The sequence below is a fragment of the Tachypleus tridentatus genome, chromosome 10 (genome assembly GCF_004210375.1).
Source record: "Tachypleus tridentatus isolate NWPU-2018 chromosome 10, ASM421037v1, whole genome shotgun sequence".
NCBI lineage: Eukaryota > Metazoa > Arthropoda > Merostomata > Xiphosura > Limulidae > Tachypleus > Tachypleus tridentatus.
Genome location: NC_134834.1, coordinates 149,959,841 through 150,088,952, shown reverse-complemented (window position 1 = coordinate 150,088,952; position 129,112 = coordinate 149,959,841). Strand labels below are relative to the sequence as shown.

Sequence of the window (129,112 nt, the reverse complement as noted above, 5' to 3'; positions counted from 1 at the left end):
TTTGAAAAAATTTTGAAATTTATATAATGGACCAACCCAAAACTTTTAACTAAGTTCAAAAATAAGTAAACTTTTTGAAAGCATCAATTATCAATCAAATAAATTGTATATATCATGATATATAAATGTCAAATAAATAAGCTTTTAAACATGAAAGGATCTAATAATATTTCAAGACACCATGATAAAGTGTAATCCAAAGATAAAACATTCAGTTGTTAAAACAGTAAATTAGATACTTTTGTTTAAAAACATCATCATGTAGGTATTCTTTGGCTTTAGCTTGTTTTTGTTGAGCTGACACCAGCTCTTCAGCTTATGAGAAAAGCCTTTCAGCTGGGACTGACAGTACTTTTGTGCCAGCTGTGACAAATTGAGTAAGAAAGAGTATGTGTGTTCTACTGTAGCAAAGCGTGATTAGTTCTTGGTATGGTAAGTTCTTCAATGAAGTGTCCCATTTTATAGAGTAGCCTCAACTCAACTTGAACTGAACATGAAGAACACTGCACACTGTCATCAAAAGAATCCCATAGACTCATGGTACAGGGCCTACTTGGTACCTACCTCCTGGCTACTTGATGATGGTAGCTCCACAGTGAGTTGATGAAGGTATAAGGCTGAATAGCCTTGTTATCAGGCTTTCTCTTGTTGTCTCAGCTGCATTAGCATAACTGAAACCTTGCCTTTTGAATCATGGGCCAAGAAGTGTGGCTGCTGTGATGAGAAAATTACTCTTGAGAGGAGAATCATGTTAAGAGCTTTGTTTGGAGCACAGCTGACATTGGAGCTGCTGATATGTGAAGAAGGAGAAGTACATGTCATCATCACAATATATTGGGTAGTGTGGTGTGGAGCTCAACTGTTACTTCCATTGCTGCAGTCTATTATCATAATATTGGATAGTGTGGTATGGAGATCAGCTGATATTTGTATTGTCATGGTCTCAAAAGGTCTTACACTTTTCAACATTTTAAATTTCACTGGTTGATAATTTCGTATCAACTTTCCAAAACAGACCCAAGTGTATTGGAAACAGATGCATGCATGTGTATGAAATGTTTCAGGATATACAATGTTGTATTTTATCTGGTAGGGCCATCTCAGATGAGTTTTAAATATTCCATTAAAAATTAGGCTTGGGCCTCTCAAAGCATATTAGCTGCTTTCACACTGATAGGCATCCCTCTACCTCCTTTACTGAGGCTTTTCTTACAGGATGGGAGCATATTTGGATTCTCAGGACCAAAACTGGTTGATGGTTGACTCCTCCCTAAACATCAGTCTTTTGGAACTCCTAACTATTTGTTGGACTTTGTATCATTTCTTGCCAGTGGTATGGGGCCATCTGGTCATGATCCATTGTGACAATTTGACCATTGTCTCTTTTACATCAATTATCAAGGGTACCTAATTCCATTTGCTTTGCTTTTGAATGTTAGGTTTCCTTTTCTGGGCCCATTATTAACAGATCCATCTTCTTGCTTGTTACATCCCAGGTGCTTGGAATGTTGTAGCAGATTGACTATTTCATCCCAACAAGATACTGTTAATGGAATGACCCGTATCAAAGTTGTCCTGGTGGTTATGTTTCCAGCTGGGTACTTCTCTTCTGGATGCATTTGCCACCCAGCTTGTTAGAAAACTTGTTTGGTTTCTGGTTCTGAATCTTTCAGTTTTAGCAGTAGATGCTTTCAGTCAGAATTAGTTCAATCTTCACCTATATGCTTATCTTCTTCCTCACATTTTCTCTCGTGAAAACCACTCCATGTTGAGTTCTTCTCATCACCACATTCTACCACGCACAACCATGGTTTCCACTCGTAAATCTCTTCCCATACTTTTTCATTTTTTCTGATCCCTTCTTCAGCAATGTCAGTGCTCCATCCTTCATTCTACTGTATCCACGTTTTGTCACAATGCATGGATTTTATCCAGTCCCTTGCAAAATAATCCACACTCTCTAAACTCTTCCTTTTTTCTCACTCAGTCCACTTTTCTTCTTTGATGGTTTACCAGCATAAATGATCCATTATCCATCATTTCTTTTTGCACTATGCCTCTCATTTTGCCAAACAAGGGTTTTCTACCTCTCTCACTTGTTACTTGGATTTTAGACAGTGGTTTATCTGTTTCTACCATTGCAGGCTATAAGACAGTCTTGTACACTGCCCTTTTTCCTACTTACATCATATTTTTTCCTCTCCCATTATTTCTTTTCTACTTCACTCCTTTGTCTTGTTTTGTACACCCTACCCAGTTCTTCTACCAGACTGAAATCTCAGTATTGTTCTTCTTGCCCTTAATTTTCATCCTTTTAAACCTTTGGCCTCTTGTTCTTTGTACCACTTATTTTTCCAGATGTATTTTTTTTACTCCTATTTTCAAGTGAACTTGTAAGTTCAGTATGCTTGGTATCAACCTCTCTTGTATTCTTGATCACCACACTTATGTTCTCCCTTTATCCACCTCATAAATTTTCCCATAAAGTCAGTAGTGCTTGAAGGGATCGTTTTCATCAGTTCTGCTTCTCTCTCCTCCAACTCTCATTTATATCCCAGATCTAATCTTAATTGTCTTCTTTGCCTGGTACAGGCTTGCATTGTTGTTTCACTTGCACAATTTCTCTCTGTAGCTCTCAATCCAATCTTTTATACTCTGGTGTTCCTGCTCTACCTTTGACCTTTCTCATCTTACCTTTACCAGGTGGATTCACCATCTTATTCATCTTGCTTATCCATCATTATTCATTTCTCTGGCTGCCCACTTTTGTTGTCTATTGGCAGAGATCATGAAGGTTGGCATGTGGACTGTGCTTCAGAAGTTTATTATCCACTATCCATTTGATCATTTCCTCATCTGGATATTGTTGTCACCTCACCTGTTGCCATTTCCATATCTTATTTCAAGTCTGAAAAGATAAGTATTTACTTTTTTTTATTTTTCTTTGATAGTGGTTAAGTCTCCTTTCCTGGATGCTGCTTCGTGGTGCATTGTGCCTCTTCAGATATACTTAAGTGTAAATCCTCACTAAAGGGGATGAGGTGGTCAGCAAGAACTTTGGAGATTGCCTCACAGTATCTTGCTATATAAATAAGGCCTGGACCAGGCCATACCATGGGCTGTTATTAGTAGAGCAGTGCTGGAGTAACTTCTCATCTCTTTAGTTCTAGTTAAATAAATTTGGAGTGATCTGCTTTTCAACATAGGTTTTTCTGGTCATCCAGAGGAATGGTGCTACATTTTTTTTAACTCCCCAATGCATTTTCACCCTCCTCTCATATGAGTATTGAAGTCCACTCAACTTATTAATTACTAGCCACTTGGATGGTGACCTTGGAAGCTTTCCCCTGAGTGTAACCAATTCCACTTATGTGAGAGTAGGCCAATTATATTCTTTTGGTATAGTTTGTGAGTACATTCCTTGTACCATGTACAGTTGTGTAATTGATGTTGCTTAGGTTTGGACTAGTCAAATCCTGCAGTTCATCCCTCCAGCTAGGTGCCTGTCCCCTATCGTACTGTTATCTGGGTGTTGATTTCTAGGTGGTCTGGTGTTGAACTGACATAGAACCAGTCAACAAAAAAGTCCTCATACATGTGGTTGGTATGGGCCCTCCTCCTACTGCAGAATAGATGGAAAATTCCTAACACCATCTGGTTTTGGATTGCAGTTAACCCATCACTTTTTGGATTTCCCCTTCTTATTGTTCAATAAATGCTAGTTTTCCAGGTGGCCTGGTGTTGGCTGTATTGGGTCTGCACACATTTGGCCTGGCTGGGTTGTTGGAACAGAAGTTGTTTTTCCCTTCTGTTACCTGAACTTGAGGTGAGAATGGTTGGCACCCTCCTTCTCCTACCTTGGACTAGAAAACAAATACCAGTTTTGGTCTGGAGTTGATCCAGTGAATATGGTCTGATATGCTTTAGCCAGTCTACACTGTTAGACATTTGTTTTATAATGCCTTATTTGGCAACACTTATCTTGAGAACAAGCAAAGGGTATACATGGTAAAATGGAGTACAATCTCCCCTCTGTGTGACCTTGTACGTTAGGATGTCACACTACATATGTTCTCTTTGAGTGCCTTTCAGAGTGTGCTCATCTAGAAGTATTTGTACTGGCCCCCCTACAATTTTAATGTGGAATTCTAGCTAGTGTATGAGAGGAGGTAAGGTATCTTATCAGATGTTAGCATTTTCCTACCCTGAAAGGTATTTCTGATAGTTACATGCTATTTCTCACACTTTCCAACCATTCTTTTCATTATGGTACTTTTTTTTTTTTGCCTTCTCTCAAATTGACGGGAGTGCATTACAACATAGAGGGTAAGCCATGCTAGGAGAGTGAGACACTCTCCTAGAGTGGTGGAGGGTTGTCATGTGTTCATTTGTATCTTATAGGACAGCTATACCATGTGAGGGTGGGTAACAGCACCAAGCTCAGTGGCGAGCAAACATTGTGCAAATAGAGGGCAGCACAAGTTGAGAAAAACTATTGTGAGAGAAATAAGTGTTTATTGGAAATGCATATTTAGTGTATGTTAATGTTTGTGAAATTTTGCTGATAGTGAGTATTTGTTACTGTTTCGAGAACTTAAGTATCTGAAATATTTGGTCCGTGACAGTTCACTGACAGTTATTCTCGGCCACTGTTTTAAGAACTTAAGTATCTGAAAATATTTGCTCTGTGAGAGATACATGTAACTAGCTTTTAGTAAACAGACATGCAGGTAGCAATGTTTAAAATTAATTAAAAGAGGTACTAATTCATACTATTTATTACTGAAGGAAAAAAGAAGATCACACAGTTATTAATACTTCTCTTTGATGGTTGATATCAAAATGATTTGGCAAGTTTTTTTTCTCCATAGAGGTCTTGATGAAGGGTTAACTTGCAGTGATTTTCATTAAAAAAACTTTCATGGACTCTCTGTAAATCAGCATAAAGAACTGTAAGTAGATTATTGTGTGTATTAAAGATTTTCTTATTATTTAATGAACATTTTTATTGTGAAAACTGTTTTTGGAAAAAGATGTATATTTGTCATTATTTATAATTATTATTTGTTTTATCAACCAGAAGTTGTATGGAGAAAATAGAATTGATATTGAAGTGAAGTCTTCTTACTGGAGATTATTTCTTGAAGAAGTAAGTCCATTTCTTTTACATAAACACTGTAAGATCCTTACTGATGATGATTCAATAGAAGTTTTAAAGTTTAGAGTGTGTCTGAAATGTGCTCTTTTTCAAGTGTGGTATTAGCTAAAGTATATTAGTTAGATCTTGTGTTGAATACACGAATTGTTTCCTGTTTCAGTTGTACAAACTCTGAGGTATTTGGATATGTGTTACATTCTTAATGATTAATTACTATAGTGAGTATATAACATGAAGAAACTACACAGTATACCTGGTAAATCTGAATACTGAACATACAGTTTCAATCTCTTGTCTCATCTTACAGGTTATCAACCATTTTGACATCTTTCAAGTGGCTAGTTTTACTTTGTGGTCTATGAATAGCTACATTTATGGTTCTTGTATTTTTATTATTTCACTGGTATCAGTTGCAGTCTTGTTGTATGACACTAAAAAGGTAATGAGAATAAATCTTTAAATCTTCGCACACACGTGTCTGTACTGTCTCACACATGTCTGCTCTTGATTATGAGAAATCCACTTAAAATAAAAATATATCTCAGCATGGTTGGTATGGGTATTAACACCTTTACTGGTAACGAGAGAACAACTTCCACGGTCATCCTCAGAGAGAGTGTATGAATGTGACCGTTGACGGACACGTCTTAGGGACGAGAGTATAAACGGGTAACAGATTGTAGGGAGTGTTGCAGGTGGATATTAGGTTATTAATTAGTATAGGTATAAAGGTATTAACGATGAAATCAACAAAATAAAACAACAAATTTTCTCAAAAAGAACATGGAAAAAATTACACGCACACACCGAGACCAACAACGAACAAACAACATTAAATCCCAAGATACAACAAACAACAAAACCTTATACTGCTGCATATCATATGTTCCCAACATCAGCGAAAAAATAACCAACATTTGGAAAAAAACTTGTAACAAAACACACCATTCCAGTAAACACCAAATTTATTAAAAAAACAGGTATAAAACTAAAGTCCATACTATGTAAAAACTACACTAACAAACACAACACCAACATTATTTATAAAATACAATGTGATAACTGCTATGACTTTTATACTGGAGAAACAAATAGAAAATGGAAATTAGATTCAAAGAAAACAAAAAACACCTTCACAAGTTTTTGAACACTGCAAATCAAATAAACACAACATAACCATAGAAAACACCAAGATATTAAGTAGAGAAACAAATACAAACAAATGCAAAATAAAAGAATTAAACCAATATAAAGGAACACCTTTATAACTATACTGATTAATAGCCTAACATCCACCTGCAACGCCCTCTATAATCCGGTACCCTTTTATACTCTTATCCTTAAGACATGTCATCAATGGTCACATTCAAACACTCTCTCTTTCTTAACCTGAGGATGACCGAGGAAGGTTGAAACGTTGTTCTCTCCTTATCAATAAAAGTGTTAATACCCATACCAGCTGTACTGAGATACAGCTGTATCTACTGATGTACTGCACTACCTACTGACTTAGACAGCTGTATTTACAGATGTACTGTACTACCATCTCATACCTGAACCATTGTCATACTGCTGTGCAAGTTACTTTCCTTCCATGCATTGCACACACACTTCATTTTATCTTTTCTAAATATTGTAGAGTTTGTGTTGGTGTCAATGGTTAATGTTGTTACAATACCCTGAAGTTTCTTTGTCTAGTATTGTCAAAGTATAGTAATGTCATACTTCCTCATTATACTTTCATTATTATAAATGTTTAACCTGAATAATAGAACAGGGTTATATTTGGATGACAGCTGTAGATATAGATGCACATTTTTCAGATCATTAATCATCCAAGACTTTTTTCTCTGTATTGTGAAGAGTTAAGCCTTTAAGATCTAACAGTAAGGATCAAAGAAAGGATGAAGTTATAATGTTTTTGATCTGTATCAAGTTAACTACTCTTTTAATTGAATATGAACTGTAGTAAAGGGTGATAGAGCTTATGGGAAATGGTGTAGTGAATAGATACATTAAAATCTGCCTGTTTATCTAGATCATGTTAAATAATGAAGTGTTACGTCCAGTTTTAGCAACGAATTACTCTTCAAGATGTGGTAACAGAAGAGTGTAGATATTGTTTATGCTATTTTAATTGTGTAATTCAATTAATAAGTTTTAAAAATGCCAAAGTTTGTTTATGCACTGGTTTATACAATTACTTTTATTTTAATCATTTGAAATGTTTTGGTTATGACTTAGTGGAAAAATTGATTTCGTCAATTTCATGTCTAGTCCAAGAAAAGTTTCATGCTTCAAGCTTTGTACCTGGAGACTTCATTATTATACCTCCTAATGGATGTTTTATGACTTGTGATGCTGTACTTGTGGCTGGTAACTGTATTGTAAATGAGAGCATGTTAATGGGTAGGTCATCAGTTTCTAATTTTTGTGGAAACAACATACTTACCAGTTAAATGTCCAAAGAGTAATTACACTTCTTTTGTTTAAACTTTAATTGTAATGCTATTAAATATAATAGTATTTTATCTATGATCTGTATTTTCTCTTGTTTAAATTTAAGAAGATTGTATTACTGTTAGCTATAGTACAACAAACATCTTCAAACAACAGTACTGTGACCTTAACAGTCTTTTTCTTTCTACTACTATTTGTAACCAACATAAAGGCACCTCAGTATTGTGGACGAGAGAATGTGTCTTTAGTTTCATTCTCCATACAAGCATTATATACAAGCATTCTGTATGTTTACCCTCACTGTTCAGAGTTATCAAATTATTATACTATTACTCATAACAATGTTAGGACTCAAATTCTTAATTTCTCAAAATATTATTTTTTTCTTTTTCTGTGATTTTAACAAGAAAAATAAATAAAATTTAACAAGATGAGAATTAAGACTGTTTTTAATATTAAACGTATTAAGGAATTAGTTACAATATTAGAGAGATTGTGTTTAAATGTAGAATAAGACTGTATTGTTAACAATACCACATTAACAAACTAGTCACCATGTTAGTGAGATTTTGTCTGAATGTAGAATAAGACTGTACGAGGTCTGTTCAAAAAATACGCGGACTGACGTCATAAAACAAAATGTACTTTATTTAGAAGTTACAGGTCTGGGACCCCTTCAAAGTACTCTCCTCCCCAACGCACACACGTATCCCAACGGTGTTTCCACTTGTTGAAACAGTCCTGGTACGCTTCTTTTGTAATGTCCTCCAGCTCCTTCGTCGCATTTGCCTTAATCTCGGGAATCGTCTCAAATCTTCTTCCTTTCAAGGGTCTTTTGAATTTGGGGGACAAGAAAAGATCGCAAGGTGCAAGGTCAGGTGAGTAGGGTGGGTGGGGAAGAACAGTGATCGAGTGTTTGGCCAAAAACTCACGAGTTCTGAGGCACAAATTTCGCAGCAACGAGGTGCATCTTCAATGTTTCGGTCAAAATCTCGTAACAAGATCCAACTGATATCCCACGCTCTTCAGCAAGCTCCCTGACAGTCAGACGTCGATTTGCCCGCACCAGGGTGTTGATTTTGTCGACGTGTGGGTCGTCAGTTGACGTGGAAGGACGTCCAGGACGCTCATCATCTTCAATGGACTGTCGACCATCCTTAAAACGTTCATGCCACTTGAAACATGCCGTACGCTTCATAGCAACATCACCATAAGCCGTGTTAAGCATAGCAAAAGTTTCAGTCGCAGATTTTCCAAGTTTAACACAAAATTTCACAGCAAGTCGTTGCTCCTTCATTCTGAAATCCGCCAAATGAAAAAATCGCACTTCACTTAAAACTGCGTAGCTAATACACAAATGAAGATATCTGCAATCGGGAAATGGTGTCGTAATCAGCTGATCTGTGTGAACCTAGCGACACCAAGCGGATTCCCCTGGAACCAACTGGAGCCGCGCAATTCAAACAGTCCGCGTATTTTTTGAACAGCCCTCGTATTGTTAACAATACCACATATTAACAAACTAGTCACCATGTTAGTGAGATTTTGTCTGAATGTAGAATATCACAGAATTTTGACCTCCCCTCTGTCGGTCTGTGGGGGACCTCGAGCCCACACACCAATAACGTCAACACCAGAGTTCTGTAAGAGTACATACTAAATTTTGTTGAGATTAGGCATAACAGGAAGCTGTATAGAAAAAGAGTGATTCCAAGGGAGGAATTGGTTGTCAAATCCAGGTACTGAGTTTTTTCTGTGACACTTCCTTGGGATGTCAAAAGCAAATGCCACCCCTCTAACATTCACTTCGGATGTCAAAATCGAGTGCCAGCTCCTCTCTTAGGCATTCCCTTGATGTGTTAAATCCCCTGGTTCTCCAAGGGCCAGTTTTAGTTTAGATCAGTTAAAAAGTATAACTGTGAGAAGCAGATGCAGAAATGACACTTCTGGTTAAAAAAGTTAATTTAACTTATGGTTGAACAGTTTTCTGTTAATTTTGAATAAGTCAACTAATGAGTAGAGAAAGTTTTTATGGTGAATTTGTAATAAGTAGTTACTCAATGACTTTCTTTAATTTTTGTGTTAATTGTATAAAGTTATGTATTTTTCATATGTCTAGTGGTTAAATTTAATGTGTAAAATCATTTGTATGTTAGCAGTACAAAGTTATTGGTAAATAACTGTTAGCAGGTGACTGTTGATGAATGTATTCAATGATTGTGTGACTTCAACAGCTTGTACAGTGAACAACAGTACAAAGTTAGTAGTAAATAACTTTCAAGTGACTGTTGAGTGTATTCAATGACTGTGTGACTTCAACAGCTCATAGAATGGAACCTTCACAAGACTCTTCAATTTTGAATTGTGCTGTTCCTTCTTGTTGGGGGAAATTTTATGATTAGTTACACTGTTTAGATAAGTTTTATTATTATATTGTTGGAAGATAGAAAACCTGTGTTGGTTAGGGTACAAATTAGATTTATTTGTTTGTAAAATCATTAATATGCTGTTTTATTGATGACATAAGACAGTGTTGTTTCATGGTTAATAATACTCAACCAGTACGTGCTGTTCAAGTGTAATGTATTAGCTAGAAAGGTATGGAAATATTTAATCACAGAATTAATGTTAGTAAGAACCTTGTTTGTAGAAGTTAGTGTTGTATGTGTCAGTTGTTAACATCAATTTCAAATGTATATTTATGAAATGGATTGTAAGTATTATGTTAATATACAAGAAATACCATTAATAATTGTGTTTATAACCACCAGAGGGAGCACTATTTATAGACGTTTTTTTACTAAATAAAAACTGTAATATGTATGAGGTACTGTTCTTTATATAGACGTTTTTGATGCAGACAAATAAAGTACAGTTGTTTGTTTTTGATATTAGTAATAATGGTCTTTTTTTGTATTTACTTGTTTCGTGAGAAATAATTTTTGGTTGTTTATTGTTTAATATTCAGATGAATATTATATATAGAGGTTTGTTTTGTTAAATAATAAAGGTCTTATTTTTATATCAGGTTTTCATTGTTGAAAGTCAGTGGTTCAAGAAATTATCCAGAATGGTCAAGGGTAAAAAAACAACCAAAAAAGATTTACTGATTGGCAGAGCAGGAGCTTAAAAGATTACCACATTGGGTAATCATGAATGAAAAACTTTGACTGGTTGCTCAAACTTACACTGAGAATCCTTTAAGTTAGTATAAAACATTACTTCTACTTAACAAGTTAGATATTTAACTAAAATTATTCCTTAATAATTTTTACAAAAATGAAGTTGTATTAGTCTAAAAAAAAAAAATATAACAAGCAGTTCAGCAGTTGTGTAGCAGAATACTAACGTATCAGATACAGCCCATACTGATATAACAATACATTAACCAATCAGATACAGCCCATACTGATATAACAATACATTAACCAATCGGACACAGCCCATACTAATATACCAGTACATTAACTGATCAGATATAACCAATACAATACATTAACCAGTTGGATGCAGCCCATACTGATGTAACAATACATTAATGAATCAGATACAGCCCATAATCATATGAGAGCCCAACACACTAAACAACAGACCAGGCTTTGAAAGTTTTCAAGAAAAAAAAATTAAATCAAAATTCCCAGATTTATAGGATGTTACAGCTTTTATCCTGTTCTACTGGATATTTTTATTTAGCATAAGAAAAAATATATTTCAAAAGATATCAGAGTGATATAGTATAAATATATTTGAATTACTAACATTCTATTCTCTCTGCTTACCTCAAAAATAAGCACAATCAGATATATTACATCTTATTTTCTATGAAAGTAATCATGGCTTGGGGTTTTAGTAACATTTTGTGAAAAATCATTTTTCTAAATATTCTACGAGAATGAGGTTTTTGACTTGCACCTTCAAAAATGGAATTCTTTTTTTGTCTTAGCTCTTGTGATTCCAAGCCTTGTTTTGTCACTAATGTGTCAATTGAACTTTATGTCCAATAAAAAGAAACACTATAGAAAGTACCTGTAAAAAGAAATTTTTAAACCAAATTTCCAAAATTTAAACAATCATTATTGCCTCAATCCAAATCTAGTATGTATTTAAACTGTTTTTATTCTGCATTAAAGACAGAAGTCTAAGGCTTGAACCAGTATATTAAATAAATTTGTAACGTTATAATCTCGCTGGGTAAAGGAAACACAATGAGATATTTCCCTTTTTTTTCCTTAAAATATACACTTTCTTATTTCAAAAGTGACTGTTTCTATCAAGATTAGGAAGCCTTATACCCTTGGTAGTTTTGGCGATAATAGAACTTTATACTTTATTGAATACTGCTATTAATGTAGGCCTTCTATTATTAGTGATTTCATTGGAAACAAAGTAAAATTGAAGTCTTAAATTGTCAGGATTTTGAGGAAAAAAAGATCCATTTCGAGAATCTTGTATTAAAGGTATATATCTGGTGGGATAACTTTAAGATAAGGAAAATGGTGTATATTTTAATAAGAACTAAAGTGTAAATCATCCAGTTGTGTTTGTTTCTTAGAAAAACATGGCAGTAATTTTAATTTATAGTTTCCAAAGCTAAAAAAATAATTTTCTCTTATCCACAATAAAGATATAACTTAAATTAAAACAAATTCATAATGTCTTAAAATTTAAAGTAAAGTTTCAACCCCTTAGCCCTACAGGCCATCAAACCAACTAATAACAAAAAAGTGTCACCTGGTGGTAAAGGTTATACTTTGCATGATAATGGTAGCAATTTTACCTTTAAAGTTCTAAATCCATGAACTTAAGTATTAATATTATCAGTAATATTAAAATTATTTATAACTGGTTATATTCATAAACATTACCATAATGAAAGTAGGGTTAATTTACTTTAGATGCTAGAATATGAAATTAGTTCATTATTAATATAAGCTATTCATGATGTGCTAAAAACACGTAGGTCCAAGAAGTCTTGATAAAACTGAAAGAGAAACCCTTATAACCAGAGCACTTTTGAAAGATGGGCCTTTCTTCTTCAGGGACAACTTTCAAAAGCTCTCAGGTTATAAGGGTTTCTATTTCATTAATAAAAGCTAGTCACTATTTATAAAGTAGGCAGTGCAACCACTAGAACAGCACATGAGAAAGCTGTCAGCATGTTAGTCAATTTATTGTTAAATAATGGCAAAATTTAACTTTTTTCTCAATAACTTTACAAAGATTTCATTTTTGAAAACTCAAACTTAGTGTATCTTTCCAACCAGTTCTAAGGTTAATCAAATTGTTTTTAATTATGTAAATAGTCCTAATGTAGGGTATCATTGCTGTCAAAGAATGGGAAACTTCATGGTTACAAATGGTTTTAGGGACTTACTAAAAAAAACTATCATTTTGAATACGTCAAGTCAAATGCATTATATTATCTCCTGAGGAGTGGAAAATTTGACTGTGTTTTAATTTTACAATAAAAGTGTGGGGGAATTTTGACAGCAAAATCAATTGATTGAATGGCTCAATTTTCTATATCTTTGATGTAAGAAGAAGGGTAAAAAATTTAGAATTAATTAAGCTAAGTGTTTTTAAAAATTAAGTTAAAAAGTTCTTGTACAAAGAGGAAAACTAGAGTAGGCTGTTTTTATTGCATAGAAGTTATTTTCAATGACATGAATGTAGAGTAAGTATTTCCTACTGTTTAAAAATTGCATGATGACCATTTCCATCCATTTTTCCTTTTCAAATTGTAGACTGAACATGCAGAGATCATTAGAATAAACTGGGACAGGTTTGCTGGATAATATAAGTTTAGTTGGTCATTAAAGCCTTGTTAATATTACGTTTTTAATTAACTATAAAACTCTAAAAATTCAGAACTAATTTGTATAATAAATTATATTAATTTATAATGAAAGTCATTACTAGGTTTACATTGTTAATGTGGTCATTTTATCTTGTTTATTTATTTATTACAGCAAATATTATGATTATTAATGGTCATATCTAGCACTGAAGACACTGATGTCCTGACCTTCTATAACATTTGAAATATGACATATTATTTAATTTTGCATTATGTTTTATTCTGTTTATTCTAGGTCTCTTCAGACCATAGATAAATTTCCATTCTAGCTATGGCCTGCCACTGTGACACACGGAAGTGGCAATCATAAAAAGACAAATGACCACCAGGAATAATTTGAAAGGTTTGTCCGAAAATCATCACAGGCAAAGACAAAACAAATTTATTTGTTCTTAAAGGGTAATCTTTATTTGATACAAGCTGCACTAGTGTCATTACACATGGATGGATGGATGGATGGCACCATTACTTACTGCTAACTACTGAGTGAAGACAATAACAAGGACTTTGTGGCTTTAGTGGTTAGGCCTGAAGCAAGGGACCTCTGACTAGGAAAACTACTACCACAGCAGAAACCCAAAACTAACAAACACTGACCCATATTTGCACAGGTATATATATATATATATATAAGCCAGCACTTATATTACAATAATATACATTCTTATTTTACAATCAGAAAAGAAATAAATAGTTTTAAGTGGTGGTTAAGAGAACTTTCTTTGATCTGGTTTTGAAACATTGTTTTCGATGAAGTCCATGACATGAGCCAGGACTACGAAATATTGAAAGGTTACACAATTGTTGCATATTATCGTAGTATGCACTTCTCAGGTTGCATACACTTCTGAGAAGTATGTTTCATTGAATAAAAACCTTTCCATAAGGTAGCACCCATGATTCAGCTAAATCTTATGATGATGGGTTGGCTGTTATTTGGAGCCGAGTCCGTGATATGTTAGATTTGACATTAAAGTCACAACACCGTTAAATAAACACTGTACACAACAGATTATCCATACTAGACGAGGAACCCATTGGACATCTGTGCCCTGAGCATCTGCACACTGTTCAGTAATTTCTTCTGGTGTCCAGCTAAGGTTACACCTAGAGTGGTCAAGTCCTCGTGAGTTAGCCTGGCTACTGCTTCCATCGTACTTACACCAGCATGATCAAAGTTCTTGAGATATCGACTCATCTTTAGGTTGTTTAACCACTCTGACACAGACTTAAACTGTGTCATGTCGGTTGCATGAGGATCCAATGGATTTTGATTTCTGAAATCAGCAAAAATAATCGTTTTTGGACTTAGTAATATATGATAATTAAATAAATAAAGGCTTCATTACATACTTAACACCCACACTGTCTCCATTAACGGTCTTTATGCTAAATGTATTGATACGATAATACTCACTTATTAACAGATATCTTCCGTAGACTATCTGGACATCCATTTAACTTATCCAGTGTTTTCACTATGCTCGCAAAGCTGGGCCTGTAGGAACGTTCTTTCTGCCAACAGTCCAACATTAGCTGGTGAACAGCTTCTGGACAGTCCTGATGAATTAAACAGTAGTGTTTACTTGTTTAATTAACATACTGTAGAGTTGAACAGCAGTGTCTAACTGATTAATTAACATACCATAGTGTTTATTTGACATGACTGAATGTAAAGTAATTTATTTATAAGTTTAGATGTATGAGAAAGAATAGTTGTTACACACTTATTTTACAAATGCATTCTAAACACTTATGAGTGTAAGCAAAGAACAATATACAATACTATCACAACCACATTATATCTGCCACATCTAATGCCTTTCACCCAATACCATGTCTCATCACACCCAGTTAGATACAAGAGACATTGCTATTCACATCAAGTGAATGTCACCAAGCTAAGTTAAATACAAAAAAATTACCATGGGAGCTGTGAGCCTGTAACCTTTCTCAATATTCTTGATAACGTCCTGATTGGACCAGTTCCAATAAGGACGTTCTCCATATGACATCACCTCCCAGCACACTATGCCAAAACTCCACACGTCACTCGCAGATGTAAACTTCCTAAATGCTATTGCCTCCGGAGCAGTCCATCGAACAGGAATCTTTCCTCCCTTAAGTTGGTTAAGAATGATATCATCAGTTCATTAAAAACCCAAATAATAATGCAATCCAAACAATGGGTCTCACTTTAACCTATATTATGTGGATCACATCACTGAATATAGCAGAACAAACACAGACATGAGTTGTGTTCAAGTAGTAAAACAACTTTACTCCTGAAACATTTTTTATGATTTTCTAAAGATATCTAAATCTTATAGAATTATAGGTGTATTACTTACCCTGGTGGTGTAGGCCCCCTCTGTGGCACATTCTATCTCTCTAGATAATCCAAAGTCAGCAATCTTGCAGATTAACTTCTTGTTGACCAATACATTTCTTGCTGCTAGGTCCTAGAAAAGTATTTTTCTTCTAAATGTATATTTGTTATGACTACTACCATCTGGGTTATGATTTCATTATAAAGCAGTGGCATCTTAGAAATATAATAAAATATGTCACTGTGAACTGTTTTCCATTTCTTTTATTTAGTTTAAGCAAACCCTGAACAAGTGAATTTAGCTAATAACATCAGATTTATAAACAATTTATTGCACAGAGTCTTTAGATAATTTAAATTCTTAATTATTAAAAGTACATATAACAATGTCAATCTATAAACAAAATAAGTAAAACCTGGACAATAAAATGTAATTAACAACAACCAGTCTGTAAACAGTTTATTGTACAAATTCTTTAGCTGACATAAATTGTCAACAATTAAATACAATTAACAACAACCAGTCTGTAAACAGTTTATTTTATAAATTCTTTAGCTGACATAAATCAACAACAATTAACTATAAGTAACAACAACCAGTCTAAACAGTTTATTGTACAAATAATAATTTAGAAGATAAATAACTCGTACCCTGTGAACGTAGTTAATATCTGACAAGTACTGCATTCCTGCTGCAATTCCTCTGAGCATTCCAACCAACTGGATAGCTTGGAACCTTCCATCGTTACTCTGAAAGTATCAAAATTCTCTTTAATTATAACTACAGATAAATAAAATTGAGACTTCTCTTAAATAAAAGATATTTTTCATAATTCATTTTAAGAAACTAATCTAACAAATACTGAAAGAGATGTGTAATCTAATTACCACTCACACAAAAAAACTAACTTGAGAAATATGTCTACGGATGTGTAGTTTGATTACCACTTACCCAACAAAGTAAGATGAGGAAGTCATACATAGATGACATAAATCATCTTACAGAGAAAAAAAACAGAAACTTTGCAAGGGTAGGTTCCTATATTACCACATACGGAATAAACAGGCATGAACAACGTGTATCAAGATAATCACTACAGACATAAAAAACTTACCCGAGAAATATGTCCAAAATAACACAATATAGTAAGTTGAACAATGAATTTAAGAGATGTGTTGCATGTTAATCCTTCATATAAAATACCACAGGCCCACAATTCCTTTTCCAAATTCCTCAGGGCCAGTTGTGTTTCAGAATTCGGAATTTAGAACAAATGTATCACCCCAGTAGGATGCAGGGCAGCACCCCTAATCATTTTCACAGTGCAAAGTCACAAAATAAAACGCAAGAAAAAATATCAGCGAACAGCAGATGCGTGACCAGTATAAGAGCTGAGACACAACTGACATGCATGTCAGTCTGCTGGACGGCTAGGCCATGCCACCACGTCACACCTGAGTGAAGTTGTTAAACAATCCACACAATACGAAAAAAACTTTGGTTTTCGGAGCTTGTTGAATTTTGGAACTTCGGATACGGGATTGTAAACCTGTATTTTTAATGATGAATCCAGAGATAAGTTATGAAGAAATAAATTTAATATGAAGAGCCTCACAAATGATTGGTTAGTTAGTCAATAGTCACACAAGAACTCTCACCCTTAAGAATGTGTCAAGTGATCCATTGTCCATATATTCTGTGATGATCATAATGGGATTACTTCTTGTCACCACACCCTGAAGATAAATGACATTTGGATGGTCAAACTGACCCATAATGCTTGCTTCTGTTAGGAAGTCCACACGAGCTTTATCAGGTGACCCTGGCTTCAAAGTTTTAATAGCGACGGCCATTTCTGGACGAGATGGAACTTTGAGCTTTCCTCGACAGACATCCCCAAACTCGCCTGTAAACACCACATATTTAGAGTTATTTACCATGTGGATTTAGTACAAGAATTGTAAGTTTTGATTTCTTATTTGAAAATACTGAATGTAGTAATACTCATGATGAAACTTGTATATTCAACTTTATTACCCACACAGACAGTGAACCAGTTTAGAAATCAGATCCAATTTATTTTAGGTCACATTAAAAAATATAAACATCATTTGTAATTATGTTATATAAAATATAAAGTATTTGATTGTGGACCACAGTGGAATAGTTTATTTTAAATATTTGATCATGGAGGAAGAGTTTATTACAATTCTATAGCTGGAGTACCCGTCCCTTGGACAGAAGTTATGTAAATTCATGATAAATGAAAGTTTATCTTGGGGACTGAAAAGTTGCTTTCCTTATATGCAATTGTCAAAATACAAAAAAAAATTATAATTTACCTATACTGAAAATGTATTTCCTATAAGAGAGTTACTAAAATGGTACCTGGGATGTAGGAGTTGTCGAATGAGGTCCTTAATGGGAAGAAGTACCCACACTGGAAGAAATGGGTAAAGAATGGGAGACGAGAATAGGAAACATGGAAGGTTCAGGTCAAGATTAAACGAGCTACAAAAGTTGATAGGATGGAATGTTGTCAAGAAGGTGTTACCTGTGGCTTAATATCATCAGTAGCCATGTCCAAGAAAAGGAAAGAGATGTAAGACACTGCAATAAGTAAAGTGCAAATTAACAAAAGCCAGAATAGAATGCCTATGAATAAGGTCTCAACAACAAAGAAACCGTGTACATAATGACAAAGGAAAGGGCAAAATATGGGCCAAAGTAGAAGGTGAAGGGGAACAGCATTAAATCCCTTGGGATTCGTGTTTGTTTTTTAATTTCACGCAAAACTACATGAGGACTATCTGCACTAGCAATACCTAATTTAGAAGTGTAAGATTATAGGGAAGCCAGCTAATCATCACCACCCACCACCAACTCTTGGACTATTCTTACCAATTAATAGTGGAATAGACTGCCACATTATAAGACCCCATAGTTCAAAGGGCAAACATGTTTGGTGTGAAGGGTATTGGATTCCTTATAAGGCTCAGGATTTGTGTGGAGAGCCTCAGAAGACAGATACCAGAAGAGGGTACACAAAGGCAAGAATATTGTTCATGGGTGATGTTAATATTACATTCGAAAGCCACTGCAAAAAAAAAAGGAACAAAGAACCTAACAGTTCGATATTCTGCCCAACAGTAAGCTAGGGCGAACCAATGAGAGGCTCATGTGAGATTTGGCTTGCAGATCCATTCACGTACCTATGAGAGAAAGTGATTAATATGAATCTGACTATTGGGAGAGAAGTAAAAACTAAAAAGGGTTGAGAATAATGCTTATACAACAAAGAAGGACAGGGGAAAGAGACAAAATATTACAATCCTGAGATACAAAATCCATTAAAGGGAAGAAATGCCCACTGGAATCATTAGGATGATTCAGGAAAATGCAAACAAGTCTGTGGTCCCACTGAAGAACATCAACTGATTAAGAAAGAGCATGGACAATTTCAGGGGACAAAGGATGACCCAAGTATTGCTCACTCTCCCAACAGACAAAACCAGAAAGACCCATCATTGGGTCACTCACACCCAAAACCTGAAATGGAAGATTTATTGTTGGTATGACCTCTAAAATGGTAAAAAGACTAGTGCAAAAAAATGACAATAATAAATGGGGTAGGAAAATGGTAATGTACAACCTAAATTTAAAACCATTTCAAAGTTCAAAATGTGTCACATGGGAAATTGTGAAACAAAAGAAAAAACTTCTACACTTTAAAGTGACCAAACAAGAGGTGAAGGTTCTGTAGAGGAAGTTGCATGTGTCATGTGAGCTTGTCATATTACTATTGGTAAAGAAGTGGCACATGATGATTTCCTTGATAGACATGTTGGGATCTTCAAATTCAAACAGAGAGTAGCAGAAGGTTTGTTGCATGCATAAAGAAAATTGTATATAGAGGGAAGCACTGAGTGAGAATAGCTGATCTTGTGAATAGAGATAAGTACCATATCCAAAGCCCTGTAAAAACTGTGAAACACAAAACATCAAACTGCAAGTTTACACATATCTCTATATGGACACAACAAAGTGTCATGCCAAATTTTGTGAAGATCCATCTGGAGGAGTGGATAAGTGGTAAAAACTAAAACATGCAAAACTGAAAAATTTTCATGCCTCTTTCTATGGACCCAATCAACTTTCATACAAAATATGGTGAAGATCCATCTACAGGGGAAAAGTAGGAGTAAGAAAAGCAAAAATTTCCATAAAAACAACAAAAAGGTAAACCTGAAAATTTGTATACACCCCCACATGCACCAATAAACCTTGATACCAATTATGGCAAAGATCCATCCTCACCCTGCAAAGTAGTTAATGGAAATCCAACAGACACTATTATTACATTTATATCGATACTTCTTCAGAGAACACATTGAAATAGTTTATTATAAAACATTTGACATCAGATCACAGTGGGTTAGTTTATTAAACATTTAATAATGGAAGAGTTACTTTAACAGAGCTGGTTTCTATAACAATGCTAAAAAAAACCCGTTCTATCATTAACTCCACTATTCTCTAACCTCCTCCTATGATGGCTTCAATGGTAATGTGGGAAGCATCTATCTCTTTAGCAAACTCTTCAACTGCTTGATTTGGATCTTCATAAGTGTGCGGGTCAACATAGCTTCTTGGGCCTCCACAGTGAGTAAACAAGAGAGTGGTCACTAAAAGGTATGAAGTCCATTACTCACAGGAATATAATCAGTAACACTTCTGTTTCCTCAAAAATACACTGAAAGTTTCCATAAACACAAGCTTACATATTAATTTTTGATAAGATGGATATTTTAACAAAGTTGTCATATGTAGACTAAGAAATCCCCCACAGTTAAGTCATTGTAACAATTATTCCTTGGACTAAAAAAATCCCCACAGTTCATACTAAGTTGCTCATATCAATTTCAAGCACTTTCTAAGAACTCTGAGAACGTTTTCAAAGCACATTTTAAAGGCTAAAATTACATAAATCAGTTGGATTCCACTTAACATTTGATAAGCTTGCTATTTGTTTATTCATCTTAACAAAGAAAACAAACAACTTACTGAGCTCAATTGTGCAACATGCATTAAAATTAGATGTAACAATATATTCTGTTATTTCAATATTTTCAACTACTTTTGCAAAAACAGCCCCTCTTCAAGCACTTTCAAATATGTGTATGCATCTGGAATCTCTCATAGGTCAATGAAACAATAATTCCCATAGACTAAGAAATCTCAATAGGTAATTCTATGAATAATTTATGTAGACTAAAAACTACCTCATAATTGATTTATTGAAACAATAATTCCTGTAGACTGAAAAATCCCACATAGTTAGGTTATTGTAAGAATATTTCCTGTAGAATAACATATCCCCACAGTAGTCATTATAAGAATAATTCATGTAGATTAAGAAATCCCACACAATTAGGTCATTGTAAAAATAATTCCTGTAGAATAAGAAATCTTACAAGTAAGGTTACAATAAGACTTAATTCCTGTGGACTAAAAATTTCTCATACTTAGGCCATTCTAAAAGGATTCCCTGTAGACTAAGAAATCTTCCACACTTAAATTATTGTAGCAAAAGTTCCCAAAGACTAAGAAATTTCACATAGGTCATCATAACAATACTTTCTATACACTAAGAACTATTCTCTAACTATTACAGTTAGTCACTATAACAGTAGTTCTTCCAGAATTAGAAATCCCTTACAGTAAGGTCATTGTAACATTTCCCATAACCTAAATATTCTGTTACAATAAGATCATTGTAATGATTACAAAAACCTAAGAATACCATTACAGTTAGGTCGCTGTTACAATTCCCATTATCTAAGAAATCTGTTACACTTAGTTCAAGGTAACAACAATAACATAAACTACACTTAGTTCAAAGTAACAACAATAACATAAACTGAAGATCAGTTATTCATCTTTCTTTCTGTGAAATTTCCATTTTTACAGGAATTATGTACATACTTATATCTTCATCTCAAATCTAAACCATAAACCAACTAAGATAAACAACTAGCCCCCTATAAATTACTAGTTAATCATGAAACATTAGAAAGTTATTGAAACAATCACTGTCTACACATCAGTTAAGGTAAAGTTTTATTTTGGCTGGAAAGATAAAAAAATAAATGTTTTTATTCATGAGAAGGAGATGTAACAAGACTTAAAGTTATCTACAGTGAAACACATTCTAACATTGAGTGTTCAGAGAGAAGCCATATCATCTACCTTTGTTAGGAAAACGTTATAATGAAACACTTAAACATGCTCTACCTCAGCTATATTTGTTACAAAGATGGATTAAAAAGAAATATCTAGACATGACTTTTGTCAGTTATGTTAGTTAGGAGGATAAAGAAAATATGAATATCTAGACATAAGATATGTTAAAAATGTTTGTTAGGGAAATGGAGTGAATAGGAATATCAAGACATAAGCTATCTTACCTGTGACTGTTAGGAAGAAAAAGTTAATAGGAATAACTACACATAAGCTAAGTTAGCAATGTTTCTTAGGAAGATGGATTAAATAGTAACATCCAGACATAAGCTATGATTGTTAGGAAGATGACCTAGATAGGAATATCTAAACATAAGCTATATTAGCTATGTTTGTTAGGAAGATGGATTAAATACAAATATCTTGACATAAGATATGTTAGCTATGTTTGTTAGGATGATTATGTAAAGAAGGATATCTAGACATAAGCTACATTCACTGTTTTTCTTAGGAAGATGATGTAAATGGAAGTAACTAGAGATAAGCTACGTTTGTTTGGAAGAAATATTAAATAGGAATATATTAACATGAGCTATGTTTGTTTGGAAGAGGGATTAAATAGTAGTATCTAGAAATAGGCTATGTTAGGTATGTTTGTTTGGAAGATGGATGAAATAGGAATATCTATACATAAGCTATGTTGGGTACCTTTGTTAGGAAGATGATGTAAATAGGAATATCTAGACATAAAACATGTTAGCTATGTTTGTTTTGAAGATGGATTAAACAGGAATATCTAGACATAAGCTAGGTTAAGTATGTTTGTTATGAAGATGGATTCAAGGAATATCTAGACATAAGCTAGGTTAAGTATGTTTGTTATGAAGATGGATTCAAGGAATATCTAGACATAACCTATGTTTGTTTGGAAGAAGAAGTAAATAGGAATATTTAAACATGAGTGATGTTAGCTATGTTTGTTAGGAAAATGGCATAAATAGGAACAATTAGACGTAAGTTGTCTTAGCTATGTTTGGTAGAAAGATAAAGTAAATAGGAATAATTAGACTTAAACTATGTTAGCTACATTTGTTAGGAAGATGGATTAAACAGGAATACTTACACATGAGTTACATCAGCTATGTTAGGAAAATAAAGTAAATAGCAATTCCTAGACAAGCTATGTTAGCTATGTTTGTTAGGAATATGGATTAAATAAGAACATCTAGACATGAGCTATGTTTGTCAAGATGATGTAAATAAAAAGACCTAGACAAAAGCTACAATAGCTATGTTTCTTAGGAAGATAGATTAAATAGGTTTGTTAGGAAGATAAAGCAAATAGTAATAGCTAGACGTAAGCTGTGTTAGCTATGTTTCTAAGTAAGATAAAGTAAATAAACACATCTACACATAAGCTACGTTAGCTATGTTTGTTAAGAAGATGATGTAAATAGGAATTAGGAGAAATCAGCTATGTTTGCTATGTTTCTTAGAAAGGTGATTTAAATAGAAATAACTAGAGATAACTTACATTAGCTATGTTTCTTTGGAAGAGAGATTAAATAAAAATATCTAGATATAAACTATGTTAGCTATGAAGATTGATAAATTAGTATCTGGGCATAAGCTATGTCAGGAAGATAAAGTAAATAGCAATATTTGACATAAGCTATGTCAGCTATGTTAGGAAGATAAAGTAAATAACAATATTTGACATAAGCTATGTTAGCTATGTTTGTTAGGAAGATGTATTAAAAAGGAATATCTAGACATGAGCTTTGTTAGCTATGTTTCACAGGAAGATATATTAAATGAATATCTGGACATAACTTTTGTTAGCTATGTTTGTTAGGAAAATGGATTAAACAGGAATATCTAGACATTAGCTACAATAGCTATGTTCATTAGGAAGATAAAGTGAATAGTATTAACTACACATAAGCTATGTTTGTTAGGAAGATGATATAAGTAGGATTAACTAAAATTAACCTATGTTAGCTATGTTTGTTTGGAAGATGTATTAAATAGAAATATGTAGACATAAGCTATGTTAACTATGTTTGTTTGAAAGATAAAATAAATAGGAATATCTAGATATACGCTACATCAGCAGTGTTTGTTAAGAAGAAGATGTAAATAGGAATAACTAGACATAAGCGATGTTAGCAATGTTTGTTAGGAGGATAAAGTAAATAGGAATAACTAGACATATGCAATATTTGTTAGGAAGATGATGTAAATAGGAATATCTAGACATAAGCTATGTTAGATACGTTTGTTAGGAAAATGATATAAGTAGGAATAACTAGACATAAGATATGTTTGTTAGGAGGAGGATTTAAACATGAATATCTAGACATAAGCTATGTTACTTATGTTTGTTAGGAACAAGATGTAAATAGGAATAACTAGACATAAGCGATGATAAGTATGTTTGTTAGGAAGAAGATATAAATAGGAATAACTAGACATAAGCTATGTTAGTAAATAAAAAGATCCAGACAAAAGCTACAATAGCTATGTTTCTTAGGAGATGATGTAAATTGGATTAACTAGATATCAGCTATGTTTGATAGGAAGATGGATTAAATAGGAATATCTAGACATAAGTTTTGTTAGCTATGTTTGTTAGGAAGATGATGTAAATAGGAATATCTAGATATAATCTACATTAGCTATGTTTATTAGGAAGATAAAGTAAATAACAATAACTAGATATTAGCTATGTTTGTTAGCAGGAGGAAGTAAATAGGAATATCTAGACATAAGCTATATTAGCTATGTTTGTTAGGAAGATGATGTAAATAGGATTATCTTGATATAAGCTATGGTAGCTAGGCTTGTTAGGTAGATGGTTTAAGAAGGAATATCTATGGGTAAACTATGTTAGCTATGTTTGATAGGAAGATAAAGTAAATAACAATAACTAGACATAATCTATGTTAGCTATGTTTGTTAAAAAGATGATGTAAATAGGAATATCTAAAGATAAGCTATGTTAACTACATTTGTTAGAAAAATGGATTATATCGGAATATCTAGACATAAGCTATATTAGCTATGTTTATTAGGAAGATGGTTTAAATAGGAATATCTGGACATAAGCTATGTTGGGTACATTTGTTAGGAAGATGGATTAAATAGGAATATCTAGACACAAGGTATGTAATGTAGGTTTGTTATGAAGATAAAGTAAACAGTTATAACTAGACATAAGCTATGTTAGCTAAATTTGTTAGGAAGATGATGTAAATAGGAATAACTAGACATAAGCTATGTTAGTTATGTTTGTTAGGAATTTCCAGATATAACCCTTACTCAATCACCATTATTAGTAGCAGGATAAGATACTTACTCCCAGCAGTAGGAACAATTGGAGGATGTTCCAGGGCAGGGACGACTGTTAAAGGAAATAAAGTGGTTAATAGAACACAAGCACATCTGGTGGTTAATATCTGTTATACTTTTTCCAATATTATTTTGTGGATCAAATAACATAGTTTTAAATCTGATCCAAATACTATGAGTTAGTATTGGTACATTGATCAGATAACATGTCTGTTAATATGATCCTTATACTGTCAGTCTACTACATGTAGATCAAATCATGTGGCTTTCTTAATGATCACAATATTTTTAGTTTAAAAAATTATTGATCTTTCAAAACCAAAATTATTGGTTGCCATGGTGAATCAGAAAAGAAATAATTAGAGCAATATTAGCCAGGAAAAAGTTTAATTATTAGAGGCAATTCTCCTGTAATACATTATGATTCCCTTATGATAGGAGGTACTATCATATTAATAAGTTATGAGGTACTAGAATTATGATGAAAATATAATATACTGTGATACTAAGGCAGTATGGCATAAATAAATAATGAGGTAACATGGGACTACTTGTTGCTATGACATGAATAAAACATACTGTAATGTTAAAAAACTGTAAGTACAAATAAAACCTTAAGGTAGTAACGTACATAAGTACTTAAAAAAATGAAGTTTTATGCATAGCATATAAAATATTGTATAGGGTGAGAGAAGAAATGCATGACTCAAAATATAAAAGACAAACCTAGAGAACTACAGCATACAAAAGGAAATTATAAAAACGTGGACACAGAATAGCAAACCACGTTATCAAATAAGGATAAGTCTAGCTCAAAGCACATTACATGAGTTAGTTTTATATACATTCCAAGAAGTATGGAAGCCAACATTTATGAGAGCCAGCACCAAAGAGATGGAATTCCAGCAACAAATGTTTATATTGGAAATCATAAATAAAAGAAGTAATTTAATAAAAAAACAATTAATGAAACTTTGAACAGAATCAAGAAGTGGAAAGATGGATATCTGTAAAGACTGAACTTAAATGATTTCTGTACATTATCAGTTAATAACCTCGGGTGTTTACATGTCAATGAGTAATTATCCAGAGATGGTTCCATACAAACCAATTAACATGTAGTTATGGTTTTGTTTGTTGTAAAGTGCTACTTGTATCAATTAAATTGAAAGAAGAACTTGAAAAAGTAGATCCATTACACTCATTGAGTAATCATGACAAAATCTTTAAAACATCATGTATTCATGCCTGCTACCATCCACAAGCCATCATGATTATTTATTACCAATGATTGGATTTTTCACACTAATTTCTTCTGAGTATAAAAATATCTCTATCTAGTCTAGAAAAGTACCTCTGTAATGACATATCACATTTAAAGAATGAAAATTACCAAATGTTGTGTCAAGAATTTAGAAAGATTAATAAAAGACATCAATAAATTATTGATATACAATGGAAGATTTGCTGATGCAGCTGTATAATAACAACCATAACTGAAGGAATTCTTTGTATTAACTATACAGATAATGTGATCACTACAGTATCACATCACTGAATGAAGTAGAACTGATCGATGAAATTTCAGAATCCAAAACAAAATACACAAAATTTTCATTTTGGGTTATTCCAGAATAACTTTCATCACATGTACTGACCAACAGCTTGTAAAAAAAATTATTTTGTGTGTGTATTATGACTGTCTCTGAGTAAGTTTCTTTACTCTACCCATAAATTCCTTAAGTTGGTGGCCTGTATGCTTAAACCACAACTACATAACTTAGATTGAAATTAATTTATTTCTAACTTGTGTGAAGCCAACCCCAATAACTACACTTACTGGCCATCTATTACAAATGAATCATGAGATACCATAATATCAATAAATCGTGAGGTGTTATAGCATCAATAAACCCTGAATTACTGTGACATCAGGAAATTATGAGTCAACTTTGTAACAGTCAATATCATATAAATAACTGTTCAAGGTAGCACATTTTCTTATACAATAATTCAGAAATGAGAAGTGATAGAAAATACTTTAAGAATAAGAAATATGACAGCCCTTACATTGCTTACCTTCCCCATTATGGTAATCAAGAATGTCACAGTCACTTGGTTGTTTTTTATTACAGTCATCAGAACTTCTAAGAATAGAAAAAACAAAAGACAGTAGGAAAACATAAAATGCAATCTACAAAAACTAAAATAAGTTCTAATCTATAATAACAGGACAATTTCTATTATTTTGTTATGATGGATTAAATTTTATTTTAAAAACAAAACATTCTTATCATACTGTAGGTTTACTTTTAGAAAAGCAGTTCTCAAAATAATAATATCAATCTTTTCTAAAAACTTGTAAACAATTTTTCAAGACCTCATAAGTGCCAAAAAGAAATCTAGTTCTGAATACAAAATTTGTGACATGTTTATTATTCAATATTTGTGTACTCATCTGAAGGATGACCAGATTTACTGACACCAGTAAGTGCATACTAATCTACAAGATGATCAGATTTAGCAGCACTATTAACTGTATACTAATCTAAAAGATAATTAGATTTACTGACATAATTAACTGTGTACTAATCTACATGATTGGATTTACTGACTCTATTAACTGTGTATTAATCTAAAGGATAATTAGATTTACTGACACTATTAACTGGGTGATAATCTACAAGATCATCAGATTTACTGACACTAGTAATTCTGTACCAACATACAAGACAATCAGATTTATTGACACGATTAAATGTGTTCTAATCTAAACTATGAATATCTTTATTGACACAATTAACTGTGTAATAATCAACAAGATGATCAGATTTACTGACACTACTCACTGTGTACTAATTTACAAGATGATCACATTTACTGACACTATTAACTGTATACTAATCTGAAAGATAATTAGATTTACTAACACTGTTAACTGTGTACAAATCTAAAGGATGATCAGATTTATTGACACAACTAACTGTGTAATAATCTAAAGGATGATCAAATTTATTGACACTATTAACTGTGTACTAATCTAAAGGATAATCAGATTTATTGACACTATTAACTGTGTACTAATCTAAAGAATGATCAAATTTAGTGACACTATTAACTGTGTAATAATCTACAAGATGATCTGATTTACTGACCCTATTACCTGTGTATTAATCTAGAGGATGATCAGATTTACTGATGCTATTAACTGTGTACTAATCTAAAGGATGATCATATTTACTCACACTATTAACTGGGTAGTAATTTAAAGGACAATTAGAATTACTGATATAATTAACTGTGTACTAATCTACAAGATGATCAGATTTACTGACACTAGTAATTGTGTACCAATGTACAAGATGATCAGATTTACTGACACTATTAACTGTGTATATCTACAACATGATAAGCTGTACTGTCGGTAACGGAGTAAGTGTTAATCTAAAGTGTGACAGTCTGTATTAATACTGGTCATTACACATTTATAAACAAGATGGTCCAGAAAGTTAATTTATATATGTAGTTACATGATAGAAGAATAATTAATAGAAAACTACCTTCTAATATATAAGACAATCATGACGACAACAACAACAACCAGTACAACCACAGCAACAGTTGCTCCAGCAATAATACGAACTTGAACTTGGCCTTCTTTCTCTGCATAAGCTGAATAAATGATTAGTTAATGAATGTCATTCTAAGTCATGCTTCTATGTCACATGAATGATATTTCTTAAGCTGTGGTATTACATACCGAAATTAGAGCAGTATTTCATCTTAACTTTAGTTACCATACTACATTTATTATAGAAAACTCTGTAGGTTAAACTATGATTAATTAATTTACAGAAATTCCAGTAGTAGTTGATCTCTTTAACATAACCAACCATATAAAAATCAATGGGATATACTGTAACTAATTGCTTATTTCACACAGAGAAATATATTATGTCTCTGTAATAATTACAATACTTTGTTATTTGGGAGGATCTGTAATGAGAATACAGAAATTATGGCAATTAAATTAAAGATAAAAATTACCTTTATTCTCCTGGTAACAAAAGTAAAAATATCATCCTCACAGTTTCATAATGGCTAGTTGTATAAGGGGCTATTCATGTGGTTACAGTTATATTTATAAATAACAGTTATTAAAATCATTAAATCATCTAATCAACCTCGAACTAATCACTTTAGACAGTGTTAAAGATCACTAGATGCTAGTAATTTTATACCAACCATTTTATTATAAGAAACTGTTAAAGTATCTAACCTGTACTATCAACTAGCTGACCAGTGGTTATATAAATAGGCTTGCTGTATTCTCCCCAGCCATGAGATGTTTTGGCCCTGACCTGGAGAAACAGAAGAAATAACAAAACAATGACACATTAATATATATTGTGATTAGGAAGTTAACACATAGAATCACGTACAAAAGTTGTAATGCTTTTCAAACGAGCCCTAAAACTTGAAAACTTTTGAATAGTGAACTATTTGAAAGTGCTCACATTTTGGGTCTGATTTGAAAAACGTTAATATATATATAATAGCTTCTGTAAAAGTTTGTAATTCACAAATTTATTAGAAACACCTAGTAATTTTATATCTGATAAATTGTTGTAATCCTCATTACTATCAAACAGTATATATTATTTTGTAACATAAAGAAAATGTAAATAGTTGATAACCAAACCTATTAACAGTTGTATGGTTCAGATCCTACTCCTGTAATAAATATTGTAGTAAAAAAAGAACCTACACACCTGGATTCAATACTGTATTTAAAAAAACAACAACCTGCACAACTGGAAATCATAGTGTTATAATATAACCCATTCACCTGGATTCACTAATGTATGATGGTGTAACCAGCACAACTGGATTCACTACTGTATTATGGTGTAACCAGCACACCTGGAATAACTACTGTATTATGGTGTAACCAGCACACCTGGATATACTACTGTATTATGGTGTAACCAACACTCCTGGATTTACTACTGTATTATGGTGTAACCAACACATCTGTTTTTAGTACTATATGATAATGTAACCAACACACCTGGAATCCATACTCAGTCTTATGGTTCAGTCCAGACACAGAAGATTCTAGTTTCTTAGTTAAGATGGTAGATGAGGTGTTTCCTTCGCCACGTTTAAAGTAACGAATTTGATACAGTTCTGTGTACGTGTAGGGGTCACTTGGAGGGTTCCAGACCAACACAATACTTGTACTCTTAACAGTGGTAGCCCTGACATCTTGAACTGCCAAGGATGTTGTGGTAGAAACATGGTAAACTAAATAGAATACAGATCTATGTTAAATAACAGTTGTATACCAAGTTCAGCATTTCTTATGGAAATGTATAAGATATGATGGACAATAAAAATGAAAACGTCATAATCATATATACAAAATTATAATTAATATATAGACTCTTATGGAAAGTTACAAGGTGAGATGGACTGTGGGTTTTGTTTGTTTGGAATTTTGTACAAAGCTACATGAGAGCTATCTGCAATAGCCATTCTTAATGTAACAGTGCAAATACTAGAAGTAAAGCAGCTAGTCATCACCACCCACTGCCAACTCTTGGGTTACTCTTTTACTAACACATAGTGGGATTGACCATCACATTATAATGTCCCCACAGTTGAAAGCATAAGCATGTTTGGTGGGAAGGGGATTTGAACCCGTGGCACTCATCTTGCTAGTTAAGTGCCCTAACCTTCTGACCTTGATTGACCCTGGACTGTAAGAATGGAAAAGTTATAACTAAATAAAGCAACACTTAAAAAACAGTTCAATATATACTTGAAATTGTTGCATAATGTTTTGATTTGGTGATGAAACATTATGTTGTTTAATGCAAATGATATGGTTTTTTACTACCCATTTTACAATATCCAATGTTACAGCATAAATGACATACAGTATCATTGGAAGATCACATTTGGATAATGAATAATATAAATGTATTCAAGCTAGCTCTATGCATAGGCAGACAAGACAATCACCTATGCCTCACAAGTTCTATTTCGTATCCATCCATAAGGCCCATCTGGGTTTGTACTAGTCAATCATCAGTTCATTATGGTCTATGGGTGATAATTATGTCTAGTAGCATGTGGTGTAAACATTATTAACAGTTTGGAATTTTGTTCATTGAATTGTAAAGCCTGGAATACATGTTTAGCAATTTTTGCAAGTTTAATTAAACTTTTAACTCATATATTATCTTACGAAGTTGGAAACTTCCAGAAAAATAAAAACTGAGACTATATGGAACTTAAGCCTACAAATACGTTTACTTGGAAGTACCAAGATATTGAAATTCATTTTTTCTTTTTATACAGTTTGTAATTTAACAATTGAAAACTGAAACTAAATGGAATTTGAATATTTTTTATGCTTTTCAGAGTAGACCATGGGTTCAAAACCTGCTTGATTTCTATATCAAGTTCTTCAGAAAACTAACCTTTAAAGTTGTATGTCATTTTTAATAGTTCTAAGACTGATACAAGATAGGCCTGATTTATGCTTGTAAAATTGGTGTGATGTTACAATAGTGGTTAACTGCATCTTTCTGTGACATCAAAATTTAAAAACATGTATGAGACCATAACTGATACTGACTGTCTCACCAACCTGAAGCAGTTGTTGTTACCGTTATGTCCACAAACTGACTTCCACCGTAGCTGGAAACACCATTCTCAGCATATATCTGGAATACATATCTCGTTGCAGGATTTAGACCAGAAACTGTGGCTTTGGTTTCTGTAAACCCAGTGTGAGAGGGCACATACGAAACAGCGTTGCTGCATACATTACAAACAATCCTAAAAGTAGTGTCATTCCTGCCTCCAGAGCGTAAAGGTGGCTGCCAAGTCAAAATCACTGTGGACTGGTCAACAAAGCTGACCAATAAATTTTGAGGAGCTGAAGGAGGTTCTAGGTTTTAAAAAAAAGTAAAAAATGATACACGTTCCAACTTAATATATCCATTTAATAAATTCTAAGCCATCATGAGAAAACTCTCACTCTCTGTTATTTAGATGAGAAATTAAATATGGTTGTAGGTTTTTAATATAACAGTAAGATAAAATCAAAAATACTAACTCAATCGCTTTCTAAAGTTAACTTTGAAATAACAACTATGGAACAACAGCTTAAGTAGTTTAGTTTAATAGTACCTGAATAAAAGTAACAATGTATGCCTCTTTCTATACTGTAAATTTCAGTACAACAATACATCTTAAGTTTATTTAATAAGAATCTTTAAAAATATATTTACGTATCAGTTAACGTTAAGCCTAAGTCAGTTTGATAAATAATTTGATACATGAAACTTATGAAATAAGTTAGCAATAAGTGTGAAGTTCCCCTATTAATGTATACTATTACCAGAGGCGTAGATCCTGGGGAGATGGGGGATACATCCCCCTTCATTTTAGGTGGGGGTATGGTGCATACAATCATCCACCCTACAGTTTGGTCTGTTGAATTGTTTTATTGCATTACAGACCTACAAATTGTGTGTTTGTTCTTGTGATTCTCGTGCTCTTACCAATCGAATTACATAATTAGGGCTTCACATAGGCTTTTTCAGTAGCCGAAATGTAGGCGTGCTTCTAAGCTTTTCGATCTAAGCGATAGTTCGTAAGTATCAGTCAGTAGGCCCACGTATACATGCAAGGCTTGCAAGCACTATCACAGAATCTACCTATGTCTTATACGTAGTGTAAAATTAAGTAAAATTTTCATCACAACAGATTGAACAGAGCATGAAATTCGAAAATATTACTCCCAAGCGTAAACTCCTGTGATCTAGATCTGGTAGGCAATTTGTAGCTTGTCGCTGCATCAATCTTATGTGTATATTGTGCGGTTTTCCTACGCCATTTGTTCTTATGCATGTCTATCCAGTCTAGACAATAAATGTCGAACGCCTTACTCTCCTTAGCTGCCGAATCCGCTGACCATAGTGTATGTTTAGTATACAGTTAACGACAGGTTCGGACCGCTCGGATCCAGACGCGCCATACATCACCCCTCCGCTCCCTTTAGTCTGAGCCTCGATTTACAACATGGCTCGTTAGACCTGTGTTTGTGGCCCTCATTAATCCATGAAATTTCAGATTATCACCGCCCTCTAATAAAGTGCTGGTGCTTTATTAAGAGAACAATATATTCTCTTATCATAGATAGTAAAAATATTGTATTTTCTTGTATAATTAGAACACAAAAGGAGCGATTTCAACGGCTTGAAGCCTCTACTCGAATTGTATTGCTAGATTTTGTTTAGTTGTTTTTATTTAATAGACTTGCTTATAGACATTATATCACAACGTGTTTGCCTTTTGATGAGCTTTAACAGGAATATAATATATTTGTGATTGTTTAAGTATTTTTCGAGAAACTTGCAATTACTTGTGTTGAAACTAGCACACATTATTGTCCCAGCGATGCTCAGGCGGTCACTGTAAATTTCACGCGTTCGACTTAAATACATTGTACAGTTCAGTCCTACTTTCATTCTGTTCTATCTTTGTTCGTTGTACGTTAGAGTTTTTCAATAAAGACTGTATCTTAGCCTGTTGAGTCATCTGGGGAACAAATTCCAATTATGACAAGTAAGCGTCTGAAACTTTCCAATATTAGACAGTTCTAGTATTAAAGTGACAATGTAGATGCAGATAATCCAACAACTTCAAGCAAAGGAATAGAAACTTGCCATACAGAGGAAATACCATGGTCATCAGAGGACGAGTCTGAAAATGCTTGTGCAACTATTGCACATCATGAACCACCAGATAGCTGTGAAACAAATTCGTGGAGTAATGAAAAATCTGACACTCCACAGATACAGTGTGGAAAGCCATATCATCCAGACATACAACTAATACCACAACAGAAAGCAAAATCTCAAAATATCAACTTCCAGGGCAAGTAGTTTGATGAGTTCCCATGGCTGCACTTTGACAATCAGACTCAAAAAGTCATATGCTTTCATGGTGCCAAGGCGGAAAATAGAGGCCTTTTTACAGGAAAATCGGAAAGGCCAGTGGAGTATACCTTCATATCCACCGGTTTTGCAACTGGAAAAAGGCAAAACAGAAATTCAACGAACACCAATCCTCCTCTCAGCACAGATTCGCTATATCTCCAGAAGGTTCACTTGATGTAACTCCAATGACTGTCCAGCTACATGATGGAGAAAAGAAGCAGCAGGAAGAATGCAAAAGAAGTTTAGCCAAAATATTCAGAAGTTTACGTTTCTTACTACATCAAGGTTTAACATTACGTGGACATACTGATACGGAGGGAACTTCCTGCAGTTAATGAAGCTCCTGGAAGAGGAAGATCCTGAGTTGACGGCCTACTTGTCAAAGAAAACCACATTCACATCACCCCAGGCTCAGAATGAAATAATGGAGATGTTCAGCCATCAAATACTGAGGAACATAGCACACGAAGTGCAGCAAAGTAAAATCTTTGTATTAATGGTTCATGGCACTCAAGATGTTACAGGTGCCAAACAGGAAGTAATATGTGTACGATACGTCGATGAGAACCTTGACGTCCATGAGATATTTCTTGGTTTGTACAGTGTTTCCAATACAACTGGTGAAACAATATCCTCGACTATACTTGATGTACTGACTAGACTCAATTTACCCCTGTCAGGATTAAGAGCACAAACTTATGATGGAGCCGTTAACATGAGTGGTGCGTACAGTGGATGCTAGGCAAAAATAAAAGAGAAGCAACCGTCAGCTTTGTTTTTTCACCGCGGAGCACACATGGTTAATTTAATAATGCAACATGCAGTTGAAGCTTGTGAACGTGAGATTCTATCCAGTGGGTACATGAACTTGGTGTCTTGCTTCAGAGGTCAGGCAAATACAAGATAATCTTTGAAAATATTGTATCGTCAGACAGCCACAATGGTCAAGTTAAATACATCTGACCACTGTGTCCAACACAGTGTTCTTTGGACAGATGAGTCCAAAATTGACTTATTTGGACACCAGAACTGAGGGCATGTTTGGCATAAATCAAACACAGCATTCCAGGAAAATAACCTCATACCAACTGTGAAACATGGAGGTGGAAGTGTCATGGTTTGGGGCTGCTTTGCTGCAGCAGGACCTGGACAGCTCACAATCACCGAATTCACCATGAATTCTACTGTGTATCAGAGGATGCTCGAGGATCATGTGAGACCATCTGTGCGAAAATTAAAGCTGAAGCGGAACTGGACCCTGCAACACGACAATGACCCAAAACATACCATAAATCCACCAAGGACTGGCTGAAAACTAAGAAATGGAGAGTCCTGGAATGGTCGAGTCAAAGCCCAGACCTTATTCCAATTGAGATGCTGTGGGGTGACTTAAAACGGGCTGTACATGCAAGAAACCCCTCAAACATCTCACAGCTGAAAGAATTCTACATTGAGGAGTGGGGCAAACTTTCTTCAGACCGATGTCAGAGACTGGTAGATGGCTACAAGAAGCGTCTCACTGCAGTTATTTCAGCCAAAGGGGGAACACTAACTATTAGGGGGTAGGGTGTCCTAACGTTTTCCTCAGTTAGAATATGCATTTTTTGCAGAATTACATTTACAGAAGATCTTGAAAAGTCTTTTCTTCAGTTTTACTTGTTTAGTTATATTCCTATAATCTCTCAGTATTGTTAAAATTGAGATTAAATATCTATATATCCAAAAATGTTACACAAATACACAGGCTTTCATAGGGTGTCCTAACTTTTTCACATGACTGTAAATATAGAAGAGCTTATAAAAGAATTCATAAACAGATCATCACGAAGGCCTACGTTTGGGAACATGTAGACTAGAGGACTAAATGAATCTTACTTCAATGAAAAGTATGAATAATTATGTGCTACATTGTACTGATGTGTTATTTTCAAGAGTTCGCAAAGACATTTTAATTATTTTTATCAAACAACATGAACAGTTTTTCAGTAGATATAAACTTATCAATAGTAATTACTAATTTTATTAATATTTGAAAACGTAATTCATGCAATGAAAGTTATTAGTAACCTTGTCAAGTATTAATGGCCATCTTTTATATTGTGCAGGAATAAATTCATGTGGCAGTTAATTTGTGACACATTTGTCTTTATTCTATTAACATTTTGAAAACTGTTCACAACATCTCACTTATGCAAACCTACATGGAAACCTTGAAGTATTGTGGCAACAAGATTACTCTATGACTGCATGTTTACAGCTTTCAGGTTCATGTAATCAGAGATTACCAATTTGCAAATTGAACAGTCCACACAAGTGGTTGTAAAAATCATCCCCCCCCCATCGGGTGTAACAAATCTACGCTCCTGAGTATAACTATTAGGAAAGTTAAAACATCAAAAACAAACATTAATTTTTAAAATTGACATTTCAACATTCTAATGGACGCTTCGGAAAAGATTTTCTCCTGGTGAGTGCAAGCCAAAATAGATCCAAGTAATTTACATTTTTGACACTGTTTTTTTTTTTAATTTAATAATGTGTTTGAGGATCTACTCTAATATTACATTAAAGAAGATTTTCCTTGTGTTACCAAATACGATAATATCTTGAATCATTCTACCTTATGTGATTATTTATTAAATTAATTAATGCGATATTATTCACGTTACTGGGTCCAACTACTTGATTTATTTTGGATACATGTACACAGACTAACAAGGGCTATCTCATTTTTAATCATAGAAGCTAAGAAGTAACGCAGCTTATGAACAGTACCTACCATCAACTTGTAGATTACTCTGGCGAATAGAGAGAGTTGACTCTCATTCTTATAACGCATCCACATTTCTAAAGTTTGGTTTGTTTTGAATTTCGTGCAAAGCTACTCGAGAGATATCTGCGCTAGCTGTCCCTAATTTTGCAGTGTAAGACTAGAGGGAAGGCAGCTAGTCGTCACCACCCACCACCAACTCGTGGGTTATTCTTTTACCAACGAATAGTGGTATCGACCGTCACATTATAATGTTCTCACGGCTGAAAGAGCAAGCATGTTTGGTGTGACGGGGATTCGAAACCGCGACCCTCGGATTACCAGTCGAGTGCCTTAACCACCTGATCATGCCGAGCCCAGTTATAAAGTGCGGACCGGTTTGTTTTTTTTCAGTAATGGATCACGAACCATGAACTCTCGGAAATGTGGTCCGTTAGGTTTGACCCAAACCTTTTCAACAACTAAAATGTACGTGTTTGAATGTAACGTTTTTACAGAAACAGTTTCAATAAAAGTTCAAATAAATTAACAAAACGACTTATTCAAATAAACAATGCTTCTTTCACCCCTTAAACTACAGAATCAATAGACTATAAGTTAATACAATTTTCTTATAACAGAGATGTCAATGATATACCAAACACATGTAGTTTAATGACAGCGGGTAAACAAATAAAAATTCGAACTACATACGAGAACAAGGGAGATCCTTTGGATCAGCTGGTGCTCGATAGTAACCATCGTCACATGGACATTCAATGGATCCTTTATAGAGGGCAGCACTATGCAAGGGACAGGAGGCACATCGTTCATCGCCAACTGATGATTTGTAAGTTCCAAGAGGACAAACTACGAAAATAAAACAAAAAACATATATGTTGAATAATGTTAACTGACATAATACAGCAAACAGGTTTTTATTTAATAATCTAGAATATCACGTGAGCAATCGGATTTCGTTATTCAACGAGAATTTGCCATATTTTGAACCGAGCGTTTAACAAGATGATTTGTATGCACAGCCGCCACACTCAGAAAAGAATAACGAACACTGAAAACTAAAATAATCTCTTATTATCTGTCAGTCAACATTACCTTCAACGTCAGTAAGATTAACTCATGATGAAAATAGTCGACACGCCTTTCAAAGTTTATCAAAATACAACCTCTCATTTCATCCAATGATTCTTGAATTACTTGACTCGATGAAGCCACAACGATGAAACATCTGATGAAATAAAACGTTTATCACTAATAATATTATGTGGAGGTAAAGCTTTTTTTTATTTCTAACTTCATTGCCAAAATGTACAAATATCTCCAGTGTGGACTGCAAAATTCGAGAAACTAAAAGGCCTTATGTGCAAACCAACGAAATTAACTCCAAATAAAAACAGCAGTTTTTATATAAATTTTTAAAACTGCTTCCGCCTTTCTTACTACTTTACAAAATTTTCCTTAATTCAACCGCAGAGCAACCACTAGTTATAACTAAAGTGGACGATAATGACCTTCACTGTGACCTTCAATGTCGAGTAATAATAATTGTTAATATTGAAACATAAACGACGAGAAATATTCGCCCATTTTTTATTATTATATAAAATTATTTGACCAAACATCCAATCAAGCCCAGGATATACAGAAACTCCACAATGGACTTAAAGGTTAAAACTGTTGACTACCTTCGACTTAGCACAGCTTTTGACCAGACATAGAACCCACGACATTATATAAATTGACAACAGTGGACCTAAAAACTAATACAATTGACTGTCTTCAAAGTCAATTTTATTCTGACCATAAAGTTACATTAACTCACAAAAGTGAACTTGGGGAAGTGACCTACATACCACAATGAGAGCTATAGCATGACAAAGAAACTTGGGAATGAAGATACCAGAGAGTACGGTAAAAAAACTTAGTTCCGGACACCCTTTTGATTACATGGCCTCCACTGTTCTAATTACGTATTAGTAATCATATACCTTTACTGAATTTTTATTAATGAAATATCAATAAACTACAGACGTATTACGTTCTTTTTTTCTATCCGTGAATTTGTCCGTCATTTCGAATATCACACAAATTCCGTAATATTTTGGGCACAAACATAGAAAACAACGTACAATCGATTGGAACAAAGTTGTCAGTTGAATATATATATATATATATAATCCAGTGTGCTTCAATAAAATATATATATATACTATAGGTTCAATTATATAATCTATGTTTCAGTAAATAGTGTTTCGTTAATCTAATTAAAACAGGCCCTGGATACAAAGTTAATACCTGAGAGTGGGTGCGTATCAGTAAATGTTGCTTGTTTAATCTCACTAAAACATTATCTGAAAAGGTAGCAATGCCCTGGGAGTAGATATGTATCAGTAAATGTTGCTTCGTTAATCCAGTTAAAACAGCCCCTAGAGAAAAAGATAAGGCCTGGAAGTGGGTATGTATCAGTGAATGTTGCTTGTTTAATCTCACTAAAACATTATCTGAAAAGGTAGCAATGCCCTGGGAGTAGATATGTATCAGTAAATGTTGCTTCGTTAATCCAGTTAAAACAGCCCCTAGAGACAAAAGATAAGCCCTGGAAGTGGGTATGTATCAGTGAATGTTGCTTGTTTAATGTAACTAAAACATTATCTGAAAAGGTAGCAATGCTCTGGGAGTAGATATGTATCAGTAAATGTTGCTTCGTTAATCCAGTTAAAACAGCCCCTAGAGACAAAAGATAAGCCCTGGAAGTGGGTATGTATCAGTGAATGTTGCTTGTTTAATCTAACTAAAACATTTTCTGGAGAGGTAGGATTACCTTGGGAGTGGTCCTCAAATTCTACAAAACCAAAAGGAAAACCATATCTCAGAGCTCAAGAAATCGGCAAATAAAAGATTGGCCGACGTATGTGAAGCAGCTAATCCTTCTCGATAGCCAATATGATTGATTGATTTTGTTTTGGAAGACAGACTCACCCCTTCCTGTTCCGCCCGTGCTGTATGTCTAATGATGGCTGCCGGCAAATACTTCTGTTGAAGGCCGTCGTTTCTCGAAGATATATTGCTTTCTCGTTGCGAGTTGTTCTTTCGTGGTCTGTATTTATTAAGCAGTTTTTATACAGCCGTTTGAAACGGTGAATAATATATTATAGAGTTTTGTAGAAAAAAGGGAAGAACGACAATAAATGGAATAACTCAACTGAACGAATCTACATATGTGAAAAAAACAATAATAATAATACGTTCTGCAAGCAGATGAAAACGGTTCAGAAAACAGAGATTTCAATCTCGACGTGTTGAATCTAGATAATTCGTCTTCAGCAGATTTGTTTGAAAACAGTTAAGTCGCTAGTGTAAAGTATTCGTTGAACTTCGCGCAAAATTACAAGAGAATTATCTGACCCTAATTTAGCGGTGACAGACTGGAAGTAAGGCAGCTACTCAACACCACCCACCGCCAACTTTGAGGCTACTTTATACCAATAAACAGTGAAAGTGATTGTGATATTATAACACCCCCACGGCTGACAGGGCGAGCATGATAGGGGAAGGGATTCGAACACACGACCCGCATATTTTGACTCGAGCTCTCTAACCACTGGACCAATTTTAATAGTTTTTAAGATTTATAGAAGCCAGAGAGAATACAATAAACAGCAACAGAAGTAAAGAATAAATAAACGCTTAACAAGAATCAAATACTTGGAAGTTTTAACTGAAATGAACTGGTAATGTGACTATGGACAGGTGGATATTTATATTCGTTAGCAGTCAATCTTTGGGTAATAATACTGTGTTACATTGATTAAACTGATTTTAAAATTTTGAAATTCTCGAAAGTCATATGGTGTTTGGTGCTCCGTGATAACAAATGACGGATTACATTATGTGACAAAATTTTTACTTTTTCTTGTTCCTGTGCATAAAGTGTTATTTCCCAATTGATTATGCCTAAAGTAAATGGAAAAGACCAATATTTCTCTTCAAACATTGCTTGGGAGTATATAACGAAAGCATGATGGGAGAACATATTTGGGGCCTGAAACATGAAAGTGATTTACATGACAATCGTAAGTCTCGAAAAACTATTCACTTCTAAACATTTTGTATAACATAAGTAAAAATATATGTAAATCTTGATTCCTATGTTGTTTTATTCAGATCTTATGTAAATGAAAATGTGCGAATTTGCCCGTTTTTATATAGAAAATAGGTTAATTTCTAAATTTCATTATCCAGATCACAAAAGCAAAGTTTGAAGGGAATAATGGCCATTTTCTGTATTTTTACAACGTAAGCAATTAAGAAATAACATATACTATCCAGGAACAAAATTTGTGTTGCATAGTGTTATAGGTGTTTGTAATAGGCTGACGTAGACTGACAATCTGTTGGTCGCGGGACCGAATCCTGTCACTGAATGTGCTCACCTATTCAGCCGTGGGGACGTTATAATGTGACTCTTCAATCCTACTATTCTTTGGTAAAATTGTATCCAAAGACTTTGGCAGTAGAAGATGTTAACAAGCTGTCTTCCCCTAGTCTATCATTGCTAATTTAAGGATGGGTATCGCAGATAGCCCTCATGTAGATTTGAGCAAAATTCAAAAATAAAAAAAAAGAAACTGTTGTAGTCATTCAGTTATTTTTCTTTCCTATTTGCTCACTTTTGTTGTTGTTATTCTCTCTCCCTATTGAACGTGCATATACATATATACATGAATATAATAGTATTATCTGTTGTATGTCCATGTGACTATTTACAAGGTGTGAATGGGTATCGACCAAAATTGGTATGGAGGTTCATTCGGTCCGTTTTTTGCGTTTTCACCACTACCTCACCTTCTTTTGATAGATCTTCGTGAAATTTGCCAAAGATTCATTGGGTCCACGGAGGGGGAAGATACATGCAAATTTTCGGTTTTTATGGACGTTATAAAAAGGGAAGCAACTTTTCATGTCATAAAATAACCTTTCATTAATCACGAATTTACATAATTCCTGTCCAGGGGACGGATTCCCCAACTAATGTGTACATAAATATAAATTAAATTTATTATATTTTCAGATTTAAGTTCCAACAGAAAATCGCTAAGAAATCAAATTCCCATTTTTATTAATTTTCATCATCTTGTTAAAATTATGGTTTCATGTGAATGAATCCACCGCATTTATTATTGTTTTTCTAATCTGGTTTCCACAGCTTTTCGTCTGAACTTAAATTGGAAATTAACATGCATGGAAGGAAATAACAACCAGCAGGGGCGTAGATTTTGGGGGATACGTCCCCCTTCATTTTAGGTGGGGGTATGGTGCATACAATCATCCCCCCTACAGTTTGGTCTGTTGAATTGTTTTATTGCATCACAGGCCTACAAATTGTGTTTTTCTTGTGATTCTCGTGTTGTTACCAATCGAATTACATAATTAGGCCTAAATATAAGCTTTTTCAGTAGCCGAAATGTAGGCGTGCTTCTAAGCTTTTCGATCTAAGCGACAGTTCGTAAGTATCAGTCAGTAGGCCTAAGTATATATGCAAGTATCGTGGCAACAAGATTACTCTGTGACTGCATGTTTATAGCTTTCAGGTTCACGTAATCAGAGATTACCAATTTGCAAATTGAACAGTCCACGTAAGTGGTTGCAAAAATCATCCCACCCATCAGGTGTAGAAAATCTACGCCCCTGACAACCAGGAGATGAAAATTCTATTATTGTTACTCTCAGGTAAATGGTTCTCGGCCTCGTGGTTCAGAAGCTAGGTGTTAGAGAGTAGTTTTTAAACTTTAGATCCCAATACATTAACGACTTTTGAGGCTGCGCTAGAGCTAAATGCTATCGTCTGGAGGCTCTGACGAATGACCTCACAGCAGTTTTGCAGCAGAGATTGATTTTTGGAGATCTGACTTAATGGCTCGAGGAAAATGGGTTCTTTTTTTATTTATTCTACAAAAAGTAAACACCAGCTTCCACGTATGGTTCGTATAATCCATATTTTTTCTATATTCTTTCATAAGACGGACAAAACTGATCGAGTGTAAGTCTGGCGCCGCCGTGAAGGAAGTAGACTTCGTGAATTGACAACACAATATAATAATAACAGTTTTAGTCTTAACCACTTAAGCCTAACTTGAGACAAGAGATTACATTTATATAACACTTCGTAGGCATTTAAAAAGAGGATATTATCGCATTTTACAAAACTAAAGAGCTAAAATGAGGTATACATTTTTTGTTTTACACAATATGTAACTTACAAAACACAGTTATTACAATTTATCATACAATGAACACGCGGTTACCACATCTTACAATTATCACTCAGTTATCATAATATATCTCACACAGTAAACACTAGGTTTTCATATTAAATCATAAGATAAACAGTGTTATCATAACACATTTTGCAATAAATAAAGGTTTATCATAACGCACCATACAGTTAATAAAGGGTTATCACAATGCATCTTACAATAAATACGGTTATCATGATACATCATCCAATGGAACAATTATAACTTCACAATTCACAGTTTAAGAAATCTTCCATACTAATGATTTTGTTAAATGAATACTTATTTAAAATCTACACGAGTTCTTTACATAGAACTTAGTTTAAAACTAACTAGATTATTATGTAAGTGCTCATTTAAAAGGAATGTAGAGTTGAATATTAGGCATCAAATCAAGTCTAACGTTATGGAAGTACCAGTTTAACAGTAAGTTTATACTGTGTATAAAGTATTTTTATACAAGACTGATGTTATAAATGCTACTTTACATCTCAGTATTAAAGAAGTACGTCTAAAAAAGCCTTTCAGAACTAAACTGTAGGTCTACCAAGGTGTTTTTATTATATAAACTAACTCTTTCTTGTCCGATTTGTTTCACATTAATTCTAATTCGACCAAGATGTTTTAAGCTATCGTATCACTCAAAACTAATGTACACTTAGTTGTACTGTTACCAATTAATGTATTTTAATCGCCAACACAGGGTTCGCTGTATTTATGATGTTACACTACAACTGGCAGGACGGTATGACTGAACACTCAAGACGCTAAAAATTGGGTTTCTATACTCGTGGCGAACAGCGCACAAATAATCCATCAGGTACTTTAACAGAAGTCAAAACAATAAAATTCTTTGATATCTGTTTGGTACGAGGGTTAATAAATTTGGTAAGTATTAATGTTTCACACTCTTTTAGTAATCCACAATACACACGGTGCAATATTCTGAGCAACGTTAAGCCATAGACACATTTTGTTAGGCCTAGTACATCTAGATACAACTTTACGTAGATTACATCCACTAATAAAGCTACGGAAAGATATATACAGAATTGGGTAGAGAATGTTCATTGGTACGAACATGGAAAGAGTATGTCCCTCCAATACAAGATTCAGTAGGGATTCTCCACGGATATCACTGTGGGCGGAGTTTATTCACGGACACAAACTTAGGCAGAGGAAACCCAGAGATACAACTTTGAGCGTAACACACCCATAGATACAACTTTAAGAAGGCGATATCCATGAACACAATTCTGGACACACAATTATTATCTGATAAACTTCAGACAGAACATATCCACGAATACAGTTTTAGGGCAGAATATCTCTATATTACGGAAACATCTCTAAGCAGAGCATATCCTTCATCTGCCCTGAACACACCTTATCTACGGATATGTCTTTAGGCATAATATTATTCTTTTTTGTCCTTACAACATAGAAGTGATTTGTTGTCCACATTAAAAGTTTTGTTTTTTTTTGCCGTAACCCATGTGATTGGCCCATCACACGAGATAGTGTTGGACAATGTTTGAATAATTAGCAAGTGAAACTGGTATCCATGTGAGCCAGCCTAGAATCAGTTTCCCGCTTCCCTCTAGTTGTCTGTGACAGACGTGTGGGTGAGAGACAACAGTTACTAACTATTAAAATTACAGGTCGAATTTGCTACAATATTCCTTAGGCCTAAAGAAACCACTAAAGTCCAGACAGATAAGCTAGAAATACGTTAGTGAAAAACTTGTAAAAAACTGGTTCGTTGTAAACTCTCGCCTTAAGGAACACGTAGTACACGTGGGTCATTTGACTTCCAGAAACCAGGTGGTGTCACCCTTTCGCGTCTTCCAAGAAGACACATAACTTCACTAGTTTTCGACTCGTATCGTTGACGCCCGCCACCTTTCGTCTCACGGGAAAGTTCATGCTATTGAATTGACTTATACCTTAGGATTGATAAAGCCGATCTGAACCCTTTTGTAAATGTATAGTGTTGTATGAATGGGATATTCGAGGCTTGTGAACGGTTGAAAAGTTACTAGGGATGAATTTCCTTCCACTGGACTGTCACAGTTGCTTTTAAATAACTTGCCCAGGGCGTAAAAAATCGTATTAAAAATGTTTCAAATTTAGAGACCTAACTATATGTTTTATATTTAAGACCACACTCTATTTAGCTCGACTCGGCTATGAGCTTGAATATATTTCTCATTGTCCAGTCCAACTAGGTAGACAACAAAGTCTGAGTTCTATATACCGACTCATAGCCTAGTTGAACTAGGTAGTCATCAAACTATGGGTGGTATATACCGACTCACAGCCTAGTTGTACTAGGTAGACATCAAACTATGGAAGGTATATACCAACTCATAGCCTAGTTGTATTAGGTAGACATCAAACTATGGGTGGTACAACTAGAACAAGAGGTTTTCAAGACATTTCAATGACTAATAATCTGAAAATAAAAACTAGTGAATATCAATGCTTTAATTAAGTAACACAGATATTCTGGCACAAATTTAAATAGTGAAATGAGAGGGAAAACGTAACTCTTGAAGGGCGAATGGATCTAAACAAAACACGGATCTTGAAGCTATTAAAACTATTGTAATGTACGGAACCGACAAATGTAATATATTATCGTAACGTATGGAACCAACAAATCCAGTACGTTATTGCAACCAGTAAACATAACACGTTATTATGAAGTATATAACATTTGTTTCCGTAAGAGCTAGCCAGTATCTAGACAACATCTAACTGGTTGATGATTTATTATCTTTATTCACGTCTGCTTGAAGAGGCATTGTCTTCTGGTGTGTTTATTGATGATGAGATTTGGACAATCTTTTAAATTGTATTATATTTTTCTTTGTTATTTGAAGAAGTCCACGTGTCTCATTTATCAGGAATTCTTATGACCTGAACATATTTCTTTACATTCCCCAGTTTGCACATGTGCAGACAGATCATACGCACTGTTTACTGAGAGATGTAAACTTTCTTCTGAAGTGCTGAATAAAAGAAAAACATATTTTTAGTGGAAACATCTTTCTTTGTAAAAACTCCTGGTTCCTGACTCTTATTCCTGAAGTGCTTTCATAAAGGAGTTTATACAATGGTGATCAAAGCTGGATGTTTTATCCCAACATTCGCCTCTTTTGACCAATAATCGAAACATCTTAGGAACGCCACTGTAACTATGGGAAACCCATAGAACCCCATTAGTCCGACTTCCGACTCAGCGATTGCTGACAATGACCAAAATAAACTCCATATTTCCGCTAACAGAAGATCAGTTCGTGTCGTAAAAATTCACTGGTCAGAGTAAATCATCTTTCAAGCTCAATCGCGCGTGAAGATAGAGTCACCTCTAAAAGCATAGTAAGTAAAAAGTACAGGGAATGTTTTTTTTCTTTATTCTGGCCTATGATGCCAGCGGACGGCATAAAAGCAGCTATCATTAATGTACAAACAATTTAGGTTTCTCTAACCGTCATTAATCAGTCGCAACAATTAGGAGTTCGATACCTGTTGTTATTTTACTAGAGATGGGCTATCCACACTACTTCCTCTAATAATCAGTGTTGTGTTTTAGAGTATCAGCAAACTTTAACACTTTCTTATTGACAGTGTGTAAACATTTAAAGTTTACTGTAACACTTTCTTATTGATAGTGTATAAAGATTTAAAGTTTACTGTAACAATTTCTTACTGCATGTTTATGTTTAACTACTTTATAAAGTTGTAATCAAATTCTGAGTTTATTTTGATTAATGGTAATAAATCAGACTGCTCTATTATTGCTGTAAGTATAAAATGTAACATTAATTTTTTTTATCTGTTTCACTCTTTGGATAGAGTCGTAAACATACAAATTCTGTGATACGTACCAAGATGACAGTTTAAAAGTATAAAACTAAATTATTGGTTACCTTGACAATTGTGGTTCATCGGTTCATACCCGGCTTTGCATTTACATCCACCAGAAGGCAGTGTCCAGTTCCCGTCTCCTTTACAGAGCATTTTGGGCTGTTCCACAATTTCAGAGTTTGGTTCACACTGACCTTTCACCTCTAGGATTTCTGTAACCTCTCGACCCGTAGGGCTGTCTGGAAAAAAGGCGAAGTTGACCTTGATACTTGGGCATATCACATAGTAAACTTTGATGGCTAAGAGCGATAAGCAAGCGCCTTGGTCGCGGAAGGCAAAGTACACCCCCTTTTTGGTAACTGGAACACTGCGGACTTCGGTATTAATAATGACCTCACTGGTAGAAGTAAAACGACCCTCATCTGCTGCGATACGGTCCACGAGCTTATAGGAGTCTGGTTCCCAGGGTGGAGGCTCCTTGGTCGCTGCATCAAACTCGTAGTAAAGGAGAGAAAAAGTTTCTTTGCAAGAAAGTGCCATTCCAGGGAACAGGTTACAGTCTCTCATACTAAACTTGATCTCGATGTATATTCTGCTGGCCTCCCTCCGTTCCACAAATGGTGTCCAAAGCCAGTTATTCACATTACTGTACGCAACGTCACAAACCACGAAGGATCTCCAGTTAATTCCTTGCTCAAAATTGGTGAAGCTTTCTTCCACCCACTGACAAAAAAAAACAACAACAACAAATAACCAGTCACGAACAATATATCTCTCATCTACTTATACGATTAAGACAGCATTTAAACTGTGGATACATTTATCCACTGGCATACTTGGTATTTAGATCCATTGATTCACAGTTTTGGAAGAAATCCTTGCAAAAATGAGAGTTTAGAGAAGGTTTGTTTTTTAATTTCGCGCAAAGCTACAAAAGGGCTATCTGCGATAGCCGTCCCTAATTTAGCAGTGTAAGACTGGAGGGAAGACAGCTAGCCATCACTATCCACCGCCAACTCTTGGGCTACTCCTTTACCAACGAATAGTGGGATTGACCGTAACATTTAAACGCCCCCAAGACTTAAAGGGCGAGCATGTTTGCTGTGACAGAGATTCGAACCCGCGACCCTCGGAATGCGAGTCGAGTGTCTTAATCACCTGGTCATGTCGGGCCTTAGAGAAAGTTATGCGACGACATTATTTGTTTTGAACTGTCCCTAATTTTAAAACAACAAACAAGGAAGCTGGAGGGAAAACATTTATCGACACCACCAGCCGCCAAATCTTGGGTTAATCTTTACTAACATATAGTGCAAGTGATTATCCCATTATAACGCCCCCACAGCTGAAAGAACGAGCACATTCGGGGACGAGATTCGAACCTATGACTCTGAAGAGTCTAGTGCCTAACCTCTAGCCCATGCAACGTTGCTGTGCAAAGAATAAATTATCATAAGTGTCCACATTGAACTGTGGCAGAAAGGTCTATTTTACGGCTGTAAAGGATAAAGACTATCCTAATTTACCGTCCGACATGTTCAGGTGGTTAGGGAGCACGACTCACAATCTGTGAGTCGCAGGTTAGAATCTACGCCCCACCAAACATGCCCGCTCTTTCAATCGAGGGAGCATTATAGTGTGACAGTGTATTCTACTATTCATTGGTAAAAGAGTATTCCAAGAGTTAGCGGTGGGTGGAGATGACTAGCTGCTTTCCCTCTAGTTCTTCACTGATAAATCAGGGACGGCTAGCGTAGACAGCCTTCGAGTAGCTTTGCACGGAATTCCAAACCTAATTTACCATGTCACTCGCTCTGAGATGGATTTCGTCCCTGTTAGAGTGGACACAGGACCCAAATGATAAAAGCCATTAGCCGTTACTGTACGCAAACTTTACCTGAGAAAATCGCGTTAGCACGTTTACTACCTTCTGACATCCAATTGTCGAAGATATCGTAACCATGTGTATAACACATATATAAAATTGTTGAAAAGTTCCTGAATAAAAAATATATTCTACAACAGTTAAGGGATTTTGAAATTTACTACTATTTCAGTAATTTCATAGATATACTTTAATTGGGAAATAACCTGAAGACAAGTGGACAAGACATTTTAGTTTTATGTTTTCCCATGTATATGAGAAGATTTTAAAAGGTTTATTCCAGCATATCGCTATGTTTAACGTTTCGAAACATTTTGAACACTGTTTGTGTTCGAGTTTGTCCAATACTTATTTGTTTAAATGGTCCTCATGTAAGTATGAGCAGGCTTATTTGTTTGCTTTTCAAAAAAACCACATTGAGTTATCTACTTTGTCCACCGAGGGGGACTCGAACCCCGGACTGTGGAGTTAGAAGTCGGTAGCGTTACTCATATCTAATATCTCGGTGGGACAACTACTTGGCATAACTCTAATTTTAGATCAGTTCTTTATACTGAAGTATGTAACAGACAAAACTCATTAAAATGCTCAGAATAACACAATGGTAGAGAACAGTATAAAAGCGAGTCGGTGATTTAAAGGATTATAGAAAGTTTTATGGTGAATAAATATTTCTTTTGTGTTGTATTTGATGTATTGGTACAAACTCGTGTTAGTTAGTTAGCATCTAAACACCTGCTCATACGGAAGATAACAATAAAAGCACCTGATGTATTGGTACAAACTTGTGTTTGTTAGCTAACATCTAAACACCTGCTCATATGGAAGATAACAATAAAAGCACCTGATCTATTGGTACCAACTTGTTTTAGCTTACTAATATCTAAACATTTGCTCATATGGAAGATAACACCAAAAACACCTGATGTAATGATGCCAACTTGTTCCAAAACCGATTACGCGTAAACTATTGGACACCATATTTCTCAGTGAACAAACAGTTTCTGATCTGATCTAATAAAAATGTACAGGGAAAGTTTCTAACTCCCCACCCCCATGTAAGGGGGTCATGGAGTGGTACTTTGTACGTCGTTATTAACTCTTAAAACGCACGTCAACATGAAATGGACATCAATGGGATATTTCCTCTTTTGGCGATCTTAACATGTTGATGTGGAAGTGCGTGCGCGTGTGACATGCATTGTGAGGTAAGTGGCACGAACAGCTATAAGGGTAAGCCGGACACTGCACGTGCTAAGGTACCTTTACTTCACTAATGATTTTTCTGTAAAGACAAGACAGGAAGCTGATAAATTTTACTAACATGTTTATGTTGTTCTGAGTCATTTCTTAGGTGCAGAGAGAACAACTGGGAGGTCTAAAGCACCAGTAATGGATGTGTATGCGTCAAGCTATTGATCGCTAAGCCTAAGTTGTGTCGTGAAATGTGTCCTAACGACCATCACCAAAACGCGATATAGGTGAGGAAACGTTATGAGATCTTGTTAGAAGTAATGACGAAAAGTTGTAAGCAAGAACTTTGTATTAGTACAAACAGACATTAGAGAAGACATATTCTCAGAGAGTTCCTTGGTTTAGTAGAGACTGACATTAATACAGAATTTGATCTTAAAAAAATTCCCTCGTATTAGTACAAAATGAGTCTCAAAACAAGTCTACGATATTATTACATATGGAATATAACAGAGGTCTTGTATGTTAATGGAAATTAAGTCATAAAGAGGGCCGATTTGGTATTAATACAAATTAAGACGTAAAGAGAAACTTATCAGGTATTAATGCGCATTAAATCGTAAAGAAAACCTATCAGGTATTAATACAGATTATGTGATAAAGAGGACCTCGTATTAGCAGACTGATTTGTAAATTCAAATAAAATAGTAAGTGTAAAAATGAAAATAAAGAAAGAAATAGAAATTATGGTACCCAGTTTCTGACGAACATGACTGGTAAAGAAACGCGCCTTTTTAAAACTTAGTAAACACTTACTCAGTTACACCCCTAAGTAGCATAGTCATCAAAAGGATGAGCTGAAATGTTGGCTCCAAAATTGTAGACACCCTGTAACTTATCTAGTTTCCACCTGCTTTAGGTTAATGTTCACTCACATCACGAGCAAGTCCAGTGGTCACCCGTATGTTTAGTTACTGCACTTCAGAATTATAACTAGTATGTTAGATGAAGTAATGAAATCATCTCTTCCAGTTTCAAAGACGTTTGTTTGAAATATTCGGGCAAACCTACATTAGCCGTGTCTAACTTTGAACTCAAAAACAAAAAGAAAGACATCGCGATCAAACAGTGCGATTTGACTGTCACTCTTATAACAAACCTATAGCCCTAAATTGCGTAGCGTGTTTTTTATCCATAGGAAGCAAACCATGAGCTATCTCTAACCATTAGAGCCACAGTCGGCCCCATTTCAAAACATAAAACAGTGACAAATTAATAGTTCTATAATTATTGGATAAAACTATTTCTTTAAACCTTGTGCTGCAGATCATGCTTTATTTATATGATTTATCTGGAACTTATGATTTATAAAAGTACTGTACAAAAGTGTACAAAAGGAGTTTCATGACCACATTAAAGAGTCTCCACGGACAGACACGAGTCACTACTTCAGTTCCTGAGTGAAAAACGACATGGCACTTCAAAAGTTAAGTACTCAATTAAAAAAAAAAAACTGTCTAACAGCGAACTGATTCCATTGACCAATAACAGAATAAATAATCCGTCTCCTAGCTGTCATTATCTTATCAACTTGTCGTGGGTCACGTGACATAGGCTCGTTCTGTTTTTGGTGAACCTATTGGATAATTAGGTTCATCATCTATCACAAATGAAAATACCCAGTCCAAAAGTCCAAGAACCCGACAGCACGGAGTCGCGACGGTAACTGACTCATCACAAGTTGAATAGCTAACTAACTGCGTTTACACATCGAAGTACATAGTGTTTTCTGTTTCTTCTCAGACCTACAGTAAATGAACAAATGTAAAATTTGTTGTTCTCACTTATACACAGAAGCTATTGATCAATAGCATTGGGTAAGATCATATAGAACACGTGTACTCTTTAATTGTAACAAGTTAGGCTTATACTAGCAATATCTTAAACACTATCGAAACGGAATGCCTTGTTCAACTTTCTACAATGGTAACGTACATTGAAACAATATATACAGAGAGTTAACAATACGGTAAACGTTCAACTGAGTATATACTGTTGTCTTGATGTAAATAAAGGGTTAGGGATTGTTTATTACTGTCTGATATATGTAGGAGTAGAGTAGAGTAAATACGAAACATGCCAGCTATTACAGGAGTTACATACTGTAATATTTGTTGTTAGTACAGCTTAGAATATAGGTTTGGTACGGAAGTAACAACATGCCAGCTGTTACAGAAGTTACACACTGTAATATTGGTTGTTAGTACAGCTTAGAATATAGGTTTGTTGCGGAAGTAACAACATGCCAGCTGTTACAGGAGTTACACACTGTAATATTGGTTGTTAGTACAGCTTAGAATATAGGTTTGTTGCGGAAGTAACAACATGCCAGCTGTTACAGGAGTTACACATTGTAATATTGGTTGTTAGTACAGCTTAGAATATAGGTTTATTTCGGGAGTAACAACATGCCAGCTGTTACAGGAGTTGCATACTGTAGTATTGGTTGTTAGTACAGCTTGGAATATAGGTTTGTTTAACGAGAAAATATGGGTTTCAGGACAGACCAAAGAACATACGAACAAACAGGACACAGCACTTGAAATTCATTTAAATAGGAATGCAGTAAATTAATCTATGTGATCTTAGGCGGGGTCAAATCCATGAATCGATAGGGTTTGACCTCCACAGTCCAAAACTGTAATTAGATTTCAAATCGGTCAACAGATGACGAAGCTACGAGTTGAAAAAACTCAGAGCCGTTCTGTGAGCCACTTTACAGCGGCTAATAACTCTAAATACACAAGCAATATTGTTAGCTCTATTGATGTTAGAGTTTAGTAAGACTGCCCTTCGATCTACATACTGTTTAATACACGACTTCTAACCTTCTTAGCTTGTCATGTTGTGACGATCAGTAATAAATCATTAAAGGTTGTCTCAATTGAAGAAGACGGGACTAAACCTGACAGTATAATTGGTATGAAAACTGATTAATCAAGTAGAAAAGGCCATCCTTCAAACTTTAACGATCTCACAGAGGTTTCATCTCTCTCGCAACGTTCGTGGGGTGTACTGTTGTAAGGGGCAACAGTCTACATTCGGCGGAAAGTACAGATATGGTAGTTATTACGTCACATGTCCATTTTTTGAGATCGTTTTCCATGGCCTATTCTTGTTCAACTGATGACCACATATCAGCAACATTACGCAGGAATAACGAGATAAAAAGGATATCCGAGTGTAAAAAACAAACAAACACGAATAATTTGTTTTTATAGGCGTAGTTCCAATGATTTTCTCTTTCACTCCCTATCTTCCGGTTGTCCATTCCCGAAGGAAAAGCGCCCGGAAAAAGCAGGAAACAAAGCCTATAACCCTGGTCAGTCGAAACTAAAACTTCTATATTTTGAAATGTGGGGAAAATTTACTTGAAAATGTTAAGTGTTCAGTTCACCAACACGTAGAAAGTATGCTCTATAACAGAACATTTTATTACACCCTGAGATTACCTTGCTCTCAGTGCTTGTACGAATACAGAAAATTTTAAGTGTATTCTTTTATCTCCACATAACGTTCGTTATTTTCTATGTCACACTTGTGATTTTCACAATTTTTTGTTGCAGTTAGAAATAGTCGCTTTAGGTGTTTCTAATGTCGCTTGTATAGTGTTACGCAAAACACTGTTGTAGGTAAATGGTCTTATGACTACCTCACTTTAGGTGTTTCTAATGTCGCTTGTATAGTGTTGCACAAAACACTGTTGTAAGTAAATGGTCTTATGACTACCTCACTTTAGGTGTTTCTAATGTCGCTTGTATAGAGTTACACAAAACACTGTTATAAGTAAATGGTTTTATAATTACCTGACTTTAGGTGTTTCTAATGTCGCTTGTACAGTGTTACAAGCGATGATTATGAAAATATTGAGGTATTGGAGATATTTATTTAAAAAACAACAACCATTTTTTACTTTTCTAAAGTTGTAGAGACCAGTGAGTGTTTTATTTAAGGACTTTAAAACTGGTTATCAACACACTAGTAACACATGTAAATACCTGAGAGTCCACAAGTTCAGAATATGGATACCATTACTGTGTTAAAATATATAATTCACTAACCCTTATAGACATTAAAAAGTCCATATCTCGTGTGGAGTTAGAAATATACGTATCAGCACTACCTGTATTACCAAAATAACCTGACTTACATTGTTACAATAGAATTACATTTAACTCACATTGTTAGTGTTAAATTTAACTCACATTGTTAGTGTTAAATTTAACTCACATTGTTACAGTAGTGTTAAATTTAGCTCCCATTGTCACAGTAATATTACATTTTACTTACATTATTACAGCAGTATTAAATTTAACTCAGAATGTTACAGTAGCATTAAATTTAACTCATTGTTAGAGTAGCATTAAATTTAACTTACATTGTTACAGCAGTGTTAAATTGAATTCATTATTACAGCAGAGTTAAACTTTAATCACATTGCTAGAGTAGTTAAATTTTACTCGCATTGTTACAGTAGTGTTAAATTTTACTCGCATTGTTACAGTAGTGTTAAATTTTACTCGCATTGTTACAGTAGTGTTAAATTTAACTCACATTGTTACAGCAGTGTTAAATTTAGCTCACATTGTTACAGTTGTATTAAATTTAGCTCATATTGTTACAGTAATATTAAATATAACTCACATTGTTACAGCAATATTAAATTTAACTCACATTGTCACAGTACTGTTAAATTTAACTCACACTGTTACAGTAGTGTTAAATTTAGCTCACATTGTTACAGTAGTGTTAAATTTAACTCACATTGTTACAGCAGTGTTAAATTTAGCTCACATTGTTACAGTTGTATTAAATTTAGCTCATATTGTTACAGTAATATTAAATATAACTCACATTGTTACAGCAATATTAAATTTAACTCACATTGTCACAGTACTGTTAAATTTAACTCACACTGTTACAGTAGTGTTAAATTTAGCTCACATTGTTACAGTAGTGTTAAATTTAATGCACATTGTTACAGTAGTGTTAAATTTAACGCACATTGTTACAGTAATATTAAATTTATCTTACACTTCACAGCTATGTTACATTTGACAGCAGAGTTATATACTATTTCTGTACATTCCTAAACGTTAAAAATTATATTCCTTGTTTTTTCGGCGTGTGTGTGTGTGTGTGTGGAAAACGTCTAACTAACAAATTCGCGATGTGATATAGTAAAATATTACAGTATAGTTGAAGTTAGTTTTCAAATCGTGGAATTATAACAGACATGTTTAGGGTGCTCGGTTGGAATCACTTGAAGATTTAAAGTGTGTAATTAATGTAGGTAATATTAAAATATTACTTAACTAACCGAGTGAGAAACCGCAAATATTGTTTATAACGATTCCCTTTTATACTCCGAGTTCTATCCCAAATTTTTTGTTAGAACTTTTGCGGAAAGTTATACATCGCATTGGTGTCCCTAATTTTTAAGAGATATACTAGAGAGAATGGAACTAGTTAACTGCATCCACCGCCATCTGCTGGGCTACTATTGTCTGATCGAACAGTATAATTTCATCGTCTCTTTTATAAGGCATTCGCAGCCCTTAAGTATGAAGCGCGTCTTTTGAGGCAACGGGATGCGAACAATTAACCCTTAATTTCACTGTCCAAGCACAGTGACCCCTAATCTACTAGTCTGCCAATCATTAACAGTAGTCTCCTCTTCCCCTTTCAATTGTCAACTGCTCAACAGGAATTTGGTGGTTTTTATTCAAGTAAAATAAGCACTACACGTTGTAAACAACGGAGTTTTATTGGTTATGCAAATACTTTTTGTGTACTAGCAATGCATAACTAATGAATGATAAGTCATTCTCACACATGTATTTTGTAAAGTTCCACACTAGATACGAAGGCCAACTACATTCATTCATTTCTTATCCACATTTGTGAGCTAAAAACTGCAGTTTTCCACGTGTCATCTTCCATTGGAATTTTAAATATTCGTCTCTAGTGTATAGTATATTGTCTCTCTATATAAACTTGGTTCAGAATAGCGGGAAAACACACGTGCGTGGTCGAAATAGTTGAAAAGGGATACTTTTTTTCTCCAACTTTGACTATAATGGTAGGTAGACGACCGAGCATTGCCTTGTTAGTTGTGGAAAAACATATTTGTCAGGTTTATCACAACTTTGATCTCGCTGACGTGTGAGGAAAATCAAATGGACTGTGAAAGTTATCACCCCTTTATAAAGAAGTGAACTAACCCAACAATATCTAACAAGGAACACACAACGTTGATCTCATCCTGCACTACGAACACTTAGAAAATAATGTCCGCACGTTCTTCTCCACCTTGGGGTCATCCATATAAGAGCGCCCTCTCGAGAGACTTTACTTGAAGTTGAAGTCAGCAATATTACGTATTGGTGAAGAGGCAAAAACAAGTTGGTGTTACAAAAAAACAACAAAAAAAAAAACGTTTAACTTATTCAGTAGGGAATAAACTTTCACCTCACGAAGTAGTTCCTTTTCAGACTTGTTTATTTCTATTAATGTATCTCTACGCGCTCGGGCGGATACATCAAAGGCAACCACCAGGCTGACATTGATGAATGAATGTTGGTCATAGATATCGTACCTGACATACGAAGGGGAACGCTCACCTTTCCCTTTGAGGGTAACAGTTGTTGACGGGTTGTTTGTGTAAAAACAAGTTCCGATGATAATTAAAAATCAATACAGTTAACATTTCAACGAGATGAAGCACGGCTTTAAAAGATAGAAATCACACCCATCTGGAATTTTGAAGGTCATGGAACCCTTATAACGACAGTTGACTACATGCAAAAATGTAGAAGTAAAATATATCGGACAAAGAACTTCGAAGCTCATCATTCTTTATGGCAAATTTTATTAATTTACTGAAGAAAACATCTCGAAATGTAACTTTTTACTGCGTGCTCTGTACCATCTTGTATTTATGTGCCAATGAAAAATTACAAACTGGTTGTGTATTTTGTTCTGTTCAGTGTATCATAAGTTATGATTCTAAATTTGGCCTTACATCCAGTTCAATTATTTAATGCTTGTATATTCAAACACATCTACTAAATTTTGCACCCTAAACACCTTGTCTGTTTTTGTTTTTCTTTGATGTATCCTAAGATCAGTTTCTGACATGAACAGAGATGAATAGATGAATTTGTTTGTTTGTTTTGAATTTCGAGCAAAGCTACACAAGGGCTGTTTGCACTAGTCGTCCCTAATTTAGCAGTGTAAAAATATAGGGAAGGCAACTAATAATCATCACCCACTGCCAACTCTTGGGCTACGCTTACACCAACGAATAGTGGGATTGATCGTAACATTATAACACCCCACGGCTGAAAAAGCGAGCATGTTTGGAGTGACGGGGATTCGAAACCGCGACCCTTGGATTACGAGCCGAGTGCCTTAACACCTGGCCATGCCGGGCAGGAATAATTAGAAAAAAATTATTATCACGAAACTTAAAGACCAAACTAAAAAGTTGGAGGTATAAAGATGAAGCAACACGTCTCAGACGGAGAGCACATTGAAACATCTGTTATTAAAGCTAATTATCAAGTATTATTAAACACACGAAATTCCATTGTAGTCATTATAATAATACTAGGTAAACACTTCCTCAAATTACACACGTTTACCAGAAAGATGTCATAAACAGTGTTGTCGAAAGTGATGGGAACTGTTCCACAGGATAACAGTATGTTGTAGGTTAAACTATCGGACATAACATGATCTTGATTACAAATATATATATATATCATTTACTGTTATAGATACGACACTTCGGACAATACCCTTTATTATATATCTCTAAGTAAACAGTAAAACCGTGAACAAAATATTCTAAATCGCTCTTACACATTTTTATTACTTACGAATAAATATAACTTGAGTGATAAGTGACGTGTAACAATGTCCTGGGCCATCCAGTGTAAGAAAAGTATATCTAAAGTACTGCAATAGTAACAGCAAGTAAAGTGGTAACAGTATATCACACATACTACACAAAACAACTGTCGCAGAGGACAGACTATTAGAACATAAATAATCATACAGATAATATCACAATAACAGTAACCAGAAAAAAACCCACCTAATATCACAATAATACCACACATCAGTACCATAATTAGCTACTAATTTCACAATAATACCACAAAACAGTACAACAATCAGCTACTAATATCACAATAATACTACACAACAGTACCACAATCACCTACGAATATCACAATAATACTACACAACAGTACCACAATCACCTACGAATATCACAATAATACCACACAACACTACCATAATCAGCTACTAAATTCACAATAATTCCGCACAGCAGTATCATAATCAGCTACCAATATCACAATAATATCATACAGCAGTACCATAATCAGCTACAAATATCACACAACAGTATTGTAACCACCTAGTAATATCACAATAATACCATACAACTGTACCACAATCACTTACTAAAATCACCATAATACCAGACAAGGTTATAAAGGAATACTGAAAACAGAAAATGAACAAAAGGTAATAACACAGGTATCTACTGATTAAAAAAGCATGCATTACAGTAACAGGGGAAAAGATGTGGTAGTTATGAACTATTAAACAGGTCGTATGTCACTCACTGGTCCTAGATAAAACAACATTATATACTAAGGCAGGAGAGACGTTCTTTTCAAATTCCTGAGCTTTAGACAAATTGATAACTATGTATCGCAACATTAGGTTGAAAACAGAAAAATAGTCGTTAGAGAGGAGATACATACCCCAGGTGTCCTAGCTTGTGGTCCATACGGATATCTAGTCCAGTCAAGGGAGCTCTCTTTCGTTGTATCCAGAAGAACAACTGTAAAGATGGTCAACTTCATCAGTGTGTACAAATTAAACGATCACTGAATTATTTCAAAATGAAACTAATAGAAATCTTTACCAAAACAAGTATTCTCAAGTTTAACTATAATGACGTACTTCTCGAGATTAACACATCACCTGCAAATGATAATAAATATAGCATCAGAGTGATGTGTTTGTAGTTAGAGAATAACTAACCATTTGTGTCTAACAATAAGTACTTCTATAGAAAATGCAATACCTACTGTCGCAGAAAATTCAAATATACATGTCTGTCTAACAGTACCTACTGCTACATGAGACTAAACTGTACATAGATGTCTGGAACTTGTTTCTCCTAATAATTAATAACTTTAAACTTAATGTCTGGTACTTGTTTCTCCTAGTAGTTAATAACTTTGTTAAGGTAGATGTCTGGTACTTGTTTCTCCTAATAATTAATAACTTTAAACTTAATGTCTGGTACTTGTTTCTCCTAGTAGTTAATAACTTTGTTAAGGTAGATGTCTGGTACTTGTTTCTCCTAGTAGTTAATAACTTTGTTAAGGTAGATGTCTGGTACTTGTTTCTCCTAGTAGTTAATAACTTTAAACTTAATGTCTGGTACTTGTTTCTCCTAGTAGTTAATAACTTTGTTAAGGTAGATGTCTGGTACTTGTTTCTCCTAGTAGTTAATAACTTTGTTAAGGTAGATGTCTGGTACTTGTTTCTCCTAGTAGTTAATAACTTTGTTAAGGTAGATGTCTGGTACTTGTTTCTCCTAGTAGTTAATAACTTTGTTAAGGTAGATGTCTGGTACTTGTTTCTCCTAGTAGTTAATAACTTTGTTAAGGTAGATGTCTGGTACTTGTTTCTTTTTGTACTTAATAAATTTTTAAATCGGTAACACTAAGTTATAAATAAAACTTCAACATTAGGAAATATTGGTCAGTGTTGAAGTTCATGGATAGTCCGAATACAGTACAGGGAGATCAAGAGTTATATTTATGTCATAACCTGTAACTTCATAAAGGGAGCCAAGTGTTATTTGTAGCTGGAAAGTTTTAACACGTTATAAAATCCAAGTGTTACACCGTGTTTGGAAACTATACGTTTGTAAGAAAGCTATGTTGTGTTAGATTCAGGTGTGAACCTACACATTCTGAGACAGTGATTATATTTTAGCATGATAGCCAAATCATGTAATTTTAGAATAACACGTAAGTCTGTAGAGGGCGCTGTTGACTAGCTGTTTTAACTAAGTTCTATCATTTAAAAACAAAGGGCTTTGAGCGGGATATAAACACAGCGAAGACACAATTAGTAATATTTTCAAAATCAACGAAACATCAAAAAGTTCAACTCCAGATCTACATGAACGGAGAGCTTCTCCAAACTGCTACATCTGCAAAATTTTTAGGGTTAACATATGATTCTAAACTTACCTGGATAAAACATGTAAATAACATAAAAGCTAAAATTTGGCGAAGAATAAACTATGCTAGGAGTCTAACTGGTAAAAACTATGACACAACACCAGAAAACATCATTAAAATATACAAGACATACATTAGACCTGTAATAGACTATGCAGCTCCTGCATGGATCAATGTAAGTGTAAAACAAATTCAAACCAAACTCCAAACATTACAGAATACACTAATTACATCAGCATACAGAGTACCTAAAACCACTTCCTCAAAGTTCATGCACAATTACTCAAATACACAAATAATACCAGATAGACTTCTACAGAGTACAATAAAATATTTTGATAAAAATTGTCGAAAAAATGAGTTGGTGTGCGAACTAGACAGATATTGCATATATGATGAAGAGAGACCTAAACACCTCTCACCGTTAAATCTATACATTAGATCATTAAGACAAAATCATTTAAAATAAGAATAATAATAAAATAGTGCTAAAATAAAACAGGCCACCTACGTTCTAGACTTATTAAAAATAAATAAATACATACATAAAAATGAAAGAAGAATATAAATGGACATTACCCTGAAAAGGACCAGATTTAAAGTTATGCTGTTACTTTAGCCATTTTGTATTTATTCTAAATATATTAATCAGACCATTTCAACTAAGTAATGAAGGAGGAAGAGGTCTAGTGTACCTGGCCCTCCTGGGTATACAAATATATATACCCAAAAACCTAGAGAGAGAGAGAAACTTATCTATTTATAAGTTTCTGCCAATATCCCAAACATTAAAATGAACCTATTTATTTAACATTCTAATGGACCCAAACTTAATTTTAGTTTTAGACTATGAAATTGTCATTGTATTCTATATATCATTGACAAGACCTTTAAAACATTATTTAATGCACAGATATTAAAGTTCTGTACAAAATTTCGTATTTTTGGTTTGTTTTGATTATATATTTATTTTTGTAAGATATATTCTAATTTATTTTATTTAGATGTTGGCTAGAGGGCTCATCACGTTAAAATCATGCAAGTTCTAGGATATTCGAAAATATTAGTGATTGATATAATTAACCCGGCTTGGCCAGGTGAGTTAAGGCGTTCGACTCGTAATCTGAGGGTCGCGAGTTCGAATCCCCGTCGCACCTAACACGCTCGCCCCTTTTAGCAATCGGGGCGTTTTAATGTTACGGTCAATCTCCCTATTCGTTGGTAAAAAGAGTAGCCCAAGAGTTGGCGGTGGGTAGTGATGACTAGCTGTCTTCCCTCCACTCTTACACTACTAAATTAGGGACGGCTAACGCAGATAGCCCTCGTGTAGCTTTGTGCAAAATTCAAAAACAAAAAACAAACATCGACATAATTTGCAAAATGTAAAGAAGCAAGATTGTTTAATGAGTGCGGTACAGGGAGTACCGTTAATTTGTACGTTAATATTTAGTCGTTAGTACGTAAATAGTTGTTGAAAATGAAAACGTTATTAGTGAAGTTAGGCCTACAGTTACAACTGTGTAGAAATAGCGCTTATATTAGTCAAAGTTGAAGGAGATACAAACTAATTTGTCATATTTACGTAAATAGGGCAAGGTTTTATTTTTACCAAATAATTTAAAGAAGAAGTCCAAAAAACAGCGTTACAACAATTTGTACTTGTTTTAGTTATATATGCATACAGCTAAGCTTCTTCAGTCTAGATTGCACTTCGTATTGATGCATAGAAGTAAAACATGGTTTTGGTAAAACCTGTGTAACAAGTAGAACTATAAGAATCACTTACGCAGCCATAAAGGTGGCGAGTGAAAAACTGATAGGTCTCAATTGTGAAAATAAAATGAAAAAAAAAAAGAAACTGAAACGTCTTGTTCAAAAATAACCTTAACCAAACTCACTAATTCTTTGCCCTGTCGTAGCTCCCGCAACTTAAGTTGTTAGGTATATTCAAGGTCCCGCCCACGCTTAACGTCCCGCCCACAAATCCTCCCTTTCCGAATGAGTAATTAGTAAAATTTATTTGATTATTATAGACTTCACGTCGCTTTCTTACGCCTCTATTCAGTAGTTGGTTTTGCAAAAATCTCAAGCTCTATTCAGTCCACATTTCTGCCTTTATTTCGTATTTATTACACTTTCAAGCTTTAAAAATAATATAAATTACCAAAAAAAATCACTAATCCTAAACCTAATAAAAACATTTTATCCAGCAGTTAATTTAGTATTTACTAAGAAGTGTTGATACTATTGTAAAGTTGTATGTTATTATTTTTTTGGACCGATTCTTTTAAAATATTTGAAGAAAATAAAGCCACCTTCAGTCCAGAAAACAAATTAGTTTATCTCTTTCTTAACTTACAGACTACTCTCACATCGACGTAAATTTAAGTTTTAGGCCTACGTTTACAAACTAAACTTCGTAACTTAAACTCTGAAATTACAGTAGGCCTAATACACTAATAGTATATAAAGTATGTACCCTTGTTTTATAACAATTGCTGACTAGCTTCCTAAACAGTTTACAGAAACAGTTAACTGTCACTCGATTAATAACTAATTCACAAAATAGTTCATTAACATTTCTGTTCTGCCTCGTATTTAAAACTAAATTTCTTTTCTAGATATTCGTCGAAAAAATTACAATATTTTTGTAATATATCACCTTGAACTTTCTACACATCCTAGAAGTAATTTTAAGAACTAACATGATACTAGCGTCAATGTGCCCTCTAAGTAAAACTTAAATCAAATCATACAAAACATAGCGAACGAAAGTAAAAATTAATTACGTTCACTTGAAAACAGTGTTGACAGGTTAACAAGATTCACATAGTAGCAGTGTATATACAGATTATAAATGTTCATGTAATATAATAACATTCACGTAAGTATGTATTCACACAAGTTAACATCACCGTTTTACTAAGACTACGTGGCCAAGTCGTTGGTTCTTACTGACATAAAGAGACCAGCCACTTAGTTAACCCTTACTTAAAACTACAAGGCAAAGTCGTCGTTTGTTGCTGAGAGTAATAGCTCGGTGAAACACGCCTCACTGAAGTTACGCGGCCAAACCGTCACTCCTTACTGAGACAAAGTCAGATCTTTGATTTATAAATGGTCAGATATATGACCAACATTACGATCCAATACCGCTCCACGTAGTGAAGATTGTGTGACTAATCTATGTAGTACGTATTTAGATGTAAATAAATACTTATTTATTAAAAGAAAGTTAAAGATGGAAAGTTGTATTACAAACGTGAAAACAAAGTAAATGTACCTACAAAGCATATGTTTCAATGATGTTCGGGTACCATATAAACCAATGTTTCTCATCGTAGAAAATCTTCCTTGGCTTGTAAAACGTCACTGAGAAGGCTCACCAGAGCTACGAGATCCCAAAACCCAACTAAGAATACACAAGCTTATTAAAACGGAAAAGTATAATAATTATTTTGATCTTTGAAGAATTATGCTAGACAACGCCGAATTAAACAGTGTAGAATACAGAACATATTTCATACGTATTTCAGATGTACAAATAGTACTTTGATGTTGAACATTCTAAATTAAACGAACAAAAATAGCACATAAATGGCACAAAATATTTATTCATATACATCATAAATTTCATTAAAATAACTTTATATTTGATGCATATTTATAGGTAGTAACTTGAAACTGGTCTATTCATTAAACGGTCAGAAAACAGGAATAGTAAATTACGAACACCAATCATAGACATAGGTCACTAGAATAATTTTTATGGATTTTTGAAAGGAAGGGGCTAAGCTATATCTTAGTTACAATATTTATTAATCCGGCCCTCTTCATAGGCATTTTTTAACAGTGTAGAAATATTAAATAACCTAAGAAAGATTATTTTTTGCGATATATAAATGAAATGAACAGGTGTACGAAAACTGTACGTATATATATATATTTTGATTTCCTAAACAGGCCCGGCATGGCAAAGAGTGTTAAGGCGTGCGACTCGTAATCTGAGGGTAGCGGGTTCCCATCCCCGTCGCACCAAACATGCTCGCCTTTTCAGCCGTAGGAGCGTTATAAAGTTACGGTCAATCCCATTATTCGTTGGTAAAAGAGTAGCCCAAGAGTTGGCGGTACGTGGTGATGACAAGCTGCCTTCCCTCTAGTCTTACACTGCTAAATTAGAGACGGCTAGCGCAGATAGCCCTCGTGTAGCTTTGCACGAAATTTCAAAAACAAACAAACATTTCCTAAACGGGCTGCTACCCTAGCGGGTTTCATGTCAGTTAAATGTTGGCATTAATAAAGAAATGTTACACATCATTTACATAACTTTGTTTTATCGGTAGCCATGCTTAAATATTTTTTTAATGTACATATTACGCCTTTCACAAATTTGTTGTTGTATAAGATTACATTTAGGTATCTTTAACTAAAAACTATCTTAAAATAATATTAAGTTTAATCCATTTAACATGGTCCTCAAGGGATTCAACTTATAACGCTAAAAACAAGGTTAGACCACTATGTAGCGTTGCGTTTAACAATAACAAATAATCCTTTTTAACATATTTTATACATATAAACTTAAATATGTTAAAAATAATATGCTTCATTTATGTTTAACTTACATACCATATTTTTGTACGGTAGAATTTTAATTTCTATAACCACTTAATTATTTCAGTCTTTAAGTTACATGGTGCCACAAAATAATTAGGCCTACTTTAATCGACAGTCGTTCCTTAGCTAAGTCTAAAACTTGTTTTTTCAATTTCGCTTAAAGCTACAGAAGGGCTATCTGCGCTAGCCGTTCCTAATTTAGCAGTGTAAGACTAGAGAGAGGGCAGCTAGTCATCACCACCCACCGCCAACTCTTGGGCTACTCTTTTACCAACGAATATTGGGATTGAACGTCACATTATAACGCTCATACGGCTGAAAGGGCGAGCATGTTTGGTGCGACAGGGATTCGAACCCGCGACTCGCAGGTTACGAGTCGAGCGCCTTAATCACCTGGCCATACACAGCCAGTCTAAAGTTTAACAATAAAACAATATACTCCAAATAATTACTTTATTCAAACTTTAATGATATTTCACATACTAAATACTCGACAGTCAGCCCGATGTAGCTTTGCTATAAGAAAAACACATACACAAACTAAAAAGTACTCGGACATATCCAAAAATAGACCCAAAATAATTTGGAAGACAAACAGAAGATCAACAGTGGCTTAGAAACCCTTAATTTGCATTGTTGAGTAACAACGAATCGTAAACTTCGAATTATTAAAGACGTTGAGAAACAGCGAATCGTAAAGCAATATATAATTTAACAGACACCAAGGTTACGTGCACTGAAATCCATCGAGATGGAACATTTTCTAGAATTATGGAAATAAAATATTTTTATTTTAGCTAATGGCGGCTCTCTTTATATTCACGGTTTCTCACAATGATTGGTTTGTTTTGAATTTCGCAACGCTAACGCTATCTGCGCTAGCCGTTCCTAATTTAGCAGTGTAAGACTAGAAGGAAGCAGCTAGTCATCACCACCCATCACTAACTCTTCGGCTACTCTTTTACCAACAAATAGTGGGACTGACCGTTACATTATAACGCCCCCACGGCTGAAAGAGCGAGCATGTTTGGTGTGACGGGAATTCGAACCCGCAACCCTTGGATTACGAGTCGAGTTAAAGAAGGACCAAGACAACAAACTGGGATTGGTGTCTATAATTTAGTAATGGCTGTAGATTATTTCAGAAAGCTCAGTTCCTCCCCCCCCCCCCATGTAATGGTCTAGTGGACAGAGATAAAACAACTGAAACTTCTTTACTCAATCTAAAGATGACTTAAGAAGTTCGAAACGTTGTTCTGTACTTCATATTAATTAAATTGCTAATATCCATATCAGTTATCTTAAGAAAAGGAGTTGGACAGACTTGTTGTTATTTCTGCTTTGGATTAGACTATATCTTGTATAACTTCTACACTAGTGTTCAGCATAATTATTGGAGCTTTCTCTATTGTACAGTTAAAATGTTATTTTGCTAATTTACATAGATATGTGAACAGAAAATCGGAATGGTTTGATCAGTAATATAACCAGGTCAAAGAAGACAGCACCTACTGATGAAAGTTCACAAAGTGACTTCTCTTTACACAGCTTCACGATTTACTATCTTAAAGTGTAACAAAAAATGTACGAAGATTGTCAAAAACGTGTCTGCAACAGAAGGCGTAGCGCGTGTGTTTTTCTTACAGCAAAGCCATATCGGGCTATTTGCTGCGTATACCGAAGGAATTCGAACCCCTGATTTTAGCATTGTAAGTTCGTAGGTTTACTGCTGTCCCAGCGTGGGACCAGAAGATGTGGCTCCAAGTCTCAGTTTAAAGTTGGTGGTCAAGTTCTTATGTGGAACCTTCAGAGAACCGAGAGAAATGGTGAAAAAGACTCTTGCTTGAACCATGACTAGCTTCATACACTGCGTCTTCAGTGACTGAATTATACGAATTACATTCATGTCGTGGAACAGGTTTGAAAGATAAAGTCAACGGTGCAAATCAGAAATTATTTCATTAACGTTAAAAACAAGATTTACTTCGGTTTTCAAAAGGCATTTCAATGACCGAGGATGTTTAATGAACAGTGTTATGTCTACTTCGGAACCACTGGTAAATGAAATTGTTGAAGAAAAAAAACGTGCAGAAAACTTTTACTCCAATTAGTGTAGAAGGATGCATCTAACACTGGATCGGCCAGGAAAAAGGAAACTTTTTATTCCAACAAGGAAAGAATGGCACCCCTACCTTTATGAGCGACTAAATCATGGTCGGCCATGATTTATCGTCCTCGAGTTACTGAATCATGTTCACCGAATAAAAAGATAAGATAAAAAGGGTGAGGTGGAACTGACTCACACTACAGATTATCATGGACAAATTCGGACTAAAATTGTCTAAATTATGGATCCACCAGGGAATCATGCAATTACAACACCAATGACGTGACAGAATGTTCTGGAAGATTAAAAATGGCGTCAACTGGAGCATGACCAACTGTATTATATATACGTATGCACTAAATACAATGACAATACAAACTATTTTGGATATACACCAAATACAATGAGAGCACAAAGTATCGTAGTGTGTACACTACATACAATACTAATATAAAGTGTCGTATATGTATACACTGCATACAACGACAATATACAATAATGCAATTATCCTCTCATTTCTTTCCTCTTCGTACTCGATAGATACCAGTATTACCTCAGTTTGTCGTTCATGTGTACTCGATAGATACCAGTATTATCTCAGTTTGTCGTTCATATGTACTCGATAGACACCAGTATTATCTCAGTTTGTCGTTCATGTGTACTCGATAGATACCAGTATTACCTCAGTTTGTCGTTCATGTGTACTCGATAGATACCAATATTACCTCAGTTTGTCGTTCATGTGTACTCGATAGATACCAGTATTACCTCAGTTTGTCGTTCATGTGTACTCGATAGATACCAGTATTACCTCAGTTTGTCGTTCATGTGTACTCGATAGATACCAATATTACCTCAGTTTGTCGTTCATGTGTACTCGATAGATACCAGTATTACCTCAGTTTGTCGTTCATGTGTACTCGATAGATACCAATATTACCTCAGTTTGTCGTTCATGTGTACTCGATAGATACCAATATTACCTCAGTTTGTTGTTCATGTGTACTCGATAGATACCAGTATTATCTCAGTTTGTCGTTCATATGTACTCGATAGACACCAGTATTATCTCAGTTTGTCGTTCATGTGTACTCGATAGATACCAATATTACCTCAGTTTGTTGTTCATGTGTACTCGATAGATACCAGTATTACCACAGTTTGTTGTTCATATGTACTTGATAGAAACCAGTTTTACCTCAATCTCTCGATTTCTTACTATATGAAGGTGTGAGAGGTATCTGTAAAGTGTGAGGGGTGCTTATGACACCCAGGTTAACTTACACCCCCTTATGGAAGCTACACAGATAACATGTTGTTCATTGTTTGTTAAACGTGGGGTAGCCAGTGGTAATCTTCCCATTACGAGGTCAACGATTCTTCTTGTTTGTCCTTCAAAACCTGGTACACCTGAGCTAGCACGGTTGCCATAGTAACGGCGTACCAAGTGAAGCATCTCTCTTCACAAGTTCATTACTACGTACCAAGGTACGCCTCATAACGCCAGACATGAAAATTATCTTATGGTAGACATGTCAAGCACGGAAGCCAAAAGTATTGTGTTCACTGAGAAGTGACAGAATCAAGTTGTGTTCGACTGGACCGGGGGATAATTTATTGGCAGAACACCATTTCTAATAACGGGTCTATACCCTACAACAACCAAGTGTGTCGGAACTATAACTGACCGTCTATGTGAAGGGGGTCTCAAAGTCTTCATTTATCTAAATATTGCTATACCCCATACCTAGATATGGAGCTGAAGAGAGGGGGACAAGTCCCCTAGTTTGTCTTCTAAAATCAAATGTTGGCTAAGTAGTATTACTTATTACAAATTGGATTAAAATAACGAGTAAACGGAATGCAAGAGTCAAAGGTTTATCCGATGTGAATATAAGTGCACGTACATAGCATGATGACAGCCTAGACCCCACTTCCCCTTACTATAATTTCGAAACTATACCTTAACTGTTGGCCTTTGTTTCGAATAAAATTTGATAGCAACAATTGTAAAGTTCTAACGTACGAGATCCAAACATGATCAGTTATGCACGTATATAAATACGGAACTTCTAACACATACCTTATATTTTACGTACACTTTAGGCTTCAGTAAATTAATTGTAACCAATAACACACTCATTGTACCTTAGGCCTCTTGTTAGATGTAACACTTAAATTACTTTTAGTAAACTAGATAAAAACTTCTCAGTTTTAGGTTAGTTTTCAGATACAACAACAAGCTACAAGCATGTAGCCATCTGTAACAACTACCAATTGGCTGCGACTTGTTGGTTGTAGTACCAATTAGCTGTGAGTTGTTGGTTTCATCATCTCTCACTCTCTACAGTTTTATTTCTATGTTCTCTTTTGCTGACAGAACTTTTCACCACTAAATAGTTGTGTGGTATGATTAAGCAGTAACAATCAAATGGACGGGAGTATTTATGTACACTATGGAATCGTGTTGTGTAGAAAATAATAAAACATGTAGTCATCACATACCACGTATTTCCACCTCAGTCAAACTTATATAAATGTAGTGGCGACTGATAGAAACATATAAAGATCTTCTAACTATCCGAAAAATGGCCTCTTGTCACCAATAAATCAGATAAGGGTTTGAATCTTGCCTAAAGCCATTACAGTAAGAGCCATAAACTTCAAATTCTAACCACGAAATCTCTTGACGTCTGTTAAAAAACAACAACCAAAAAACTTACTGTTTGTCAGATAACTTGTGATTTGGTTTATCAATAGTTCTATAAACAGGTTCTTACTTTATCATATATTTCATCTAAAGAAAAGTTAGTTTGTACAAACGAAACTTCTCTAACTTTTACTAACCGCGTATTTCAAATAAATTTTTCTCTTGTATTAACTAAACACCTATGATAAATAGAAGCTATAATGATTTAAGTACCAATATGTATCAGATACAACATTTTTAATTAACTACATATTTCACAAAATAGTCTTCTTTTGTTTAAACTAATCAATCAAATAAATTAGCTATTTGTTGTTTTAACTCACCAACCAGACTAACCTTCTCTTGTTTTAATGACATTGTGTTGTTTTAAGTTAATGTAAAGCTTTTTTTTTTTTTCTTATAAACCAAAGCCACTTTGGAAGCTGTTTTGTCCAATGCGAGGAGTCGAATCTATAAATTCTTAAACTTAACGTGGGACGGCAACTTGAAACAATCTAACCATTCAAAACGTTAAAAACAAATATGAAATAAATATAAAGAATAAGACTAGGCCTCGGATAACAATGGAAGTTTCGTTATATGTATGGATTTCTGATGAAGGATCGAATTCGCTGTAACCGGTACTACTCAGTGGTAATTAGTGAATGTTAGGCTTCAAATTTATTCAGTTATTATATTTTACACAGTTTTTCTGGCAGAATAATTCACAATAAGAAGATAGTTGTATTAATTCTGTATACCTTGAACTCCCACGTAAACATAGTTTAACTGTGGTAAGTAAAAGTAATCTCAAAACACCTGTCATATAATCTACAGGGTGTTATTATTTACGGGATTAACCATGCTTGTTTGTTCTGAATTTCGGGTAAAGCTACGCGAGGGCTATCTGCGCTAATCGACTCTAATTTATCAGTGTAAGACTACATCATCACCCACCGCCAACTCTTGGGCTACTCTTTTACCAACGTATTGTGAGATTGACCGACACAGCGATACCCATAGCTGAAAGGGCGATCATGTTTGGTATCACGGGGATTCGATACCATGACCTTCAGATTAAGAGTTGAACGCTTTAACCACCTTACCAATCATATAACAAGTGGCATTTAATTTGTTACAAGGTTATTGGTTTTGAATTTCGCGCAAAGCTACTCGAGGGCTACCTGCGCTAGCCGTCCCTAATTTAGCAGTGTAAGACTAGAGGGAAAGCAACTAGTCATCACCACCCACCGTCAACTCTTGGGCTACTCGTTTAACAACGAATAGTGGGATTGACGTCACATTATAACGTCCACACGGCTGAAAGGGCGAGCGTGTTTGGTGCGACGGGGATGCAAACCCGCGATCCTCAGATTACGAGTCGTACGCCTTAACCCACCTGGCCATGCCGGGCCGTTACAAGGTTAACCTGATATCATGTAATATATAACGTTATTTGTCACAAGGTCAACGAATCTAACACTACAAGGTTATTCCTATATTCAATCATCGTAGTCAGTACATTTACGTACAGTGTTTTAGTTCACAGAAATTTAAAGCATTACATAAAATACATAGTAAAACATTTATTACGTATCAAAAACCTAATGACCGTATTTTAATACGCACTGTTCTTTCTTCTTTTTCCAAATATCTATATAAACTCTCTTTCAGTCTCTCTCTAAAGATAAATTGAGAGAGGTTCATATAACCCATGTCTGCTGTTCAAAGTATTCGAATAACCAATGTCTGCTCTTCAATTTATTCAAATAACCAATGTCATCTCGTCAACGCCTTCAAATAACAAGTTTCTGCTTTTCAAAGACTTCAAGGGTGTATGTTTTCTCATACCAAGGCCACATTGGGTTACCTTAATTTATAGCGTTGTAAATTCGAAGACTTAACGGTGTCCCACAGTGGAAATCAAAGCCTTCAAATGACCAAAATATGATTTTCAAATCTTTCAAATATCCAATCTCTGCTTTTCAAAGTCTGCAATTAACCGTTGTCTGTTCTTTAAAGCCTTCAAATAAACAAACCGTTAAATAAGGGGTAATATAGAATGTCACAGTCTCAAGAAACATACCGTAACGTTATCTGACTATTCATTAAGATACGTCATCGTATTTAAAGTCCTCCCTTAAACTATTTAATAAAAGATGAAAAGCACGTAGATTACTTATCTCTGAACTCCTGAAGGTCAAGACGTTGGTACAAGTTATTGCGTTACGTACGTATAAGTAATGGCCACATGGAAATGTATAGGAGTTAAATAATGGTCGTTGTATCACATAACCAGTTGAATGTAGTGATCAACAGGTCTTTCAAGTAAAATATATATATATATATAACGGTCACTTTGTGGAGTATGTTATTAATAAAAAGTCTAGACGAATTTAACCTTTGAGATCAAGTCGTATCAATAAAAATTAAGTAGACAACGTAGGTTAATACGAAAGTTCAAAGTTGATTCAATAAAATATATAGTCTAGAATCACTCTAGATCCTCGAGTCATTTAGCTAAAATATAAATAAATCATGTCGTTCGTGGTCTTCTGGATGTCAGTTTCAACCAAATACTGGCAATAAATGGGTTTTGAATGTTACAAGTTGATTGGCTTATTCATTTTTAACGGAAGACGTGAGAAATTCACGGTTGAATATCGAAGAAATAAGTTTCACTTATTTAGTAGAATGCACGATATTACAAAACAGGCTTTCTTTATAAACACGAAAGACCAGACCCTACAAGCAAACTTTGGCCTTAACCAGAAGGTTGTAAAGATAAATATGTCATATAGGTAATCTTTGGCCTTGATCGGCAGGTTATGAAACTTAATGTGAGGGTCTGGGTCATACATGTAAACACGTCAGCCTTGACCAGCAGGCTTTAAGGTAAAATATATGTAACGTTTCAAATTTATCTAAATAATAACAATATTAGTTTTTGGTTAACACTAATGTCACCTCTATGTTAATGTTAAGTGGTATATAACTATTCCAAGAAATTATCTGAATAACGAATATAATACTTCGTATTTAATGATGTAAATATTTTTAAAATAAATATTGGATGATATTAATATTGTTACGTTATTAATAGTCTTAATAACATGGCACTGCTAACACTATATTTGTTTGTTTGTTTTTGAATTTCGCTCAAAGCTAATTAGGGCTATCTAAGCTAGCCGTCCTTAATTCAGCAGTGTAAGACTAGAGGGAAGGTACTAGTCCTCACCACCCACCGCCAACTCTTGGGCTACTCTTATACCAACGATTAATCGTCACATTATAACTCCCCTACAGTTGAAAGGGTGTGACGGGGATTCGAGCCCGCGACTGCTTTAATCACCTGTAATCCAGGCCTAACACTGTATACATATATATATATAACGTATATATATATGCACACACACACACATATTCTTAAAAATTATTTAAAGTGCAAACAATTCAGCAGGTATTAACAGTAAACAGACAGCGACGGAATATAATTCATGTAAGCTAAATCTAACTATATATAATGAATTTCTTCTTGAATCTTAAATCAAATAACGAATATGACCTCATGAATACAGTTCTTTGAACGTACAAACTTGTGATTCAGGGTTAGCCCAAACTGTTCGCGTTTAAATCATCGCCCCCTAAAGCCAATAAACAGTGGCCCTACCGCCACTTGAATATCTACTTACCAGTATCATAACGCTGTATACCAGAAGGTGACTTGAAGAGGGAATGGTTCTAAGTAAATGATCATTTGCTCGACCATAAAACTTAAAATGGGCACTTTTTTCCAGTAATATTTTTCGAGCACAGCTCGGGTTAACCACTCGGGCTGGATATAATGGTTTTCTCGCACGTGAGTGTAACAAGCTTCTTGTGTTTCGTATTATAGTATTTTGTTGTCCACTGATGGTCAAGCCTGGACATTCGACTTTGCCTTTTACGTTAAAACACGATGTTGGTTGATCACCAATTCAGTGTGCAACAAACGTGAATTAACCAATAACGTTCGATCTCTTAGAACAGCATCAGGAGAGCTACATGTTTTGTACATTAGTTCAATTCGTCACGTGCCGTTTTATTACCGAACTCCATTTCGGACAAAATGTGTCACAGAGGCAAGAACTTCAGAATGTGTAAAACCCCCCTTAATGTTTATTAATATATATCTCAATATACGCAGGCTGGAGTTGACAAGAAACAACCATATCTCAACAGTAACTTAACATAAACATAACACCAGTACTGAATACTGAATGATTAATATACAAAATATGGAAGTTAGTTAAATGTAACACCTTTCCGCTTTGTTTCTATATTCAAACACTAGCAACTAGAAACGTTAAGGTGTTTAACACAAAGAGAAGGTTTTACACTAAGACGTTAGGATGCAATAGAGATTTTCTACCCTAACGATCCTCTAGATTAATAACGATTTTCTACTTTAACGATCCTATATTTAATAACGATTTTCTACTCTAACGTTCCTATATTTAATAATGATTTTCTACTCTAACGTTCCTGTATATAAATAATGATTTTGTACTCTAACGATCCTGTATATTAAAAATGACTTTGTACTCTAACGATCCTGTATATTAATAATGAGTTTGTACTCTACCGTCTCTGTATATTAATAATGATTTTCTACTCTACCGTCTCTCTATATTAATAATGATTTTCTACTCTACCGTCTCTGTATATTAACAATGATTTTCTACTCTACTGTTTCTGTATGTTAATAATAATTGATTTTCTACTCCACCGCTTCTGTATGTTAAAGATAATTTCCTACTTTACCGTTCCTCTACATTAATAATGATTATCTTCTTCTCGAACGTTCCTCTGTATTAATAACGATCTTCTACTCTAACGTTCCTGTATATTAATAATGCTTTTTTTCTCGAACCTTCCTGTATATTAATAATGCTTTCCTTCTCGAATCATCCTGTATATTAATAATGATTTTATACTCTAACGTTCCTGTATATTAAAAATGATTTTCCACTCTTACATTCCTGTATACTAATAATGATTTCCTACTCTAACGTTCCTGTATATAAATAATGATTTTGTACTCTAACGATCCTGTATATTAAAAATGACTTTGTACTCTAACGATCCTGTATATTAATAATGATTTTCTACTCTACAGTTTCTGTATATTAATAATGATTTTCTACCCTACCGTTTCTGTATATTAATGATGATTTCCCACTCTACCGTTTCTGTATATTAATGATGATTTCCTACTCTACCGCTTCTGTATATTAATAATGATTTCCTGCTCTACCGTTCCTCTACATTAATAATGATTATCTTCTCGAACGTTCCTCTATATTAAGAATTATCTTCTTCTTGAACGTTCCTCTATATTAATAACGATTTTCTACTCTAACGATCCTATATTTAATAACGATTTTCTACTCTAACGATCCTATATTTAATAACGATTTTCTACTCTAACGTTTCTATATTTAATAATGATTTTCTACTCTAACGTTCCTGTATATAAATAATGATTTTGTACTCTAACGTTCCTGTATATAAATAATGATTTTCTACTCTATCGTTTCTGTATATTAATGATGATTTCCTACTTTACCGCTTCTGTATATTAATGATGATTTCCTGCTCTACCGTTCCTCTACATTAATAATGATTATCTTCTCGAACGTCCTCTATATTAAGAATTATCTTCTTCTCGAACGTTCTTCTATATTAATAACGATTTCCTACTCTACTGCTTCTGTATATTAATGATGATTTCCTGCTCTACCGTTACTCTACATTAATAATGATTATCTTCTCGAACGTCCTCAAAATTAAGAATTATCTTCTTCTCGAACGTTCCTCTATATTAATAACGATCTTCTTCTCGAACGTTCCTCTATACTGATAACGAACTTCTACTCTAACATTCCACTATACTGATAACGATCTTCTACTCTAACATTCCACTATATTGATAACGATCTTCTACTCTAACATTCCACTATACTGATAGCGATCTTTTACTCTAACGTTCCTGTATATTAATAATGATTTTATACTCTAACGTTCCTGTATATTAATAATGATTTTCCACTCTAACATTCCTGTATATTAATAATGATTTTCTACCCTACCGTTTCTGTATATTAATGATGTTTTCCCACTCTACCGCTTCTGTATATTAATAATGATTTTCTACCCTACCGTTTCTGTATATTAATGATGATTTCCCACTCTACCGTTTCTATATATTAATGATGATTTCCTACTCTACCGCTTCTGTATATTAATAATGATTTCCTGCTCTACCGTTCCTCTACATTAATAATGATTATCTTCTCGAACGTTCCTCTATATTAAGAATTATCTTCTTCTTGAACGTTCCTCTATATTAATAACGATTTTCTACTCTAACGTTCCTGTATATTAATAATGACTTTATACTCTAACGTTCCTGTATATTACTAATGATTTTCTACCCTAACAATCCTCTAGATTAATAACGATTTTCTACTCTAACGATCCTATATTTAATAACGATTTTCTACTCTAACGATCCTATATTTAATAACGATTTTCTACTCTAACGTTTCTATATTTAATAATGATTTTCTACTCTAACGTTCCTGTATATAAATAATGATTTTGTACTCTAATGATCCTGTATATTAATAATGGTTTTCTACTCTAACGATCCTGTAAATTAAAAATGACTTTGTACTCTAACGATACTGTATATTAAAAATGATTTTGTACTCTAACGATCCTGTATATTAATAATGAGTTTGTACTCTACCGTCTCTGTATATTAATAATGATTTTCTACTCTACCGTCTCTGTATATTAATAATGATTTTCTACTCTACTGTTTCTGTATATTAATAATGATTTTCTACTCTACTATTTCTGTATATTAATAATAATTGCTTTTCTACTCTACTGTTTCTGTATAGTAATAATGATTTTCTACTCTACCGTTTCTGCATATTAATGATGATTTCCTACTCTACCGCTTCTGTATATTAATGATGATTTTCTACTCTACCGCTTCTGTATATTAATGATAATTTCCTACTCTACCGTTCCTCTACATTAATAATGATTATCTTCTCGAACGTTCCTATATATTAAGAATTATCTTCTTCTTGAACGTTCCTCTATATTAATAACGATTTTCTACTCTAACATTCCACTATATTGATAACGATATTCTACTCTAACATTCCACTATACTGACAACGATCTTCTACTCTAACGTTCCTGTATATTGATAATGATTTTCTACTCTAACGTTCCTGTATATTACTAATGATTTTCTACTCTAACGTTTCTGTATATTAATGATGACTTTGTACTCTAACGTTCCTGTACATTAATAATGATTATCTTCTCGAACTCTCCTCTATATTAAGAATTATCTTCTTCTCGAATGTTCCTCTACATTAATAATTATCTTCTTCTCGAACGTTACTCTACATTAATAATAATTTTCTACTCTAATGTTCCTGTATATTAATAATGATTTTCCACTTTAACATTCCTGTATATTAATAATGATTTCCTACTCTACCGTTCCTGTATATTAATAATGATTTTCTACTCCACCGTTTCTGTATATTAATAATGATTTTCTACTCTACCGTTTCTGTATATTAATGATTTCCTACTCTACCGCTTCTGTATATTAATGATGATTTCCTGCGTTACCGTTCCTCTACATTAACAATGATTATCTTCTCGATCGTTCCTCTATATTAAGAATTATCTTCTACTCTATCATTCCACTATATTGATAACGATCTTCTACTCTAACGTTCCTGTATATTAATAATGATTTTATACTCAAACTTTCCAGTATATTACTAATTATTTTATACTCTAACGTTCCTGTACATTAATAATGATTACCTTCTCGAACTCACCTCTATATTAAGAATTATCTTCTTCTCGAACGTTCCTCTACATTAATAATAATTTTCTACTCTAACGTTCCTGTATATTAATAATGATTTTCCACTCTAACGTTCCTGTATATTAATAATGATTTTCCACTTTAACCTTCCTGTATGTTAGTAATGATTTCCTACTCTACCGCTTCTGTATATTAATGATGATTTCCTGCTCTACCGTTCCTCTACATTAATAATGATTATCTTCTCGAACATCCTCTATATTAAGAATTATCTTCTTCTCGAACGTTCCTCTATATTAATAACGATCTTCTTTTCGAACGTTCCTCTATACTGATAACGATCTTCTACTCTAACATTCCACTATACTGATAACGATCTTCTACTCTAACGTTCCTGTATATTAATAATGCCTTTCTTCTCGAACCTTCCTGTATATTAATAATGATTTTCTACTCTACCGTTTCTGTATATTAATGATGATTTCCTACTCTACCGCTTCTGTATATTAATGATGATTTCCTGCTCTTCCGTTCCTCTACATTAATAATGATTATCTTCTCGAACGTCCTCTATATTAAGAATTATCTTCTTTTCGAACGTTCCTCTATACTGATAACGATCTTCTACTCTAACATTCCACTATACTGATAACGATCTTCTTCTCTACCATTCCACTATACTGATAACGATCTTCTACTCTAACATTCCACTATACTGATAACGATCTTCTACTCTAACGTTCCTGTATATTAATAATGCCTTTCTTCTCGAACCTTTCTGTATATTAATAATGATTTTCTACTCTACCGTTTCTCTATATTAATGATGATTTCCTGCTCTACCGTTCCTCTACATTAATATTGATTATCTTCTCGAACGTCCTCTATATTAAGAATTATCTTCTTCTCGAACGTTCTTCTATATTAATAACGATTTCCTACTCTACCGCTTCTGTATATTAATGATGATTTCCTGCTCTACCGTTCCTCTACATAATAATGATTATCTTCTCGAACGTCCTCTATATTAAGAATTATCTTCTTCTCGAACGTTCCTCTATATTAATAACGATCTTCTTCTCGAACGTTCCTCTATACTGATAACGAACTTCTACTCTAACATTCCACTATACTGATAACGATCTTCTACTCTATCATTCCACTATATTGATAACGATCTTTTACTCTAACATTCCACTATATTGATAACGATCTTCTACTCTAACATTCCACTATACTGATAGCGATCTTTTACTCTAACGTTCCTGTATATTAATAATGATTTTCCACTCCAACATTCCTGTATACTAATAATGATTTCCTACTCTAACATTCCTGTATACTAATAATGATTTCCTACTCTAACATTCCTGTATATTAATAATGATTTTCTACTCTACAGTTTCTGTATATTAATAATGATTTTCTACCCTACCGTTTCTGTATATTAATGATGATTTCCCACTCTACCGTTTCTGTATATTAATGATGATTTCCTACTCTACCGCTTCTGTATATTAATAATGATTTCCTGCTCTACCGTTCCTCTACATTAATAATGATTATCTTCTCGAACGTTCCTCTATATTAAGAATTATCTTCTTCTTGAACGTTCCTCTATATCAATAACGATTTTCTACTCTAACGTTCCTGTATATTAATAATGACTTTATACTCTAACGTTCCTGTATATTACTAATGATTTTCTACCCTAACAATCCTCTAGATTAATAACGATTTTCTACTCTAACGATCCTATATTTAATAACGATTTTCTACTCTAACGATCCTATATTTAATAACGATTTTCTACTCTAACGTTTCTATATTTAATAATGATTTTCTACTCTAACGTTCCTGTATATAAATAATGATTTTTTACTCTAATGATCCTGTATATTAATAATGGTTTTCTACTCTAACGATCCTGTAAATTAAAAATGACTTTGTACTCTAACGATCCTGTATATTAAAAATGATTTTGTACTCTACCGTCTCTGTATATTAATAATGATTCTCTACTCTACCGTCTCTGTATATTAATAATGATTTTCTACTCTACCGTCTCTGTATATTAATAATGATTTTCTACTCTACTGTTTCTGTATATTAATAATGATTTTCTACTCTACTATTTCTGTATATTAATAATAATTGATTTTCTACTCTACTGTTTCTGTATAGTAATAATGATTTTCTACTCTACCGTTTCTGCATATTAATGATGATTTCCTACTCTACCGCTTCTGTATATTAATGATGATTTTCTACTCTACCGCTTCTGTATATTAATGATGATTTTCTACTCTACCGCTTCTGTATATTAATGATGATTTTCTACTCTACCGCTTCTGTATATTAATGATAATTTCCTACTCTACCGTTCCTCTACATTAATAATGATTATCTTCTCGAACGTTCCTCTATATTAAGAATTATCTTCTTCTTGAACGTTCCTCTATATTAATAACGATTTTCTACTCTAACATTCCACTATATTAATAACGATCTTCTACTCTAACATTCCACTATATTGATAACGATATTCTACTCTAACATTCCACTATACTGACAACGATCTTCTACTCTAACGTTCCTGTATATTGATAATGATTTTCTACTCTAACGTTCCTGTATATTACTAATGATTTTCTACTCTAACGTTCCTGTATATTAATAATGATTTTCTACTCTAACGTTTCTGTATATTAATGATGACTTTGTACTCTAACGTTCCTGTACATTAATAATGATTATCTTCTCGAACTCTCCTCTATATTAAGAATTATCTTCTTCTCGAACGTTCCTCTACATTAATAATAATTTTCTACTCTAACGTTCCTGTATATTAATAATGATTTTCCACTCTACCGTTCCTGCATATTAATAATGATTTCCTACTCTACCGTTCCTGTATATTAATAATGATTTTCTACTCCACCGTTTCTGTATATTAATGATTTCCTACTCTACCCCTTCTGTATATTAATGATGATTTCCTGCTCTACCGCTTCTGTATATTAATGATGATTTCCTGCTCTACCGTTCCTCTACATTAACAATGATTATCTTCTCGATCGTTCCTCTATATTAAGAATTATCTTCTACTCTATCATTCCACTATATTGATAACGATCTTCTACTCTAACGTTCCTGTATATTAATAATGATTTTCCACTCTAACGTTCCTGTATATTAATAATGATTTTCCACTTTAACATTCCTGTATGTTAGTAATGATTTCCTACTCTACCGCTTCTGTATATTAATGATGATTTCCTGCTCTACCGTTCCTCTACATTAATAATGATTATCTTCTCGAACGTCCTCTATATTAAGAATTATCTTCTTCTCGAACGTTCCTCTATATTAATAACGATCTTCTACTCTTACATTCCACTATACTGATAACGATCTTCTACTCTAACATTCCACTATACTGATAACGATCTTCTACTCTAACATTCCACTATACTGATAACGATCTTCTACTCTAACATTCCACTATACTGATAACGGTCTTCTACTCTAACGTTCCTGTATATTAATAATGCCTTTCTTATCGAACCTTCCTGTATATTAATAATGATTTTCTACTCTACCGTTTCTGTATATTAATGATGATTTCCTACTCTACCGCTTCTGTATATTAATGATGATTTCCTGCTCTACCGTTCCTCTACATTAATAATGATTATCTTCTCGAACGTCCTCTATATTAAGAATTATCTTCTTCTCGAACGTTCTTCTATATTAATAACGATTTCCTACTCTACCGCTTCTGTATATTAATAACGATCTTCTTCTCGAACGTTCCTCTATACTGATAACGATCTTCTACTCTAACATTCCACTATACTGATAACGATCTTCTACTCTAACATTCCTCTATATTAATAACGATCTTCTACTCGAACGTTCCTCTATACTGATAACGATCTTCTACTCTAACATTCCACTATACTGATAACGATCTTCTACTCTAACATTCCACTATATTGATAACGATCTTCTACTCTAACATTCCACTATATTGATAACGATCTTCTACTCTAACATTCCACTATACTGATAGCGATCTTTTACTCTAACGTTCCTGTATATTAATAATGATTTTATACTCTAACGTTCCTGTATATTACTAATGATTTTCTACTCTAACGTTCCTCTACATCAATAATTATCTTCTTCTCGAACGTTCCTCTACATTAATAATGATTTTCTACTCTAACGTTCCTGTATATTAATAATGATTTTCTACTCTAACGTTTCTGTATATTAATGATGATTTTCTACTCTAACGTTCCTGTACATTAATAATGATTATCTTCTCGAACGTTCCTCTATATTAAGAACTATCTTCTTCTCAAACGTTCCTCCATATTAATAATGATCTTCTACTCTAACATTCCACTATATTGATAACGATCTTCTACTCTAACGTTCCTGTATATCAGTGATTCCCAACTAGTGGTGCGAGATAGCGTTCCAGGGGGTGCGAGATAATATTTCAGTTTGTTGTTTTTTTTGTTTATATTAACGATAGGGTTTAGGCAACTTTTAGATTGTTGTAATATTTTTTCTTTTCCAAATGTTTCGTTTTTGTTTATATATTATTAAAAACTAATTATAAAAATTCGTTTTGGCCACCTTCACCTTTATTCTTAAATAAATAATTACTGTGAGGGGTGCAAGAACACATTAAATTCTTTTAGGGGTGCTGGGAATAAAAAAAGTTGGGAACCACTGCTGTAGATTAATAATGCTTTTCTTCTCGAACCTTCTTGTATATTAATAACGATCTTCTACTCTAACGTTCCTGTATACTAATAACGATCTTCTACTCTAACTTTCCTGTATATCAATGATAATTTTCTTCTCTAACGTTCCTGTATATTAATATTGATTTTCTACTCTAACGTTCCTGTATATTAATAATGATTTTCTACTCAAACGTTCCTGTATATTAATAATGATCTTTTGCTTTTATGTACTTGGCTAACATTTCCAAATAGTGTGTAGACCGTGACACTTGAGAGCTGAACAGTGTCCCTGGTATTCTGTCCAGTGATTTGTGAAATTGTAACGTTGGTCCCATGGAAAGACTAGATCGAGACAGATGTTTGCTGTTCTTGTTTAAATCGTGTAAGTGCTCGGAGACAGAATAGTTTAATTTAAAGTTTTCAGGAAAGCGATTGACAAACTGTAACAAGCTACAGATGAAGTCGAGAGTTTTATATCCAGTTAGCTCGAGGTATAACACTGATGAACAAATAAAAGCTCTGACTGTTACAACTCCGCTAACCCAACAAACGAGTAATACAATGGAAACAGTTGTGGACTTGTACAACACAAGAAGAACTAGTTCCTACTTCCAACACCGTAACCAACAGTTGCTAACAAATCGTTGTTACCATGAAAACAATCACGGCTATCATGGAATAAGTTGCGCAAGGTTTATCTCCTCTAGACGACATTAATTTGTAATTTGTAGGCAGCACCCTCCGCCAGATTTGGTGTCACTCTTACAAAACTGCCAGATTTTATCGTAACTTACAAAGCAGACACGAAATAAATTTGCAGAGAACAATGCTTCATAAACACGTATCGAACCATGGATTCTCAAATTCACAGTGCAGCAGGATATCTACTGAGCCTCAGGTTACTGTGGAAAAAAGAAAGTCTTTACACAGCATAATCCAGACACCCCCACCTTCAAACATTGCAGCTAATATATATGCAAAAACGGCTCGTTTGGGTTGAGAAAATATTTTACATAGAAGAGCGAACAACGTTTCGACCTTCTTCGGTCATCGTCAGGTTCACAAAGAAAGAGGTAACTGACCGGAAGCTGACCACATGTTTGAAAGGGGTTGTGTAACTGAGTGTCGGAATGTAGAGGGCGGTATTAGATGTTTGAATATACAATATTATATCTAATACCGCCCTCTACATTCCGACACTCAGTTACACAACCCCTTTCAAACATGTGGTCAGCTTCCGGTCAGTTACCTCTTTCTTTGTGAACCTGACGATGACCGAAGAAGGTCGAAACGTTGTTCGCTCTTCTATGTAAAATATTTTCTCAACCCAAACGAGCCGTTTTTGCATATATATTTCTCAACAAGTGGGTTTCTCGACATCACTGATTGCAGCTAATAATCACGTAGTGGCTACAAAGGAAACAGATCATCAGTACGTCTGGAATAATGATAATGCAAAGGAGTACCTTATTTCATATCCTGCTGGGACTTTGGACTAAAAAAATCGATTACGTTAGAGGAAACAATTCCATTGATTTCTTACTTTAACACTTTTAAAAGGCGAGAGCTGTGTTTATTCTTACTTTAACTTCTTTAAAGCGAGATCTGTGTTTATTCCTTTTGCGGAACGTATTTTGTTTGTTCTTAAGCAGAAAGCTATACAATGGGCTATTTGTGCTGTGCCCACCACGAGTGTCGAAAAAACAATTCTTATCATTAGAAACCCCCACGTTTTCCGCTTAGCTTGGTTTTCGTTTTGGTAATTTACTTTAAATGATGATTTTTTACCAAATACCCAGCAGTTTCAAAACCAGTGAAACAGACTGTTTGTGACTTCAGTGGAATCCTTTGTGACGTCACACTTCCATTAATTCACGCTGAAGGACAATAACGTTTTAGGCTTGCTGCTCTCTGTTACATAGTTTAGTTATCTCGATAAATGGACATGTAGCATATGTCCAGAAACTTTATCATGGCTAAACACAGATATATACAGCTCCATATCAAGTTTATCCTAGCTAAACAAGTATAAAAATATCCATTTTTTCCCATTAAGTAAATATTTTTCACAAACGGCCATATGTACTTTTATATAAGTTAACCATTTTATTATGAAAATTAATAACCATTGGCTATAGATATCTCTAAACCAATCGCGACGTGAGTTTTATCGATCGTCTAGAATACAAACATAACAAATATAATAATAAAAATGTTCATTATGGTAAATGAAGTAACAATTAGATCTAAGTAAGAGTTTCTTTTTCCCCCGATTTGTTAAAACCATAACGTGATAGTAAAAAAAGAATATTATTTTCGAAATTTTCGTAACAGAATTGGGTAAAATCCGCTATTAAAACCAATACAATATTTATGAAGTTTAAATTCGCAGAGCTGCAAACATAAAACTATAAATACTGATGTATCTCAAAACTTCCATGAGAGCACTTTATCCTTTTAACAGATGTGTGGTAGTCACGTGATATAACGTACTATGGATTATCAGTAATATATCGTGAATTGTCAGGCACAATGTAGTGAAAGATTTTGCTATAATCTCGCTGACTATTGTTAAAGTTGTACAATAAAACACGTGTAACTAAATTGTTTTCTACTAAATAATGAATTAATACGGTGGTCTGACAAGAAACTACTTCGACCCCTCCCCTATCCCCCCCCAGGAAGCATGTGTCGACACTAGTAATTAACTTGTTTTCTAGTAAATAACGAATTGATACAGTGGTCTGACAAGAAAATAGTTCGGCTCCCCTAAGAGTTTCATGTCGACACCAGTAATTAAACTGAATTATGAGCTATTCCACGAGTTGCTACAGAGGTAATCAAACTCTAGTAGACAAGTTATATTTCTCTACTCAGGTCTGGGGTCTTAAGGTCGGATTTTAAAAACTATAATGTTATTTATCTTCCAATCACTTCGGTACATAAGTATCTTCTAGTTGCTGATCTTAAAGTCATATAGCCTCGACGAGAAGATCCGCGTGTTTGTTCCTTGACTCGTGCATATTCTAAACCTGAACACGTAGCGAAACATGTTATCAAATAAAGTGTACTAAAGCAATATGTACTATCAACACTGAAATATATTATTCTTTACTGATGTGGTCTGGTATTGTTCATTATCAATATTGTGATATATTGTTGTTTACTGAAATGGTCTGGTATTGTTCACTATCAGTACTGTTCTATATTGTTGTTTACTGAGATGGCCTGGTATTGTTCACTATCAGAACTGTTCTATATTGTTGTTTACTGAGATGGCCTGGTATTGTTCACTATCAGTACTGTTCTATATTGTTGTTTACTGAGATGGCCGGTATTGTTCACTATCAGAACTGTTCTATATTGTTGTTTACTGAGATGGCCTGGTATTGTTTACTATCAGTACTGTTCTATATTGTTGTTTACTGAGATGGCCTGGTATTGTTCACTTTCAGTACTGTTCAGTATCAGAACTGTTCTATATTGTTGTTTACTGAGATGGCCTGGTATTGTTCACTATCAGAACTGTTCTATATTGTTGTTTACTGGAATGGTCTGGTATTGTTCACTATCAGAACTGTTCTATATTTTTGTTTCCTGAGAAGATCTGGTATTACTCACTATCAATACTGTGATATATTGTTGTTTACTGAGATGGTAAGAAATCTACATGTATAGGAACCCGCTGTTTTCGTGAGTGCATTAATTTCAATACACTTCGACTGTAACGTATGACAAATGTATTATGTGTATCATGTTTTAGTGGCTTCCACTACCATAAACTCCTCTATCTGATTCTGTAGCACAGACCAAATATCTTCAGAAAATACATGTACCTACACACTGAATGCACCACAGACTTGAGGTTAACTCTATTTGTAATTATTCAAACTATTCTAAGCGTAATATAACACATTTAAAATTACCAATCCAATCCTCGAGTTTACACACCACACTTGGAAAATCCATCCGATCTTCAAGTTTACACAACACACTTGAAAATATCCATTATATCCTTAAGTTTACACGCCACACTTGGAAAGTCCAACCAGTTCTTAAGTTTACACAACACATTTGGAAAGTTCATCCTATCCTATAATCCTTTTCTGCTGTACTTGTTACAGATATACTGACTGTTGTTTTGGAATGCACTGTTTTGTCGGTACTTAGAACCAAGCCCTGTCTATAATTCTACTCATCGTTACATAAACTTCATCACTTTCACCTCTGCCAGGTGTTTTTTATCAATGCATAAAGTCAATAATCACAAGGATATGCTTTTAACATCCGTTTTATATACGACAAACGACTAGAGAGGATTAGAGATTTTGTATATGTACTTACTGCAGAAGTGACAAACCCACACTCACAAGCTTAAGTTTTCCAATAGATCAATAAGCAACGACAACTCGATACAAAGGAACAGTTGAAGCCAATAAATCACTCACTAGCCTTACTTTTTCCATAAATCAATAAAGAACGCCATTTCGATATGTACAAAAAATGGAATGCAATATATCAATTGTTCTTCAAGAGTTCCACTAATGAAGGGTGTATTCAAGGAAAACAGTAAAGCACCAGCAAACATAATTTGTGTTCAAGGAAAACAGTAAAGCACCAGTAAACATAATTTGTGTTCAAGGAAACCAGTAAAGCACTAGTAAACATAATTTGTGTTCAAGGAAACCAGTAAAGCACCAGTAAACATAATTTGTGTTCAAGGAAACCAGTAAAGCACCAGTAAAGATAATTTGTTTTAATAATGGCCTTGTTAATTAATGAAGTAAGGTCATTAATAGACCTAATGACTGATGAACTAGGGACACTGACGAACAGCATAAAAGGTGCTTAAGTCTGATGAACTTGGGACACTGAAGGATAATATTAGTACTATGCCCGGCATGGCCAGGTGTATTAAGGCGTTCGACTTTTAATCTGAGGGTCGCGGGTTCGAATCCCGGTCGCACCAAACATGCTCACTCTTTCAGCCGTGGGGGCGTTATAATGGTACGTTCAATCCCACTATTCGTTGGTAAAAGAGTAGAGTATTCCAAGAGTTGGCGGTTGGTAATGATGACTAGCTGCCTTCCCTCTAGTCTTACATTGCTAAATTAGGGACGGCTAGTGCAGATAGCACTCGAGTGGCGCGAAATTCAAAAACAAACAATTAATAGACTTTAAGACTGGTAAATAGAGACTCTTAATGTGCAGTTATTAGTTCCAAGATAAACCTGGTAGTATCAATTTCAATATTTTAAACCTATTTATAACAAACTTGATTTTCCAATATCTGGTGGAAAAAAAATATTTTGAATAAAATCCATTTGCTTACTATTATTTTGAATACCTGGATATATAAAGTTTGAATACCGTATATCTAAAGTTTAAATATTCTGATATATATGAAATGTGGACATCCTGATATATAAAGTTTGAATATCCTGATATCTGAAGTTATTTCTCAGTTTTCCCAACACAACATTCCCTCACAAACAAACATTTCCAATTCAGTCCATTAACCACTTATATCATATGTTAGACTAACGATTCTTAACAGTTGAAGCTTCTCAGTACGAGAGAAGGTTTTATTTAATAAACTCGTTAATAAACCGAGTTCCATTTACTTACAGCCTGCTTGTTTAGTTGACCTTGAGTACCGCCAGGGCGCCATGTCATTGTTAATGCGTTGAAAAGTAAGGAGCACACATTCGCTACCGCGTGCGTTCTCCACACTTGTCAGCATATACTCGGACTCAGTCAGTTCAATCAACCATTACAAGCATACACTACGTTGGTCAGTACAAATACTTCAAGGATACACTCGATTGGTCAGTACAAACATTAATACACTCTTACCCATGGCGTTTTTCAACGTATGCTTTCTCTTAAACCAGAGTCTGTCGGTGACACATTAGTAATTGTAAGGCCGTTAACGCGGTTCCAAGACAGGAAGACAAATAAATTCAACATAAAGTCTTATAAGTAAGAGAGACATTTTGAAATTGTGTTTCAAACAAAACTTTACTGTATTCTTAATTTCTGAATAAAGAAATTGAATTCCCTGCGAACAGCTCAAATTTCTCACCAGCGTGGCCGAATTTGCTCGATTCAAATTCTCACACAAAATAAGGTAGTAGCCGCACACATTGCGCAGTGCAAGATACGGATTCTCAGATTATAAACCCATTTTCTCCATGGATTTGTGACTTTTGTCGAAAGAAATGGCCAAGAAAGACTTAAGGAAGATTGCTTGCTGCTTTCAGGTGACTATGTACAATATATCACTGAACATGACAACTTCTACTATTCTGCACAAAGAGAAAGCCAATCCGCCCGTCGCCTAACATCGCATTTTCGTGGCCAAATACTACTAAAAGGTAAGTTCTTTTGACAGTAAAGTGTGTCTTCTACGAATAACAGATCGAATCCGATATTGGAGGGCATTTTTTTGTTCTAGCTTAAATACCGAAAACTGAGACATCCTTCTTACCTACCAAACCACCCAAATTTGGTTTCATCGACTTCCACGTTAGATCTCAAAAATTATATTTATATTCTTGCAAACAAAGTCACGACTGGATTTATTTTTCTCCATTTCTTAATTTTCTTTTCAAATTTTGAACTTAGAAAATTGTATTTATTCAAAATTGGAAGTTAGTTTTTCTTGTAAATCTTCAATAAGGACCTACATAAAGTACTCAGTGTTTTGTTTCATGTTACGATTACTGTCAGTAACGCATAACTAGTTTTATTATCTGAAAATATAATATGTTCATCAACGTACAAACAAACACCAGTCTGTTGCTGAAAGACAAGTTCCCTTTAACAAACAGGCATCAATCTGTTGCTGAAAGACAAGTTCCCTTTAACAAACAGGCATCAATCTGTTGCTGAAAGACAAGTTCCCTTTAACAAACAGGCATCAATCTGTTGCTGAAAGACAAGTTCCCTTTAACAAACAGGCATCAATCTGTTGCTGAAAGACAAGTTTCCCTTAACAAACAGGCATCAATCTGTTGCTGAAAGACAAGTTCCCATTAACAAACAGGCATCAATCTGTTGCTGAAAGACAAGTTCCCTTTAACAAACAGACATCAATCTGTTGCTGAAAGACAAGTTTCCCTTAACAAACAGGCATCAATCTGTTGCTGAAAGACAAGTTCCCCTTAACAAACAGACATCAAGGGTTGATTCACCTTCACATTGCTCTTGGATTACTTCTAAGGAGTGGGATGAGGTATAAGGTTTGAACTCAGTGTGAGAAGAATTTAAAAATTGATACATAATTTTTCATGAAGTTAAGCACAAAGTTACACAATGAACTATCTGTGTTGTGGAAGCCACGGGTATGGAAACCCGATTTCTAGCGTTGTAACTCCGCAGGTATTCATACCACTGTGCCAATGAGGGTGGATAAAAAGCTAGTAAAACAAATATTTATGAACAGAGATCTATAATGTATGATCTTATTTCTATTCGCACACGAATTAAAATGTAGAAAGAGTTATCTGAAGGTAAACAAGTCGATATAGCAGTAAAGTAGTTTACAGACAGTTCTGTGATGAAAACATATGAGATGAACTTAGGAGTTTACGTGTTTTCGAAGATATTTTACACTAAAACTGTTCCCTACTTATGTCCTGTAGTTCTGTTTCTTACGATGTTTTGAAACTGTGTTGAGTGATGATTGACCGGATCGGTTGGTGATGAGCAGGTGTTTAATAGGTAACAAGCTATGATGGAACACGATGTTGAAAGTAACTTACAAAGAACTCTTGATTTCACCATCTTTAACCAAATCCAGTAAAAATGTAAAAACGATAAACACAGTTCATGGTGAATAGATAAATATGAACCAGAAATTACACTTTAAGGTGAGCAGATGAATATGAACCAGAAATTACAGTTTATGGTAAGTAGACACTTTGAACTAGAAATGACAGTTTATGGTTCTGAGGATTATTAGTTACACGATTCTTAACAGAACCCTTAGTTTTCGACTGACCCAAGGCAATGTTTAAAAGATGTTATAGTCAACTTACGAACACTAGAATACTTCAGAGAAAATACCATCTTCGTCATCGACCAGGACTTACCTAAAACATATGTTCTATATGTTAGAACACTATACTTCACTGTTATACTAAACGGTCTGGATCTTGTATACGCTAGAACACTAAACCTCACAGTCATTCTAAACGGTCTGCATCTTTTATATGCTAAAACACTAAACTTCACTGCCATTTTAAATTGTCTGGATCTTGTATATGTTAGAACGCTATACTTCACTCTCATTTTCAGCGGTCTGCGTCTAAAATAGCTAGAACACTATACTTCACTATTATACTAAACAGTCTGAATCTTGTATATGCTAGAACACTACACTTCACTGCCATTCTAAGTCGTCTGGACCTTGAACGCTATACTTCACTGTTATACCAAACGGTGTGGATATTGTATATGCTAGAACACTACACTTCACTGCCATTCTAAACGGTCTGGATGTTGTATATGTTAGAACACTATGCTTTACTGCCATTCTAAATGGTCTGGATCTTGTATATTCTTAAACACTATACCTCCAGTCTTTCTAAGCGGTCTGCATCTTGTATATGCTAGAACACTATACTTCACTGTTATACAAAACGGTCTCGATCTTCTATATATCAGAACAGTACACTTTACTGTTATTCTAAACGGATGGACCTTGTATATGCTAGAACACTATTTCACTGTTATTCTAAACGGTCTGAATCTTGTATATGCTAGAGCACTACACTTCACTGCCATTCTAAACGATCTGGATCTTCCACGCTATACTTCACTGTTATACTAAACGGTCTCGATCTTGTATATGGTAAAAAACTACACTTCACTGTTATACTAAACGGTCTGGATCTTGTATATGCTAGAACACTACACTTCACTGCCATTCTAAACGGTCTGGATCTTGTATATGCTAGAACACTATACTTCACTGCCATTATAAACGGTCTGGGTTTTGTATATGCTAGAACACTATGCTTCACTGCCATTCTAAATGGTCTGGATCTTGTATATTCTTAAACACTATACTTCCAGTTATTCTAGGCAGTCTGCATCTTGTATATGCTAAAACACTATACTTCACTGTTATACTAAACGGTCTGGACCTTGTATATGGTAGAACACTATTTCACTGTTATTGTAAACGGTCTGAATCTTGTATATGCTAGAACACTATTTCACTGTTATTGTAAACGGTCTAAATCTTGTATATGCTAGAACACTATTTCACTGTTATTCTAAACGGTCTGAATCTTGTATATGCTAGAACACTATACTTCACTAGTATTATTTTTAATCAGTAAGAGACAACAAATAAAAAACAGTTACTAAATGTTTCATCCAAATCCGAAAACAGGAAAAAAAAAACAACACTTTTTGCTAACTTTCAAATTATAATATAAATATAAAAATCACAAGATGGCGCTAGTCGATAAAAGCTGAGGAGTTCCAGGGTCAAGCAGGTTGGTGGTTATTACTTCCATTATGTTGTCAACGGCAATTATTAAGATAACAACTAAATAAGTCGTCCTCCTTACACTTATAACCCAACACCTCAACCAAATTTCGCTTAAAGCAACGTTATTCTTAACACTGTCTATTCTGTTGTACTGCTTTCAGCTGTTATCTTCTTCGTTCCTTTAACGTAGAGTGTTGTCATTGCGTTTTTGACCATAAACGCTTACCCTACTAGCCACTGTCCTCTATTTTTAATTTACTGTTTGCTGTTCTTTTTGAAATGTATATTCTCCATACAATAACATTTATTCCTGCTATTTGTTTCAACAACAACCTAATTAATCTCTATAGCAATTAAGATTCCTGAACGCCTTTCCCTTAACAAAGACAATATTGATACATACGTCTTTTACAGCAACAATGCATTAAACCAACAATATTAATACGAGTCCTTTCTAAGAACAGTGTACTAATCCAACAATATTAATACGAGTCTCTCCTAGGAACAATGTAGTAAACCAACAATATTTATACCAGTCTCTTCTAGGAACAGTGTAGTAAAACAACAATATTAATACGAGTCTCTTCTAGGAACAATGTAGTAAAACAACAATATTAATACGAGTCTCTTCTAGGAATAATGTAGTAAACCAACAATATTAAGACGAGTCTCTTCTAAGAACAATGTACTTAGCCAACAATATTAATACAAGTCTCTTCTGGGAACAATGTACTAAGCCAACAATATTAATACGAGTCTCTTCTAGAAACAATGTGGTAAACCAACAATATTAATACGAGTCTCTTGTAACAACACTCTACTAAACCAAAAATATTTATTCATACGCCTCTCCTCGCGACAACGTCGTTAACTAATAAGAAATTTAGATTTTATAGAAGCAGTAAATATATATGCCTGATATATTCCAATCATCATTGTTGCCTGTTATAATAAGCACAGGTCTACAACTAAGCAGCGTCAAGTACATTACATGCCGTAATCATTGTTGTAAAATGTTGTTATTACACTGGTAAGCACACACAGTTATACAATTACACATGGGAAACCGATATAGACAATCCTGAACATACGCGAGCACGGTACTTATTCACCGTAAACAGTTTAAGGTACTTAAACACCGTAAACACAAGCGGTACGCAGCAATATATAACACAGTATCCGTGTAGATCGGAACTCTGAATGCGAAAACCACTTGATTCATCAGCACTGGAGTTCGTTGTGTTACACAAAATTTCATACGAGCTGCTGCCAGGTAGCCATCCCTAAAGGCGTTTTCGTGGTCCACTTGGACTGGGAATCCAACGTGAAGAAGCTAAAGTGAATAACAATGAACCAGTGAACTGTACTGGTCAAACTAGAAAGTTATAATAATGTCTCATTGTAGGCCATGCATAGAAGTGAAGGAAAGATAATAAAGAAATCGACACTACTGTTAGTCAACAGTCGTAACGTCAGAAAATCCCTTTCTGTTAAGACTATAGATTATTATAACATAACAATTCCAGGTTGAATATAAAAAAAAAAAACGTTTTTTGCCAAACTGGTAACTTGTATAACACACAAACTCCGAATTGTTCAGATAAACGTTGCTCGTGTTGTACACAGAAGGAGTGACTTGTGTAACGCACAAACTTCAGGATTGTCCAGATAAACGTTGTTCGTATTGTACATCGAACGGAGTGACTTGTTTAACACACGAGCTCCAGGATTGTCCAGATAAACGCTGTTCGTGTATACATGCAAAATATTCACCCTATAAGGTATACAGTGTAACATATTCACTCTGTAATGTATACAATGTAAAATATTCGTCCTACAGTGTAAAGTGTAAAATATTCGCCCTGCAGTGTATATACGTGACATATTCGTCCTATAATGTATACAGTGTAATATATTTGTCGTTTAGTGTATACAGTGTAACATATTCATCCTATAATGTATACAGTGTAATATATTCGTCGTACAGTGTATGCAGTGTAGCATATTCGTCCTATAATGTATACAGTGTAACATATTCGTCCTATAATGTATACAGTGTAAAGTATTCGTCTTATATTTTATGCAGTGTAAAAATGTTCGTCCTATAGTACATACTTTTTTTTTAACAAACGGTACCCCAGGTGTTAAGATACATTCGGACACTCGTTTATAATGAATTGTTAGAACTGTTGGAAGTTAAGGACTAAAACTAGTTATTTGTTTTACATCAGATGACTGAATGACACTACATTAGCACTATTTAAGCTGTGACACTACATCAGATAGCTGGTCTGTGATATTACACCAGCTGTATTTTCACACAACTAACACGTAGTGACTACCAGCACATCGTTCAGCCTCAGTACAAAAGGCCTTAGCTAAAGAACGGAAAATACTGAAAGTTACCTCTTACCTTGGTTACCAGTAACTTGTTCGCAGCTCCACCAAACAGCAGTGAGTAGAACGAACAACATCCAGCGATACTTCTCCTCCGACGCCATCTCTGTGTCTGACAGTACACTGTAAGAACTCGTTGCCTTCATCTCTCACTGTACTCGAAGTCCGCCTAGTTAATTAACAATGCGTGACGTCACTTCCGCTAAATATCTCATTGGTTTGTAACAAAAGTTAAGGAATGGGCAACGTCGAAAGGAAGCATGATTTATCTCATGGCTTGTTATTGGATGAACGCACAGCCACAGGAAGCAGGTGTACGTATGAGTCGTGCAAAAACTTGCGTTTTAGTTTGGAGGAATCATCTTAAATCCGGCGTTATCCGTATAATTTCACATCGTTCACGGGCAACACTGACAACAAAATATTAATAATATATATACTGTTAGCGAAATAGCTATATTAATTATTTCTGTCTTACGGTATTATTATACTTTAACTATAATGTAAATACTTCTGTCTTACGGTATTATTATACTTTAACTATAATGTAAATACTTCTGTCTTACGGTATTATTATACTTTAACTATAATGTAAATACTTCTGTCTTACGGTATCATTAAACTTTGACTACAATGTAAATACTTGTGTCTTATGCTATTATTATACTTTAACAGTAATGTAAATACCTCTGACCGAATTTAAATATACACACACACATTAAGCTGATTGTGTAGTAACATGTAAGTGAAGGTCCATGTTCTTTCTTTATACACATTATCTTAAAGTTGTAGTAACATGTAAAGTGACATCTCCGGTAACGTACGTATCACCAAACATTATCTTTAATTACAAATGAGTGAAAGGCAACAACGTATAACATTAATAACAAATATTAGCAGCTGATTTAATTATTTCCTGATACTTTCGACCTTCGCCGTCAGTTCTGTGGTTTTTTGATGTGGTGTTTCCTTCAGTTAATTAGTCAACGTGATCTGATTTATCCACAAAGAGTAATTCTCCAAGTTTCGCATCACGAAATCAAATCTTGAACTCGGTAAAACCTAGATCGTGCGTCTGTCTTCCATAGTACACACTGACACTTTGCACGTGACATTGTAACTACAGATCGTCCAAAGTCGTCTTGTTATAATTATTTATTGCTTCTAACAAAGGAGTCTAGATGATAGGTAATTTACGACCCGTACTGTGCTGTATAAGCTAACACTTTCTACCGGTAACACAACGTTTGGTAACCCACTCCTGTGTATGTTGATTGTTGACGTAGTAAAACCCACATTATTTTAGTGTTAACGGACAATTTGTTATTTGGTATTTTGAATTTCGCACAAAGCTACTCAAGGGCTATCTGTGCTAGCCGTCCCTAATTTAGCAGTGTAAGACTAAAGAGAAGTCAGCTAGTCATCACCAGCCACCGCCAACTCTTGGGCTACTCTTTTACCAACGAATAGTGGGATTGACCGTCACAATATAACGCCACCACGGTTGAAATGGCGAGTACGTTTGGTGCGACCGGGATTCGAACCCGCGACCCTCAGATTACGAGTCGAACGCCTTAACCCACGTGGCGATGCCGGGCCATGTTAACAGACAAGATATAACGATTTGTTTTGGAATAAAAATCAATTACAGGGCACGTGACAGTAAGAATTTGGATAGCACGAGCCGACACTGTTTTGGAAACGACACTTTCTACTGTCAATTCATGTCAACGTTATAACCTTTACGTATTTTCTTCTAGTTTTTCAAAACCATCACCAATAAAAAAAGTCTAGAAGCTAACGTTAAGCCTAACTCCTTTACTACAGTGATCCTATTCCAGTGAATAAACTATACATCAATTATAAGCTGTCCCCAACCAACACCCAGAATATATAATAATAATAAAGTTTTAAACGGAATGAGCTTTGAAACTATTAAACCGTAAATAGAAATTTAAAAGTCACTGGTACCATGATAAGAGAAACTGAAAAGTCATTGGTATCGACAATAGAAGAAACTGAAACTTAATTAATTCGAAGATTAAAGAAGATGGGTTAATGATATAAAAAGTGCAAGAAAGAGAAACGTCATTGGATCAAAAGGAATAAACAATGAAACATAACGAGTACCAACGTATAGAGAAACCGAAATGTCATTGATTCGACTAGATGGAGAAACTGGAGAGCTACTGGGACCGTGAGTACTGAAAATAGATCACGTGACTATAGTTAACCTTTCTGGTAAAAGCTCTTGTGGATTTAACGTTTACTGATATAACACTCAAGAGTGATCAAAGTAAAAGTTACATCATTGAATTTAAACACAACAGAAGAATTTCATGTAATTCAACTTCGATGTCATCACGAAGAGCAAATTTATCAACTGTCACCACAATCATTATCTAGTGAGAAAAGTTAGATAACCTTCTAAAATAAGATGTTCATTTAATAATTACAAAAGTGTAAATATTTTTTTTCGACAGAGAAATTCACGTTTTTTATTTGATACACAACAACTATCTGAGAACGTCGATCGAATCAGACTTGATGACACTCTGTGAAAGGAAGCAACGCAACAGAAGCACGTTCTCCACGGAGTCGGTCGATATGGACAATGATACAAATATGTCAGTCCCACGCCTGACTCAACTTAGGACACCAAAGCTTTGACCACCAAATGACCAAACTCACTCGGGCTGAAAATCTCCACACTCCCATGCCTATGACAATGATCCCGGGACACAAATAGATAGGAGGGTGTTACACATACCACGAGGCAGCCCCGTGCCTAACTGCGGTAGTTATCTGTGCTTTATGAAAATATATATACTGTAAAGAATTAATACACGCACGGTCACGCACACACGCGCGCGTTTTGTGTGTATGTTTTTTTCACTTATTTATATTGAGAAAGTAAATTCCTAAAAAAAATTACTCATTCTTTCTAGTTTCTTGTGTTAATATTTGATGAAATACCTCAAAGCCATAAGATGTCAAGCTATTAATTACGTTTTAACACTAGCATGCTATTCGTCTAATAGATCACAGCATCAGTCAAATTGTGTATCTAGATAAACATAAAACTTCAGAATGGGATACCTGATTTGTGACCGCCACGGTTATTGAAACCCGGTTTTTAAAGTTGTAATTCTTCAGACTAATAGCTGAATAAGTTTCTTTATTAAAGAAACCACAAACCTGGACATATAACGAAGGGGCAGTATCCACTAACTAATAAATACAAAACGACTTCGAGGTAAGACTTACTTCAAATCCCATTTCATTATTGACAATGCATTAACTATTCACAAATATCTCTATCGACTATATTGTGTTCACCTGATGAGAAAATCTTGGGTTGTCAGTGACGTTTAATTTATCGAAATTAATACAGTGGCAGTTGTTTGAAAACAACGTTAAATCCGACATTCCAACCTCCTTGTAATAAGAACGTATCAAAAGGACAAGAACAGACATTCAATAATGTAACATCAAGTAGAACCTAAAAAAGGGACAAGAAAAGAATATTATATAAAATAACACAACAATAAAAACCTTGACAAGAACAGACATTCAATAATCTAAGAACTAGAAACTAACAAAGGGACACGAACAGAAAATCATGCAAAGTAACACAACAATAAGAACCTTGACAAGAACTGACATTCAATACTGTAATAAGCAGAACCTAACATAAGGACAAGATCAGAAAATTACATAAAGTAGCACAACAATAAGAACCTTGACAAGAACAGACATTCCATACTGTAAGAACAAGGAGATCCTAACAAAGGGACAAGAACATACATTCAATAATGTAACAAGAAGTAAAACTAACAAAGGAACAAGAACAGAACATTATAGAAAGTAATACAACAATAAGAATCTTGACAAGAACAGACATTCAATACTGTAACAAGTAGAACCTAACACAAGGACATGAACAGAACGTTATATAAAGTAACACAACAATAAGAACCTTGACAAGAACTGACATTCAATACTGTAACCACAAGGAGATCCTAAGAAAGGGACAAGAACAGAACATTATATAAAGTAACACAACAATAAGGACCTTGACAAGAACAAACACTCAATACTGTAACAACAATAAGAACCTTGACAAGAACAGAACATTATATAATATAACTCAACAATAAGAACCTTGGAAAGAACAGACACTCAATAATGTAATAACAAATACAAACTACAAAGGGACAAGAATAGGATATTATATAAAGTAACCCAAGAGTAAGAATCTTGACAAGAACAGACATTCAATAATGTAACAACAAAGAGAAACTGCAAAGGGACAAGAACAGGACATTATATAAAGTAACATAACAGTAAGAATTTTGACAAGAACAGACATTCAATACTGTAACAACGAGTATAACCTAACATATAAATGTGCATCAAGCAATAATAAAACTATCAACAAGATATCCTGTAATAACTTTAAATTACAATAATTACAGGTTTAAGGGTCTCTGTTCTCTTAGAGGCCAATCTTCATACATGGTGTTCATCTTCGTACAGAGTAAAATATAGAGGAAACATTTGAAACTTCTAAATGTTATGATCCTACATCAACTGTTGAAAGTTACTGTTCAATTTACCAATAGATTTGGTATCTGTAGTTATTAGAACTACAGGTTTACTGAACTTCAAGCTAGGTGTAGCATTCTTAAAAATATAGAAAATCAGAACATAAAAACTCTGTCGATGTCCAGTTGTATGTTGCTAGAAATTAGTGTAAGAACCACAACTTTAAAAGTTAAGTAGTATGAACACTGCTTACAAATTCTCGCTACCAATCAACTTTCAACGATATATTTTTACATTTTAACGTGACTATCGACATGTAGACGCCAGCCAGTTGTCTGGATAAATAAATATGTATCAACAACAAATCAATTCCTTTAAAAGTCTCGCGAATATTTAGTCACTCGCAACATATCGATTAACTCACTGCCATATGCATATGAAATCATGATAATTTATTAACTGTCAACCAGAAACCGAGCTGTTATTTTTAACTTGTTAAAGCCATAAACTTAATCCTCAGTACGAAACTACTGTACGACAATCAACTTAAACCACAGTACGAAACTACTACATGACAATCAATTTAAACTACAGTATGAAGCTACTATATGACTATCATCAACTCAATGTAGACTCAACCTACAAAAACGAAAACGAACTCAATATTCAGCAGAAACTGTTACGTGAGAACCTTCAACTCATAGATCAATACAAATGAAACACATGACAGTTAACATTGCGATGCAAGTGTAACCGAGTAGAGTATAATAACTGATGACGTAAGAACTTCGTAGTGTCTCCCGCACTGATCTTCACACACTAGTTACTGTATTTCTGTGTTTATCTTAGAAACATCACTATATTCATTCAGCCACTCTCTCCGTAACGCTTATCAGCTAAAAATACCACCTTTTCTACGTTCTTTCTCGACAGTGGCGGGAGAAATAGTAAGGGTATTACGTCATAATTGAAATGGCTGGACAGTGAAAAGTAACAAAGAAACGTGGTGGGTGACTCACGTTGTCTGTGTCGTGTCACATGCGTTTTGGGCTTACTGGCGAAGAGACGAGAACAAAGTCATCCTAGCATGGTTCGCCTAGAACTCCCTCAGTGGTCTCAAAAAGTTGCGGCTTAACAAAAAGCCGACAGTAATTTAATTTGATGTTTGTTTAGGAAAGCCGAATATAACTGAGGCATGCTGGTTGGAAACGACAACAGTAGCTAAACCTGGCAAGAGAAATCATCATATATTGGGGTGGTAGGGAAGAGGGAATGAATTGAACCTGAATATAATTTGGTTCCTATAATTAACGGTGTTCTCAGAGTTTTACAACGTCGCTGTTTCGTAAAATCTTATATCTACACTAGGGGCTATTTCCAGGGGTATGTACGATAACTATAAATACGTAAAAAACCATGAAGCTCTATTGAATAACAGTACTTGATAAACGAATATAAAGGCTTAACCTACCTGTTGCTACATTTGCTACTAAGTTAAACGTAAACTCTGTCGTATAGTCTATTGCTTGATGTAATGAACAAGCTAAACCTAACTGTTGCTTGCTAGACGTCTGGTGTTAAGTATCTATGTCAGTTGTAAACTGCCAATAAGTCTAATGCTAATTAACGAGCTAACCTTAAATTTTATTAGCAGACATCTAGTGTTAGGTATCTATGTCAAATTAAAACACCGGCGGAATATCCAGTGATAGTTATACGAGCTAAACCTAACTGGTGGTGGTAAGCAATCTGATGCTGGGTGTCGTCTATGTTAAACTTTAGTTATGGCGAAATGTCTATGGCTCATTATAAGTTACGAACTAAGCCTAACTGTAGATGTCACTTTTAGTGTTAGTTATACATGTCAGATAATAAGTTCCGCAGACATGTTTCGAGTCAGAAATTCTCTATACCAACCCGTAAAACACATTACTAAAGATAATAACGCATGAAAGAGGATTTTGTCTAGATTTTACAGTCTAAAAGACGACAGTGAGAATATACGAACACATTTTATTGTAAACAATAAAAATATTAACTATAAAAATCTTGAGAGGCTAGTACTGAGTCATCTTGTTTCTAGTGGCCTTCCACTTCGTGACATAAATCATGTCTCAGGTGTAGGTCGACATGGTCAAGGAAATGTCCACAGATCTGTCAACAAGCCATCTCCACCTCACGCCCTCATAATCGTCCCTTGTACAATAAATCAAGTGAGACCTTGAGCCTTGACAGGATAAAGTTAAAGGTTAATACAGAGTTTTCTCGTGTATTTCCAGAGACACCTTTTGGGAAACTCTTCTGCTATTAACAGACAGAGATATTTATAACGTTCCAGGAAACCACGTAAGGTTTGGTGTTTCTTGGGTATATTGCACTGTTTACGACTGCATTATGGCAAAGCTCATGTTTGGAATGTCTAATCGAGGATTAAAGAAACCAGGCTTAGAGAAAAATTCCTTTATTTGAGAAAAATAGATTTACTTCTGTAAACTGTTTAAGGAACCATGACCGTCATTGTATTTAATGACGGTCGTTTCATAGGTTCTGTTTATATTTCTTACAACTGAAGTATTTTGTTAAGTATAAGCTTTAGAGTATTATTGTTACATTCTTAATTTCTACAGATAACGATCTGTTGCCAAAAATTATTATTATAAGAAACAACATCATAAGAACAATAAAATACGTCCTTAATTTCTACAGATGGCGATGATATCGTTTTTAATTCTTACATATGGATATTTGTTGCCAACAGTGGATATTATAACAAACAACACCGTAAGAGCAGTAAGAAGCTAAAATAGATAGCGGATTAAAATGTAGTACTTCATCTGAAATTATTAAACAATCCACGAAGGACTAAGGGTTTTCTGTGATGGTTTATTTTAGTACAAAGGTACATACTGGCTATATGCTCTCTGCACACCCACAGAGAATGGAACCTGGGACCTGAACGTTATACGTCCGTAAAACATGCTTTTGACTCAGTGGGGGATTCCATGTGAGTAACCGATGGCGGAAGAGATACTTTGGATGAGTTTTTTTGTTCGTCCCCCAGGGCACTTTCTACAGGTTAATTCATTACCAGCGGTCTCGTATTTGAACATGTTGAGTTAGGCTGTTCAATAATTCAAAGCCAGTGGTTTCCTGTACCTTGTGTCAAGTCGAACGGAAGAAAAGACCCCAGAGATGAAATTAACAAAAGCTGTATTGGACTAAACAGCTCAAAGTGATGTTAATTTTATTAACCATATTTAGCTTTCACTTATAACTGGATTTAACTCGAAATATCTGAATATGAAATATTGGACTAAAAAAATAAAAGTTTGTATTAACTTAAGAAAACTACTCTACTTAGGAACGAGGTTTCTTTGGTTTGGTTTTACTTTCGTGCAAAGCTACTCGAAAGCCATTTGTGTTAGCCGTTCGTTCCTTATTTAGAGGCTACGCTTGGCCAAGCGTGTTAAGGCGTGCGAATCGTAATCTGAGGGTCGCGGATTCGCATCTCCATCGCGCCAAACATGCTCGCCCTTTCAGCCGTGAGGGCGTTATAATGTTACGGTCAATCCCACTATTTGTTGGTAAAAGAGTAGCCCAAGAGTTGGCGGTGGGTTGTGATGACTAGCTGCCTTCCCTCGAGTCTTACACTGCTAAATTAGGGACGGCTAGCACAGATAGCCCTCGAGTAGCTTTGTGCGAAATTCCAAAACAAACCTTATTTAGAAGTGATAAACAAAAGAGAAGGTAGCTAGCTAGTTAACGCCATTAACAATCATCTCTTAGGCCCTTCTTTTAACCACGTAGAGTAGGATTGCCCGTCACATAATAACGCTTCTACAGCTCTTAAGAGAGCGTGTTCGATGATCGGGGTTCGAACCACTGTTTTTTTAATTTTGCGCACAGCTAGATGAGGGCTATCTGCGCTAGCCGTTCCTAATTTGGGTTACTCTTTTACCAACGAATAGTGGGATTGACCGTCATATTATAACGCCCCACCACTAAAAGGGAGAGTATGTTTGGTACGACGGGGAATCGAACCCGCGACCCTCGGATTACGAGTCGAACGCCTTAACCCACTTCGCCATGCCGGGTCTCGAGCCACTGTCCTTGTTTAATATATTTTTGATTTAATTACCTACAATGATTCACGAATATTTCTGGCGCCGTAATTTCTTGACTGAACCAAAAAAATTTTTGTTTACCTACCGGATTATATATATATTGTGTTATATTAACATGTAAATCTAGCGCTAAAATATATTTTTTATCATGCTTAATTATTCGTTTACTCACTCTGAGTGACAGATATTTTAGTTTTTTAATCTATATGTGTGTGTGTATGTGTGTAAACCTTTAAATAAAATTCAATTTAATTTAATGCAAAAGAACGGCGATTTAAATATAATTAGTGGAGGTTGAAGCATATGGAATATTTCTTTTTTTGTGAATATCGCGAAAAGCTACACGATTGCAGTGAACGACAGCTATCCCTAATTTTGAAGTAACAGACTAGAGACCACCACCCACTGCGAACTCTTGGAATACAACGAATAGTGGGATTTACCGCACATTATAACTACCACGCCTAAAAGAGCGAGCATGTTCTTGGACGGGACCCGAGCCCACGACCCTCAGGTTATCAGACCATGTCAGGCGTAAGCATATAGATATGCAAGACTAAAATAAAGCTAAAATGAATATAATAGGAAAGTTAAATATAAGAAAATAGATATCCCCCCAGTACCTAAACATGTCAGTATAACACAGCATGTAGTCCAGTACCACTACATGTTAAACAGGCATATCTAAACCATATCAACATACACTCATATACATAGAGATAAGCACTACTATACTCACCAAAATCACCGAGTCTGTAAACACAGAGTTATTTGGGGGACCGCTTCCCCTTGTGCACGTCTCTGATCCAGCGAGAAAATTTTGCAAGCAATACCTGAAAGTGTCAGTATCATAAACATCCGTGAACCATTACAGATAAGGCCATATAAGTAAAATAAGTAGCATGTATCCAGTAATGGCTAGTGAGTTAATTACTGAGACAGATATTCCGGAAAAAACAAACAAACATGGAAAACAAGATATCACACGATCCAACGGGAGGTATAAACAGTTTTGATTGTTCACAGACATACTTCTGAAGATGGCGTGTTGATTTGAAATTCTAAATTATGTCAACTAACCTTTCTCTTTTATGTGTTTAATTCTACTGATGATTTTAGACAAATCTCCGTAGGTTATTTCACCATAAACCAAGCCTATATTTACCTTATTTGTCACAGACAAGAATACCAAATACAACTACAGCTCTGACCCAAGTTTAAGCTACTAAAACTCATACACCATAATTTACATCGTATCTAATGACTTGCATAAACATATTTCCTTCAACTACTGCATTTATTTTATGTTTCCCAGTCGGTTTGAAGAGCTCTGGATTGAGAGTATCGCGTCAGTGACAATGGGCATGATACATATATAGTGTGGTTAGAAAACTTATCACGTATTCTTCTAGTTCTTAAGTATTCCTAAAGGGCTATATTAAAAATATACTATGTAAAAATGTATTAAGATTCGTACTATCCAATAGTCTTATGACAAAACTATATTTATATTAACTTGTCGAGGCATAGCATAATCTAATTGTTAGGATATACGACTCGCAGTCTGTGGATCGCGGATTCGAAACCCGACTGCGAAGTGTTCGTACTTTCAGCTGTGACGGCGTTATATTGCGTTTATTCGTTTGTAAAATAGTAGTTCAACAGTTGGCGGCGAGTGGTGTTGACTAGTTACCTTCTCTTTAGTATATCGTTTCAAATTGAGGGGTGGTAATTCCAGATAGTGGTAATAGAAGACAATGTTTGAGATGACACGTGGCATTCAGACGCGATATGTGGATTAAACATTTAAGACAAAGACAGTGTGTCACAACTAACAGCTATTTACTACTTTAACACATAATTTAATATGACTAATAGATGTTTACTTACTTACTTTAACAGACAATGTGACACAACAAAAACTGTTTACTTACGTTCAATGAGACAGTGTGGCACGACTAACAGTTTACTTAGTTCATAAAGACAGTGACATATCGCACGCCCGTGTTCTACGCAGAACATAAAAACTGCCACACGAAACACGGCCAGGTCTATAGTTAAGGAAAAAAAACAGTAAGGCACGTTATGAAGTGAGTATTAAAGAAGACACGATATTGTGGACAGCTGATAACAAATTCGACGTGGGCAGAACGTGTTCATGAAATGATAGGTTAAAACAACGAGTGATCACGTAGTAATTAGAGATCGGTAAGAAAGCCACGCCCCAGCAATGCTTAACAGTCGGTTTAGCTGCTGATAAAAGAATCATGTTGAAAAGACCATCATTAGAGGGGGAATTAACCCCACATTTCCCTGAGCTAACCATCTTATCGCCTGGAGTTATCATTTTCAATGGGTCAATTAAAATAAGGTCAAATTCTGTTGCTTTTAAGGTAATCATGAAATGTAATTACTCGTGCATCTGGAAACGAAATTACAGAAAACTCTCAAAGCAAAACCAAACTGAATAAATTAAAACTAGGACCACATGTTTACAGTGTATTACCAAAATAGTACCATAAGGTTTACAGGGTATTGCAAAACTAGTAACAAAATATTTACAATATACCACCAAACTATTGCCAAAAGTTTACAGTATACTACCAAACTAGTACCAAAATATTTACAGCATACTACCAAACTACTTCCAAAAGGTTTACATCATACTACCAGAATAGTGCCAAAAGGTTTACAGCATATCACCAAACTAGTACCAAACGGTTTACAGCATATTACCAAACTACTACCAAAACGTTTACAGGGTATTGCCAAATTATTAACAAAATATTTACAGTGTATTATCGAACTAGTACCAAAACGTTTACAGTGTATTTATTACCAAACAAGTACTAAAAGGTTTATACTGTATTACCAAATTAGTATTAAAAGGTTTACACTGTATTACCAAACTAGTGTTAAAAGGTTTACAGTGTACTACTTTTATCCACAGTCACAATACAAGTTAAATATTGTATTCCTCCATTTTTCTCCGTTTCCAGAAGGGATATTCCAACACATTATTTCCAGCCTAATTGCATTGGAAGACAGTATAAAGAATAAAAACCAGAAGGCAAATATAATGGTACTATATTTGATATATGACACACAATTCGCTATGGTTTGATTTACATCTGAATACAAGATGTTACCTTCTATACATATCATTCGGTAAGCAGACATCTAATTTGCATATTACATACAAGTTAATGGGCTGTATGGGTCATTGATCACAGTAAGACAAACGGTAATATCAAAGTAACAACATGACTGAACTGTTACCTAGGGTAATCAACAGGCATTTGCTCAAACAACGTGACTGACCCGTTACCTAGGGTAATCAACAGACATTAGCTCAAACAACATGAGTTTCCTGTTACCCATTTATTTGAACATTATATATTATTAACTACAACACATAAAACACTGAGTGCTTGTTCAGTAACTAAAAATACTTTATATGTGTACTTAGAAACCATTCCATAAGGAACCAGTGCTTTTAAATGTCACTTGTTTCTGTTCACACAACCAACTTTTCATTAATAATAACTAGATTTCTTGCTATATTTGTAGAATGTTCAATTTTATTATTTAAATCGTAAACTTGACGAGATTATTACTAACAACTTGGTAAGATATATCTGTATCACTGTAATGAGGTATACAACACTATTGTGAAGTATATAACTTTGTTAATTATTTACATTGTTGTGAAGTATATAACATTGTTAGTTTCTTACCATGAGCTGTATAACATTGTTGTGAAGTATATAACATTGTTAGTTATTTACCATGAGCTGTATAACACTGCGTCGGCCATATTTTACGGGCCCATCCCTGTGATAAGAACTACCGTGCTTTGTGTTATATCAAAACAATTCCGGTGTACAATACACAAACAATAAAGTTACACGTGTATTGTAACAAATATACCATTACATACCGTCGTAAACAATGGTACATGTATAAAAACCATCTTGGTGTACAATATATAAACATTCATCACTTAATTTCTATAGCGCATGCTGATGTATTAAAGGCATTAACACTGGAAATAAACAGCCTTATAATACAGATATGTTTTTTATTTAATTAGACACTCAGTGTAAAGCGAAACGTTGAGTGCGTAATTAATAATAAACAATAACTTAGTGTTATAAGGTCGTTTATTACTAGAATTTAAATAGACCAACACTACAGATACGCGTGTATTGTAACGAACAGACCGTAACAAAAACAAAACCACCCCTGTCTACAAGTTTTTCCGAGGGTCGCGGGTTCGCGCCCGCGTCGCGCTAAACATGCTCGCCCTCCCAGCCGTGGGGGCGTATAATGTGACGGTCAATCCCACTTTTCGTTGGTAAAAGAGTAGCCCAAGAGTTGGCGGTGGGTGGTGATGACTAGCTGCCTTCCCTCTAGTCTTACACTGCTAAATTAGGGACGGCTAGCACAGATAGCCCTCGAGTAGCTTTGTGCGAAATTCCAAAAAAACAAAACAAAACAAATCTACAAGATTCCAAAACTGCTAACAGATAGTATATACAGTGAAGATAAAGTGATCTATATCTGTTTAAAATAAAAACGGTGATTGTTGTAATCATTTTTATTTTCAGCGATTTCGTTTTTTATGAAAAGCAAATAGTGGATTAGACCCAACCTTATGTTGGTGTTTACTAACCGCAATACTGATTAGACTAGTGTACACTTGTGTTTTTTACAAAACTACCACTATTTGTTCAGTTTTGTTTTTCCAAGAGCGTTGAAGCCAAGACAACAAACTAATATATTCTTAAAATGTTCGGAGTTACAAGTCGCTTCGCTGATCCAGAAAAACCCGGCGAGTCGAAAGTGAGGTCGATCACGAATAGAACCGAGAAACTTCTACCAATCTGAAAATTGTTAACAGACTCGTGATTGTGTTCGTAAATATTAACAAATAATTAATGATTAATAACAGTAGTTTGTTTATGGTTAAAAACGAACCTATACAATGGGCTATCTGTGCTATTCCCATCAAGGACATTGAAACGTAGTTTTGATCGTGTTATAAACCTTTAAACTTACCGCTGAACCACTGGGGGCGTTAATTTATGTCAGAGAGTTGCAACAGCAATTAGTTAGTTTGTTTTGTTTTTTGAATTTCACGCAAAGCTACACGAGGGCTATCTGCGCTAGCCTTCCCTAATTTAGCAGTGTAAGACTAAAGAGAAGGCAGCTAGTCATCACCAGCCACCGCCAACTCTTGGGCTACTTTTTTACCAACGAATAGTGGGATTGACTGTAACATTATAATGTCCTTGCGGTTGATAGGGCGAGCATGTTTGGTGCGACGGCGATTCGAACCCATGACCCTCGGATTACGAGTCGAACGCCTTAACCCACCTGGCCATGCCGGGTCTCAGCATTTAGTAACAGTTGTTACATAAGACGTTACATATACGTTCAACAGTATTATAAATACAGCTATGTAGAATAAATCCAATAATTCAGGTTAGGGTTAGTTTTATTTATCAAAAAGGTTTCTTGAACTCCCAGTACAAATTAATTATTTAGAATAAAATTGACGCGTCTTCCCTCGATGCATCTTGTCAGACGTATCGCCATTCTTAGCTTAGCATATTTTCTCGTAAGGAACGTTGATCAATATTTAGCACTAATAATATTTGTAGACAGCGTTGAAGTGACTGGAATTTCTTTAGTTGAATATAATTCACAGTGAAAAGAGCCAAAGCTATTGTCGTAACCATGAAGAGGCAAATAGCTCACTAACGTCTCGTGAAAAACAAACAGACAAAAAATAATATAAAGAAGTAAAAGGCAATAATTTCAAAAACAAAAGTTCACACCAGTTCGATTGAAAAAAATTACCCAATTTATCGTTGTTTTTATATTGTTTTATTATTATCACTTTCACAAGAATTAGCATGTAACCAAGTGCTTATACCATAATTACAGCGATGTACAATTAAATAAACATTGCAAACAGTGAAAGTGAAAGGTTGTTTACGACCATACTTAAGGCTTTAGAACGAGGTTCGACAAATTTACTACTGTACTTCAAGTACTTGGCGTTTTTTTTACTTATAAGATAGCATGTTCAACTGAAACCTAAAGAATCAGTGTAATATTACTGAATACTAATTCTGCAACAGTATAAATATATTATCACCAAATTTCCTTTCTTTACACCTACGATAAATCACACTAAGCTTACTTTTTTTAACACCAAATTATTCTCATTCGTGGTTACCAAACACTTCCTTCTACCGGTCAATAAAAAATCACCCATTTTCAACCGTTTCAACAATTTTTTTCGAACAAGCATGTTTATGATACACTGTCTGAAGATTTAAGATATACTCTCATTTTTTACACAGTGTTATTAGATGTTCTAAATAGGTGGCTAAATAAAATTATTAGACATATACGAGGGCTGTTCAAAAAATACGCGGACTGTTTGAATTGCGCGGCTCCAGTTGGTTCCAGGGGAATCCGCTTGGTGTCGCTAGGTTCGCAAAGATCAGCTGATTACGACGCCATTTCCCGATTGCAGATATCTTCATTTGTGTATTAGCTATGCGGTTTTAAGTGAAGTGCGATTTTTTCATTTGGCGGATTTCAGAATGAATGACCTGAAGGAGCAACGACTTGCTGTGAAATTTTGTGTTAAACTTGGAAAATCTGCGACTGAAACTTTTGCTATGCTTAACACGGCTTACGGTGATGTTGCTATGAAGCGTACGGCATGTTTCAAGTGGCATGAACGTTTTAAGGATGGTCGACAGTCCATTGAAGATGATGAGCGTCCTGGACGTCCTTCCACGTCAACTGACGACCCACACGTCGACAAATTCAACACCCTGGTGCGGGCAAATCGACGTCTGACTGTCAGGGAGCTTGCTGAAGAGTGTGGGATATCAGTTGGATCTTGTTACGAGATTTTGACCGAAAAATTGAAGATGCACCGCGTTGCTGCGAAATTCAGCCCTCAGAACTCGTGAGTTTTTGGCCAAACACTCGATCACTGTTCTTCCCCCCCCCCCCTACTCACCTGACCTTGCTCCTTGTGATTTTTTCTTGTTCCCCAAACTCAAAAGACCCTTGAAAGGAAGAAGATTTGAGACGATTCCCGAGATTAAGGCAAATGCGACGAAGGAGCTGGAGGACATTACAAAAGAAGCGTACCAGGACTGTTTCAACAAGTGGAAACACCGTTGGGATGAGTGTGTGCGTTGGGGAGGAGAGTACTTTGAAGGGGTCCCAGACCTGTAACTTCTAAATAAAGTACATTTTGTTTTATGACGTCAGTCCGCGTATTTTTTGAACAGACCTCGTATGTAAATTCGGTCAGAGCTCCGAAACTCTAGGTTTTCACAAGACAATCCTGTTTCATGTTTTCGTGTTGGTATTTCCTGCTGCTTTTGTGTCGTTTACTGAAAGGCCCTGCATTTCTGTAACCATTCAAATATAAGCAGTATTTAAATGATTTATTATTCATAGAACTTTTATGCTGTTTCCACAGTTATATAGTTTCTTTAACGTGAAAAGATAAATAACAAAAATAATTAATAAATATGTACTCTATACTCTCTGATTCACAATAATAATAAGGAAAATTCTTTTCCTTATTTTATATTTTCCAATTGCGAACTTCTTTATATGTCGGTAATTGTATAAGCAGACAAGAAAATTAATAGACTGTTACTGGAACAGACATAGAAACAACGATTACAGATTTCATGAAAAATAAATTTAATCTTTACATTTAAACAATTTTTGGCACAAGATATCCAGAAACAAGAACTCCAGAGCGAAATGAAATATTTGAAATGAAGAAGAAAAGTTTCCCAAGAAAAGTTCCGAAAATTTACAATCTAAAATACAGCACAAATATTAAAATTATTTATTTCCAATAGATTGTTTAATTTTGTAAACAATAATAATTAAAAAATAATTATTAACAGATAAAAATTTAATTGGATACAAATGGAATAACTGAAGATAGTGAATCACAAGGCTAAAGTTACAATGACGTCACAGAACATACGGAAAAAAAAAGCAAAAACACGATTGGCTGCAGACAAGCTTTATTATTACCACTATCTTCGCCTGTTGATTTAATACTGTAAACCTGTTTTCTGTTTCTACACGATAATCTTTATTGGTGTATGTCACGCAGCTTGCTTACTTTTTTACCACAGTAATTATATCCAATTGTTCTTAAATTTGAAGTCTGTGTTTTAAGTTTCACTATCTGGAACTACTATGATGTCATAAAATAATTTATCTTCGCATACTGGAGAGCGTGATTTAACTTTATGTTGTAGATCTAGATTTAGGAACTAACGATCAGGGTTAGAATCCATGCGATGAAACATAAAACGTTCCCCGTACTTTAAGCAGTTAGAGAAGAGACAGTCAGTTCCTTAGCATGGCTGGCGGGCGGAAGGGGTCTTCTGACTAACTGCTTCTTCCCCCATTAGTAGTTCCAACTTAGGATCACGGTTGTAACTTTAGTAGTTTTGTCCTAAATACAAATACTTCTCCTTCTGAATATTTGAGGCAGGTCCCACCAAACATGGTCGCTTTTTCAGCCGTATGAACGTTATAATGTTACGGTCAATTCAACTATTCGTTGATAAAAAGAGTAGCCCAATAGTTGATGACTAGCTGCCTTCCCTCTGGTCTTACACTATTAAATTAAGGACAGATAGTCCTCGTGCGAAATTTAAAAACAACAAATAATTTGAGGCAGCGCCGGCCTTAGGAGAATGCCGAGCCTGAGGCAGATACCCAGATTACTAGAAATATACAATCAACTCGGGGCCTGAGGCAGTTGCTTCACCCTAAGGCCTGACTTAAATTTATGGAAGGTGAAAATGTTTTTTTTTCCATTTAGAATAGAAAAGTCGAGCGAAATTCCAAAATTAAATTCTTTAAACTTGTACACATTAATGAAATGCAAAATAAGACCCTAATTAATGACTCCATTTTTTTAAAGACGAAACGAAACTATGAACTGGAAAAAAACACACACACATACAAAATATCGTATAAATATTTTTTTTAAAAATTTCGAACAAATTTGTTGTTGTTTTGTTGGTGTAAAGCTACAAAAAAGGCTATCTGTCCACAGTAGGGAACTGAACTCCGAAATTTATCATGTCAGTCCGTACACAGTTAACAATTTCAAACGAAACGTTTTTCTTTTCGTTGTTGTTGTTTTTTTTTACATCATTCACGTGCAAGAAAGTCTACAATATTTAAGGTGGCATACTTATTTAACATAAGCTGCATAACTACGGGTTACTTTCGTACTTAGTTGCCCTATAGCAGTAAACTAATTGTTTTTAGTAAACGACTAGGTGTTGACAGTACCTACAAACTACAAAGAACCGACTTGTTTGAATCAAAATTGATGTATGCGGGAGAGATATAAACTATAATACATCTTGTATATCATTACACAAATAAATGTGTAATAACCTTAACATGGGTAAAAATAACCAATAATCATTTGGAATGAAACGCCGGGGGTTTGGGAAACCGTCTATTCTTCCAAGAGCTCTAAGGTCGTGCATGTTTGTTTTTGTTTTTTTGTTGTTTTCTTTTTGTACCCCGAGCTATTTTCGACGACTTTCAGTATCAGAGTTAAACGTGACTTTGTAGAAAAAGAAATACAGAGATCACTTATAAATTATAATGTTACCAGAGGGCGCAATAATAATCACGTTTTAAATATTAATAGCCAAACATTATATACTTATTACAATTTTTTTCTTAAACCTCAGCTACACATAAAAAAAAAAAAACATGAATTTACCAATCGTGATTTTTTCGTTGTTGTATAACTGTCTAAAGTTTGGATCGGTACAGATAAGGATACTGCACGTAATGAAACACAAATGTGTTTATTTCACACGTAAATTTAAATTACGATTTCTAATCCCGTCTTGAAAAAGCCCTTTTGATGGATTTTCGCCTTCAGAATTATTTGTTTTGAAGTTCACGCAAACCTACACGAGAGCTATCCGCGCTAGCCGTATTTAACTTAGTAGTGTACGACAACGGGAAGACAGCCAGTTACCACCACCCATCGTCAACTCTTGGGCTGCTCTTTTACAAATGAGTATTGGGATTCGACGTCACATAATAATGCTTCTACGGCTGAAAGAGCGAGCATGTTTGGTGTGACGAGGATTCGAACCCGCGACTCTCAGACTGCCACCGAGCGTCCTAAACATTAGGTCATGCCAGGTCAGCCTTGAGAAAGATCTTAATCCGTTCGAAAGATCATAATATATATTTTCAAACACTCTCAGTCTTTCTCATATCTAACACGAATCTATTCAGATTTCGTTGGTATTCATTTTGTTAATAAATAGCTTAGCTACTCTCGTGTAAAGTGTTCCTTTCTCAGGGTTACTAGATGTCCCAGTAAAGCTGGGATCGTCCAAGTTTCAGATTTGTTGTTTTGCCCCGTTAAAAAATCGCAAAATTGTTAGATAGTTCCCGTGAATTTCATATGTAAAATTTCACATTAAACACAGCTATTTCTAGATTTTACTTGGCGAATCAATGTCAAACACAAATCGCTGTGTTCGCTCGCCCTCTGTAACAGTCTATAAACCTAATGTGTTAGAGGACATCGTAGGAATTAAGATTTGAAGATCTGCGCAGTCGCGAAAAACAGAAAATGGGGTAGGTTCAAAACAACGTTGTTTGTATAGTCTTGCAATATATTTGGTCTGTGTGATTTTAAAGCGAAATACAATAAACGTGAAGTTATTTAGTAAATGGTAAAATTGTATTGTTGTAATTTAAAATATTTCAGGGCTGTAACATTCAGTATAAAAAAGTAGAAGTTTCTAACTCAGTAAATCTAGTATTATTTATTTTTATCCAATCTTACAAAAAGTAACTGCCACTAGAGAGCATTTCATACTACTTTCAGCTTGTTTATATAATAATAATAATAATAATAATAATAAGTTGGCAAACAAATACTGATAATTATAATGTCGTTATTTGTTTTGGAGGGTAGGGACTACACGTTTCGACACAACACTGGCCCGACAGGACATCTGTCATTACAAGCAATAACCCGGATTTCTCTGACTTGGTTACAGATTTCTGCTGCGTTCTGGATTGTAACAGTTAATTTTTTACAAGAAACGCCAAGTGAATACAAAACAATAAGTGTATGAGGTTATTTTTCTAACGAATTGTTTAAAATCCTCAGGGCATTTATCCATGTATGGTATAGACTCAGTTTCTCCCTAATTAGCAAGCTAAAGGTTCATTAACTACTGAAGCACTGCTATAAAAAAACATGGAAATATATTGGAGGTTTTGTTTTTTAATCATCGACTAAGCTAAGTAATAATCGAGCCTATGTATATTAGGTAACATATTTCTTAAGGTAAAGAAATGACCTACGGCTACATCACACGCAAGGGAACTCTCTCTTTTGGCTGACGCATTGCCGTTTAGAAGCTGGAAGTTGCTACAGGACACCATTATTCTTCAAAACCCATAATTCCTGGCTTAATGACCGGACCTATTTTGTTTTATGACTTGCTAAATGCGTTACGTGACTTTAACACTAAGTATAATATTGATAAATGGACATTAAAGTAAAGCGTCTTTCGTGCCTTCAGGAAAATGTGACGTTTAAAAATTTCTGTCTGAGTGTATCTACCACAGTGACTCACACAGAAAGGACAACTTTTACATGGACAAAAGTGACTCCAAACTGCAGAACAGCCATTACAGACTGTTCAGTAATTACAAACATTAAAGACAAAACTAAGTAGCAACCATTACAGTAACTGAATTGTTAAATAACAGAACAGAAATATAATTGTTATAAGACAACTTAAAGAAAATAACACCAATATAATTGTTACCAGGCATATTAAAGAACAGAACAACAATATTATTGTTTCGGTAATTGTTCTCGAATGCATTATAAGAACCTGTAATCTATGAGCCACAGGTTCCAGACAAAGCAAACGTTTCACAGATACTGTTATCAAGTTCTGTGAAGTCGAGCTTATTTGTGGCTGTGATGCTGATATCATAAATAATCCAAGGAACCAAAAGATGCCTTCAATGGTCTTCTACAAAGCATTACAAAGATATGTCTTGAATGGTATTCTAACGACCACTGGAGTAAAGTAGCCTCACAAATGTCTTTGTCTTCCACTCAACACTGGACGTAAGCGATCTCATATCGATTGGCCTTCCATAAAACATTGGATGTAAGACACTCAATGAGGCGATGTCCTTTGTAAACTTGCCCGTATCTCAGAAAGGGGTGGTGTTGGGGTTGATTCCATGTTCCTGTAATCAACCTCCTACAGTTCCCGATGAAGGAAAAGATAAACTTTAGGGATTGCTGTTAACCTCTCTGCATCTTTCACAATTTCATGGCATGGTATCGAACAGTCTAGATCCATAATGTTGAAGCAGGAACTGATGCCATTCTTACAATATTCAGATCACATTGAAACAGTTAATTAGTTGTCTCTGTCAGTTAAAGGCTTTATTCTCAAAATGCCATGTTTATTTGTCTGCGTTGTCTTATACTGGGCTTCTTGATATAGAAAGATTGTTTTTTTTGTTTTGTTTTATTTAAGGCCACAAAATTTGTTACTTAGATCTCTATAAAGGTAACTAACTATTTTCTGGTATTGATACGCGTGTTAAGTTAGTGCTTATAATACAATTATAAGTTGGATAACTGACCACCCAACCTAAGTGAAACTGTTCATCTCAGAAAGACGTGACAGGGAAATAAACGTTGGTTTATGAAATAAAAAAACACGAAGCGTTGAGAAAACAACAAGGTGAGATGAAACAGTTTCATTATCACAGAGAAAAACAAAACATTACGAACACAACAATTAAGTGTCAAATAGCCGACAGGTGGCGTGAAAGGAAAGATAATTACCTTACAATCAAATCATACATTTTCTGTCAGTGTTCAGGTTCTTCACTGTCATTAAACTGAAGCTAGAACAACATTTACTACCAGTGTTCGCGTCAACACCAACTACGAACACTATATTAAAAACTTTACATATTAAATTACTTCTATTTTCTCTACAAGAGAACTTTACTGTCTCTACGTCCTACTATGACAACTTAAGCATCATTTATTAGAGAGAGTGGCATCATGGGAAATAGCCGCCTTTTGGCGTAAGAGACAAATAAAACACCATGATTGTCCAACAAAAAATCATTTCTGGAAAACGTTGGTTTACGACAAAAAGAAAAGAAAAACCTAGTGAAGAAAAAAATATACAGACAACCCGGCAAAAGAAATAAAATGTTGTCTTTGACTTCTTGTGAGAGAATATCATTTATTTGTTCATTCTGTGCAGGATATAATTAAATGTATAAATAAACTATAGAAACTGTATAGAAATGTTTCAGGTCACTTGTTGTTGGAGTGGTATACAACCAAATTGTTCTAAGATATCAGTCAATATTTCATCATTAAAATTAAGCTAGAACAACCCTTACTGTCAGTGTTCGGGTTTTTCCGCTGCCATTAAATTGAGAGTATAACGACACTTAGTTCCAGTGTTCGGGTTTTTCACTGTCATTAAACTGATAGTGTAACAACCCTTACTGTCAGTGTTGGAGTTTTTCCACTATCATTAAACTGAAAGTATAACACTTTCTGTCAATGTTCGGGGTTTTTTACTGTCATTAAACTGGAAGTATGACAACACCTTTTGTCAGTGTTCGGGTTTTTCAGTCATTAAACTGAGAGTGTAACAACACTTATATAAGTGTTCAGGTCTTTCACTGTCATTAAGCTCAAAGGGTAACAACACTTTCTGTCAGTGTTCGGATTTTTCACTGTCATTAAACTGATAGTGTAAGAACCCTTACTGTCAGTGTTCGGGTTTTTCCGCTGTCATTAAATTGAGAGTATAACGACACTTAGTTCCAGTGTTCGGGTTTTCCACTGTCATTAAACTGATAGTGTAACAACCCTTACTGTCAGTGTTGGAGTTTTTCCACTATCATTAAACTGAAAGTATAACACTTTTTGTCAGTGTTCGGGTTTTTCACTGTCATTAAACTGAGAGTGTAACAACATTTTCTGTCAGTGTTCAGGTTCTTCACTGTCATTAAACTGAAGCTAGAACAACATTTACTACCAGTGTTCGCGTCAACACCAACTACGTTTGAACACTATATTAAAAACTTTACATATTAAATTACTTCTATTTTCTCTACAAGAGAACTTTACTGTCTCTACGTCCTACTATGACAAGTTAATCATAAAAGAGACACTGTTTAAGAACACCCAAAGGTATGTACAAACCAGACATGAAATAGATTACTTCAACCCTCCAGAGAATGTTATTTTTCTAAGAGAATTTTGACGCTTGTCATCTTAAGTAGATTTCAACGTACCTCGGATATGACATATGGCATGTGTCGTTCTGATGTTTAAAAAGAATAGATTAGATACAGGTTGCCCCGTGGGTCCACCCGTCATTTCTCCACAGCAGTTACTCGACGACAAACTTGAATTAATAAATTGGAAGTTGAAATGAATTTATTAAGGATTTTGAAATCTTAAAACATTAATTATTAACCTTAAAGTGCATAAGGATGAAACGCCCTTCGAGCTTCGATCTTGTCACGGCCTACGTAGAATGTCAACTAACAAATGTCAAATTCCAGTATCAAGTTAAGACCTGGTAATAAACTCTTGTTGTCGTGCCAGTGGAATACTGAACAGTAGTTATAAACCAAAGTATATTATAAAAGTGTCTGGAAAATATTCATACCTCTGAACCGAAGGTAATATAAACTAACGGTTTATCTACAACGTCGTTAATTTAAAGGACTAATTTATATATGTTTCTTTGTCTTTCCCTTTATCCAAATATTATCTTTCCCGGCTGTCTAACTCTTTTTCTGGTTGTCCATCTGTCCAACTACAGATCTTTCTGTTCGTCCGTCTGTTCATCTGTCTCATTGTACAGATTTCTAACTATCAACATTTTGGATCGCTTCTCCACCTTTAGTCCATCATCTTGTCTGTTTATGAAGCATGCGCACTCGAGGTTTGAATAATTTAAAGATTTGATCCTTGTTAGTTTACCACTTTCAAACTCCCCATTAATTTTACAGTTCTGGGTTTTTCTTTCAGGTTTCTCAAGTTTCGCTATTAAAATATAGTGCAGACGGTTTCTGGTTTCGTGGCACAGCTATTTATTAAATACATTGCTCTGTTTTTCATCCGGGTTTAATTAAAGTACGAACTAAAAAGACATTACACTAGTCATTTTATCCTCGTGTACAGTGCCACCTACTTTTATACCTAGGATGTTTGTTTCGTTTTTCAGGATGGGATAGATATTCCAGCTGGCCTTTCAGTCACACGATTTGTAGCGTTTTGAAGCCAATGTATCAAATAACTCAATAAACAGAACACAAGGCTTTTCCTCTCTTCATCCCAGTTTCTTCTAGATGTTGGTCTAGATAAACGAAATAATAATAATAATAAAAATTAAACAGGGATCATGCGGCTTATGGTTACCATGACGACCCACGTGCCTTAGCTCTCTCTGGTCGTTATCCGAGTCATTCGAAGAACGAAAAAATTCACACAGACAGCCAGACCAACCTTGAGTGACCCTGAGTGTTACTGAAAAGCCGACATCTAGTGATTTTTGGATAAGAAGTTAAACAAAGGATTGTTTTCTATCTTACGGTGTGTTTAGTTTGACGAAATGAAACATTTATTATTACATAATCAAATTATTCTTTGAATAGATAACGTACATTTACTAACACAAAACTATCATATCATATCTGTATAGTAAGCCATTGTGTAACTATGTGGCACAGCAGAATGTCTGCGGACTCAAACCGCTAAACTCCGTGTTTCGATACCTGTGGTGGGGAGAGCATAGATAGCCCATTGTAGAGCTTTGTGCTTAATTCTAAACAAACAAATATAATAATAGAAAGCTACGATACCAAAACCTAAAATATATCCTACATTATAACCTGTTCCTTGGGATCCTTTCGGTTTGCTTTTATTTATAACAACTAATCACTAATCAGAGGTTTAGATTTGTTTAGAAAAGTTGAAAGAGCGAGCATGTTTAATGCGACGGACATTCGAACCCGCGTCCCTCAGATTACTAGACGTGCGCCCTAACCAACTGGCCATGGCGGGCCTATATAGAAAGGAAGTGGTTTCTTATAGTACGAATAGAAATCACAAACATACATCCACGCACGTGTGTGTATGTGTGTAAGTGTCTGTGTAGGTGTGACTGCCGTAGTTTCAACAGGGAAAGATCCTAGAAACCTGAAATTGTTCACTCATGTTAAATGGACCCTGAGGGTGTGCACCTGGGCATTGTTAATTACCTTATCTACACGCGTGCTAGCATGCACATTTCTTTAATTAGGCAAACTAGCGTTAAACCATGTAGAAAAGAAGTGGGTCTTTATATAACAGTTTCTAATACATAGAAAAGTCAGAGGGTTTTAGTAACAATGCGTTCCAACAATGGTTTTTATATTATGTTGCTTAGGTATATACAGGTTATAACTTTATGCTTAAATTGGATTCAGAATACACATACTATCAACCTAATAACCTGAATGAAGCTGGGTACTTTCGCTAGTCTCTAATAAAAGAGATTTGGAGTGTTAAACGTTACAATAGTATAAAGAGCTAAAAGTTAACTCTAGCATTACTTACAAGAACCAATCTGTGTGTAGTAAAAACAGCATATATTTAGAACTCTACTTGGACCTTCATCGGGAAACGATGTACCGAATATTAAAAATTCGTTAGATTGTGAAACAATGCTTTAAAATATGTATCTAGGCAACAGTCTTAGAAATAATTAAAATTATTACACATATAGACTTATCATGAACATAGAATATAAATATAATAAACAAATAAAGGCTACATAAACCAAGATACTTAACATCAGTATCAATGAGTTTAGGTGTTCTGTCTCTTCCTTTCCTATTTTCAAATTTACCTGTCTCAGTCTCACAATATATGGTGTACTTGACAGTGTTTGGAGAACATTTGAAGTCTACAGTAATCTGTCTAAGAGTCCACCCAGCATCATGTATAGCTTTTATTAAACTCTCTGCTTTATTAACAATCTCTACACTTTTTGGGCTGTGGCATGACAACAAAACTGAATATACTGTGTTTAACACTGTTTTTATCAAGGTTTATTTGTGGAGTGTTATTAAAGTTTCTTCTATCATATTCCAGTATCTTACATTAACTCCTTGCTATGTAGTTAAGACACTACATAAAGTACCATGACAGTTATTTCAGACCCTAAATTTGATCAATATGTTCATTCAAACATAACCCTTATAACATGTCCTTGGTACAAGTATACAGGACATATAAAGAATGATAAGTATTCTCACCCTGGCTCATTCAATTGTCAACATGGATCAGTAAAACATTACTGTAGAGTTGAAATTTACGTTCTGTGATGACATGGAAGAATTACCACCATGAAATGAGAAGAATGACAAAACATTCTCTTGTCCTAACACTTTTGAACAGTACTGTTTGTTGTAAATTTAAAGGCTTAATTTAACGTCGAAACAACGACAGTTTGTTGGTTTGAATTTCGCGCAAAGCTACACAAGGGCAATCTGCACTAGCCGTCCCTAATTTAGCAGTGTAAGACTAGAGGAAAGGCAGCTAGTCATCACCACCCACCGCCAACTCTTAGACTAGTCTTTTACCAACGAATAGTGTGATTGACAGTCACATTATAACGCCAGCTGAAAGAGCGAGCATGTTTGGTGCGACGAGGGTTCGAATCGGCAACCCTCAGATTACCAGTTGAACGCCTTAACCCACCTGGCCATGCCGCGCCAAACCACAACAGATAATACGTGTGTGTTTTATTAACAGAGTCCATTCAACAATACGTAACTATATCTTATATCTTTAATTAGTAGTGTCCACGCACCATTAAGTATTTATTGTCTGTTTTAATTAATAGCCACCTGGTGGTCCACTTCCTTGTGCTTGAATGGTAATAGCTTCTTTGATTTTTCTACTTATGTCTTTCGCTATGAAAGTTCTCAGATAAAAGTAATATAACGTATAGAATAGTTCGTGTACAGTTCTACACGTTAATTTACCAACGTTTTGATTATTAAACAGCAAAATCACAGTAATACTGCAGCGACATCTCATAACTACAGAAAGTAGTCGTTCTTGGAAGATCATCATGTCGTTACGTTTCCTAACATACGGTCAATGTCGTTTTATTTCAACAGCTGTTTCTGTTTACCAACCTATTTTTGTTGCTCCAGCGTAATTAGTACTAACGAGGCCTAACACCACCCTAACAAGAACTATATACAGTTATGTGCTCGATTTTCCTTCGCAGAAATTGGTGTCAAACAGAAATACAACTGTGATCATTTAGCACGAGAATCACAGCAGCACGCTCCCTAGTTGATTTCTTAAAAGCAGTTGGTTGCTGTAAGTTAAAAAATAACTGTTTTGATCTGATAACAAATGCCTTACTTTGCTGTCTATTCAACACGTTTAGACTTAGTTGAGTTAGTTCTCCAACCTTCTGTTCTTGAACACAATATTTTCTTACTAACATAAACAATAATGTATTTTAAATCTGTCGAGGCTTAGCTGTACGTCTTGTTCTGAACACAAACTTAGCTTTATTCTCAAAACTATTGTGTCCTCCTCACTGTTAAATACAAAAAAACAAACAAAAAGAGATGATGCATCGATGAAACGTACCATTCTGAAAACCCTCTTAACCCTTTCCAACAGTTCAATGCCCCTTTTAAGGTAAGGAGCCCAAAACTGAACACAGTATTCCAAATGTGGCCTAAACAACGACCTGTACAAAGAAGCTATAACCTATTTAGATTTATATTCAATATTTCTATATATACAACCTAAAATCATATTTGTCCAGCGATTAGCAACTACTTAAGAGACCGACTTACTAGAACATCAAGATATTTTTCTTCCACAACACTGGTTATATCCATCAAAATTATACCCATAATTCAAACCATGATTCACGTAGTAATCTTTCAACTATTCGCCTTAATCTCCGCGTTATCTGACTCCAACTGTAAACTGAGTAACGTCTCCATAGCCTCATACTTAGCCTCAGTATGTTGGCTATACACAAGCATGTTTAGGTTTAAATGTTTCAAAGTGTTGTATAGAATACTAGTTTATCTCCCCCACTAACACAATCTAGTCCCCTCATTAATGTGTATATAATTGCGTAACCTCGAACTTCGCGTGAATACTAAGTAATATTTGGGAAACAGTAAACATTCCATGGTTTTTACGTCGAAAATAAGATCTGAAATGGCTCGCAATAAATAGCAGACAGCTGAAAAGATGCAACTGGTACACTTCTGTTAACACACAATGAACACAACTGGTATACTTCTGTTAACACAAATGAACAATATAATGGGCACATCTATAAACTTTCAATTTTAGCCATATTGCTTACCAATATAAAACTTTTAATGTTCTGTAACAGGATCCCTACTTCATTTTTAAATTCATATTTTTAACGCTTTTGTTTGTTTACTATTTATGCAGTACCTGTATAAAGTATGTAATTTATCTTCAGAAAGTGTCGCGTGACTATCCATGTAGCACTATCTGTTGAGTTGAATTGCGTTGAGCATATATAAAGTACGTATCTGATGTTTACCATTTACAAAACAAAACAAAAACGTCTATATATATTTATCGGAATATCAAAATCGGATACCAAAAGACCACTCAAATGAACTGGAGAACTTTTATGACGATAGTCCGAGCCGTCTAGGGGCTAGCCCCACTGACGTGCATCATATAGGTAGTAAAGCAGTGTTCCAAAATGTTAGTTTTATACATTTTTAATTGCTGTACTAGAAAAGTCAGTGACCTATTTTGCGTATTATTAGTATATATGCGCATAATATAATATAATCAATACTTTGAATGGTCGGGTTTTTTTGTCACTTAGGGATTCGAAAGGGCGGTTTTTCGGATGGTAAATTATTTGGTTCCTTTGTCGACTCATACTATACTAAGTACTACTGTACTTAGTAACATAAATAAAAAAGCATTATGCAAGTATGTTATCTGTTTTCTAAATCATCTGTACTTTCAATAATTTTTATCACTTTTCCCAGATCATGTCTGGACTTATTTCTTGTTCTCAATATTGAAAGTTTTCATTTTGAAAAGTTAACATAAACAATGAAAATAAACTGGTGATTGGAACTGTGAAGTTAAATGTTAGAATTTGTTAATATGTCCATATAATATCCGTAGTACATGTCTGAGAATAATTTCAGTCTAGAAGAACGTTATGAAGACATCTTGGAATCCTTAATGAATATTTTGGTTTCAAGCAACGAGCACAAGACATGCGAAACCCGCTACCAGAGTGGACGATCGTGGACACCATGACGGCATCATGTCCAGGCTTCCCGTAAGAAGTAAGACTAGAAACAGTAATAAACACGCTAGGAAACTTCACGTTCCAATGCTGATTGCATTTCCATGGAAACTTATTAAGGAATCTACCGAGTTTTCCGATAGCATGTTTATGTATAAAAATTAGCAGAATACACTTCAGATTTAAATTAAATACTGCGTATGTATAGTATACATCCAGTGTGTGTGTGTGTGTACATGTGTATGTTTGACCCACCAAATATAAAATGTACGGTTTTCACACATAACTCGTATGCATGTATTTCTACAGACAACAATATGAGAATTACCTTTCAACACAGGCCATTCAAATATATTACATAAAAACCTTTCAATACAAGCCGTTCAAAAATATTACTTGACTACCTTTCAACACAGGCCATTCAAATACATTACTTAAATACCTTTCAACACAGGCCATTCAAATATATTACATAAAAACCTTTCAATACAAGCCGTTCAAAAATATTACTTGACTACCTTTCAACACAGGCCATTCAAATACATTACTTAAATACCTTTCAACACAGGCCATTCAAATACATTACTTAAATACCTTTCAACACAGGCCATTCAAATATATTACATAAAAACCTTTCAATACAAGCCGTTCAAAAATATTACTTGACTACCTTTCAACACAGGCCATTCAAATACATTACTTAAATACCTTTCAACACAGGCCATTCAAATATATTACATAAAAACCTTTCAATACAAGCCGTTCAAAAATATTACTTGACTACCTTTCAACACAGGCCATTCAAATACATTACTTAAATACCTTTCAACACAGGCCATTCAAATACATTACTTAAATACCTTTCAACACAGGCCATTCAAATACATTACTTGAATACCTTTCAACACAGGCCATTCAAATACATTACTTAAATACCTTTCAACACAGGCCATTCAAATACATTACTTAAATACCTTTCAACACAGGCCATTCAAATATATTACTTAAATACCTTTCAACAAAGGCCATTCAGGGCCCGGCATGGCCAGGTGGGTTAAGGCGTTCGACTGGTAATCTGAGGGTCGAGGGTTCGAATCCCCGTCGCATCAAACATGCTTGCTCTTTCAGCCGTGAGAGCGTTATAATGTGACAGTCAATCCCACTATTCGTTGGTAAAAGAGTAGCCCAAGAGTTGGCGGTGGGTGGTGATGACTAGCTGCCTTCCCTCTAGTCTTACACTGCTAAATTAGGGACGGCTAGCGTAGATAGCCCTAGTGTAGCTATTCCAAAAACAAACACAAACAAACAGGGGCCATTCAACTGTGTTACTTAAATACCTTTCAACACAGACCGTTCAAATACATTAGATAAATAGCTTTCAATAGAGGACAACAAAGACCACTAAATAATTAATAAATTGTATAATATCTGTCAGAAGTGAATGTAAAGTAATTGAATAAACTAGACCCACACTTTTACTGTAAAGCAGGTCCCTCGAAGAAGGTTGTAATAACGACAGTATCCTCTCGAGTTCAGAACCCACGAGTGAAAACAATGAACGTTATATTATTTTATACTAGGTCAACCATGCCGTACATGCTTCACCCAGGGCTTTTGCAAAATACCATTGTTCATATAGCCGGCTTGGATACGATAGACGTATCAGTGGCCTAGTTGTTACTTATATCACCAATTCAATGAGCAACAACTGTTACGGTTTAATTAAGAATAAGTGAAGTGTAACTGATATTAATTATATTTAAGTAATTTTAAAAAAAAACGAGTTAGGGTAACTCATAATACTATTTATATATTGTAATTAAAAAACATATTTACCCACATCAACCTATTATTTCATTGCAAAGCACACAGCTGTACATATATACATATTACAATCACTTATAAAATTGTCGTTAACTTACCCTTACCATCTAATCTAGTCTTGATCATATGTGTGTGTGAGTAACATGTTGGTAACTTAGGCTTACATACAAAGGAGTTTTCCAACAAAAAGTCCGTAGAGAAACTAACGTATAGTAGAAAAGTACACTGGTTAATGGTTGAACCTGAAATTAAGTGGTTTTTCACAAAACAGCGTTGTTTCTCATCCGAAACTCCAACAAGTTTAGAGGCGGTAAAATTATTGCCTGAAACATTAAAAAAAATATATATATATATATATAATAAAATAGGATATCCTGTATGTTTTACTCGTCCGTTATTTTTTAGGTATTTCCGTTACATTGGTTTAGAACAAAGCTAAACATTACAGCCTTAGGTTAAAGCCACCAGATGAGAGGGGTTTGATTAATTGGGTATTAACTTACCGACTCGTTTAATCGTACCTACACAAAAGAAATTATCAACAAGCAGGTTAAGAATAAAAAAAAAAAAAAAACACTAAATATTGCAAGCCGAGGCCTTCCTTAAAAAGTCGCCCGGGTGGCCAACCCCTCCCAGCCATTTCATTATAACTACGTTCCTCTCTTATCAAATTACCAACTTGGAACAAACACTACACTGCCGCCTGTTGAGGGTTCTATGCAGTCGTGAACGAGATTCCTATAATTTAGAATTAGCTATCTGATTATTCTCTCTTTATTTAAACTATTACTCGCTTACGAGTAAATATCTCATGACAAAATAGTATCCGAAACTCACACTTAAAAAACAGCACCGATTTCGGAAGAAGATAATTTGAAGTATGAAAATAGTTTTCACCAGAAGATATTCATTCGTGTAACATTACAAGTCAAAGATGAACTTAATGCAATATTTACGCGAATGTATCTAATGTTACATACATTAGAAATATAACAAAAGTAGAATTTAACATTTTCGGTTTAAAGCTACATTAATTATTAAACATTCTTGAAGGTACAGTTTAACATTTTCGGTTTAAAACTACATTAATTATTAACCATTCTTGAAGGTACAGTTTAACATTTTCGATTTAAAACTACATTAATTATTAACCATTCTTGAAGGTACAGTTTAACATTTTCGATTTAAAACTACATTAATTATTAAACATTCTTGAAGGTACAGTTCAACATTTTCGTTTTAAAGCTACATTATTCATTAAACATTCCAGTAGGTAAGAATTATATGTACAAATTAAATTTACGTGAACTTATTCCTATTATGCTGGAAATGCTAGTTTATAACTTGCACTGGCTCTATTCCTTCTACGGTACCTTAACGCCATGTTGGATGAGCTAGTATTACTTTGATTCCTAAAGTGAGAAAGGATGAAGTGTTAGCTCAACAGCACACAATCATTCTGCCATCTGACTATTAACAAGATTACTAACTTATCACCACGTGTTCGGGTTTGTTTGTTGTAAGGATTTGTGAAACTACTGGGTTTGGTGTTTAATTCAGACAGGGTTTTTCTATTCCACGATAGAGAGAGATTAATGGTAACTGACTTGTCAGTAAGCACACAGTACTGATGTTATTTCAGAGTCCAGGGTTTTCTAAGACGTAAGACTAGAACATCTCATCAAATATAAACAAAATATAATAGTCTTAACTAGCTCTATAACCCTGACCACTTGATTTTCTTAGGTAAACTAACAGTTTTAACCATGTGATAAACACGTGATATACTACCCCTTATTAACCATTGTAGTTTAATTTTAATCTTGCTAACATTGTAACAGATTTAACTATGTAAATCAATTAAAACTAAACATTATAACTACTTTGTGACAGAACTTAATCACAATTTCACACTTTAGCCACATTTAATACTCCATGCATTATTTATTACTGTTGCTCATTATAACCAAATTTGCATGAGACTCATTACTACAACAAAATATTTTGTTTGTTTTTGAATTTCGCAAAAGCGACACAGAGGCTATCTGCGCTAGCCGTCCCTAATTCATCATTGTAAGACTAGAGAAAAGGCAGCTAGTCATCACCACCCATTGCCAACTCTTGGGCTATTATTTTACCAACGAATAGTGGGATTGACCGTCACATTATAATGCCCCCACGACTGAAAGAGCAATCATGTTTGGTGTGACGGGGATTCGAACTCGCAACCTTCAGATTGCTAGCCGAAAGCCCTAACCACCTGGCCATGCCGTGCCATACAAAACATTTTAACCACATTTAAACCAACCACGTTGTTTTTATCTACAGCAAAATGTTTTACCACATTTAGATGAAATAGATTATTAACAGTTAGTACACATTTACACCACACTAAAACGTGATAGTAAGTTAACCAATACCACACATTTAAATCTGATAGTTAACCATTACTACACATTTCTAACCACCCGCGTTGCAGATTAGATAAAGTTTCAACGAAATATCATTTATTATACCACGCGAAGAGAAAGAAACTTTAAAAACTGGGACACTTCCAATGTTGTATACTGTATGGTGATTCCTCACGCTTAAAAATTAAAAACAACGCAACAAAAATGTTGTTGAGTTAAATAGGAAGCATTACAGTTATTAACAAGACATCCCTCTGGCTATTCGAGACATAATTTTTTGTTTTTCCCTATGATTAGTCTACGAACACAAAACTGGTTCAAGTCCGCGTGTATGAAAGAACGTTAAGTCCAGATAATACCTTGTTTCATAAGATAACTAGTTTTTATCAGTAATCAAAATATGTTTGGGCTGTAAGGTTGGGTCGCGGTATAGTTCAAGTGATACATACTGCTTACATATAACATTTACTGACAATCTTTCTACCGCAAGTGCAACAAAAGGAAGAAAACTTTTAAAATAATAAACAAGCATGAACAATATTATAAGAAATAAACTGTGGTAACACACAACACCCATACGGTTTTCTATTGATAAACTATGGTAACACACAACACCCATACTGCTGTCTGTTGGTAAACTGTGGTAACACACAACACCCATACGGTTTTCTGTTGATAAACTGTGGTAACACACTACACCCATACTGTTGTCTGTCGGTAAACTGTGGTAACACACAACACCCATACGGTTTTCTATTGATAAACTGTGGTAACACACAACACCCATACTGTTGTCTGTTGGTAAACTGTGGTAACACACAACACCCACACTGTTGTCTGCTGGTATACTTGGTAAAACACATCACCCATACTGTTAGCTGTTGGTAAACTGTGGTAACACACAACACCCATACGGTTTTCTGTTGATAAACTGTGGTAACACACTACACCCATACTG

General features: G+C 34.7%; 1 protein-coding gene across 4 annotated transcripts; it reads right to left on the bottom strand.

The window, feature by feature from the left end:
- Positions 1-10,941: 10,941 nt before the first annotated feature.
- On the bottom strand, positions 10,942-104,242 carry LOC143230611 (ephrin type-A receptor 4-like). 4 transcript variants are annotated; one of them, XM_076464459.1, is made up of 18 exons: positions 104,173-104,242; positions 94,778-95,171; positions 59,275-59,354; positions 47,415-48,075; positions 37,877-38,032; positions 32,055-32,357; positions 30,468-30,703; positions 29,676-29,757; positions 28,957-29,068; positions 27,467-27,543; positions 25,404-25,448; positions 20,347-20,490; positions 17,464-17,711; positions 16,456-16,554; positions 15,827-15,937; positions 15,401-15,595; positions 14,893-15,035; positions 10,942-14,752 (listed from the first exon to the last, which is right to left on the bottom strand). In XM_076464459.1, the coding sequence occupies exons 2-18, from the start codon at positions 94,905-94,907 to the stop codon at positions 14,497-14,499; spliced, it is 3,078 nt and encodes a 1,025-aa protein (XP_076320574.1). In that variant the 5' UTR covers positions 94,908-95,171; positions 104,173-104,242; the 3' UTR covers positions 10,942-14,496. The 4 variants fall into 4 exon arrangements, with proteins under 4 accessions (XP_076320574.1, XP_076320575.1, XP_076320576.1 ...); XM_076464460.1 differs by having other exon boundaries at positions 27,476-27,543; XM_076464461.1 differs by lacking the exon at positions 25,404-25,448 and having other exon boundaries at positions 10,943-14,752.
- Positions 104,243-129,112: the final 24,870 nt, after the last annotated feature.

Coding starts and splice junctions, on each gene's coding strand:
- LOC143230611 (XM_076464459.1), bottom strand. CDS start 94,907: ATGAAGGCAACGAGTTCTTACAGTGTACTGTCAGACACAGAGATGGCG. Junction 38,033..47,414: donor GATGAACCACAATTGTCAAG/GTAACCAATAAT, acceptor TTATTTTCGTAG/TTTGTCCTCTTGGAACTTAC. Junction 25,449..27,466: donor TAATGGGGAAGGTAAGCAAT/GTAAGGGCTGTC, acceptor TTCCTTTAACAG/TCGTCCCTGCCCTGGAACAT.